General features: G+C 40.6%; 1 protein-coding gene across 1 annotated transcript; it reads right to left on the reverse strand.

Annotated features, from left to right (window-relative positions):
- Positions 1–15249: 15249 nt before the first annotated feature.
- UBE2E3 (ubiquitin conjugating enzyme E2 E3) lies at positions 15250–69550 on the reverse strand. Its single transcript, XM_054173946.1, has 6 exons — positions 69374–69550; positions 67993–68195; positions 65840–65890; positions 19322–19454; positions 17719–17866; positions 15250–16453 (listed from the first exon to the last, which is right to left on the reverse strand). The coding sequence occupies exons 2-6, from the start codon at positions 68184–68186 to the stop codon at positions 16356–16358; spliced, it is 624 nt and encodes a 207-aa protein (XP_054029921.1). The 5' UTR covers positions 68187–68195; positions 69374–69550; the 3' UTR covers positions 15250–16355.
- Between the last annotated feature and the right edge of the window lie 74629 nt (positions 69551–144179).

The following is a 144179-nucleotide window of genomic DNA, read 5'->3' on the forward strand; positions in this document are numbered from 1 at the left end:
AAAGGGCTATGCACCTTTATTTCTTGTGGAATCCAGTGGGAACAAGATACTTTGAGAACCACCATCAACAGCATAGCTAGAGATACTGAAAACTTGAATTTGAAGGGGATGTGACAGCGTTTTCTCTGCTTCAGAATCACATTTGTTCAGACATCCAAAAATAGCAAAGACGAGGGAGGAGATTGTGTTTTAATTTCAGAATTTGTCTTCACCAGTGCCCAGAATGCAGCTGTCCCAAGATTTTACTCATACATCAGGTCTGAACAAAAAATACACCTCTCCAAAAAACTGAAAGAGCTTATATTAAAAATAGGAGCTCCACCATGAAAAGAGTATCCAACCACAGCACAAAGTAGGTAAGAGACAGCTATTAACCCTGCATGCACTCCTTAGAGCCTTGTAGGCAGCCACATGTTGGTAAATGCTCAGCTGAACGCTGAGGGGTGCCTGTGAATCTCCCCAGGGTGCTTCATGCACAGGAAGAGATCAGAAGATGTCCCAGAGCTGTTTGCTGGGGCTGTGCTCTGCCCAGTAAGGAATCATCTCACTCCTAAGTGTAGTGTAAATTCAGCATTAATAGTACAATTGAAGGGCTTTTTTATTTTTTCTCTCTTTTTTTTTTTCCTTTTCTTTTTTCTTTCATTGCTATAGCAGGGTGTGAAAATCTCCAGTGCAGCTGAAGCAGGAGTGAAAGGAGGACCTTGTAAATAGGATTAAAGAAGCAGACAAATGCAAAATGTAAAGACAGGAAATCAGAACTTCAAACACAGAAAAAATGAAAATATCTAAAGCAGAACAGCTTGAGGGAAGTGATTCTAGTTTCACATTAGCACGGATGAGAACAAAACAATGGTGAGGGGAAACGCCCTAGAAGGTGACATTTGTATTTATAAAAACCAAAAACCAACAAACAAACCAAGGCAGGGCTATGGGAATTATAGGCCTAATTTTACACTGTTTGCAAGATCTGCAAAACCTTTTGCCTCTAACCATCCCTGTACTATGAGCTGATCTCTGTCTTATCATTCTGGAGAAAACTTCATTCTTCTTTCCACATTGAGGAAATACAGGTGTGATGTAATCAAAATTTTTGCAACACACAATGTCCATCAATATTAACTTTCAGGGAAATTATTGAAAATCCCCCCTGTATTTTTGGTCAAGTGTAGCTGCTTTGTTCTGGCTGCTTATTTGGATGCTGGTAGTGGTGCTCTGGAAGGCGTAACTCTTATTTCAGCAGAATGCCCAAATAAAGTCCTTTTGGTATTTCCAGCATGTGCAGGTTTTTCTGTTGCACAACATTCAAAATTTCAATTTCTTATTCTGTCTTGGGATGAAAGGAAATTCTGAAATGTTGAGCCTGTTATTCTACTCACTTTGGTGCAGCAGAAGCAGAGAGCAAATGAGACCTAAAATTCTTTCTGTTGGACATTATGTCTGGATAATTTCTTAACAGTAAGGTTCTGTGGCATGGTTGAAAACATTCTTTCACATCTGTTGATGTGTTAATCCAGCACGGGTTAAAGAAAACTGACAAGATATTTCAGCCATAGGGTTTATATTTATATATAACATTAATTTATGGTTAAGGCCAACAGCATATTTACATCTGGATCCTGTATGATAACAGTTGATACATTTAATATGGCATGTGGCACAAAACAGGATTAGATAAGGTTTTATACTTAGCCCTGCCTCTTTTGTGCAAAAAAAAAAAAATCATCACAATATTCTCACTGAATGTAATGCTGAATGTTGTTTTGAAATGCACTGTGCATCAGCAGCTTTTCCCAGAGGTTATGTCCTTGTGACTTGTGCTACTATGCAATGTGATGGCTCTGGGGTAAAAGACATGCTCAGGAGAATTTTCAGAGGTTTGGTTTCAAAAACCTAGGCCAACCAGACCATTATTCAAACTAGCTGGTGTGAATGGACCTAAAAACAAAACCAGGCTGGTGCAGGACCTCAGATCAACCATTTGGAGAGAACTAAGGAAAAGGAAAAAAAAAAAAAGTATGTTAATGTAAACTTTGGGAATGCCTTAAATTCTAGGCAAAAAAATCCTAGGCAAGGGCCCAAATGACACTGTATTATCTTATATTTCCTATCCATGTGACTTAGTCTTCAAGTCCTTGCAGAATCTGAAACTTCACCAACATCTTTTTGCTCAGACCTTAATAGTCCTATAGTTATGTGTGCTCCCATTCCCACTTTCTCAGCTCCCACAGCTTTATCCTTCCCAAACTGAACATGCAGGACCTGAGTGAATTTTCTGTGAAAAGCCTAACTAAATGATAGTAACACATGCAGAGGAAACCTCCTCCCTCATATCCTGGGTCTATGCATCTCTCTGTATGTTACTACAGAACATGGCAGTGTGTACTTAGTGGAGGTTGGAGTGCCTAGAACTGTGGTCCCCAGGCAAATAGGGAGGAAAAAAGTGAACATGTGAACCAAAGGTGTCCATATCATGTACTACTGATCTCTGTCCACTAGAACTTGCTACTCAATACCTAGAAGTGCTGATGGGAATTATCACTGAAAATGCTTTCCACCTACAAGTCAACAGGAGTGAGAAACCATGTCTGTACATGTACTGCAGGTACACATACAAATCTGCTTTTAAGTAAAAGAAACATGAATGAAGTCAAAATAGATGGGAGACAGTGCTGCTAGTCATTTTTTTAGTCTATAGGCATGACACAAGGTAATGTTTGGTGCAATTCAGAGCCTTAAAAAAAAGTAGCTGTGTTTTCATCTAGGTCCACTAAAGACTGGAAAAAAACAAAATGCATGTGATTTCCTCTGTCAGTGGTGAGCACTGCTGGCATCACTCTGTGCCTGAATAAGAGTAAACACTTGTGGTGGTGAGAGTACGGAAATAATGAAACATAAGAGGATTTGTATTTAGAGAGAAAAATAGCTTATTTGAGTATGTATCTTGAGTGCATTTATGAGTCACATAGTCTAAACGATGAGAGAGTTCAAGCACTACAGACAGATAATAAAGCTCTGGACTGCCTGGTCTGTCATGTGCTGCTCTATCATGAAAAGGAAGCAATCAGTAGAGAAGAAAATTGACCAGCCACTGACAGGAGATAATGGATTTATCTGTTAAAGGAGTGGTGATAATGTAGTATTTAATATGACATTCCTGATAACTAGTCAGGAAGAGCTACCTGTGCCAGGTTCCAAGGTTATTTGTAATTGAATGTAACCTGAATATCACTGGAATGCAATATAAAAGGGAAAGAAGTCTTCTGCAATTTATTGCAGAGCAGAGCACCTTCAAGTCCAAAGACAGTCTCCATTCCAAAATGCTTACAGGCCCCAGTTTAGGACTAATATAGATTTAAGCAAGTAGATAAACACTTTACAGGGAGAGGTCAGCTCATTTTGCTGCCACTAAGATGGACATACTTCTTCCCATCATCCCAGTCCCTGCATCTCTGTCACTGCTCATGCCTATGCAGACTTCCTCATGCCTGTGCATGAGCTCTCACACCTGTTTCACTCCAAACTGAGCTAACATAGCATAATGCAGCTGCACAAAACCATATTCCTTGTCTACAGGCTTAATGACCTGGGTTGGCCTGTAGTTCATTTCTCAGATGTTAGATGGATAGAAATGACAGCTTCTGGAACATACAGTCTTTAGTTCCCGATGCATGAGGCTGGCAGGGCATCTGACAGTTATTTAACCATGTGCTTCCTGATATGTTTTGAGTCATTGTTTTTGTGCTTTTTTTTTTTTTTCCCCATTAGTGTAGGGTCTGATTCCCCACACCTGTGTCAGTGCAGTATCTGTTGGTATCAGTACAACTGGTATAGGGTCTACAGTAAAACCAGGCTGATGGTATTTGAAACATTTGTGGAAGACATCTGGGCTATTCACTTTACATATGTGTAAAATCTCTTTTTCTCTTCTTGCCATGTTTTTTGTTTGTTTGTGGGTTTTTTTTGTCCCTCTAATTCCAGCAAAGAGGAAGTTCCTCCGAAAAATAAGAGCATGCATTTGTTAATGTTGAATGCATGTAGAAAAGATGTAGAGGGCAAGCAAATTGCCAGTAAGTGGCATGCCAATATTTAGGGAGGCAGACTAAACTGTGGTCTTGATAAATCATCATCAAAAAGAGCCTTATTTGGGGAGTGTAACTTGAGCAGAGCTCATCCTGATGTTGACAGAAGTGTTTCCCACATGAAGGATTTCAAATTTTATTAAAATTGTGACATTCAATTTTCCATCAAGAAACAAAGTATAAAATGAGTCTCCTGACACATTTTTGCCTATCATATACTGTAATAACTGTTTTCTTCAGATAAAAGCCTGACACTAGCGCTGCAAAGTACTCCTGCTTGGAATGATAGAGTGCAGCTCAGAAGTAAGAGATGATGAGGGGAAAATAAAGCTTGAGACAATTTGATGACAACCATGGGGAGAACATATGTGGGATGGAAAATTCAGAGACCACATATTCTTTTATAAACACAAGGTTGCTACATGGAAGGAAGGCGTTCCCAAGGAAAGAAAGAAGGAATTCATAAGGAAGGAATTTGTAAGGAAGGAATCTAGAAGGAAATTGAAGGAAGGAATTCAATAATTCAGGAAGGAAGGAGGGAAGGAGGGAAGAAAGGGAGAGAGAAAAGGGAGGGAGGGAACGAACCTGAGCCAAAGATAGCAGTAGACTACGGAGTGCAATGAGAACCTGTCCAGGGCAACAGTGACAGTGCCTCAACAGGACTTTTTCAGCCCCTCCTGCCTCTGAATGAGTCCACCTTGCCTCAGGGTGGGTGAGCTCCAGCCAGTCCTGAGACCAGGCACAGTGAGGTTGGGCTGTGTGCACCTTCTTGAGTAGAGAGGTGTAACATTGAAGTGGCATGTTGTTCTGCTATTTGCATTTCCCACAGGCCCATTGAAGCCATGATGCACTTTTGAGCTCTCAGTCTCTTGGGAGATCTTCTTCTCAGAATCAGAGCATGCTTGCTGCAACCACTGCTTCTGAGTCACTCTTTGTATCTTTTCTTCATTCCCAACTTCACATCTATCCAACACAGATTTGCAGAATTCCCAACAACATCTCTCAGTAAAGGAGTTTCCTAATATTCTCCCTCAGTGCTTAGAGGACTGTAGTCTTTAGTTTGTTTTGAATCTAGGTTGTTGCTTCATCCTGGCACTGGAAGAGACAGTGAGCAATTAGTCCCAGGCACCACTTTTGGATGGCAAGCACCAGCTTAGATCCCATCATGAACACAGACTCTTTTCCACCTGCTTATCATTTTATATTTAACAATGCTGAATTTCATTATCTATATTAAATCCTACTCACTGTAAGTTATTTTGATAGTTCACAATTCGCTTTCCTCTCAACTGCTTTGAATAACTAAATCAGCAGCAAACTTTGTCCCTGTAGTATTCAGCCCTTTATTTCTTGCTTGCTTTTAATAACTTCCTTTATCCTACAGCTAGCTTCTTCATTCATATTTTAACAATCTTTCCTGCTAAGAACTTTGCTCTCAGACCTAATATGCTTTCTCAACAGAAACAGCTTACTTTAAATATTTTCCAGTCTGCTTATAATGATTTTGCTCCTTTGAATGTACTCCCAGTGTTCTGTTCACAGGCTTCTACATTTTCATGTAGTTTTTATTTTCCCTTTCCAAATATGTCTGGGTTTCTAGAGCTTCAGTATGGATGTTGAACAGAAATATATTTTAAAAGGTAGCTCTGAAAAGGCAGCATTTTGTCTGCAACAAGTAGGGCTGCAGTGCTTCTCTATTTCATTTATGAGTACTTCTATAGCTGTTCAGTCTTGCGTTTCCAGTTTTCCCATCAATTATTATTTTATTAAATAAAACCAGCTTCATCTCCAATGCTAGTCCTTGTCTGGGCCTAAGGCTTAGCCTGGAGGTCCCAGCTACAGCTCAGAGGATAAACTCATCAGGGGACCACTCTTTGGGCAGCACAGCCTTTCTCTCAGTGGCCTCTAATCAGCAGTATTTCAGTCTCCTGCCAGGCTTGGTCTGTCTCCCAACTCGATCCCTAACCATAACGGGATAAAAGCAATGAAGGCTAAGTGGGATCACAACTATCTCAGAAGGTATCAGGCATGGCAGCCAGGATATAATCTGCACCTTTCCATCTACATCTTTTGTCTCACAGCTAAATTACCATCTCTCTCCCTAGGAGGAGGATGAGTAGAGTGGTCCATCTGTTCATTTGCCACCAGTAAGGCCTACCTCAAATACATCAGTTTTATTTTCCTCACTCCCACTGTCTTGCTCCCCTTGTTTACCAGAGAAGTTCTTTAGACCAGTCCAAGCTTTTGGGTTTAATTCAATCAGGCTTTATTTTGTCTCATTGCTTTGTGTTGTATTTTTGCAGCCGCAGTAGCAGGCTGAGCTGGCCCTCAGTTACTGGCTCTCCAAGGAGAAGAAACCCCATGCTGAGCATAGTTGGCTCCTTGCCACTTGCTCCTGTGATAGAGGATGGGTGTCAGAACAAAGCTGGCGGCATGAATTGGCATGATGAGGTGAGAAAGTAGGGTGCACGGTGCTCCAGCTGATGCTTGCCAATGTAATTGCCCTTCAGGCAATAATTCTTGCCAGTGCGATGGCCTCCAGGGACCTTCTGCAAGCCAGAGTCACTTCTGCTTCCCCATCATTCAGCTGCCATGAGTGTTAACCTTATATTAATTCAAGACTGAACTCCTAAATTCTTATTAGTCAGTTTTTCATAATAACAAATTGAGGGAAATTACCTCTTCTTTCAAAACCCTTACAGTGGAAGGAAAAGAAAGCAGCAGCAAGGTTTGGAAGGAAAGCCTGGGGAGAAAAATTTTTCTGTTGCTGCACAGTATAAACACCACAAAGAAGGTATACTCATCTGGTGCTTGCAGCCTGCTTGGTGCTGGCTTCAGTTGCTTGGTCAGTCTTAAATCAGCAAAAGCAGCTCCCAGAGCTGTCTTTCCAATGTGTCCTTAATAATGGCCAGGAATGGCTAATTCAGCTGTATGGCAGCAAAAGTAGGAAAGCAGGAACTACTGTAAACTTAAGGCAGAAAAATGAGGGCAAGACTTAAGTCAGCTCCCTTAGTTGTCTGCAATGAGAACAAAGGAAATCTTGAATTTTAGATTCCAAGAGACAGCCAGAGCCACACAGCAAAAGTCAGCTTTAGCAGGTCAGAGTAGGTAGCATTCATGGGGACTTGTAAACCTTCCCTTCTCCAGAACTTCATGTTTCCCAACTACTGGAGACACAGGGCACTGTGAAGATCTCATCCACTCCTTTCTTCTGAAGAGATGGGGGCTGAATACCAAGGACTATTTTGTTACTTCACTTTCAAATTTCTCTCAAGTAAGCTTTTCAGTTGATTCTTTTTCATAGATATTTTTTTTTACTGTGTGGAAAATGTTCCTCAGGTCTGGATGACTGATGTTATACAAATAAATTGAGTTGTTTTGTGAAATATACCACCACTCTTTGTAGTTCCCAAAGGCTAACTGAAATGAGTGGCAGCTTGAAGGTCCACCACTGTGAGTGAATGAGCAAGAATGTCCCTCATGAAGTAGCAATGACTTACAGGGGAGCATCGCTGTGATGGATGGAGCAGATGGGTGATGAAGTGCCTAGGGTGGGGTTTGTGCCACAGGAGCTCCCCATGATGCTGCTCTGTGCCAAACTCTCAACCTAAATCCTGGCCTGGCTGGAAAAAGCCTAGTCATGTTTAAACAGCTTTCCAAGCACCACTGCTGACTGTTTAAATTACTAAACTATTAAATGTTTAAAATGTCCATAGCCAGGAAGTATTGATTCCTCCCAATGCAGGCTGTGGGACTTGGCAACAGTTTTGTAGGATTTCCAGCACATTTGCAGACCTACATCATGTCCAAAGCATAAATCTCAGAAATTGACATGAACCATCCCCTTCACATTTTATGGCTCTGTAGATGTCTTTAATATAAACCCTACTACAGGAAGCATCTTAAGATGACTGCTATTTCATAGCTTCACTACAGGTTCCTAATGTAAGTTAATAAGGCAAACACAATACCTGATGTTTGCGATGATAATTGCACCAGCCTCACTCTGAATGACAGTGAAATCCAACTGTGCCTGACTTCCTTTACAGAGTGCTTGAATTACAGCCTAGGCTGAGGCCTGAAAAACCCATGGCTGCTTTAATCACTGAATTAAGGCCTTTGAAAATCATTAGCTATTTCACGCACTTAAAATATTTCTCTATATGTCATTCTCAAGCAGATAGTGCCAAACCAGTACAACTCCATTTGTTATTCCAAAATTGTTGTGGGTGGGGGCTAAAAAGAGCAGTGTTAGACCACTGTGGCTGAGTTGAGAAGTGTGTTGGATGAAAGGCTGAGAGAGTCACAAGTCATCGCTGTCAGCTTCAGATGATTTATAATGTTCAGCTGAGGTCATCCTCCTTCAAGTGGCAGAATACAAGTCAAGGGCCAGGAAAAGTCTTGCTGCTTTCAGAGCAGCAGCTTTGGAAAAACTCCTGAGACCTGAAGAACAGAACAGACCTTGCAAAACAGCAAAGGAAGCAGCCCTGTCAGACTCTTTGCTACTGAAAGAAACCCAGCTGTCTTTGAGGCCAGCTTTCAGAGCAGGACTTAGGAATTAATATGGCTTATAAGAAGAGCTAAAAGATCTTTCAGATGCCAGGAGCCTAATATTTAATCTAATAAAGAAAATAGAAACTGAACATGATACTTCAGTCCATCTGGACTAAATCAACCCATCTGCAAAGATTTAACTCTGAAAGATAGTTTAAAATCTCTCATCTTAACTTGCTTAGTTATTTTCTTTAGCTGTCCCTCGGTTGGAAGCAGTGGCATCTTAAGTGAAGCACCACTGTTCTAAATATATGGGGTCTCCCTCTGAGAGAAAAACAGAGACTCTCAGAGACAACAAAAGAAGCTGAGAGGCACCAAGTAGCACACCAAAGCTTCATGTCCCTCTTGGGCTGTTGAACTTATGTTAGTAATATTTGATTTTATGGAATTTAAGAGCGTTTAATGAACTTGTGAGAGACTGAGCTGGCAGCAGCTACGTCAGATAATCTGTTGCAGTTTCCTACTTTTAACAATTTGCGGGTAAAACTAGACTTGGAAGCGAGATGTCTGTCCTTAGAGTGCAACGCAGCGGCTGCTGTGAGGCACCACACGGCAGTAAGCCGTCCTGCCGCCACCCTCGAGCAAGCCACGGACCACAGCCTCCCGCCCCGCAGGATGACGGTGCGCTGCCTGCAGACCCAGGCGCTCAGCCGGGCAACGGGATGGTGCCGGCGCTGCTACAACCGCGCCCAGCTCCCGCACACGCTGCGCTGCCAAGCCTTATGACTCCGGATTGTCAGACGCCACCCGTCTCGAGAGGACACCCGGAGGTTTGTGCAGCTCTCCGTCCTCCAGCCGCAGAGCGCTGCCGCAGGGAACGAGCCCTCGACCCCCACGCGGGTCGCGGCAGTAGCCAGGCCGCGCCCGTACCCGTACCCGGTGCAGCAGCGACACCCAGCGGCGCGAAGCTTGCCCCGCAGAGCAGCGCCGCGGCTCAGGCTCGGCCCAGGCCCGGCCTCCCGGCACCTCCGCCGCCGACTGAAACTGACCGGTTTGGCTCCTTTGAAATATCCGCGTCGCACACCGGAAGCTTAGCAGAGGAACGCGCCGAGAAACACAACGGGTGGTGGGAGTCTGCTTTCATGCAATGTTCAGACGTTTAATGTTTTTAGATACGTGACAGTTTCTGTTCTCCTTCACCCTCACTCCCAACGTAACTCCACAGTACTTCATCTTTTTCATTTATTACTTCTGCTAGTTTATAAATCACATATTATTCAGTAGGCCAAAGAAAACGGCAGTAAAGTCCACGATTTACCCATATAATGTAGTGAACAAGTGAATATCCTGCTAACATCCTGCATAATCTTCCAGAGGAACCACTGTGTCATTTAATTCTTACTCTCTTCATTGAAGAACGATAATTCAGGTCATTTTACAGTAAAATGTCAAGTAAATCAGTGAATGAAGCTTAAACGATACCTTAATGTTTTTAATTCTTTATTAAATCCATATTCATGGGAAAAAAAGTCATCTGGAACCAGCAACACTCTGAAGTGAGTGGAATGAAAAATGCTGCTTGCATAAACTAACTACTCGTTCCAGCTATAAAAAGAGAGCACATTAGCTTTCCAGCTAACAGGGAAATGGGAGAAAACCATGGAGTGTACTAATACGTCCCTTCAGAAACTGACAAGTTTAAAATAATTTGTCACTCTGTTTCCACTGCCTATAAATTAGGAACTGGTAACCTCTTTATTTGGCATACGGTCAGGAGAGTCCCATCTCGGTTCAAATTTTCATGTACACAGTAATAGAATGCTGGCCTGCATAAACACAGACATAGACCTGTGCACTTGTAAGACGCTGCCTTCCTTGCTTCAGAAAATGCCATCATGCACACTGTACTTCAACAGCTTCATTCCACTCCCATTTATCGACCCCACTATTGCTGCCTGGCTCCATGCATGAATGCTAGACTGCACATTTCCAACCCAACTCTATTTTTCAGAGATACATCCAATTGCTATGTTCAGAGGAATGGTCTCCCACAGGATCTGCATTTCACCCCTCTCTACCTATATGATACCCCAGAAAACTAATCTCCAAGATGACAGCTCATTCAGCACTCTGGAAAATTTACCCACGCTGAGCTCCTCTTTAAATAATGACCTGACATTTGTTCTGTAGAGGGAGACAAAGCCCAGACTGATGAAAACAGTTGGCAGCTTCTTTCATTTGTGCCATTCAGAGGCCAGATGATAATTTGTCCTCAGGGACCCATCACTTCTTGGCAGACAGACCTGTTCAGTGCACTTTTCTATTACTTTTGCTGTTACCTCCCACCCCTAGTGAATGCAGCACGCACAGAGAGTCAATATTCCAGGCAGACTAAACTAAAACTGACTGCCAAGAGTCATAAAGGATTTCATGATGCCAAGAACTGGGAGATAACATCACAGATGAATTTGGTGATGATAAATACAAAGCAGTGGATATCAGAAAGACAAATTTGCTAGACCTACATAAAAGGTGAAATTAGCTATTGCTCAGAAAAGAGATTCCAGCATCCCTAAACACAGCTCAACAAAGACATTATCTAAGCAATAAGCAATGGTCCAAAAGGCAGAGTATCACAAATTACTAGGCAGCAGACCAAACCAGAAAATATTATTCCAGATGAATCGTGAGTTCACCTTCTGCATGCAGCACACAGCTCTCTAAATGAACTGAAGTAGAATTATAGACTGTTCGGACAAAGGTGACCAGGATAATCATAACATCTTCCATGTAGGGAGAGATGAAATAACTGAGGACTTTCCAGACTGAAAAGAGAGAATACTAGGGCCTGATAATAATGATGGGACATAAAATCATAAATGGGATCAAAGTACAGAACTAGGGGACATAAAATTAAATGTTAGCATAGCAGGTTACATGAAACAATCACTTAACAAATAAAGCACATTTCCACATGGTCTTTAATTAAACTGTAGCATTCACTGTTGTGGAGGGTAACAATTTAGGATGGTTCAAAAACGATATTTATCTTGGACAAAAAAGTTACAAAATGCTTCCTGGTATTTTGGAAACACCACATAAAGTGTTTCCCACACGTTCCCTGCAGAGGAGCAGTAGCAACAACAATGAAACACATACAACTATATGCATTAGTTATCCGTGCTTGTGGGCCCACCACATCTTCTATCCCTGAGTATGTGCTCAGACATAGCCACCATGAGCAGATGAGACATATTTTTTCATACTATGCCTCTTATTCTATCTGTTCTTGGCAGGTTTTATTTTTAAAGATCCCCCAAATTGTTGCTAGTATGTTGGATGCTTTCTGTTCTACCCAGTGAAAGAGGCAGTCATAACTGCACTTCAGACAGACATGCATGCACAGAGGTGTGGGAAGACAAGCTCAAGCAGGTTTCTTTCTTTAAGAATGAAAAAGCAAAAGCCCCTATTTCTCCAAATGTTCCAGCAATTATCTTCCAAGTTCATTACTGCTCTTCCACCTCAGCTACAGTTGAACATGTTGAATTATCATTGACACCAGCAAGGTCAGGCACCAGTCCTAGCAGCTGTGCTGCTGCCTCACTTCTCACTTTAAAACATCTGCTCTATTACACCATCTCTCCTGTTGTCTCAGGATCCTCCTCAGTCACTTTCAGCTGGGGTGGTTAGTGAGGGAAAGGGAGTAGTGGTTCAGTGTTGGATGTTACCACCATGCAATACAAATGCAAGTGGTGCAACTATGCAGAGGTTGAAGTGATACTGTTCCTGAAGCAGTGTCAAGTTCTCAAACACATCTGTTTCCCTTGCTACACCATGGGCTGTAGGAATACAGTGTTTTATGGCTGAATCAAATCTCATTTTAGTCATGCTGCTGTCACTGTTCTTTGAAGCTTTTAGTTCAGGATGCGTGCACAGGCCTTTATTCTTTCACATAAATATCCAGTGATGAGTTTTTTGGAATAAAATGCAGAAAAGATGAAATTTATTCCTCAGCCAGGAGTCAGAGGTCCTTCCTTTGCTGCCTGTACTCACACAGATGAAACCTCATGGGCAGAAGACTGCAGGATCAATGTAGAAGCTTCTGTAGTCTTCAACTTCCTCCCCTAAGCGCTGTGGTGACCTGGGCAGGGCCCCAAGGAAACCACGGCATCAGAGGCAAAGGGGCAACTGGTGATGCCCTGCAGCTCAGAGCTGCACCAATGGTGCAAAGCCCCTCAGCCAAATCCTTGCAGATCTCCCATTGCAGTGCAGGCAAGTGCTGCCAAGTCCACAAATCTGGTTCCCACACATGAAAGAAGAAAGAGAGAAGCTTGGTCTCGCCTTCTGCAATACTTACAACCACAAATAAGCTGGTGTCAAGCAAGAACAGTGTGCAGCAAAGCGTGGCAGAGTTTCCTCTTCCATGCCAGGAGCCAGGGAGCAGAGCACAGACCAGACCCAGTTCAGCTTCTGGTTTCCTTACAAAGCTGGACAAGCCTGGCCTGAGGCTCAGGCTACCCTGCAGTCTTGCTTTCCTAGCCCCATGTAACACCTTTCCCTTTCTGGCTATGGACTTCAAACGATGGCTAGTAAATATTGTTCAGTGAGTTTGTCTCCACATCACACACATTGCTAAGGTATCACAGAACATAAGGCAGGTCAACAAGAACACGTTAGCACAGTAATTACCAAGGCTAATATTATATATATTTGCCTTTCCATTTCTACTGCATTTATACTTAATACATTTATATTCACCTGTCCCTTCAAATTTGGTATGATGAAGTATTTGCTCTGAATGTAGCTACCATCTCAGCTGAAAAGTAGAGATGTGATGGTGTTTGCTCATTTGGTTTGCCCCCCTCTGGTCCTCACAGGGTCACAGCTCAAAGGCTGGGATGGTCAGTTCCCATGCAAATGCTCCTTGTGCCAGGAGATTATGGCATCCAGTTCAGGCACCTTCCCATCCAGATGCATGTGTTCCCCACTCAAATTCCAAAGACAACTGAACAAGAAAAGCCCATCCAAAATGGAGAGGAAGAGGGGGTGTGGGATACCTTTAGCTGGTGTTTTCACAAAAAGAAAAAAAATAATTTCTGTTCAGTTTTTCACAGAGGCCAGTGATTGGTGATAAGAAGATGAAGCTAGAAATTGTAACTGTAAAATAGGACCAGTGCAGTGCTTTGGTATTCATGCCAGCACAGCTGGGAAGGAAACAGTTTGAAAACATCAATTGCTGTTTGCAACTGGCATTTTGTATATATTTGCAGCAGGCACTTCTCCCCTTCCCATGAAAAGAGACACACATTCTCATTTAACAACTAATTGATTTATTTAACAATACAAATTTCTTTCTACTGCATGGTTTAGCAGAGAGAACTTGAGAAACAAAATTAGCCTCTTTTTTTTTTTTAAAGTTTAAATGTTTACACAAAAACAACCTTTACTTCAGTAAATATAAAATTTACACACAAAAAAACCCTACATTAAAAAAAGAACAGAATCATGACAAACCAACAACAACAAAAGAAAAGGAAAAAAAAAAAAGGATGGGAATTCAGTGTAAAGGATCCAATTGCAAGGAAGGCAAGATGGGGCAATACTAACAAGGCATCCCACTTGTACACCTAGGTATCTGAAGTTGTAGGTACAATACAAAACCAAATACATTAAAATTAGGATTAAAACCTGTAATTTTATACCATATTTTATGATATAAATATCTGTAAATTCTGTAGGCAACACAGTTAACGTGTGAAATACATAGTTTGCTCTTCACTGAGAAGTCACTGGAGTGGTGTACAAGCACTGTGTCACCCACGAGTGTGCTCATGGTCAGCAGCGAGTGGACCTTAGACATCCAGCCTGGATGCGATAGCCCCTTGTTTCTTTGCCAATCTGTGCTATTCCTCACATGTCCAATGACATAATGAGAAACTCTGGTCACCTTCAGCAGTGATTTCCAGCACTTCATCTCCTGGCATTAGTCTGTTACCTGACTTAGGCATATTCACCTGCCAGATCCCCTATTTCTCATTCCCTTTTGCACTTTATAACCTGAACTCTAAATCTATCTTGTAGCTACCAAAAGAGACTGGCTTCTGGGTTGAGATATTTGGGATACACAGTTCTTCAAGCCACCTTCAGGAATCTGTAGAAATATTTAAAGTAGGGAGGACAATTCGTGGTCAAAGGTCATGTGATACAAAAGACCAGGGACCTATATAGTGATGACTAACTTTAGATTTAAATTGGTAACATTTTTTTCTATTGCTTTAATATTTAAACTTCACATTCAGTTTTCATATATTAAATGAGCAGAGCATCGTTTGATGGAAGTGCTACATTATTTCCAAAACCACCAGGTAGTTAAGGGAAACTGTAAAGTTTAAAACTAAGTATAATTTTTAAAAAATCACTTTGAGGGATCAAGTCTTTTTTTTTTTTTTTTTTTTTTCAATATAATCAATATTGTGACTGGCAACCTATAAAAGCTTAAATTATAAAACTATTAGTGACTCTACTTTTTAAACTGTATGTACTATAAAGCTGTATATCTTTGTTACTTACAGATGTTACAAAATTTCCAAGCCAGAAAGCAAAAGGGGGGTAAAGGTAGTTTAAAGGTTTTACAGATTTCATTTTCATCAACAAAGGTTCATTTCCCCCACCCCCACCCCCCCACCCCAAGCTCTTTTCATGCCATAAAAATCTGATTAAATTTATTCTACTACTTTCTTTTCCGGACAGATGATACAGTGTTCAATCATGCTTTGGAAGACCATTTTCAATGGGTAACTGTAGTTCTCTAGATCAGCAAGTCCGACTTGCTTTACTTGGAAACAAAAGCACCAATCTAACTTGTCCCTCGTCCTGCAAAAGAAAATAATTGTAGCAAGACTTGGGCAGCCTGTTAGGAGAGCAGGACTGGCCCTGAAGCAACCAGCTACATCACATTAACTTCTGGAGCAAGCGTACGCAATGCTCTCATTCCAACTTGAGAAAGAGCCTAACAGCATTAAATTTAGGGAAATTATAGAAATGAAATCTGTTCTGTTCAAAATAAAACAGGGAAAACTTAAACAATCCACAGGTGTGCATTAAACATTTAACAGCAAGCCTTTGCTTATGTATATTAATTTAAAGATTATCCACAGGGATCTGTGATACATTGGCCCTGCCTTGTTACTATAATTAAATTTATTCAAATATTAATTTAAAATAGGAAAACAAAGAAACTACTCCTTGGGGAATATGTTTATTGTGTTTGAGATGATACACTGGGTGCTCTCTGAGCTACAAAGGGAAAAAGGAAATCCTTTCATTACAAACTGACAAAGGTAAAAGTTAAAACAGTTTTCACAACAGCATGTACCACATATTGGAAATAGATCTGGGTTTAATACAAATGACGTAATTCCTAGTAATCTACAGCTATCTTTAATAACTTCATACAGATAATGAATTAGGCTAAAATGCACTATAATATTTGGTTGACTTCAGGAACAGTATCCTTAGTACATCACAAAATACATTTTGATATCCCAAAGAAGCAAGACTTGCAAGTAGGCATTTTAAACATAACTAATCTACAGCTACAAATTTCTACTCTTGATAGCATTTACCTTTTTAGGGGGCAGTATCCCAGTCTTCAAAAGGATAAAAGCAGAGTAGAATCAGTATAACATATACACAGAAGTCCGTATTGTAAAGGCTATAAAGATTTGTTGCACACTGCAAAGTTGCCTTCTGCACCTTCACACTGCACAAGTAGTTTGTCATTTATGTTGCATATCTCTTGGTCCACTGTCTGGCTATCCTGTCATGTTCTGCTCTGTTGGTCAGGTACTGAGTGGCTATGCTTCCAACCAGAGGGTCAGCTGCAAAGGCAGGAGAGGATGCATTAGAAACCATTCCACAGTAATAAAAAAACCCCAAATAAACGTGCTTTAAAATAAAGAATATATTTGAAAAGAGAGTCTTTGTTAAGCCAGAAAATGCTGTGAGATACAGTGGGGCTCTTACCATACAAGACATTTCCGAGAGAAAGCACACAAGGCACAACGAACAGAAGAAGAAAACAGAAAAACCTGTTGTGGTTATCTGCACATGAATGATGCCAGATGCCCTGCTTTCACTCCTTTGGAAGGGCTGCTGGGTACAGGGGACATTCAGCAAGTGCACCCCTGTCACAGTGCTGGAGAACATTAAGGTATCAGGATGGCAGGACGCATACCTAGGGGATCCAGTTGCCTTCAAGTCATGAATTTTTTTTTTAATCAATGAGGCTTATCCGTTTCTCCCTGATCATTACCAGTCTTCAGTAAATGCACTACTGCTTAGTTCCTGCCTTGACCACAGGCAATTAGCATTCATTACCTAATAACACTGGTCACACAGATTGTTGCTGAGAAACTATTCTCAGTGGAGTTCCTTCTCGCCCCAAAAGAATTCCTTGAAAAAGGGAAAAATCTCTCTGAACATCACCCCCCTCACATGTGCAAGATTTAACGTTTCACTTGCTGTCTCAGGAAAAGATATTCCCTGTGGCCACGTCTGACCTGCAAGACTAATCTTCAAGAGAACTTTGTAGCTCTCCTGGATCGACCACTCACTTGGTGGAGCTCCTGCAATATAGACCTTCAATGACAGTAGTGTATTTCCTTCAGTATACCTCAGGAAAAACAAGGGCTTAATGCTATTTACTTTCTGTTGTGCCACAGGCATGAAAAGCATTACTCCACGTGGGATGGCATCCAAGCAGGAATCACAGTATCACAGTATCACAGTAACTAAGGTTGGAAGAGACCCCAAGGATCATCAAGTCCAACCTGTTCCAACAGACCTCACAACTAGATCATAGCACCAAGCGCCACGTCCAATCTCCCCTTGAACACCTCCAGGGACGGCGACTCCACCACCTCCCTGGGCAGCCCATTCCAATGACGAATGACTCGCTCAGTGAAGAACTTTTTCCTCACCTCGAGTCTAAACCTCCCCTGACACAACTTGAGACTGTCTCATCCCCAATTATAAAAAAAAATATTTTAGTTATTCTGCACACAATCAGAGATAAAAACAATATTCTATAGCAACTAAGTTAAACACCTAAGAGTGGACACTCATTAGCCTATCAGCTCCTTACCTGGGTTGCAGTCTGTCAGAAGAGAACAAATAGACAGCAGAACCTTTGAAATAGTCAAAGCAGGGCTCCAGTTGTCTTTCAGGATATCCAGACAGATGACTCCCTGACTGTTGATGTTGCAGTGATAAATTCTGGTACGGAAAGTAACCTAGAATCACAGCATAAGAGACAGAGAGTCATTCCATGCTTGTCTCTGAACAGCAGCAATGCCTGGGGCGCTCCCAGTTCTGCAGAGCTTCTGTGGAGGCAGCGCCTCCCTGCTCAGTTTCCAAACCACAATTGTTTAACAGAAGAGTGCCTATTTACTGTAGTCATGACTACCTTTAAGAAAGCTACCATGGAGATCTTTGGTGCTTAACTGCTTTAACACAAGCCCTCTGTCTGGTATCCATTAAAATTAGGACCTACTTTATAGTACTGTACGGCATTTAATGAACATATTACATGTCAAGAACAATCACAACTGTAACTTTATTGTGGTTTATGAAGGTGAAGAAGTAGACAAAATCAGTCCTTCCTTTCATTCAAAAGCCTAAATATAGATAATGAAATTTCACATTTAAAATTGGAGTATTGTATTACTCATATTCAAATTAGCAGTGAAATCTTTGCCTTGCCCTTCATTAGGCAGGACATAATACGCAGCCAAAACAATGCTATCACACTGTAACACTGTCCTGGCTTTTAAATTATTTCAGACTGATATCAGTAGAGCATGTAAGCATTAGTCTGCACAAATAACAAGTTAAAAATATTTAAATGCTTTAAATGCATAAATCATGGGAAGCTGAGGACAATTTTCCCCTTTATACTGATTCAGGGAAGAAAAATCCATCATGATTTCTGAAACTATTGAAAATCCAAAAATGATCATGCTCTTAAAAAACAAACAAAAAACACAACAAGATTTTAAGGAGAAATTTGTCTAAAACTCTGCATTGCCTCATTACAACAATCTTAAGTCAGAGAATATTAAATACTGTGAGTTTCAGAAAAGTGGGAAATAGAGAATATATTATTCTTGAGGATGTACTCCTGGGAATGAAAAAAAGGGTATCCGATTCATTTTAGCAATAGTATAGCCACGAGAGCCATAAGTGCAGAACGACTGTGTGGTAGACATGATTTCTGAGCAAGGCAATGAAATTTTAGTTTAAAATTAGTTTCATTTAATAGGAAAATATTTTGCTTAAAAATATTATCAAAAAAGACTACTGATCTCACAAGTAGCAAATAGACTGACATTTCACAGTAATGGAAATCATCACAGCAATTTGCACATTTTGAAGTTGTCTGCTTCATTCTAGCTTTGTATCTTATCTTTCTATCTTTATTTTATATATATATATATAAAAGTAGCTGGAATGAAGAGGAGGAAGTGCAAGAAGGTCTTGTGCTGTTTTCCACTATCTAAAATTTCTTAACTCTTGTTTAGAATTATCATCTCACTTCTCACTTGTCTGAAATTCAGTATTGACTGTGGTAATCGAGAAGTAAAGGGGAGACAGGATTTTTCTGAAACTGCAGGCCAAGATTTTGGACCTTGTTATTTTCAAGAGACCATAAACAAATATGATAAGCACAATAAAAACCTTACCCTTACCTTTGGTGGCTTGAATGGATAGTCAGATGAAAATGTGATATCCAAGAAAAAAACACCTCCTTCATATACAGAACCTGGGGGTCCAAGTATAGTTGATCTCCATTCATAAATGTTATCTCCTTTAGGGCCAGCACTGTGCAAAAAAAAAAGAGAAGAGAGAAATTTTAAGGATTTCTTCAACATTCATTTTGTTTGTTTGTTTTTTTTTAAATACAAGCCACTTGCCTGTCTTTAACATCTGCCTAATTTCCAACTGATTTCAGTGAGCTCAAGTGTTTTAAACAGGCATGAAAGCTGGGCACTCCACTGTCCCTTTGGAGATACAGCAACAAAACCAACTGACCATGAACTATTGAACTGTCATCATCAGAAACATAGTCCTAGATCCACTTTCTCGAGCATGTGGCTGCTCTGAGCTTCTACATCATGCCCTTCCAGTGACATCATATGCATACACAAAAGGTGTTGTAGAACTTGACTACATTCATCTTGTCCAGGCATTGAACAAATCATATCTTCAAAAAAATGTGACGTACATTGATACACATTTATTACCACTTGTTCCTCTGGCTGGAGTAAAATGTTACACCCTTGGGCAGGAACACTGGGGATGGCAGAGTCAAAATCAAGTAGCCTGGAACTAAGCTTCTTACAGCACTGTCAATCCAAATAACTGTTTCCTTCAAGCTGCGTTTGTGTTCTGCCTCCAGGCAACCCGCATTGAGACTACTAGCCAAAAATAGTTGATTTTAAGAAGTACAATACTGCACACATTTCTCACTAAGGGAAGAATTATCACATAATTAATTACTGAAGTAAAGCTTTGAAAGAAGGGACAATGAATAAGCATTTTCTTGTCTTCTGAGCTGTCATACTTGACGTTGTTATCACAGTGTAACCACCTAACCCTCTCACGCAAAATATCAAATCTTATTTCTGTAAGCAAGTCTTGGGGTAAAAACCAACCTAATCTTCCACAAAAGGTCCTGAATCTGAACTGCTGAGATCTGAACCAACGGCTACGGAAAATAACACTGTTGGGCTCATGCTGGCATAGTGAATTCATCACATTTATGTGGGCAAGTCAGTAGTGTGGAACTGTAAAAGATCCTTTCAACTCTCTCCACCTCAGCAGCCTCTCAGGTGCCATCTACATCTTGCAGACACATGGTGACGTGTCCTCATCCTTCCCCCTTCTGTGATTCCAAGGAGCAAGGACTGAGGACTATCACATGTGACTGCACATGAAGCAAGCAACAGGGCATGGCACCAAGCTGTATCCTGGGAGTTTGTGGTTTCTGGTGTTGCTTGACACTAGGAATCTCCCTACAAGGCCTCCAAGTGTTAAGGCTCTTCTTGCACCACATCACCTCGTGTATTTGTCATATACATGTCTGCAGTCTATACGTTGGACATTCATCCTCAATACATAACCAAACACGTGGAGACACTCGTCAAGAGACAAGAACTATGAGCAGTTTGCATCATGCATCTGCAACTCCTGCATGTACAATTTATCTATTTTTACATTAAGAACATATCTGAGAAACAACCAAAAGCTGGTTTTGAAAATTAATTCTCCTTCAATTCATAATTTCCCACTGTGTTTTTTTGTCTTGCAGATGTTTTGTGTACCAAATGTTTGAACTGTGTCAGTCCTTTCATTAACAGGAAAAATAATCATGGATTTTGGCTGACATCCTATTTAATGAAAAACAAAAAAATATTTGATGGACCTGTTGCTATTTTCCTGTAGCCAAAATCAAAGTAGAAAACAACAGCATGCTGGTCTCCAGAGTACAGTTAGGAAAGAAAAGCCGTCTCAAAATAAAGTTTGGGTCTAAAGACTATTTGCACTGCATGCACAAAAGTGGAAAAAAACCCCAGTAGATAAATTTTAGAGGGGAAAAATAGGGAAATCCAGTGGCAAGAAAGTCCATGTTTGATGATGTAATGGACCATTTGTACCCTTAGTCACTCCAAAAGATAATTCCATTCGTGCTCCCTAAAAAGCAATTAGTGTAAGAACTGAAAATATTGGGGCAATAATGACAATATTTAAAACCCACACACAGGCCACTGAAATGTTTTAATTAATTCTTGACATTCATCAAGCTTACAGCTAATTAGTATTGTGCTTGGAAACCAAATTTCTATAGAGCAATTCAATTTCAGCTTTAGATGTCCTAATGACCGTTTTACAGTTTAATGCAGAGGTTAGTGCTCTTGCCTCATGTGTCAGGTACCTTTCTTTCACACACCTCTAACAGCTGGATGCAATTCAATCAGATTAATGAAACAGATTAATTAAATTAGTGACATATTTCAGCCCAATGAATCCATCACAATTAAGTGCAGCACCAGTCCAGTGCCAAACTATCTGGTAATCACACACCAAGTCACAGCAAGGGCATCTATCGGCTACTAGCCAGAAGCTAAGTGCAATAACTGTCTGCCTGTTACTGTCTTCTATCCTCTTCTACCACTAGCAATACATAAAATGATTTGGCTATAATATGAGAAGGGGAATTCCCAGCCTTCCAAGAGGAAGAAAATTCTGTGTTTGAAACCCCTCCTACTGCTGAGAAAATACTGCTTCAATGTCAAAAGAAACACAAAGCTGCAACAATAACCACACTCAGATAAAGGAGAAAATTGTTAAACTGAACATTTTCATTACACCTGACTGAGGTTTGTGAGATTTCTAACAGCTGAAGTGGTGTCTCACTTCTAATGGCATAAAAGATACCCCTGCTTCATTAGCAAGCTGAAAATCTCCACAATTACTGCATTACTGGTGCAAGAAGACACAAGATAAAATAGCAGACATCATCACACTTGTTTTCTACCACCTGTTAATTTCCAGTGGGCATCACTGTCAGCCAGCCATACCCTGCTCTGCCTTTTGTATACATACCAAGGTAATCTCTTTTGGAAGTAAACACACGCTCTGAGGCTCAGCAACACATACCAGAGCTATTCACGGCAGTGTCAGCCTGTGCAATGATTTCCACAGGGCAGGACAGGACAGTGGAGTTACACCCACTGGGATGACTGCAGAGAAGAGCAGAAAGTGAAGTCCTGCCTCAAGCCACACCTGAGCTGTGGCCAGAGTCGTGAGCAAGGGCTGAAGCCCAGCTGGAGTCTCTGCCCTTGACTCTCCACCACTGCAGAGCATCGATTTAGTGCTGCAGAAAGGCACAATGAGGGAACAGCCACTCACTGGTGCAAATCTAACTTCTCTGTTACCAGAGGACAGCAAAAGACTCAGACTGAAAACCAAGAATAAGGAAGATTTGCTCTGTCCTAAATTTTCTATTTCATTGATATACCCAGAAGAAATATCCTCCTCCTTCTGCTGGGCACTAAAGAGGCCGGCACAGAAGGTGCTTCTAGAGGCTGTACTTGAGCTCTTTATTCCCAGTTCTCCTAGTATTTAAGAGACTCATTCACCTCTTACAAGCATAGGCTTCAAGCATTTCATCTTAAACCTTGAGAGCTGTGGCAAGTGACTGCCTAAGAATCTCTCACTGTGTCTGCCACACTCGATAGGATGCTCCAAGCAGAGCACTACAATGCACAATCTCCATGTCTCCATGGTTTTCTTCCTGTTCCTTTTTTATTTCCTTTTGAATGCTGAAAGACCCAAATCCTTCTGACTTCCCCCACAGAATCCAAATGGACAGAAAACCCTCTTCTATTCTGTCCTTTGAAACACAAAATCTTGATGGAGCAACAAATCTGATGGCAGCTTCAGTGTTTTAACTACACAGTGGAGGTGTTATGTTCATTACTACTAGTCTGCTGCCCTCCTAAGTTAGATTACAAAACATCACAAGTTCAGTAAAGGCACTGCCAGTATATTCTCAGTAAAAGAAGCAGTTGATTAATTTTTTAAAATACAGTCTAGAGACATCACAGACAATATAACAAAGCAAATTAATTTAAATGACAAAATATTATTTACAAAATTACAGAGTTTCTCCATCAGACATAAAAACTGGATTTTTTTTTTAATTAATTGGATAAATTGACAGAATAAAGTTAACTGGCTACATCTGCTTCCTAAGTAAGTATTCATTATGTCACTTCACTGAGGGATATATTCCTGATCCAGATGAGACAAAGGATTTATAACCGTGCTATCAAAACTAGTCAGCTGAACAGATTTAATTTACAAATGTGACTTCAGGTGGTGAATTTGAGAAGACACGAGGTTAAACTCTAGGGGCCCATGGGGTCACACCAGCTCTTTTCAACCTGCTGAACTCTGGCTCTCAGGTTTCACAAAAACAATGGACAGCTTTTCCAGCACAGTGTTACCAGTATTCACATGGAGGAAGCCACATCTACACCAGAAAGAAGTCTGTTAGCTCCTGACACAGTGGTTACAGAAATCAGAATTCAGCATTTGTTACAATTCACTAAATCAAAATGCATTAATGCTGCCCATATGGAACTAGCTGCAGGATGAGAAACTAGGACAAGAAATTTCCAATCTACATGATGCTAGTAGCATGCTGCTTTCTGCAGTTGCTAAATGTGCTTCTCCTGTCAACAGCCCTTCTCTGAAACATGGGGCTCTAAATTTGGTGACAGAATGCAACTTCATAGTACTCAGACTGTGATAATTAAGAAGAAAAAGAGTGAAAGAAAATGTAATTTAGCTAGATTTGATATTAACTCTGTTATGCTTTATTATGAGAAACAATTTGGGTCTGTAATAGGATCCAACTGAGGCCAAAAATAAAAAAAGAAATCACATTTTTTAGGAAGCTTCCAACAGTGAAGCCCGTCAGACTCTAAAACAGTTACAGAAATGTCTGGTACATAACACGCTCTCTCAGTGGTATAATTTTCAGTACCACAATAGTATAAGTGAAGACAGTGCTTTAAGAAAGGAGTAAGACATCATTTCTTAATTTTTCTTAATTCAACTGAAGGTACTAATGAAAGGAAGAATGAATGCCCTGAAGTATGTCCCACAAACTTGTGCTTGAAAAATCCACTTCATAAAGCTACATAGAGTTTTGCAAAATCCACAACACAGCTTCAGAAACTGAGTTTTACAAATCCTGCTGTAAGAAAGGCACTCAGCATGTTACCGGCACAAAAGACTTCGTTTTGGACAGCAATATCTCAGCTAAAGATGCTGGATGATGTTCTAGTTCAGTACCGCACCACTAGAGGTTGAAGGACTGTCACAGATCCTACCAGCACATGCAATTCAAGTAAATACTCAGATCCCATCTGCAGGGAGACTTCATGTCTCACCATCTAAGCTTGAGTCTGATGAATTCATCTCAAGTGAATGAGAAAGCTCTGGGCTCAGGTAACTTCAGGTTATTGTACTGGTGGGACTTGTATCTACCATGTAGAATACATGGTATGGAGGCTAATGTTTGCACCTCAGATTTCCCCAACATTCAAGGTTGTAGGAGAAGGGCTATACTACTAGAGAGAGAGATCAGTGGCCACCTGAAGCACAAGGGACATCTAAATGCTCCCTAATACCAAAGTGCATCTCTGTCTGGTGACACCTACTTTTTACTGACTGCATGGGGAGCTTGGCTCTTAACTCAAGCCTCACCTTCCATGCAGTGAGAAGGGGTTGTCTATCTCTGTATTCAGGCATTAGGGTTTTACCTAGGTACAGATACACACTGCTGTACTGCTAATAATTAAATATAATAAAGAATCTCAAAAGGAATCAAAGGATCTCCTCTAGTGCAAACTCTTTTAGAGTTAGTTTAGTTGTACCCTGCAAAACCTGGAGGGCACGAATTGCTTACCAGTAGCTGTATTTTAATGTTAAACATGGGAATGGAAAAAATGTTCAGATGATTTTCCTTCTATATTATGAAGAAAATGTATCCATGATTTATTATTTTTTTAATCCTCTTTTCCCATTTGTGGAGATGCTCTTGTATTTTGAGCTGCAGAGCACAAAAAAAGAAATGGACATTAATTAAAAGACATAAGTTTGTGGCTTTCAGCCTGTGACCTTTAAAAACTGTCAAGCATCAACAGAAATTTCCACTTTCTTTATTTTTCAATGCCTCATTTACAGGGCTTTCTGGAGAAGTTACTCTCAGAGTTTATATTATCAGCACCAGTGCCTGAGCACCCCACTTACAGAATCTGGGTAGGACATATGCTTTACACAGAAAGCATACTGGTTTCACTGGCAAAAGCCTCAGATACAGCCCTAATTTTCTGATTATGACATTTTTCTCGAGTTGGACACATGGGTTGTCTACAGCAATATATCAAATCCGTGCTGAAAATGCTTTTCCACGTTTTCCAAGGTTTCAGGTTATGTGCAACTTCTTACAACAAATAAGTATCAGTCTATTATGTTCTTTATATAGCTACAACTGTTCTTATTTTACCTGCCACTGAGCTATCTGCTACATCTGTTTGCTGAAAAAGGTTATTTACTGCTTCTAGCAGGTCCACAGAGGCTCTGTATAAGAGCTGTGTTCACTGTACAAACCTTTGCTTCTGTCACTTCCTTAAAGTCTATTATGCCCTTAAGACTGAAATCTAGAAATTGCTGCTTTAAAAAAGAAAAAAAAAAAAAAAAGAAAAAAAGCCTATTTTTAACTCGTGGATCCCCTGCTAATTCAGCTGGTTGTAAAGCCATGCAGGACTTGTGCCTGAGGCCATGGTTCAATGCAACAGTAAATCCACTGGAGAGCTCCTCCTACCAGATCAAAAGCAGTGTGGCTACTCAAAGCAAGTGCTGATCCAACATAAACTAACTTGGCCAAGCTGTACACTCTCCAAACCAGACAAAGGCTTAGCTTTGTAACATGAGGCTTTGTGCTTAGTCAGGTACCATTTGTCCTCCTACAGCTAGTGTACAGAGAACACAAACTTTAGATTGCATGGTCCAGCTCAGAAATGTGTTCATGTGGCTGTTCATGCCAAACTGTACCATTAGGGGAATCTGTAGACGTGCAGATCTGCCATTAATCACCCTAAAGAGAAAGATGCCAGATTGTAGTGTTTTAGATGATTAAAATCTCCAGTACTAAACTTGCCATTAGTAGAAAAATACACACTGTTTTTACCAAAGGAAGCTGAGTAACAAATCGTTTGATAATTCCAAAGCTGTAATACGTAGATAACCTAAGTAATGTATGTTGGAAAGCTGATAGTTTTTCCAGTGCCAAAAGCCCCATTAAATTAGTTCATTGGTCAACAGCTCAACTTTACTTTCATCTTTGTATTCCTGCTAGTTTGTAGGATCTTTGTTGCTACTGTTAGAAGTCTGCTCAGGTTCTTTCCACCTTCCAGAACAACAGTAGCCAATTACAGAGGCAGAATTTCTGCAATTTCTCTTTTGAAAAATAATTCCAGAACATAGTTCACTAAATTACAATAGAAATAATGAATTTAAACCAGGTAACAAAACATACCTGGTTCTTTCTGACTATGATCTTGACAGAGGAGTTGTTAATATATACTACCCATGCAGTACATAAAAAGTTTACCAAACATGAGTTGTTTTTGCAAACAGAGAAATCACAGGACTTGCAGGCATGAAGAAAGTTTGTAATGAATACTTGGTTTATTTTAAATATCTTGAAATCTGCATAGAAGTCTCTCTCACTTGCCTACACTCGGGAAATTATCCATATCCTCTTATCAGAACACAGAGCAGGACAGTCAGTATAAGGAAACATTTCATGCCATGTGTTCATAATAATAAAAAAAAGCCACAATTTAGCATAAAATAAGAGACTAGCTTCCTGTCACCAGTGCTGAAACACTAGTAGTACTAGTAGCAAAATGTGTGTTATTTTATTTCTGTTGGTATAAAGCTCAACTTGTACAAAGGCCACGTCAATTTGGCAAAGAAATTTGCCTACCAAGTATGCACTTCACATTTCCCTTCCGCTCAGAATTGCTGATGAATCTGCATTTAGCAAACATGGTCAGTTTTGCTTCTCTTCCATGAGAGAGGATTATTTTCCTCTCCTTAACACAAACAAAACTCTTCCATATGTTATAGCCTCCATACTGATGCTAGCAATCCACACTTAAAAGAAACACATGGTACCTAAGAGTTTGTTCAATGCAGCCTGAAGCATCTGCCCACAAATCACAAAACAGAGGTACTTGCTACCTGTGTCGAATGTCTAACCTGAAGCCATAAAAGTGTGGTGGAAACTGTAACTATAAAGGGCCGCATTTCTCAATAATTAAATGGGCCTTTTCCAGTTCATACACAAAGACCCTCCCCACCTCATACACAATAAGGATGACTTATCAAGTTTGGGTCCATTCCAAACTTGCTGGGGGTGCTGCATGTTCTTTGTCACTAGCTACTTCATGTCAATTCAAAGAAGTTAGCTGTTTTGAAGAGTGTGAGTCTCCTCAGACAAGAAAATAAGAATCCTGTTCAATGCAACAGTCCAATACCCAGAAGGCTTGCCTTCAGTCCTGTTCCCATACAGCGGGGTCTCAGGATCCTCTCTCTGTCTCTTCACCATTCCACTCTGTCCATTAAGTACATATAGTGACTCAGTATTATGAGCAATAACTGTCCTGTAGTGAGCACAAGGTGGGCTTGCTTCAGATGCTACCACAATATACACTTCATTAGCTGAATATGTGTTTTCATAGTTTCAAAACAAAAGAAGCTGAGGATAAAAATCTGTTTTCTATACTGCAGAACTGGAGACAGCTGAAGTGACACTTGGTGCAGAGTAGATTGAAACGTAACATGTGTATTAAAAGCCTTAAACCCCCCTGTGAATAGCAGCAATAGCTCCAAAAGCAGAATAATTCAAAGGACTGGAAAAAAGTATCATGCATACAAATACACAGAAATCAATCTCTGATATGATTTCATTTCACTCCACAAAAGCATACTACACTAAAGAAAAGAAAGTGAAAATAATAATCATTCCAGGGGAAAAAATGTCAATAGACATCTAAATGAAACAAGTCTCACTCAGTATAATCTGTTTACTGAAAAGCCAGCTCCAGCCCAACTCCTGCTCCCTCTAACAATGCTAACTTAATGAGTAACTCTTCCAAATGAATGCACTGCAAATGGTGCAGTGTTAGACTCAGGGAGCAGCCTTTTGTACCCCTCCTCTAAGACAGCTGCCATTGCTCAGGATGAGCTAAAAAAAAATTGGTGACCTGCACAGAGCTTTGTTGAGGAGCTTGAGCTAATGTTACCAGTGGCAGCAGCATCATTACATCTTTTTACACATCTGTTGGTTCAGAATTATGATTGAAAAAAACACGTAAGTTTGGCTCCCAGCTCAGATTGAAGAGTAAGAAAGTGGCACTTTATTGCCTGCACTAGGATACAGCATCTCATATCACAAGCCAAGGCCATGGACAGCACCCACCTCCTCCCGGGCATCAGATCAAGCTGCAGCACCAGTTGCACTGCATTCAGGGACTACACACCACTACAACACAGATACAGAATGCTGTCATCTCAAGAAGAAAAAGTTCAGACTGTATGGCTTTTACTTGCGACTATAAGCACGATTTATCAATGGAAAGAATATGCTTAATGACTACTGTTACAAATTTCACTGGGTTATATACAAATTAAGTATAATCTCTTCCAACATGTCCTAATATTATATGTTGATTCATAACTCTACCTCCTTCATATTCTCAGTTATAATTTAGTGAGCACCATTATCCACTCATTTGCAATCTAGGAAAAAAAATATATGTTCTGATAACTAATCTCAGTAAAGCTCAGTTTTGCCTAATTTTAAAGTACAGCTGCTAGAAAAATTAACTTAAGACAGGCTGCTTGTTCACTGTACTAAACAGGTTCAGAGTTGAAAAGATAAACATTTTTAGTAGTAGCTAGCCTGGTAGAATTGACTACTGAGGTTTAGATGATTAAATAAATATATATAGCATTTTGATCTTAACTGTTTTTATGACAGGTGTCTAAGACAAGACTTAATATTCTGTTTTGCAGACAGTAATAAATGTGACAGGACAATGACTTACTAAAATCTCTGTGGCCTGGTTCCGGGTCCCTTGCACCCAAGCGTGCTGCTGTATCTCCCCGGAGAAGGTTATTCACCAGGTATCCAGCAGTCCCAAGCACTGCCAGCACTTTGGGCCAGACCAAGGGGCATAAGTCCAGCCAGTTGCATTCTGGCACTCCCCAGCTGCCATGCAGTCCCCAAGGAGAACAGCAAACTCAGGCAAGGAAAGTCAACAACTATTTGACAGCTTGTTCCCTCTCTCCTGCTGCACCACAAAAATGCCAGCAGAGAAGATGATCCTCCAAAGGGAAAGATGTCAGACATTTTTTTGGTAGGAGGTAGTTTTCAAAAGAGGTACCCAGAGACTCTTCAATGGATCACTGATGTGAACACAAAGATTTAGCTTTTCAGGGTTATGCTTCATCTCCCTCCTGCTCCCCTTCCAGTGCAAGCAGCAGCAGCTTTCTCAGAGCGGGACTCCATGGGAGCTGGAAGCTAATTACCAGATGTCTTGTAAATCTTTCCAATCTGCACAACTTCATCCAGTTTGCAATGTTTAACATCAGCTCTTTTGGAACCTTTTCATCCTTACTTTTGTGTAACAAATTTTCAACAAGCCAGGAGTTCTTTGTTCTCTCCTAATAAAACAACCTAAAATGTTAACAGTTCAGCATGAAACTAATGAACTAAATGCACTTTTCTGAAGATCTGAGCAGAAATACAGTCATTTCCAGATTTATGTGAAAAGTTATTAATTCTGGGGAAAGTGCTCTGGGCTGTTTCTTTAAAATAACTTCAGAACTACAAAAAATGAACACAAACAAGGGTTGTAAATTATTTATGTGTTTTGACAAGCATATGGGCACTTGAATGCTGTGCTTATTGACAACTGAAAATACTTAGAGGGGGTGGAAAAGAGAAGTGCAGGAAGTTGCACATTTGCTTGAATACAATGCTCTGTCCACAGAATTTTAGTCCAGATAGCTGCTAGTGGTGATGAGAGACATTCTGCAGAACTCTGAACATTCAGGTCTAAAACTACATGAATGGAAATGACGTTGAATTGCCTCCCCTCCAGGGACATCGTGAAAAAGACGGAAAGCGAAGAGTTAGTTGGTTGACTATTCCTGCTCCTGCAGTACTGCTGACACAAGAGAATGTCAGTTTTCCCTAACCTATTTCAGTGGGATCCATGCCAAGAAACTGTATAGATTAGTATAAAAGCAGGAATCTAGAGCTCCATTCACATGAATTTGTCAGCTGGCAGAATTGGGAGGGATCTGAACCACCACAGAAGGTAGCAGGTGCAGCTGACTGCCAAGTCAATGCCTGACCATGCTCTGATTGTGCTACTTAAGGAAAGATGACTCTGAACTACCTAGGCAATCTGTCCTAGACCCAGGCTCAAGAGGGATAGGTGATACACAGCTTTTTCCTAGCTGGCAGCAATACCCCATTTAACATCAAAGTTGCTTTATTTAAATCTCTTTGGCCAAAAGAAACAAAGCCAGAACTTTCACCGCAGGTGAAATACCTAAGCTGCTTGATGCCACCTGCTCTGGAAAGACTGTCGTGACTACAAACTAGAAGCAATACCTTCACTTTTCTTTTGTAGAGATTCTACCCTGTGGATGCTGTTCTCGTGAAGTGGTGTAAATTGCTGCTGTAGCAGCTTTACAATTCTCAGCTAATTGCTCTAAAGAGTTTTTTAACTAATCTCCATATTGAAAGGCATGATGTAGCAGCATCAAACAAAGCTTCCCCTACAATATGGTGCAAAAATAAATAATATTTTTCAGCACTCATTTTAAAATTTGTTCAGATGAATGCATTTTGGGGGGTAATAAGCCTAAAGTATATGATAATTCTTGGTAGTATCTTTCCTTCCTCCAAAATACTAACTTAAGTACCTAAAATATTGCTCTCAGTAGATGATTTTCACAAAAGCATTCAGGAAATATCAAGTCTATAGGAACAGTGTCTACAGAAAGAGCAGCTATGTCCTGAACCAAATGACACTTTAATCGCAATCTTCATTTGGGCTGCTGTTGTAAGCAAATACAAGCGTTAACTACAACCCCCCTGCTGCTAAAAAGAAAAGTGGCAAACATAGGATTTGTGGCAACATTCACATGTGGACAACTACCTAGAAGGAATATGGTTAAGTGAAGATCCCATTTTGGCAGGTACAGAATGACATGATCCCCCCATGGCCCCCAAACAGCAAAACTCAGTAAGAGAGGACTAGACCTTTCTCCCATGTTGCATCCCTTGTGCCACTAGAAGAAAGGAACTCAGCAGCTGCCTCCACTTACAGAAGTGCAATTGCAATACCTGAAGGACAGTGCTGCTCCTAAACTACATGAGTATGCCATATGGGAGCCAAAAGTGTAATGCTGCTTTTACCAATCAGACTAAAGCAATAAACTGCTTAAAACACATTCTAGGAAGTCAAGTACTGCAAAATCTGGTACTATTCTCCTGCTGGGAGTTGATGCCAAAGCAATGACATCAGTAATTTCTATCTGACTTTTTCCATATGCTTTTCTTGCATTCAGTGGGAACAGTCACTTTTGTCAGCTCTACAGGGCCCACCCAAAGATTTTGTGTATTAAAGACAAAAAATAGGTTTACACTGTTTTCCTCTAAGGCACTTGGCTCCCCACGCTATCCTGAATGCCTTAAACAGTTATGAATGCTTCTTTTCTTTAAATGCTAACAAATTCCAGTCATCATTACAGCAATTCTATGATCATAGCTTTGTGAAAATATAAATCTCCTAACATGCTTTGAAAAGGTCAGTCTTCAACACTTCCATGCTCCTCTCAAACACTTCTGAGCATGTACCTCCCTTTAAAGATTTGCTCTAAAGAGACCTCCAGCAGCTGTCATGACCTCATTAACCACTGACTCATGGAAGAAGCAGCAGTCCACCTTTAATATGAGGCACTAAACCAATGAAGGTATAAAGACCTTCCATTAGCAATATGGAGCAGATGATGATATATTCTGGATGATGTTTCTTAGCCGCTTCTTTCCATTTTGAAGGCTTTCTATATACTCTGCAGACTGGTATTTCTGTACTTTGTGGATCAGCTAACTGGCTACACCAAGTCACTTAAACATTAACGGCCTACAGTCATCACTAACCCACTCAGCTCAGTTACACTGCAGATCTGCACCAGTGATGGGAAGAGCTTTGTGGAGCACAGGAATGGGCGAACTCAGGTACTGGAGAGTGGGTGTCATTGGGACTCCTCTTGGAAACCCATGCACTCTTCCCAGACTGTAGGTATAACACAGATAGAAGCCATCTGTCAAACACCTGGGCCTCGAAAATCTCTAATGCTCTGAAAGTCAAATTCCACCTTGAAAACATCTAAAAGCCTGGAAGGAATTTTGTTGGCACTCCCAGTGATGGGCTGCCTAAAAAACAGACATAGACTGGATTTTAGCTTCAGAACAGTCTGCAGGTAAAACTCCAAGTAGTGTACCATGCACACATGAAATATATGAAAGGCAGAGGAGGTATGGGTAAGGGCTGCAATCAGAACAGCATGGTACACTCAATATGCCAAGGACAAATAAACTAAACATAGCTGTCTGTCTGGCATTAGAAAACATACAACAGAAAAAGAAATCCCAACTTTCAAACACTGACTTCCCTTCACCTTTATCTACTTGCTGTTTGATTAATCTTCACAAGTTACATCCACGAAACTAATGCAGTGCTTCTGCAGATGGTACATTTCCAGTCTCCTCATAGTTCAAATTTTCAAGCTCTTCTACACCTTCCAACTCCATTTATAACCTTCTCAGCCTCCCTTTGGAACTGCAAGGAAAGTGTACATCTTCTGGTAAAATCTCAGCCAGCAGAGACTGACAGTGGTTTTCCCAGAATGTGCCTATATTTGGTCTACCTCTCTGGCTTCACCTGGCTCAGTCGAATGCCCTCCAACCAGTCCGAAGATCTTCTTGCTCTTCTCTTGAATATGCCCTCAGTGCTCCCTCAAACTGTTACTCTTCTTACAATGAAGACAATCTGTCTCATGAAGACAAAGTTCCTTTTCTCTGACAATCTAACAGACTCAAGGAAGAAATATTAATTATAAATGTCAGTTATCTGCTTTATATCTATTGAAAATATTCATCAGCGAGAGAGCAATACTTAAGTATCTTCCATCATTGCTGATTCCAACACAGACTAAATCACTCACCTTACACTCATATTCAAAGTGAAGAAGTTTCATAAACAAAACTTTTATTCTCAGCATGTCTGAGATAACCATGTAACAACAAGAAACTACTGAAAACTAGAGTACTATTTTCTGCCTGGATTTCTAGTCAAATGAATGTAGTGATCCTCTTTGTACATAGTAAAATACTTCTTAATTGGTTTATGCCTGTTGCATAGTAATATAGAAATAATCTATGGTGTTTTGACTATAACTGAGTCTAAAGAGGATGATGCGCCACCTCTAGCTATTAGCATGCTAATCTCAAACAACAATATCAATGCAAATCTGCTGTAGTTACCTGAAATACTTTGATCTGTTAACAGTGCTTCAATTTCTTCTACCAAATCTATTTTCCTTGAAAACTTTTATTTAAATAACAAAGAGCAGAAATAGAAAAGGAAAATTACAAGGAAATATTAGTGGAGATTGACTAAATGTTCACAAAATAGGAAATGTGAAATTTCAAGTTATACATGGTGACCTTAATTAGAAACTCTCCTACAAGTTCCTGAAGCTACCTTTCTACCTTAAATAAATTTCCACAACTTTAGAGACAGCACCTTTTAATAAGACAAATACTTTGTATCTATAACCTATAGAGCAAATTGTCCATATCCAGATTCTGCCGGTCAAAAATACTGAGAACACCTACGGCTTGCACGCTGAGTCAAGTTTGCCACTAACATATCCCCTGAAACAGCTGCTAAAGTGAATTACATGTTATGTTTTTATTAGTCTCGATAGGACAGAAAAACGTTTGGACTTTTTGGGTAGGTCTCCTTCCCTGGAGACTTTCAAAACCTACCTGGTATAGGTTTTGTGTAGGGTTGGTTTTGTGTAGGGTTGGTTTGTTTGTTTCTAGAAAAGATCAAACCAATGCCAACATTATAACATAAGGATGATGTAAACAGTCAAGAAAGAAACCATTGCAGGATGTATTAAGCATATATAAAAATGTAGGCAGAAATAGCACCATCAATTTGAGAAACAAATAATAATTTAAAGAGACTATACAGAACAGCTGTACATAGAATTTTAGAAATGCTGCAGGGAATTTGTTCAACATCAAAAATGTGTATGTATAAACATTGAGATTTGCAACTGTTTTTACACTTTGGCATATGCAAAGTTATCCAAGCAGCAGCACCAGCTGCATTCCTTCTGAGCTTAGCACTCTGAATCCCCAATTTTTGTAGGAAAGCTGAAAACCAGCAAGGAGTACAAAGAACTTCTGACTTCTTCACAGTAAATTCTCTGCCAAACACTGAAAGTTTGCTTGCTTTCTCCTGGTCCTCCGACTATTATGTTCCATATATTTGTAAAGCACAAGACTGTTTCCTTTACTCCTCCTTTCTTTCAGCTTTAAGACACTGCTGCTACTTTTCTGCAACTTGTTGCTAAATTAGAGCTTGTGACAATATGTGTCAATGCTTATATATCCACCAAAAAGAAACAGGATTCAATAATTTATTCTGCAGGTCCATAAGAGTGAGATATTACTTTCATGTGTATGGCGAGCACAAGCCCTACGAGGAGAGGCTGAGGGAGCTGGGATTGTTTAGCCTAGAGAAGAGGAGGCTCAGGGGAGACATTATTGCTGTCTACAACTACCTGAAGGGTGGTTGTAGCCAGAAGGGAATTGGTCTCTTCTCTCAAGCAACCAGCACCAGAACAAGAGGACACAGTCTCAAGCTGCGCCAGGGGAAGTTTAGGCTTGAGTTGAGGAGAAAGTTCTTCACTGAGAGAGTCGTTTGCCATTGGAATGGGCTGCCCAGGGAGGTGGTGGAGTCACCATTCCTGGAGGTGTTCAAGAGGGGATTGGACATGGCACTTGGTGCCATGGTTTAGTTATGAGGTCTGTGGTGACAGATTGGACTTGATGATCTTTGAGGTCTCTTCCAACCTTGGTGATTCTGTGAAATCATCTCATCTTCCCTCTATCTCAATAAATAATACTGTCTTTAATTATTATTATTAATTTGAAGATGTGGACAACAGAAACATGAGCTTTCTTTTGTTTTACTTTACTCAAACACTTTGTTTTTACTGTAGCTGAGGACCTAGATTCAAAATACTCCTGTATTATTGAATAAGACAAAAAAATAGTACCAGCAGTGGCATGTCTAACCCTAACCAGCTCTTCCTGATGGACAAAAACTTCTTAATCAGCCTGAGGCTGGATATCCCAGTCTCACAGCACAGAAACACCTACAGAAGACACATTGGCAAAAGCACACAAAAATCCAGTTGAAATTTACAAAAATATTCTCAGAACTTTCTTTACAGCTACTGAATCACAACTGAATCTTTCAAGAATGATCAGGCAGCAGCAGTCGAAACAAGGAACTAGTAGGAAACGAGCTGCAGAGAAATTCCACTGCTGTGTGCACATAAATCATACAGATGAGCATTAAAGTTATTTTTCCTAAACTCACCTCAGTGCTACCATGCTGCTCTGCTCTGGGAATATATGCCATGCCAGAAGCTGTGGAAAGCACAAGCTGACCTTGTCTGTGGTGATTCCATAAATGAAGTCTGGAAACAAGCCAGCATCAATCCATTTCCCTACCTGGTACAAGACAGGTAATGCTGACGAGAAGTTGAAACTATCTATACGGTGTTCATTGATTCATCAGCTGAACAGTGCCTGAGCTGTACCCTACCCAGTAGCTGAGAGAGTTTAAGGTGTTGTAACAGAAAAACTCCAACAACAAACCAAGACACAACCCCCAAGAACTAAACCTTCAAACACTATGTGGTTAGGTTTTTTTCAACCACACCATCCTCAGAAGCACAAAAATAAATTCTGCTGTGGTAGGGAGCAACTTGCTTATTTGATGAAGTAAATCAGACAATGTCAGCACACTCACTGTGGCCCAAAGAATTGTAACCAAATGAAGGTATTCACATAGGATTTTCAGGAAAGAAAAGTCTGGCTGGAAAGGTGCCAGTACTGTTTCTTCAGCGTTGGGGGTCTCCCCTACATGTCCTGCACCAAAAGAATGGACAAGGTGTCCTCTGCCAGATCTGTTACTGGTCTTAGATGGTTGAAGGAGTTGTAGATGTCTTTCTCTTGACAAAAGTACTGTGCACACAGCAACAAGCGATACCAAATCTGAAATTTGACTCACTGAAAGACAACATTCAACTTCTTTTCTGCATGCTGATGCGATACTGGCTTTTATAGCCTAATTACGATCATTGAAATCTCAATAAACTCACTCCACTGTTGAACAACAAACCAAAACATGTTATCAGGCAGGGATTTGTTCAGATCTGTCAAGGATACAGTTGGCATGTCCCACCCCTCTGTTCGTTTCAGTGGGGCTGCTCCAGAACAAACACACATTCAGAAAAATTTAAATAGTCTGGAGCAGCTGGATGCAATCTTGATTCTTATTCTGGAGAGCAGTGTTCAAAACTATGTCCAAAAATCAACCAAAAGCCTCAAGCTCAGGTCCAGGCTCCAAGGGAGAATTCACATGACTTGCTGAGAAGTTGTCCAAAGTGAGTTTGTGGGAACTGGTGGAGAGGAGTGGAGAGGAGACCACCACCTCTCTGGTGGTTATGGAAAGTCAGACAGTGGCTCAGTTCTATAGTCAGGGAAATGTTACAAATGTCAGCATTGAGGAGTTAGCTAAAGGGAGCCTTAAAATGACAACTGAGATCAGTGTAATGCACAGTATTATTACCTTCTGCTCCCAAAGACAGAGACTTTACTTTGCCTGGAATAATTTTAGAAACATCTCAGGCTGAATATATTACAGGAGGATTTTCTATTTTCCCCTTTCCTGAAGATTTACCAAAGACCTTGACTAGCTCTCTCTGGGAACCAGAAGGGATTCAACAGGAAGAACTGGTTTCTCACAATTAGCCACTGCCTTTGTCACTCTAGATGAGCTCTTGAGCTGTTAATGGTTTTTAGCTGCAGATCCAAGAAACATGCAAACAAGGCAATGGGGAGGCAATGAAGACCCAAAACTGAGGACATTTTTTCATTTAAATGCTTTCTAGATAGATGTACTCCCAAATTTAATGGAGGAGGTAGAAGAAAAGTCAGCACCTATGCAAAATATATACTACTAAGTATATTTACAGAACTGTGGAATCACAGAATGTTAGAGGTTGGAAGGGACCTCCAGAGATCATTGAGTCCAACCCCACTGCCAAAAGCAGGATCATCTATGGTAGTCTGCACAGGAATTCATCCAGGTAGGTTTTGAAAGTCTCCAGAGAAGACTCCACAACCTCTCTGGGCAGCCTGTTCCCATCACCCTCACTGTAAAGAAGTTTCTCTCATGCTGAGGTGGAACCTTCTACGTTCAAGTTTGTATCCATTGCTCCTTCTCTTATTACTGCACACCACTTGACACCCACCCCTGATAGACATTGATCAGATCCCCTCTCAGTCTTCTCAAGAATAAACAGCCCCACGTCTCTCAGTCTCTCTTCATAGGGGAGGTGCTCAAGTCCCCTAATCATCCTCATGGCTCTCCATTGGACTCTCTCCAGCAGATCCCTATCACTCAATTGGGGAGCCCCAAACTGGGCACAGTATTCCAGGTGTGATCTCACCAGGGCAGCATAGAGGGGGAGAAGAATCTCCCTAGATCTGCTGGCCACACTCTTCCTGATGCAGACTCCAGGATACCATTGACCCTCTTGGTCACAAGGGCACATTGCTGTCCCATGGAGAACTTGCTGTCCCCTAGGACTCCAAGGTCTTTCTCCATGGAGCTGCTCTCCAAGAGGGTAACCCCTAACCTGTACTAGTGCCTGCTGTTATGCTTCCTCAGATGCAGGACCCTGCACTTGTCCTCATTGAACTTCATGAGGTTTGCCTTCACCCAGATCTCCAGCCTGTCCAGATCCTGTTGGACAGCAGCACAGCCTAGCAAGGGGTGGGCATTAACTATGCAGAGCATTATTAGACTGGACAAGTATATGCAGTCCCTTTGACCAAACTGTGGTCTCAGTCTTGTCTGAGGCTTTACTGATGTCACTTGTGTTCATGGATTTGTTTTATACCAACACAAGACTATATTGTAGACACTAATAAATGCTAGTAAGAATTCATTTACTTCATTCAAAATTCATAAAAAGATAGCAATTTGTGCTTGTAGCTATAACTGTATAGTATAGGTTTAAAGAAGATTTTAATATATAGCTAATTAACACAAATAATTTATTTAGTAATTAACAATAATGGACATTAATAATATATGTAATGAATTAATGTAGCTAGTGAGTTAATAAACAGTGTAAAAAGCACTAAAACTGAAAATTACAGAGATCCCATGCTTTAGATAAAAAACTGATTTATAATTTCTTCAGATATAACTTTTTACAGAAAAATCTCCCTCAGAACTTCTAAAATCTCTCCAAACAAGATACAAAATCTCTCAGAGTAAGATACAATCTCTTAGCACAAGATATAAAATCTCTTCAGTTCAATTCACTGTTCTTTTCAACAAAGACAAAACCCACAAGCTTATTATTTGGGGTTTTTGGTACATAGATTTAGATCCACAAATGCAGCTACTATGTTACAAATGCATGTGACAACCACTAGCCTATTGCCCTAGCAGGGCCCAGGCATACATTTCTCTACCAGTTAAACAATAAACACATCTTCTCCATTATCACAAGCTATAAAGCAGTTCAAGAGCCCTGAAATGATCTTTTCATTAGTTTGAGATGCTTAAGCATCCCAGTACTGAAGCGTCCCATATAAGCCTTGTGAGATGGAAAGAGTATAAATCCTGCTTTCCCATTCCCTTAATGAGAATGCCTAATAAAAATGTAAACTAATTCTCTTGGCTGCCACTATCCTGTCTACTGAATGAAATCTTCCTTTTCACTCTCATATATCTATATAACTTTAAAGCTACAAGATCAGTATGGCTGTTTGAGATTACTTATCCAATGCTATAAGCTGCCATTAATTTCTTATCTTCCCTCATTTTTTCCCTTGTCTGAGACCAGACAGGATCATCCACCTTGTTAGCAAATCCTCTTCAATACTGTAGTAGCCTCACCAAAGTCCATCCTCTGTCAACAAAGCAATCACAAACCCCTTAGCTTGTAGCAGGCCCTTGTTGAAGATATACTTCAATAAATTTTAATTATCTACTTCATTATAAACATTTATTTGCTTTTAAACTCAAATACATATTAAATATGTTCAAACTGTGATTTCCTTTCTCTCTCTGTAAATGCCTCCTAATTGAAACACAGAGACAATGGTTCTCCTGCATTATTTGTCACTGTTAGTAGCTAGCTGGGTGGACACTTTGGTCTCCTGTTCTACTTACACAGAGGTCCTTGCTCAGCCCTTTCCCTGCATCTCTGGGGAAGTAAGAGTTTCAGGCTGGCAACAACTTGACTGCCTAGCAGCACAGAGAGTGGAGATTTCATCTCATTTTCATGCTTGACCTGGAAGCCTGCCAAGAATGTCAGCAGTACCTGTGGACAATTTGAAAAGCTATATAAGAAGAAATAATCCAGAAGCCTCCAGCTAAATGCCAGGAGTTTTAAAAGACCTCCTGGAATCCCTGGGATGATGCAGAAATCGAGCTGTCTGGAAAATGATTCAGGAAGTGAGCTGGCACACAGGCCATTCTCAAACACAGCCAGCAATTGCAGTAAACCACAGAGCAGAGCCATGCCACCCGCACCACCCGTTAAACACAGGATTGCAAGATGTATTTCAAAGCAAAGAGCTATCACAGTGGAAGCTGCCAGAAAGAACATGTAGAAGATGAGACTGTTGGAGAGGTGGACTGCCTTTCACTGTACAAAGCTGGAAGCATAAGCATGCTCATTTGATCCTGACTGGCTGTTGAAATAGCTATTAAGCCTACTGCTAAGGAAGCATTTCTCCAGGCTGACACCTGAAAGCACACAACTTCTTGAGGACCAAACAAGGAGAAGGCTGCAAATCTACTTTCACCTTCTGCAACAGACTGCTGCTCTCATACCATGGCTACCAGATGAAAAGAAGTGCTTGGGCCCCAGCTAGCCCCGGGGACAGAGCTGGACAAACTAGTCTTTTAGGTATGCTTCTCCACATGCTCACTGGGTGCCCTCCCTCCTACTGGCCAGTGTTTACCAAATCACAGGTTTGGAATGAACTGGCAGGCACCCAGTCTTGTTTCTTGCTCTCCCAGGTAAATGCTCACTGCCACAAAAATGTACTTTCCCTGGAAGCAGCAAACTTTCTCCTTGTCTCACATCCAACAGGGTGAGAGCATCTCCCTGACCAGAGAGCAGGCTTCCGGGCCAAGAAGATGCTCAGGAGAAAAGCATCTGTTAGGATCAAAAGAAAGCAGGAACAAACTTCATTACTCCTTTGCAGGAATCAGACCATTTAGGACAGGGCCTCCAGCTCATTTATTTATTATACAATGCTCAGTGCATAATTAGGCAGAGAGCCTTTCCCTTCAAAATTCCTCTTCTTTCAGCCTGCGCTCTAACCTTTTAATGAAAAACAGAAGAAAAGCACCATGTTTATTTAGTACATGCAATATAAGCAGGTCTAGTGGCATGGTGATACTTCCTAGTCTACAAGGAGAGGATAACAGCTGTCTTCCTGCTTCAGCCTCCTGCTCCTGAGCTGATTTCACACAGCGTCTGAGAAAAATAAAGCTACTTCACAGTGTCTCTGAGCTGGGAGACAGGCAGAGGAGATCGTCTTGTGCAAGCCTTATTATGCAGCCCTACACACTAAATGTCTGACACTAACCACTCTGTCCTCAGGCAAATCACGAGTGTTTCCCTCCAACAAGCTTCAGTTTAATCTGTTTCATTTGGGGTTTGTTTGGGGCTATTGTTTGGGGTTTTTTTCCTAATGCTTTGTTAAAAAAAAAAAAAAAAAAAGTAGGTTTTCTTTTTGCTTCAGTATTGCTGTCTTCCTGGAGCACTAGGAAATACTTTAGAATAGAATAGAATAGAATTAACCAGGTTGGAAAAGACCTTCGAGATCAAGTCCAACCTATCATCCAACACCATCTTACCAAGTAAACCATGGCACCAAGTGCCTCATCCAGTCTCCTCTTAAACACCTCCAGTGATGGTGACTCCACCACCTCCCTGGGCAGCCCATTCCAATGGGCAATCACTCTCTCAGTGAAGAATTTCTTCCTAACATCCAGCCTAAACCTCCCCTGGCACAGCCTGAGACTGTGTCCTCTTGTTCTGGTGCTGGTTGCCTGAGAAGGGACCAACCCCCACCTGGCTACAACCTCCCTTCAGGTAGTTGTAGACAGCAATAAGGTCTCCTCTGAGCCTTCTCTTCCCCAGGCTAAGCAACTCCAGCTCCCTCAGCCTCTTCTCACAGGGCTGTGCTCCAAACCTCTCCCCAGCTTTGTTGCCTTTCTCTGGACACCTTCCAGCAAGTCAACATCTTTCCTAAACTGAGGGGCCCAGAACTGGACACAGGACTCAAGGTGTGGCCTAACCAGTGCTGAGTACAGGGGCACAATGACTTCCTTGCTCCTGCTGGCCACACTATTTCTGATGCAGGCCAGGATACCATTGGCCTTCTTGGCCACCTGGGCACACTGCTGGCTCATGTTCAGCCTGCTATCAACCAGTACCCCCACATCCCTTTCTGCCTGGCTGCTCTCCAGCCACTCTGAGCCCAGCCTGTAGCACTGCATGGGGTTGTTGTGGCCAACGTGTAGAACCTGGCACTTAGATGCGTTAAATCCAATGTCACTGGACTCTGCCCATCTGTCCAGCCTGTCAAGGTCCCTCTGCAGAGCTCTCCTACCCTCTAACAGATCAACTCTTGCCCCCGGCTTGGTGACAGCTGCAAATTTACTGTTGATGGACTCAATATCCTCATCCAATACAAGGCAAGAGATTTTCCTACCAACCTCCCTGCACCAGGCTGCTCCTGTTGTTTTCTCCACACAACTGCAGGAGATGAAAGGGGTGTCTGTCACAGGCACCATCCATCTTATCTCAGCTGTCTTGGTTTCTGGAGTATTCACAGCTCCTCACAAGATCCAGTGACGTTTCTGTACTGAGCAGGCAGCCTTCAAGATGAAGTCAGGCCAGCTGGCTTTCCCCTGTGGTATCCACCCCTCCGTGAAGCTCTGCCTTTGGCAGTCTCTGCAGCATGTACTGTCAGGCCTGGCAGCTCACCTGTGCCTCACACTCCCCACCATCCTGCCAGCATCATGGGAAGAGGAGCTCACCACCACCCCAGCCCTGCTCTGTGTTTTCTAATGCTGGCAACCATACACCCCAGCTTGCATAGACAGCAGCTCCCAGAGGAGACAGCAAATCAAGACCGACCCTCTGGCAGCTGCCTGCAAGCCTGGTCTACAGTTCTTAAATATGCACACAGTTCTGTGTAAGAACTGGCTGATGCCACAGTACTCATCACAGCCTTGCCCATGTAATGGCTGAGGCCTTTCTGAACTCCCAGCTTCCAACACTTAATTTGACCTTACTCCATGAATACAGAACACACCCAATAAATGTCAACCAAACTTCTTTGCTCTGAAATAACAAAAGCGAGATGAAATCACCTGCAATCTCATGAAGGAGTGTTTCAGGTGGTGAGGGCAAGATGAAGTGTTTGGGGTTTTTAATTGCAACTGATTCAAAATCAAGAAATTCACATGCCTGGCACTGAGGTAAGACACCAGATCCTCCTTAGATAATCTCCTGCTATGCTGACATTACACTAGACAGCTCAGCTTGCACAGAGGAAGACAGCTTCTTGCAGCAATGGCAGCCACTGGTAACAGATCCTCAGACCTGCTTCTCACAACCACTAAAAATGGCATTTGCTTCACAGCTTCTTCCAAAAAGCTGTGACTTAAAATAAAGTTTCTTTTGAAAATGAGAACTTATTTCAGCAATCACAAAGCTGCTACAGGAATAGTGCTGCTCAGCACTCAGGCTTTCTCTCAGCCAGGGACAGGCAGACAAACACACAGAACACTGGCAGCTGGACAGCTACCTTCAGACACTGCCCATTCCTGCCTGGCACCTGAAAGGGACCCATCATCTGGAGTGAAGCACCCTGAGGTTCAACTCCTCCTGCCACCATGGATATGCAGGCATCACCTATCCCAAGTGGAGCTTTGAAGGAAGGGAGTGATTGAGGAAGACCTGCAGCAGGAGTTGCTAGGGGCACAAGCTGCCCATGAGACAGAAGGTAACAGCTCAGGAAGACACTGACTCCAGATCTCTCTCTCACTGACTCCACCACACACCCAGATTACAGTCCAAAGCCTTTGCAGGGTACTGCTCCCCCCTGTTTGGGTCATTGCCCATTTATGTGCACTGCTAACAAATTCAACAGCTGCAAATCAAGCAGAGGAAACAGGGGGTTAAGATCTATTAGTGCTTCATCTGGTTTACACCCATGTTGCTGACACAAGTGCTAAATGCCTCTAGATCACACTTCCTTCACCATAGACAGAGATCATGGGAATTGCTCGCATCATGTGGAAAATGCACTTAATTGACTTCTACTGAGGATCAAGATCCTCTGTAAGATACTCTGAAAGGGGCAAGTGCTATCTCCCTACACAGGGTAACAGTCTGTACTTTGTTTCCTAATTATGTCTGACCTAGAGAGCTATCTAGCCCTCTTTTCTGACCAAGCAGCATAGTGATTATCTTCAGAGCCAAAACTGTCCTAAGTGTGTCCCCTGACAAGCATCCCATGAGAAAAAAATAGGAGGTATTTGCAGTGTTGAGGAGGCCTGTACAAATAGACAGCACAAATGAACAAGGGCCCATGTTACCTTTCAACCCTCCTACTCTCTACATAGCTCTTAGGGTTGCCCACCCTTCTCCCACATGTGAGTGCAGAGACACTCCTGCCCTGAGCATTACACGCTTCAGCACTTACTGATGACAAAAGAAGGTGCAGTTTACACTTACTTTTACAGCTCCATTTAAAGGTGACCTGCAAATAAAAAAAAAAAATCAAGCACATTTAGTATTATGTGCTGAATGCCCCCAAATAAACAGGATTAGATGATCATGTAAAAATTAGGTGAAAAAACTGGCACTGCATGTGTACTTTGATTTTACACTTGTGAAACTGAGTCCTTCCTAACAACAATGTAGCGAGCAGCTCCTGACAACTACCGGCTTCCTACTTCCATCTCTCGCTGCTTGCAGACAGCATACTGTGATGGAGATGTGGCAGAAATATTATTCCTTTGAATGGCGTATTCCTGAAACTGCCACACTAAAGCTGTCAAAGGCAAGGAGACAGCAGACAGGTCTCAATTCCTTGCCTTCTCTCTACTCGCCCTGCTTGGGCACCAAAGGCTAGCCTTTCCGAATGCATGGACTGACACTGGGCTAAACCTCATGCAAAGTCACTGCTGCATCTGACATCTTTGATGATGAGGCTTTGAGATTGATTAAAAATATTAGCAGTGCATTGCACAGCCAGAGGTAGAGTTTTCTCCTGCAAAATACTGAATGCAGTTGGTATTTCCAGCTCACAATCCCTACACTGCTTCCCTCTCTTCCTTCTGCATGTGGCCCCACTTAATGGACTCCCCTCCATCAGAGCCAGCTCAAGAAAGTATTTCTGCACGTGCTAAACCCACTGATTTCAATGGCATATAAATACATGCTTCAGTACTTTACTGACTGGGGGATTAAATGGATGTAGACCTCTCCCCAGCAGTGTTCCTTCATACCAAATTTTGTACCTTTAATTATCAAACCCTGTATGAAATGATGACAAATTAGCCCATAGATTATTTGATTACTTCACAGCTACTCCCTTCTGCCTTAAAAACGTATGGACATGTGAAAGAAGATTAAGGGCTTCTCTGTCATGGTATTCTTACACCACTACCCTGGCACACAAGAAGAGGTTGTTAAGCATTGTGCTGCAGTTCCGAAACTATCTTGCTCATCCTCCAGTTCTTACTTGCTGTTTCTCTAAAGTGGGGTGTCACAAAAAATCCTGCATTACCCTACAGAAATACACTGCAATGCTGTTCAGAAAGTTACCTAGCACTGAGTCTCAAATCTTCTAAATAAAAAGTAGCATTGGTGAACTCCTGTCATAAAAAGACATTCTGGTACATGCTTACTCTTTCTTAGTGTCTTTAATTTGGCTCTTTCTTTTTTCTCATTCTCTTGCAAAATCTGATTCTGCTTTATAGGCGTCCAAGCTGTAATGCAGATCAGCAACATTATCCTACAACTAAAATTCTAAGCCTTTAAAAATACAATTGTTAGAGCAAACAGAAGTGTGCACACTCTAAATGTTAATGTCAGTCAGTTTGCCTGAAATGGTACAAGAATCATTATTTAAACTAACAAACCAGACAAGCGAGTTACATCAATTCCTGCCAATAACAGTTCTTTAGGAGACTGATAAAGACATCTGCAATGGCTTAAGAAATAATTTTAAAATAACTGTAATTTTAAGCAGGAGATCTTTTACATTAAAAGTGCTAGTGAACCAACACTAGGAGTAGGTTATGCCAAATTCATCCTTGCATTTTAGAAGGGGCAGATGATGGAGTTGAACTGAAAGCACTGGACAAAAGCTGCTTGGGATCATCATTTCTCCTTGCTATCCTTCCTGAATAAACCCACCTGTCTGAAGTTGTTCTGCTTTTGGCTAAATAGGCTGCTGTCATGAAAGGCAGGTTTCCTCTTGCCTTGCCTAGGAAAATGCATGCCAAAGAACAGCATACAGGCATTGTCATGCCCCACATGCAGGCGTGGTGCTGTCATGCCACTGCTGCAGCCAGGTGCATGACTGACCACTAACAAAACAGAGGAAACCAGCCGGGGGGGGCAGGGAAAGTATGGTGTGTAAACCACAAAATAAACAAATGGAATAAAAGCCACAAACAACACTTTCATTGATTTCACATTGCCTGAACTAATGGTGGATGTCATTCTTCAGAAAAATATACCATCCCAGGAGCTTTCTAAACAGTAATACTGGCATGGCTTTTTGTTGGTGTGTGTCTGATCTAGCATTCTCCAAGCACTCCTGCACTAGTATTTCAGCACACTATTCATATAAATTGTGTACAGGGAGAGCTATGCATGAAACAGAAGCATGGGCTCTGGCTAAGCTTCAATCCCTCAGCACGTGACTCCAAAAAGTTCTCAAGCAAGCCAGGGAAGACAGCAGAACCACAGTAAAAACTGGAGCAGACTGCTTATCCAACAGCTATATGTATATAGAAGTAACACTTAAATGGGACACCTTCTCTTGAACTATTAGAAGTATGATTGAAAAGGAAAAAGAACTCTAAGACATAGACACTGAAAACTTAGATATATTTAATTACTCTATTGATTTACATTAATTTCAGCTATTTTCAAACTAACACTCAACTGCTCAACTACCAGGCACCGCCATCTAGTGATGCCAGCTGAAAAAAATCCTTTATTAAAAAGGGTCACTTGGAAAATTCTTCTTAGTGGACCTACAATTTCAAGAGGGGCAAATATTCAGTATCTAGGAGCATTTTCAAAGCTATAGCATTAATTTAGCAAAAAGGTCTGAAGTATTTTACTTGCCTTGAAGTAATTTATAGAACTGACAACACGGAAAGCAAGTTGTGTTAATGACATCAGAGTTTAAACTGGCACACCACATAGTCTTGAAATGACACAGGGATACAGTGCAAAGCCCAATAAATTACCTTCTAGTTTGGGGAATCACTACAGACAGTATGTGTGTGATAAAATAATGTACCTAATTTTTGTAGATGTCTGTGGGTATATGTAAAATATTTGCTTTAAAGGGTTTACCCCAACCTTACAATCTCAAGGGAAAAGAAATCCTGTGCAGTTTTAAACTCTCTTCTTTAAGAGGTGGAACCATTCAGTCATCTGCTGGCGATAGCTGCTAGCTGTAATTAGCTTCTGGTGGAAATTGCCAGCAGACACAACTAGAAGTTTAAATCAATTGGCTCTGCTTCCTCCTTACAAGAAAACCAGCATTTCAGGGCTGCATTCCAGTGTGATGGATCTAAGAAACCAAAGCAAATTTGACAAGAAAGGGAAGTGTCCCTTTTCATGGCTGGGCTTTAACCCTGAGCACACTGCATGTTCTCAGAGAGGATGTCTCACTTTTTCCTTTTTCTGAACCCCCAAAGAAAGTAACTACAAATATACAATAAATACTCCACTGGAAAAAAAGCCAGTGTTCAGCCTCAATTATTTTCACTTCAGAACTGTACACAGTAAGCCTTACTGTCAAGCTACTTTTTAGCAACTACTTTACCTGTATAGTACAAAACTTAGTTGATGATGTCTTCAGACAGAAAGCAACGTGATTTAAGATATATAAGAAACTCACATGACATAATAATTACAGCAATACATGAAAGTTTAATGAAACAGGGAAGAATTTAGTCAAGCACATTGGTCACATTGTAAACCACTGGAATAATGTAGATCCTAGTACGACAAAGTGATGCAAGTGACTATTTTGATGCATTTCCTCAAAAGACAGTCAGTGACAGCACAGCAGAAATGCCACAATCATTCACACTCTGGCTGCCCCATATATGCACAACTCTCTTCTAAATATCTTTCAATACTCTGTAACCCTACTTTTAAAAGTTGGCTTCCTAAAAGGTGTGTGGAGAGGTTATTTACCAGAATATTTCTAGTAGGTTAACTGGAAATACAGATGTGCACACACTTGAGTATACTACTCACACACAGTTATTACACTTTTCAGAAAGCAGATTTAAGAGCACTCTAACAATTCAACTTCATTTAGAAAAAAAAAATAAATCTCATTTTAGTATTAAACCTCATCCAGCATGCTAGATGGCTTTAGCTAGATAAGATCTTTCCCCCTGCAATTAAAAAGGAAAAATTCTGTGGATCTAATCCTGCCTACAGGCAATCTTTTTCTTCACTTTTTAAAAAGTCAACACTTCTTATTTAATTATAAACTTGGTGTTTTGAACAAAAATGGGATCTTTCTTAAGCTCTCTTCTGTTCTGCATTCCTCTGACCTAATATCACAAAGCTGCTGCCCAAGACTTATATCATGTCTTTCTTGTTAAACAGTTATTCTTCTTATTAACAAGCAATTGAACAAATCCTGATTCCTTCTTTAAGCAGTGGAAAAGCAAAGTTTCTGCCAAAAAAAAAATCTCCATAGCCAGGAATGTTAGCTAATGTACATTCACTGCTTTCCAGGCTAAAGCACTTTGCACCTGATAGGAATCTCACCCAGGAGCTGAAACTCTCCAAGACATACGCTGTTCAGAGAGAGAGTGAGCAAGAGATTAATAGATGTACAAAGAGCTGCAGGGAAAACTGGATTCACACTTAGTCCAAGCTCTGGAGAATTTAGTCATCTAATATCCTGGTTTCACACCAGACAGTTCCTTTCCCCAGGTGGTGTGAGGCTGTAGGACACAAATGAGTTCAGTTCTGTCCGAGTAACACAAGTTTGAAATCTTTCGTGATGGAGAGCAGGCAGCTGCCAAGCCAAACGTGCTGAGTACAGCACCTGCATCATTTTCAGCCTCTTTAAGACACCATTCACTCAAAATCCAAAGTCATCTTCACCTGAAGCATTGGTTTGAGCAGAAATAGAGCCCATAGGCTTTGCTACTCCCATTGAGATCTCAGCTTGGTTTCTGCACACTTGCTCTTTTCTAAAGGGCAGAACAAGGGGAATGTTTGGCTTTAAAAATACCTTGGAAACTACAAATGAAAAATTACATTAAAAATGTATAACTTTAATTACATCACTCAAGGGGATGAGGCAGCATTTTTGTGTCCCCATCTCATCATCTCTCTGCCCTGGAAATTCATGAGATGATCAGAGGTACAAATGTTTGTACTTGATGGGGGGGGGGGAAATGACCTACATCACATCCTCAGCAGATCATGTAAATAACAGGACATAAAGTCTCACAGAATTAGTTTACGTTTGAAACATTTTCAAAATATTGTTTTAGCTGGGTATAATAGACCACCATAAGATGTGACACACAGCAAACACAGGGCTGCAATTAAACAGCTGGCAAACAGCCAGCAAGAGATAAAGGCTCAGGCTGTCACTTGCTAGACAATACATATAGCTATTTTGCAGCCAAACCCGAATGTGATAATTGAGCCATGACACATTAAAAAGGCACACAATTTCCAAGGAAAGAGTTCCTGAGCACTAAACAAGGAACATCTATAGTGTGCTTACAGCAAACCAAGATTTAGGAGTAATAATGAGATCGGACTGATTACAGCTCAGTGGTGCAAAGCCAACCTTGCTTGATACATTGCACCACTCTAGTTATATACAATCAGACACAAAAAAACCATTTGTGAAGCCCACAAAAGCTGACAGTACTAGAAGTAATGGAATCTGAGCAGTGTGTGGCACTTATTTATTTCCTGCATTTTTTTTTTACATTAATATGGATTCTATACAGCAGTATTCTTATCTCCAGAAATTACAGTGCACTCCAACACCAGGGAAAACACCAATCTACATAATTCACTTTTAAAACAAAAATACATAGTAATACAAGAACAATAAGTAACTTCAGAATCACACATTTGTTGTAAAGAAAAACGACTGCTTTAAGACATGAAGAACCTTAACAATGACAGCAATAGCTGTTTGGAAGACAAAGTCCAGAACCTTTTCCAGTGTTTCACTGCATGTTTTATTAAACAACCTAAGGACACAACAAATGAACAAATGTACCAAATGAAGACATGGTTTTAGTTAACACCTAACAGCTATGCAAAGCTTCTTGTAAATGCATTCCGTCAAATTAACATGCTGACATCAATTGCATTTCCTTCTTGAGTAAAGGACTTGAAAGCTTATATACATTGTTAATCCCCAGTCTACTCATTCACTAACCTCCCACAAAGTGTGGGTACTTCATGATCTAAAATTATCCTTATATAAGAGAATCTAAATTTAGGCTCTATAATAGGAAAATCCCTGTGAAGAGTTTACTTCCTAATCTTATTCTAAATTTAACCACGTTGAAGATATGCTCAAATAAAGAATCTGCATGTGTACCTTCCCTAACCAAAAGTTGCAGCCTATCAAGGGAGATTAAAAAAATTATGAGAATCTATTTGCAGGCCCATTAGCACCAGTGACATCAAGCTGACAGTTACACAGCTCTTTTTTACATCAGTACTGATGAATCAGAACTGCATTCAGTATTACCAGCAAAACTTTTGGAAATGATCCCCTGCACTTGAGCATCAAAGTGGAAGATGCAGAGACATTTAGAAGTCAATTTAACCTAGTATCTTATCTCAAATAAAAATACTAAGGTGATTTAAAACATGCAGATTTCCCCAAAACTGACTCCTTACCCACCTCAAACTCAAATGCCCAACACACACTTCCTATCTAACAGAGCAAACCAGCATTGCCATACTGGGCCAAAATGAAGAACCAGAATCAATACTTGACTATGTACTGTACTAAAACCAGCACGAAAAACAGTTTATGTAATAATTACATTAAGTACTTTCACAAAATTATCATTAATGGCTGTGATAGTAACTTCATTATGCATCAGCAAAGGAAATTAAAATGCTTAAAGGGGAGGTCAGAACATGCACTTTTGGCTGCTTCCTTAGGAGATGCATAAAATATTTCTGGCTAAGACACAGCAGACTCCTTAAGGTAACCCCAAAAAGAAAAAGGAATTCATGATACAAAGTTTTCTGACTCCTAAATAAAATGGAGACCATTGCAAGTATAAATTTTTTGGTGTTAATCTGGAAATGTCATACTATTGCATGTATAAACAACATATTACAATAGTGAAGTATATTAAAGAAGCATAGTCCTTGGGGTGGGCTTTTCTTTTTTTTTCTCTCCAACACTGCAGTAGACACAAGCAAATTATTCCATAGGCTCTGCCAAGTGATGCTTACCGGCAGCTGAAACAGGGCCAATTCACACTCCCTTCAGAAAAGCATTTACGCACACACACAAATTTTCCTGAAAAAGCTGAGAAAGGTACAATGTGATGGTTTTGACTCAGAGCAACAAACCAGAAAGGAAGTAATTAAAAACATAAAAACAAAAGAGGAATAAAGAGAAGTCCCAGTTAATTAACTGGCTCATACAGTTGCCCCTTACCCAAATATCCAGTCATGAAAAGAGGCCTCATAGAATTAAATGCCATCCATACAGTAAAATTTTCATACAAACTAAGAGAAAGTATGATGCAAACAAAAAACCCAAATGAACAAACCTAAGTACCTTTGCAGTTTGAGAATATCTGAGGACTATGAGTAAAATTATGCCAGGCAGTAAAGCAAAGACTAACACAGATGAAGAGGAATACTACAAGTCAGTAGTTTATTGACACCTACAAAGCAATCGGGGAGTGTTTCCTGCTATGATTATATTAACTCCACTCAACCTTTGGTCACTAGTAATCAGCTGCAATTGCAATAGAAACTCTGTCTGAAAATACAAAAAGTTATAGGTAAAAGGTTTTAATCTGTTGCGTAAAGTAGTAGCTATAAAAATGTGTGTCCCAGTATAATCCTTCCCACAAAGCAGAATACTCTGGAGTAGATAATAATACTCTCTGCAAAGTAAATCATCTCTTTATTTATACTCTGGCATGATTTCCTGATGTTTACATTTATTCAATAAGCCAAAAAATTACTCAGACTTATTTTTCCTTTGTATTTCACATTTAGAAGAACAGCAAAGCTCTGAGCACCTGGACTATAATTAATTCTATAATTCATCCAGCAGCACAAAGACTAATACACAAATAAATTAACTCCACCTGCCAGAAGAATTAATAACATTGGGAACAACTTACTGCAGATACCAAAAAAAGAACAGAAAGGTTTTATTGTCAAGCTTTTTTCTTTCAAACACCACTTAGGAAGATCTTTTTCCCAAGATTCCTATTCCACTGACAATCCAAATTCCAACAATAGAACTTTAGAGGCTAGAAGAAAACAAACAAACAAACAAAGCAACCAAAACCGAAAAAAACCCACACCAGACAAACTAGTAATTGACAGATCAAGAAGCACACTACCCATTAGCATAGTCATTTTGTGTTACACTACAAGCAGAGCTTGGCTACACCACTAACAGGCTGGGCCAGCACTGTTCCTCCCAGCACTGTTGCTGGGAGAAAGAGGTGTCCCCGGTTGGAGCTGTACTGCTGGGGTGCCCCAGAAACAGGTTCACTCCTAAGAGAGGTTTCAGCCTCTTGGGACCACATCCAGCTGGTGCAATTTCAAACAGCATACAAGATACTGCAGTATGTACTCACCCCTGGACTGAAGAGCACCAGGATATCTTTCTCTGTCCTGTTCTGCGTACAGACCGAATAAAAGCCACTGTCTGGCTTGCACCTAGCTAGAGACTATAGCTGTACACCCCAGCAGTGACAGGATGACTCATGGTGCTTCACACTCCACCAGATGACTTTGTACTGAACAGAAGTGTTGCATATGGAAAGCACAAGCAGTTGCAGCACAGCATCTCACAGAAGCTGCTCATCAAGCCCTCATTGTTAATGCAATCTACTAAAAAACCAACCAGAGCTGACTCCTCGGTTTTGTGATCAGTAACCGACTTCAGAAAAAGATTAACAAGATTACTTTTTGAAATAACATTCAGTGCACTTCATGGACTCACTGCACATTTAGTGTTGATTGGATTTTTTTCCCTTCAGGCTTCAAAACTCAATGGCTCTTTCAGAGTTAACAAATCTGGCATGCTTCTGGGCATAAACAGATTTGGACTATGACCTGGGGCAGTACGGTCTCTTGTAACTCCCTGTTCTTCACCTACTTGTGAGAAGAAGAAATCCAAAGTGATACTGGTGCAGTATTTTTCAAATTGCACTCTTGTCTTCCCGCCTCCTGAAACTAGCTGCTATCACATTGGTGGGTGCATGCCATCTTTACTGGAAAGCTGCCCAGCCTGGATGAAGGAACTGAGAGGGGATGTATCCATCTTATCTCAGGTGTAGGAAGAGGTAGGCTTACTGTCACTCCTGTCTCCTTACTACCATGTTTAAAAATAAAAAGAGACTGCAGGCACAGCTGAGTCTGACAATCCAGGCAAGAAATTTTGTTTACATTTACTCTTTAAGGGTCAGGATATGAATACATGAGTAAAGAAAAATTAAGCACAGCAAATTTGCATTTGTCAGAAAACAATGTAGAGAGTTGACCTCTCCTACAATCTTGCCTGAGTGACAAGTAGGCAGTAGACATTTATAGCATAAGTATCAAGCAGGGCCTGCTCCTCAACTAACACCACAAAGTCACACAGAGCAATTCAGAGTTGGTGTATCCAACAGGATGAGGAGTCACATTCAGTCACTGAATGGCACAATCCTGTACTTCAGCAGCCTGCAGAAGGTATAGGTACCCAGTAGAGGGGAATGACCTACCAGTGCACAGACACACCACCTTGCCTGAGACAGAGGTTATTTCATTCAGTACCAGGGAGCTCAACAATGTGATGTGCTCACAACCATACAAACTGAGCAGCCCAGAAATCCAGAAAGCTGTGTCCCAAGTTCAGAGATTTATTTTTCCTGAATGCACTTTCTGTCGAGGAGAACTGCACGGTGCTCGGCCTACAACAGTTGTTTTAGTATTGACTACTGCTACTGTTAGCTTACCTTCTAACTGGTAAGAAATTCTTTTGTTTATTCTATTCCTAAGTCAAAAGAATTGAAGGAGTAATGAAAACCAAAGACTTAAAGTAATGCTACTCTATGCTATTACCATGAAAAGTGATTAGCCAACCAAAACACTTGGAAGAAAAATGCTTTCACCCTGTTTGTTCTCAGAGAACCTAGGAAGTAATGGATTTCTCCACATACCTATTGAAGATTTAGTACTGTGTATTATCAAGCATATCACTGCTCTCTTACTATTTTTGGCATGTCATTTTTACTTTAGTAACTTTTAGTAGCTTTTAAAAAAAAAATTATCTAAATTACGGAGTGTTCAGTGTGGCATAAGTAAGTACACCAGCTGTAATTCTGCATTTCAGTTACTTTAAAAACAAAAACAACAGCAACAAAAAAAAGGAGGCAAACCAAACTCAAAAAATGAGGTAGGCAGGTTGCTGCTGCAACTCTTTGCACTACCCCAGCAATCCCAGCACTCTGTGAAGGAAGAGGAACGTGGAGATAGGCATTACGTGGATGTATAAGATTTGTAGGATATCACATGAAATATTTACTCCAGACAAGCAAACACTTTGCAGCCATAGACTGTGCTTCAAATAGTTTATCATGTAAAGATCACCCTCTCAGATTTGATTACTGTTTAATCATGCTTGTAGAATTCTAGGTTGTACAGTATTTCTACCCTTTGAATAAGAGGTTTGTTTAATCACTCATACTATGCTTAATATGCAGTAGGTTGTGCTGTGTAACTTAGACCACTTAAATTTGCTTCCATGGGAATATAGTGGTTGTTACAGTATCCATTACAAGTTGATTTCAGCCTCTTAAGACCTCTTTGATTTTGCTTTATAGGCTAGAAATTAAACCAAATCTCATTTTTTTTCCCCAAGATGAAGTCTAAAACTCTAAACACAAAAGTGGGTTTTGACATAATGGTTTTGGTTCACTGTGCCCATATTGGTGTCTGTAGAGGGAGGTGCCACTGCATCTGTAATGTCCCACTACAGCTTCTGACATGAGTATTAATGAAACAGATACAGATATGCCCTTGGTTTCTATGAACAAGTTATGACGAGCACTGATGTACAATGGTAACAGAGAACTCAGTACCATCTAACCATTCTTGCGCCACCTCACATGTCCCAGGGATCCTCCAGCCTAGATGAGGTCTCCGATGTTCAGATACCAGGGGGAAGGACAAAAGCCAGTTAAAGTATGAGCACATCCCTGGCAGTGCATGCCCAGTACACAAGTCCGTCCTTTGTTAGATAAGGTTCCTGTGAGGAATGTAGCTGTCCATTGTTTGCTACAATAGCTGTGGCTTCACAACAACAATCACCATCAGCTCAACATATCTCCTATTGCATAGCTACTAATCTACTGTAACATTTTTTTATTTTCCCCCCAAACTCACTCTGCTCAAAGCATTTACAAAGTAAACAACCAATGTTTCTCTTTGCTGTTTATTTTTCCATTTGTCTCATGGCATCTGACCTGCTCCTGCTGTACTGATTTATTCTATCTTCAGTATCTACGCAACTTACATGTCTAGGCTTCAGAGTGAAGTGAAAGCCTAGGGCCTCACTGCAGCTCAAGCTCAATGAACTGACCTGGCGAGATAGAGAACCCTTGGCTCTCTGCAGCACCCTGTACTGCTAATCCAGTCATGGGGTGGCTTGAGTGCTGGGCATAGCTATCTTTGCTCAAGCTATGCTAATCAAGCATCCACAAGTCAGGCTGGCTTCACAGGCTGAATTGCGTACCTTAATTTGCTTACTGATTTCCAGCCCTGCCACTGAAGCTACATTAAGGGTTTCTGGCAAGGGAGGAACCCACCTCAAAGACAATCTCATTGTGAATCCTCAAGGTTGGCCTTTAGCTTTGCTGTCTGCTCTCTGCCTTTGTTGGCTACTTTCCCAGTGCCTGCACCCTTCTGCACGCCTCAGAGAGGAACTACTGAAGTTTATAGCAGCATTAACTCATCAGCTGGAAACCTGCCAGGCTGCTTACATTTTCACTACAATCTTCCGAGTCCTGACTCCAGAGGGTGTTTAGAGATAGGATCCATAGTCAGAGGCAGTATGCTATACGGCTGATGTGCTTGGATCCATTTGGGGGGTTGTGCACAGATGCATTAGGGCCTGCATACCTACTGCAAACTGCCTCTATGAAGCAGGGAAAAAATGTCCCTTGCTTTTGTTTATCTCAGTGGAAGAGGTACTTATAGGCCCTGTTTAGCAAAAGCACAGAACATACGACGTATCACAAAATCAAGATCTACTGCACAGCTAGGGCTATTAGTTTCTCACAAAAGTGCTATGTTTCTGGAGAGCTGAGGATGTGCCTAGCTTATTTGTAGTTAGCAAAATGTGACAACTTTGTGCAAGGAAAGTTGGATTGGATTCAAAGTCAAAACAAAGCCAAAATGGAGAAGGAAAATAAATTAGCAGAAAAATCACTAAATTTTTGCTTCTTTTAATTGACAACAGGACAAACCCTATGTTTCCAGTGACTTTTTTAATAACTACTGCTAGTGCTGTTGCTTGTAATCAAAGAAACGGTATCTTTTCCAGGATGATTACACTACGAAACTCTGATACAGTCTTTAAATGCTGGGGAAAATCGCTTCTCGATGAGCTTTCCTTTAACATTGTCATGTTGGTCGAGTGTCACAGAAAGTGTGGTCAAACCAGTCCTCCAGAGGTCACTTAATCAATTTCCTGTTTAAAGACAGAATCAACTTTATCTAATCTGCTCCTGCCAGTCATTTGTCTAAACTTTTTTTTAAAAACTTCTGGTGACACAGATCCACCACCTCCTTATAGATAGGTACTATTAGGTGTTCAATATGGCAATTAAAATTGCTCTTCACAACCACCAGACTGGACTAACAACTACTGCCTTACTTCCTTTGCCCCAACTATCTTCTGCACACAAAGGTTATCCTTTCTCTCTTTCTTTCCAGATAGTCCATGTTACTTTGCAGTGTCGTGCTTAAAACTGGGTAAGATACTCTAGCTGGCCTTTAGTAGTGTTGAACCAAACTGGATGGCTTTACATACCATATTTCCAACAATTTATTTTAAATATATCCCCCTATTGTGACTGCTGTTCTATTTATTTCTGTTGCTGTATCTGCATATTGCTGATTCCTGGAAAGCACATGATCCTCAGTGTGGCGACACCTTTGCTGAAGAACTGCTCCTCATCCAGTCTTTTTTTTCCCCACCATGGATTTGTGCAGTTGATTATGCCTACTAAAGTGCTATGCCTTGCAGTTCTTATTATTAGATTACACGCTGTTTTTAAGGTCACTTCCTATATTTGCAAACGTCACTTTGCATTTTAATTCTGTCCTCCTTCCCTGCTGTTATTTGCAAATGCAATATGTATATGCTCTAGTCCAGTTTCCACCTCAATAATGAAAACATCAATTACTAATGACTGCAGGATGGTACTCTACAGACCCTCTTTACAAATTCTTCTCTCCTGAAAGTGACCTACTGCTAAGTAACTACAAGTGACTGTGGTGTTTCATCGAGGCAATCTTTTCTCTCCTTTGTTTGTCAAAGCAATGCATACAACAGTAGTTTCAATGCTGTCAGCTAAATCTCTTGAGTTCCTATGAGATCTGGCCAGATTGTTTTACAGTAAGTACTACAAAATGAAGAACTTTTTCACCCACAGTTCTCAATTAGATAAAAGTAAAGTGGAGTCTCTGCATAGGGAAAATTAATCCAAATTAATGCAAGCAGGTCAGGACTCGTTTATCACTAGCAGTTTCTGGCTCAAAGTAAAGCATCAATTTAAAGTTACAGCACAGTTCCTGACTAGCTTAATGGTATGCAACGCTCCTGTCCTAGATGGCAGCTCCTGCTTACTTAGCCTTGTACTCAGAAAACACACTCAAGGTACTTTTCGTAATGTCTGTATTACCTGTTTCAAATGTTCCACTTCTATGCAAATCCTAGTTACAACAGCTCCAGGAAATCTCCACACATCAGTTTTATATGAAGTAGTCAACTCATTTTAAATGAAGGGTTTAATGTAGTTTAGCTTATTCTCTTTTATTTGCACTTTGTTAATTTGAATGAAAATTAGGTGTCCCAAGTCTGTACGAGTAAAGATCAAATTAGGGTAACCGATACACACAGGCAAATCAGTTTGATGGGGAAGCATTCAGTGTGCTAGGACCTTGCCATTTGCACTGTTTATCACAAACTAGATATGACAGGATGATGGTGGTAAGCAATGCACAGTTTGAGTGTAAAAAGAAATAAATATATATATACATACATGGCATATTTTAATCAGTTTTATCACAGAGCCTGAAGGGCCTTTGTAGCACTACATAAAAGGATATCTGAAAAGCAGACTTGTCTTTAGGTCTGAGGACATGTTACTTTACTTCATGATTTCTTCCAAATTTTTGCATGTTAATGCTTGAAGAATTGTTTAAAAATATGGTCCAGCTTGGGCTCTGCTACTGTTTGCTGATAAAACTTTGACAAAATAAGGGTCAGTTTTCTAATACCAGTAGCTGAGTGAAAAGTGTTTGAACTATTTCTACAAGTCTGTAGTAGATACCCACCATTTATTTGGGTTTTTTATTTTTTTTTTTATTTTGACAGTAATGCTAATAAAAAATGATGAAAGATTTATATGACCGTTTGACAAACAGAGATATTTAAAAGCATATAACAGCTCTGTGGACACTGGTTATGCAAGTGACTACTCTGCAAATCTGTAGGCATGAAAACTTACTTTCAGGAGTTAGATATGTTGATTTGTGTTGCATAACCCTATCTCAATTATGCCACTGAGATTACTTGCATGAGAAATTCACTATGTAGGGGCTGGTAAAAAAAACCTTGGTTTATCGCTTGCAAGAGGTTGATAGTAGCATGAGAAAAAAACAGACAAACAAGCAAACCCAATAAAACCTGAGGCATTTTCAGTCAGTGGATCTCTCACCTAGTCTCAGCTGAAAAGAAAGTAATTTAAATATTCTCACAATTCAAACCATTCAGGAGTTACACAATCTTCCACTGTTGCATTTTTTTAAATAAAAGTATGTTAAATAACAGTGCACTCTAGCTCTGCTTAGCACTTAAATGTTTTACTGAAATACCTTTCTAAATTTATTTAATCCCTACTCCTTAAGCAGTTTCACTGACTACTGGGAAATAAGGTAAAAGCCACTCTGCACACAAAGATGGGACAATCAGGCTGTTATTACACATGTACAGAAATACAAAAATCACCAGATTTCTGATTGCTGTGCTAAATCATACCACTTCTTCCTACTCTGACCTAGCCTATATTCTTCTGGCAATAAAGAAAGAAGGGAAAAAAGAGTAAGAATAAAAAGCTTATTAAAAATAATTCCAGATAAATCAAGATACAGATAAACATATCTTTAAATCACTGCAAGCCAGTGATTTACGTTAAGCAACTGACAATGAAGGAATTACTGTAGAAGGAACCGCAGGACAATTTTCAGAGCTAGTCAATACTAAAGAGTAGTATTTCAATATTCGCTTGAGAGCTACTTCAAACGTGCTCTCACTGGAGCTGTGAACTCTCTTCATTGTATTTTTGTAACTGCAACTGCAAACTTCTGTAGAGGGAAGGAAGTGTTAGAAATAATTATGTGGGTTTCTGTTTTCAAATGCATTCTGAAAACTTCAGCTTTTTTGTAGCACGCATTCATTGCACTCGGTGGTGAGAAAGTGCTGGGCAGGGAGAGAGACAATGAAAATTATCATATAGCTACCAGAAGATACATTACCCACTAGAGTTTGGGTGCTGTTTTCTACATGTTGCTCATTCAGCTTCAGCACAGGCATTTTTGCACATATTCCTAATATACCATCTCTTACATACTTTTATCAGCTTCTTCTATAGCGAACTATTTGGAGTTCACAGCTGGGGTTTTCACTGCAGAGGTGAAAACAAGCAAAACTGAGTTGTTGCTTTTTTCCCCCCTCAGCAAGACCCAATATTTAGCAATATGAAGATGCCTGTCCAATAATTAAGTAACAGAATAAACACAATACCAAGGGACTGCCATTGATCTGAAAAGTCAACAGCTTGACTGGGGGGTTGGGGGGGAGAAGCACATGTGAAGACTTGGGCACACATTTATGCTACTGTATAGGAGCCTGATATTTGCATTCAGAATATTCTTCCTCCTACTGATTTCAAAAAAGCAACAGAACTAACGCCAGGCTTTAACAAAGGAGAGATGGAAACTTATTAGATTTGAGAGACAAAAGGATGGATTGACTTATTCATATCCTGGTGTGTCTGACAAATGGTTTGTGTGAACAATGTCTACTTCAAAGGGAGGGAAGAAAAATCCAGCAGTTAGTTTGAATCACCTATTTAAACCGTTTAAGTGAACTTGGATGATTTATTTCTTTTTTCTTTCTTTTTTGGGTTTTTTTTTTTTTAAACCCCCCTCCGTGGGGAGCACTGTGGAGTAATCAGATGAATCTGCTTCACTCACTGACTGGAGTAGTCACCTCCATGGCAGAACTGGAGCAAACCACAGCTGCAACATCTTCAACAGGCACAACTGTTTGCAGAGTAAACATTTGCCTATAACCTTACTGTAGATAGAGTATGTTAGCAAAAGAAAGGCTTCTACCAGCTTAGCTACAGCACCTTCGCTAATACAAGGCTGCGTTAGCTCAAATCCAGCACTACCTCTGCACGTGTAAGAGCCTGCACCACCAGCACAATTGTTCATTGCTTCCCATTGTTTCAGACAGCTCAATTGAAAGAGCTGAAATTGCTGGTCTGAAGAATACCTTCGCAATATTGTTTTAAATACATACTGCAATGCTATCCCACTGATGGGGTAATAACCACAGTGAGACAGTTACAAACATCTGGATTCATGGGTCCATAACTAAACCAGTAATAGCATTCGTCTGCCAGGGTTTTGCAGGCATTTTTCTTTGTGTCAGACTCCAGACCATGGGGTTGGGTTGGCAACACTACTGCACAGAATTAGCCCAAGATGCGGCTGTAATGAAAGGGACAAATCCAGTCCTTAGGAAGCATAAGAATCCTGTATTAAAACAAAACCCCTACATGTCTTGCTCCTATTATGCTCAGTATTATTGGAGTATTATTTCAATGTAAGTTATTTTTAAATCAGCTACTCAAATTATCAACCTACTTGGAAGCCTAGAAGGGGTTACAAACAGCAAAATCATCAGCGGCTACCTTTTGTAGTATTGCTTAAGAAATCACATCAGTATATATCAGCACACAAGGCATGAAAAAAAAATGAGTAATTAAGACAGTAATCTCTATTATGGAAAATCTTTTCAACAGATCTATCAGGGCAGGCACTCACTAGCTACAGACCGAGACAGAGCTGGGAGCCTTTGGGACAATTCTAGCAGCTTTTCCTTGGTAAGAATTTCCATTCCCCAGCAGCTACAAAGGAGAAGAGTTGTCTCTCTGACCAGTGCTCTAAGACACGTGGTTTTGCCTTTCCCCCCCCCTTCTCTAATTTAACAAAAAGAAGACACTAAAGCCAACTGACTATAAAATGCCTACATTCTTGCACTTGCTTGGGAAAGATGCACTATTCTTAACATCTTTTTAAACCACATGATAGGCTCTGAGTGGATACACTGAATTGCTGTTTGCTTTCATTTCCTACAAAGTTTATAACAAACAGAATTTGTTGTAAAATGGGTTGTAAACTATAAACTAAGCTGGCATGGCTGTTACTAAATTTACTTACTACTGGGGTGAAATTCAAAAAACTTTCCCAAGAAGATGAACAATGATTCATCTTGGAATAGAAATGAGGAGGAGTGAGATAAAACAAGAAGTACAGATTTTTGCTACTGTGGATCAGCAGACCAGCCAGGAACCACTAAAGGAAGCTGCTATAAATCACGGCACCCCTGGGAATGGCCTCACTTGCGCCAGCCCTAAAATCCAGGAAGTACAAAGAGTGTCAGGCTTGGCTGTGCCCTGCTCCACCTGAGCTGTGGCCTCCATGTTGGGCAGGTCAGAACAGTAGCCTCAGATATAACCTTAAATATAGAGTGCTGACCTCTGATCTAAACAGTTTTATGCCATGAACTGAAAATAGTTATCCAGACATGTCAAACCTATTTAAGAGCATCTCTGCAGCCCAGATTTACTATATGTTGCATGCGAGATCTCTGCTGCATTTTCCTGAGAATGCAGAACAGTGGCACACTTCCATACCTTGAAGTATGTATAAGCCATGGTTTGAAATTGAGCTGCCTAGGAGCAATAGGGCCAAGACCTTTTCAGCTTTGCTTTATGCTATTAAAAGCACAAAAGAAATTAAATACAGCACACTGAACCAAGTAGCAGAGCTTTGAGCTAAGCCAGAAAAAGCAAGAAAAGGCAGGATCAGATACCTGTGTCCTCAGTTTACCTATCTGTTCTGTGGTGCATGCTGGACAGTAACTGACTCATTTCAGGCTCTTTTGTTGGACAGGAGAAAACATGAGGAGAAAGCAGTTCTTAATTTCCTCTCAGCATCTGTAGTGGTTTAAGACCAAATCTAATTTTATTAATTTCAAAAGTCTATCTCTCTGAAAACACATTAATTCAGATTACTATTGTATGTTGAAGAAAAAAAAGCTATCAGCATGAAGATATCAAGTTTTATACTTGGGACCCCACAATGTAGTTCATCTTCACTGCTTGCAAACACAAAATTACAAATTTTTCCTAACAGTTCATTGTCTGATTAACGGAATCAGAAATCAGTCCCCACTGTAGAGACAAGCAAGTCAAAAACTGCTATTTAGACATTTTTACTGTGCCTGCCATTCTGCGGTCCTAGTGCCTAAAATAGAAGTTAACGTGCAGCCCAGACAGGCCTGCTCAGCACTCCCAGGAATGGGGCTCTCCTGGGCTCTGCATTTTTATGAAACAGATGTTATACCAATAGCTTGACTGTGGGAAATTTAACTGCTGGGAAACCTACACCCCTTTACATAGGAATCACAGTGCAAGCAATTGGTGTCATTTTAAAGTAGCTAAATCAGCCTCAGATGTCTCTGATGCAGCAATTCCACATACAGTTAACTGACAGGCGATAAGTGGCAGCAGCCATCAGTTTAACACCATACAGAAGAGTTAAGAATACTCTTTAGTATTGGTACAGTATCCTGTGAAAGTAACATTTAATGTTGTCTATGGCCCTCTATTCTGTTTTCAAAACTGCTGGGTTTTTTTATCGCTCGTGTAACTAAGTAACCAGAAAGACTATGGATGTCCAACAGCAGTGGCTGGCACTTGTATTCTTGCAAAGCTTGTAATGTGGATTGCAAATGATAACGTAAAGTCTAGAACTGGAGAAGAAACAACTTTGCGTGAAGAATTCTCTTTGGGAAAAGTTGTGACATGAAGTTTTTTTATTTTTAAAGCACATGCCCAAGTTACACAGGCATTTAAATGGGGGGTGAGGGGTGGTGCCTGTTTTGGGTTTTTTGGTCTGTTTTGTTTTAATTAATTATTTTCCCCTTACAAGAAACATAGGAAGTAGCATTCTGACACTTGTTGCATGATAGGCAATGAAGAGGTGTCATATGCCTGCTGTGCCAGTCTGTTGCCTGATCCCTGCTACTACACCCCAGAAGAAAGCATGTTACGAGCTTCAATTGCTCTGCACATACAACAGAGCTGCATTTACCTCCTGATAGTAGAGAGGCTCCTTCTAACAAGTCATTTCCAATGTAACAATAGTCCTTCGGGCACTGAAACGCTGCTCAAACCATGCATCCAAATTCTGTGACAAAAGCCAGAATCTCTTGCAAATATTTTTTGACTTTGCAAAAGGTAAAAATGCACTTGGCATACAGTTGCTATTGAGTAAAAGGGTTAAATTAATATTAAAAAAAAATACTCAGGGGAACAGAAATACTGACTTCCTCACTGGCAAAAAAAAAAAAAGAGAAAAAAGAAAAATTAATCTTTTCCCCTACACTCTGTAGGAGAGAAACTGGAATGATTTTAGACACAGTGGGGGGTGTTCATCATTCACAACAGCATTCCTGGGCATCTGGTAGTACCAGCTCTCAAGAGAAATTCTCTGCAATACTCTTGTGCAGAGTATGAGAGGAACAAGTTTTTCCAAAGAGCTAAACATCAGATGGTATGGGAGGGGTGGGGGGGTGGGGAGGGGAAGGCTTCTCTTTCTGAAAGCCAAGCTGTAACTTGCTGTACCCGACACTGCTACAATTACCTTATTGATAACTGTAGGGCAAAGTGTTGGATGTTCTATTTCATTTAGATACTTTCTCTCTTACAATGCCCCTTTGGAGGGTCCAAGTATGAAGTATGTGACCACCACAGAACTAGATCACAATAATTTATTAGAATTTATTTAAAACAGTTATTTACAAACCAAATCAAAACCAAACCACACATGTCCCCTCAGTAACAAACAAACCAACCAACCTACCTCATAACAACAACCAACCCACCTCATAACAACAACAAATTCAACACACATTTGTCTCTATTGTAGAGGGAGAGCCACTGATCCTGCATGCAAATACACCAGACTGCCATAGGCAATCTGCAGTACAGTCCTCAGGGTAAGAGACACCTTTACCACAAATTCAGTAAAACACAGCTCTGGTTAGTCCCTGCTCTCACCAACTAGTATGACAGGAGATCAACTCCCATTTTACTGAATTTGCAAGACCGGCACCAAACCTTTCCAGCTATTCAAAACGTCAAACAATTCCAACACAAAAATCGGAAAGCACTTTCAGCATTTTTGTGAACGTGTAAAAGGGTGGCTGTTACAGATGAGCTATTAATCTGAAGATACCTTGCAGTAGGAAATCTTACTGAGACGCATCAAATGAAAGCAACATTATTTAAATGTAACTTTACTGCAAATCTGAACACTGGATGATCACAGCTAATGAGAATTTTTATCCATCTTTCAAACAAAAATAAAACATGCAAAAGATGTGAGGAAATCAGCTAGCTGTGCTGCTACTTAACTTTCTTACAGATCAAGTGCTCCAGGAATCATCACTTTATCTAAGACTAAATCACTTAATCTTCCAGGCTTACTATTTAATTTTCTAAAACCTAACAGAAGTGTCTCCCAAGTTGGGAACATCCCTAAAAATATTCTCCATCAAAAGACTACAACTTTGACAACAGACATAAATTTAAAGGCAATACTTCAGTTTATCTAACTATTAAGCAGCATACGAAGAGAAAGCATATAAAAACCACATACAGTTCTTTACTTCAGAATGAGGTGATAACTCCATAAACCTGACATCCAAAAAGCCAGTTCAAGCAACATGCAGACGTTAAACTGAAAGCTTATTTTGAAGTTCATACAATTAATGTTTCATGAAGGCAGTGACCAGCTACAAACCCCAAACTGAATACACTTCACTATGTGCATCAATCACTAACGACCGCACTGCCAACACATCAACAAAATAGCAAACTTCAATATCAAACGTTTCTCTGTATTTGTTCAATCTGCTGTATGCAATTTCTGTCTAACAGTCACTGGTCGTAAACACCAAGTTTCCCATTTGTTAGCCTGAGCACATTAATCTCCTATCACTGTCCACAATTTAGGAAGCTGTTACATACCTGCAGTTAGGAGGAGGATCAAGGGTTATTTCAGCTAGCTCCTTCTGGATTCTGTTGGTGAAATGAGAACAGACACAAAGCATTTGAGATAGTCTATAGAATAAATCAGGGAATTACACTGCCCTCTACCACCATGCAGTTAAATGCAAGATTGGCTTTGCCTTCAGTAATGCTAACATGGCTGCTTCCTCTTTGTTCTCAGAGGCATAACCCAAATCCCACAGCTGAGAAACTTTGCAGCTTTTTTCCTGCTCCATGCTGTATGTAAACAGAACACTTACAACAGAGCTGGGTAGAAATTTCCCACAAGCATTCAGAAAAGTAACTCTTTTTCACATCCGAGCACTTTTTACCAGAGAGATTTTCTTTTCAAGCTAATATGCAAATGAGGCAAGGGGGGGAGGGGGCTGCAAAGGCAGATTTGACAATGACTTTAACCCAGCGCTACAGACCTGCGACTGAGGCTGAAGAAGTGAAACGTGCTGGCAGCAGGCACGCTCTTTTCATAATATTTTACCTAGTACTTTGCAGTGTGTTTAAAAAGTGGATTTGCAGATCTGCCAGGCTGTCTCTGTTGCTGGAATAATCTCTCTGGATCAACTTTGCTTCTCTCCACACCTTCTGCTGCCTTTCCTCCCCCCAGCCTTATACAGTATCTATATTTACATGATAAAAAGTGATAAAATAACTTGAAATAATCTATGCTTAACTTTGCTCTATTACAACCATTTCCAAGGTGGTAAGATACAGGAAAGAAATATCAAAATCTTTTTGTCAATTTAATAGTTTCTTTAGATATGTGAGAGAAATAATTTCAAGACACATGGCAAATTCCTCTTAAATACATCAAATAAGACTTCTCTTCAGAATAGGACCCATAGGAGCAAGACTCTGAATCTCAAGAGAATATCAAGCATTACAATATGAGCTAGTAGAAACTGCTTGCACACCCTTGCACTGGTACTAGTAAGTTCAGTCAGACTACTGAGCTGTTTTGAGATGTATGGAATTAGACTTGCAACAATTAAGTGAAATAAAGGCAAAAGGAGAAAACTCAAGTCTCAAAAGCCAGTATCTCAGGCTTTCTAAAGAGAAGCAATAACAAATTACAGAGCCTACACAGTAGTTTCAGAATTCTTCTTTAGCCAGCCGTGTTTCAAAGGGTTTCTTTAACAAACTCGAGTCATCAAAGCCACCCAGTCATACCCTGCAGCAATTTTAACACATTTCAGAAAGTATTTACTGAAGTCCAATACCAAATTACTAAAGTGTTCCTAAAAGTCAGAACTACAGTATTCTTGCTGAATAAGCAAAACTTGAAGCTATTATAGCTACTCTACAGCTTTTCTTGCTACAAGATATTAGTAAATGTTAAGAAAAGCAACTTCAGGGATAGGACTGGCAAGCTATGTTTCATCTCTGAAGACCACTGGAATCAAGTGATTTAAAGTTTGCTTATTTCACACAGCTGAACTCACAGAAAATGACCAGAATGCATGTCATGAGAGAGGGACTATTATATGCAAATAAAACCACAAGTTTCTGAAACAGGTTTCTGAACAAGGTTTCTGAAGTTTTTGATATTTAAAGGTAAAGGCTACCTGTAGAACCTCATGGTTTGAATCCGTGGATCCCAAGGAAGCTTCAATGAACTGCAGAACATGTAGAGCTGTCTCATAAACTGACATGAAAAGCTAGTCCTAAGGTCCACAGAAGCCACTGGTGTTCTGTGACTTCTTTAATTGAAGTGTTGCTTGTCATCAGTTTACAGATCTTAGTAAAATACACCAGGAAGCCTCCACCCTATACTAACTGGCATGGAAACCTAACTCTGAAAAAGAGAGCTAAAGCTGACACTCTCTCATGCATTTTTGTAAATATGAAATGCTGCCCCCCTCCCCAGGCCAGCCTTTAAGATACAGAGTTTCCAAGCAGCTCTTCAAAAGTCATATCAAAAGTCTGGATAATTACTACCCAACTAAGACTTGGATTAATGAAGATACTGCCCAGAAGGCTCCTGCACTACAAAGTTGGTACTTCACTCTTCTCCACATAGCTTTACAAGAAGCCCTCTGCCTTTGAAAATACAGGGCAAATACAGTGACTCAAAATACTGTGCAAGACACTACAGAACATTTTAATGTCCCCTTTACCTTTTAGCACTGGTAGACAGCTTAGCAGTAGTTTTGCTGGATAGTTTGGTGTTCTTCTTCTGCTGAGTGGCAGATGGTTTTCGTTCTTCTTGCTCTTCAGGTTCAGGTGCAGGTGGATCCCTCTGATCGGCATCTGAACTACCGCTGCTGGTACTTGGACTTTCATCATCTGACCTCTGCCTATCACTGGACATTGTGGGGCACTTTTTTGGGGGAAAGAGAAGAAAAGAGGCAGAGTTAATACAACAGGTAGGGCTCTCTTTCCATTCCCCAAGTTCCAGTAGGCACCTGAATCAGTGACAATTCTGTTTCATTAAGAAATTAACCAAAATATACTCCTTTGTCTCTTCCACAGGGACTGCAGTTTGACAGCTACAAAGCAAAAACTACCCTTCTGAAAATATAGATATTTTCAAATTTTAAACCCACTTACATTTTTTTCATACTTTAAACAATATGCCAATTGTCGACTTTGTTCTAAGGCATGAGACAGATTTAGCAGGGTACTTAGGCAATGCACATTAATAACTTATGACACATTGTAAATAACAGACCTCACTGAAAATGTTTTTTAAGAAGTCACTAATATCCTGTAAATATTTACACTGGAGCAGAGCATTTTATTGGGTCCAAACACCAGATTCCCCCCCCCACCCCCCTTTCTCCGAGAAAATATATTTGCCAGTAACACTTGGGTTGATTTCAGATGGAAATGTACACTTGCTCTGCGCATTTAAAGGGCTAGGCCGGCGGGGGGGACACGACGGGGACGAGGTGGGTTTTTGTTGTTGTTTTTTTAAAAGAGAAACCCCCCCAAGATGCATTTAAAGCAACTCGAGCAGCAGCAGCCCCGGTTATTTACATGGCCAGCAGCGAGAACTGCATTCGGCCACCACAGAGCTGCCGGAGGGGGAAGAAGCATAATTCAAACTACACCTTCTGCACAGCTCTCCCCGTCGCCGCTCCCCACGCAGCTCCACCAGGCAGACCGACATTTTTCCGTCGACCGGGGCTGGAGGGGGGGGAGTGGGGAGGGGGCTGCCCCGGCGGCTGGGGGGGCCGAGGAGGAGCCCGGCGGGGAGCTGCGGCAGGGCTGGAGGCGGCCGCCCGGCCGCGCTTTGTGGGGAGAGCCCGGCGCGGCGCGGTTCGGCGCGGCTGGGCTCGGCGGGCGGCGGCGGCTCGCCCGGCCCCGCACCGCACCGTGCGTGTGCACCAAGTGAGGCGTGAACTCGGGCCGGCTCTGCGCCCCCGGCCGCCGCCAGGCAGAGAGCGCCGAAAACAAGAACAAAGCTCCTCTACCAGCCCCCCCGCCTCCTCCCCGCCTCCCCCCACCGCGCTCGCCCAGCCGCCGCGGCAGCCGCCTCGCCCGCCTCTCCCTTACCTTCGCCGGCGTCCTGTCCCGCTGCTGGGTCGGAGGGGCGGGATGGCGGGGGGCCGGGCCGGGCCCGCGGCGCCCGAGAAGGGGACGGAGGCGGCCGGGGGGCTATACGGCGGCGGCGGCGGCTCTGTGGCCGGGCAGTGTGGAACATTGAGAGCCGGAGCAGGGGGAGACGGGGGGAGGCGCGGTACGGCCCCACGGCCGGCGGGTGGCGCTGGCGGGCCCCGCTCTGCGGCGCGGGCTCCCGCGGCGGGCCGGGGGGCCGGGGCGGGGGGCGACGGGCACGCGCCAACGGCGGCTGAGGAGGGGGCGCCGGCAGCCTTCGGCCTCCTGCCTCCACCCGCCGCAGCGGCTGCCGCGGCGCCGCTGGCGGAGCTCCTGGCGAGCCGGGGTTGGTGGGGGGAGGGGAGAGGGGGCGCTCGCTCCCGCCTGGCTGCTGCCGGAGCGCGCCTCACTCTGGGCCGGGGGGGCGCGCAGGCGCTCTCCCGCCGTGGCCGGGGGCGCGCGTGCTCCGGGCCGAGCAAGGACAAAGCGGCAGCGCGGTGGGGGCGGCCTTCGACGGCCGCTGGGCTCGGCCCGGCCCGCGGCCTCCTGACGCCACGGCCGCTGGCTGAGCCTGGGTCCTCTCAAGCTTCGGCCTCCGGCCAACCGACGCTTGCGAGGCACCGTCAGCAGATTAGCCAAGCTGGTACCCACCGACGGCTCGGCTACAGTCTGCTGGGGGCTAATGCGGCCTCCTCAAGCCGCCCCAGCGTTGTACCTTAAACTTCACCTCATACGTTACGCCCAGTGTCAGGGTAGGTACAAACACCAGCCGCCCACACTGGAATGGAACTGCTGGTGGTTATTCACCCCATCATTACATCCCTCATCTGTACCCCTGCCCAAAGTCAACACTCTTGCCACATCCTTACACATGGGAATTGGCATAATATCTCGGGGGGACCCCCAGGTACACAGTGGTAGCCGTGGCTGTCCTGCCCACCACGGTGCTGAGGAGATGCAATTACAGAATGTTGGGGGTTGGGAGGGACTTCAAAAGATTGTCTAGTCTAAACACTCTGCAAGAGCAGGATCACCTAGAATAGGTCACACAGAAACATATTCAGGCAGATTTTGAACGTATCCACGAAAGGAGAGTCCACAACCTCTGGACGCCCTGTTCCAGTGCTCTGTCACCTCACAGTGAAAGTTTTTCTTTATGTTTACATGGAACATCCTGTGCTCCAGCTTGTACTTACACTGATTGCCCCTTGTCCCTATCATTGGACATCAGTGAGAGGAGCCTGGCTCCACAACCTAGCTGGCACTGGACTACTACCTTGCAGCCTCACCACTCCCAATAGGAGTATTCAAGATTAAAAACAGAATTAGGAGATATTTGTGAGCAGCGGATGTGCCAAATCTGAATGTTTTACAAAAGAAAGGGGATAATCAATAGCAATCAAGGTAGATAACACTGGAAGAAGTACAGGGTAGAGATTTAGTTTGTTTTCCAACGCATCATGAATGTGCTGTTCTGGTATGTACTTGAACAGGTTTTTGTGCATACTGTGTGGTAAAAGCAGTCCACCAGTTGAAATAATGTAAATATTCCAAATTTAGAGCCTGATCATATGGGCAATAAAATCCACTTGTAAAAGATTTATTCTATCTGTGAAAAGTAGAGGAGGTTGTAGATATCAAGCTTCAGCAGAAAAAGAATTAACAGTTACTGTAAATATTTGTGCAATTTACATGAAATCTCAGGCTAATGTTGCTGTCCAGCAGGAGGATAGTTTCCTTGATGGCTTTTACCTCAAGGGCTTTCATTATCAACAGTCAAATGATTTAAAACTACTGCATTTTCTCAGCTTGTGCAGGATCAAGGGGTCACAGAACGTATGTTGTGCTCTAGAGGGAATAAACAATCAGTGTGTCAGGGAATACCCTTCTCTAGGTGGCTGAAGTTAGTTCAGTTGAAAAGTATGCTGAAGATTGGTGAGAGAGTTGAATGATGTGATGTGGAGGAGTAATGGAGGTTTGTTTGTTAAAGTAGGCTATAGAGAATTCCCAGATCACCACTACAGGCAATTTGCCCCTGAGGTATGCTGTAGAAAATTCCTAGCATAAACAGTATCCAGCATGATGAGCAATCTGGGCATAATTAGTGAAAGGAAGGCATGGCAATATCAAAAATCTATCAGTCAGCACTCACTGAGAGTCTCTCTCTTTCTTTCTCTTTCTTTTTCCTTCTTTCTTTCTTTCTTTCTTTCTTTATTTTCTTTCTTTCTTTCTTTTCTTTCTTTTCTTTCTTTCTTTCTTTCTTTCTTTTCTTTCTTTCTTTCTTTCTTTCTTTCTTTTCTTTCTTTTCTTTCTTTCTTTCTTTCTTTCTTTCTTTCTTTCTTTCTTTCTTTCTTTCTTTCTTCTTTCTTTCTTTCTTTCTTTCTTTCTTTCTTTCTTTCTTTCTTTCTTTCTTTCTTTCTTTCTTTCTTTCTTTCTTTCTTTCTTTCTTTCTTTCTTTCTTTCTTTCTTTCTTTCTTTCTTTCTTTCTTTCTTTCTTTCTTTCTTTCTTTCTTTCTTTCCCAGCCCTCCCCCCCCCTGCAATATATTGATGATGATCAAGATGAGGTTGCTAGAGCTTTGAAAGTCAGGATTGAGTATTTAAATTTTTATTTTATTTCAGGTGAAAACAGACATAGAAAGGACTAGAAGAGTGTGCACCTACAGAATGAAAGTAAGTAGATTGGTGAAGGGTTGCACACCATGACAGCTACTATATGTTGTATGTATTCTGAGGCTTTCAGAATACAAAGTGAAAAGAAAAAAATACCCCCATTTCACAGAGACTAATTGAAAAGCAAGCCTAGACTTTATTTTTTTTGCAACCTTCTGTGCCATATTAAATTAGATTTACTACAGCGATGTGTGGATATAACAGATGTTTATTTGAATGAATATTCCTTCATTTGGCATCAGGTCTCAAAGGATGGCACTTTCTTCTTGTGAGGTTATATTTTCCCTTTTTTGTTTGTTTGTTATGTTGTCAGCCACAGAAAAAGTACTGCAATGAGAGGTACAGTTTGAAGGAGCAAGAGAAATGCTGATTTTAATAGCCATCATTGCAAAGCTGCCTATCACAAGCTCTCTGTCTTTTCATATCCCTTGTCATTTGACATCAGAGTAATTTTAACTGATATACCTATCATAAATGCTTTTTCTCTGCCAGTTTATTGGGTACTTGAACTGTGAAAGTACAGCTGCTATTGTGAAGTGCAGAGCCTTCCCAAGGACCATTCAAACTTAGATCTGAATGGTCCTGGGCACTCAGGAATGGGTGAGGCCTGCATTTCTCCTCCCCATGCCCCTCCCAATCAGTTGCCTTTGTTGTTTGGTTGGGTTTCCTGTTTATTTTTACTTTTTAGGAAGGCCAACATCCAAAAGTGGTTAATGTTTGGTTTTTTTTCATAAGCCTGATGACTTTTTGAGTATCTCTCAGTCCCTGTTCTGTCAAAACACAGGTATGAAGTTATTGTGAGGATGTGGAGGTTTCACAGCTGCTTTGGGCTGCACAGACGTCTGAATATATTTTTCTAGGTTTAGGAATTCACAGTTCGGTTTCCTTCATCTGACTTGAAATTGTGTGATGGCAAACGAGTCAATGCTTGGTACCAGAACTAGGGTAAAAGGCATTTTCTGCTTCTCCCAAGAAAAGTATGAAGAACAGAAAAATGATTGCTTGATCTTGTCCCTACCATTTTAAGAATGTAGAAATGGTAAAATAAGGGCAGCATACATTTCTCATGATTAAGAGCAGATGACGTGAAAATACTACCTAATGTTTACAGTCATGTACTCCATCTTCTCTATCACAAAATCATTGTTTTCTGACAGTAAATATGCAATGTAGCATAGCAATGTATCTTTCTGCTCTATGTGTGTTCCTATACCAGGCTGTATTGTTAAAGCACCTGTTGGAGCTCTACTATATAATGCCACAAACTGCAGAACCAGGAAAGACGTAAAATATGGGTGTGGTGGGTTGGTTGGTTTGGTTGGTTTTTAAAGTATATGGCGTAAAATTCAGATTGTGTTTTATTAGTAATTAGTGTGGTAATACCAACTAGTGCTCCTCATAAGGTGGATCCTGTACAAATACCCAGTGTGTCTTTCCTCAAGATGATTAACAATTTTAACAGAGAAAGCTAGAAAAGTAGATCAGGCAAAAGCTTTGGGCCAGAATGACTTGTAGTGACTTACAGAAGCAAGTATAGGGAGCCTGCTGCAGTCAGTAATTGCAGCTCATCCTGTTGTGCCTTAAAATCACTACCATAAGTAGGAATATTTTTACATTGCAATGCTGTAGGTTCATTTGGCTTTTCAAGTGAAAAATGATCCCCGTGCCTGTGCATGTCAAATGACTATCAGTACATTAAAGAAATACATAAATTTTCTTGTTGTTGAAAGCAGCTTGTATTAGCCAGCTTTTTACCTAGATAATTTTCATCTTACTTGAAAAATTGTAAGAAAAGTGAGATAAACTGAATAGAGAAAATTCAGGTGGGATTGGTCTGTCTACTGGACAGCAGTCATTTGTACTTCATAAACATATTTCGCACAGAATCACAGAATGTTAGGGGTTGGAAGGGACCTCAAACAAGTATATGGTCCAAACTCCCTGCCAGAGCAGGAACAGATACAGGTGGGTTTTGAATGTCTTCGGGGAAGGAGACTCCACAACTTCTCTGGGCAGCCTTTTCCGGTGCTCTGAGACCTTCACAGTGAAAAGGTTTTTCCTTATGTTCTCATGGAACCTCCTATGCTCCAGCTTGCACCCATTGCCCCTTGACCTATTATTGGACACCACTGAGAGGAGCCTGGCTCCACCCTCCAAACACTCACCCTTCACATATTTATGAACATTAATGAGGTCACCCCTCATTCTCCTCTCCTCAAAGATAAAGAGTCTCATTTCCTCTATAAAACAGCATTATTTCAGTGAGTATTCATCTGCAAACAACCTTGAAATTTAATTGAATAAACATTATATATCTATGGATAGTTTCAGCTTGCTTTAACACAGACTTCAGTATGGTATCATGACATGTCCATTGAACAGAAGCAGCATAAGGAAACCTATATATGTCCTTTGGAATAACATCTAGGATGTGATGAATAGCATATAAGCAGACCAAGACATTGTTGGACTCCATGATCCTAAAGGTCTTTTCCAACCAAAATCATCCCATGATTCTATGAATGCTTGGCTAGAGTAGAATAAAATGTTCTTACTGGAAGAGTTTTGCCTGTAGCAGAGTGTGAGAATGACTGGTCTATAAGTAACTTCATAAAGTCTACAAAACAATTTTGTGGTATATATTTAACAGTATAGTGTGTAAATTACAGAATCATAGAATTGTTTTGGCTGGAAAAGACCTCTAAGATCATCGAGTCCAACTGTCAGCCTAACATTACCATGGCCATTAAACTATGTCCCCAAGTGCCATGTCCACATGTTTCTTGAATACTTCCAGGGACGGTGACTCTACCACCTCCCTGGGCAACCTGTTCCAATGCCTTACTACTCTTTCCATAAAGAATTTTTTTCCTAATGCCCAATCTAAACCTCCCTTGGCTGTTTCCTCTCACTCTATCACCTGATACTAGGGAGAAGAGACCAATCCCCACCTCACTATGTATGACCTCCTTTCAGACAACTGCAGAGAGCAATGAGGTCTCCCCTCAGCCTCCTCTTCCCTTGACTAAACAATCCATTTCCTTCAGCTGCTCCTTGTAAGACTTCACCAGCTTTGTTGCCCTTCTCTGGTCATGCTCCAGCAACTCAATGTCTTTCTTGTAGTGAGGGGCCCAAAACTGAACACAGCATATAAGGCATAGCCTCACCAGTGCTGAATACTGGGACACGATCACTTCCCCAAAAATCATAAATTAGGGAGAACTGGTCTCTACAGATACAAGCCTGTGTTATTAAAAACAAAACAAAACAAATCAAAACAAAGAAAAACCTGGAAAGCTCCTTACTGCTTCAGGCTGGCTAACCTATTTCCCTAGGGTTAGGTGAGCAAAAGGTTCCCTTCATCACCGTTAAGGCTGGTGACAGTTGGCAAGAACATCTTTGTGTGGCTTATCAGCAGTTTGACACATCGGTACCCAGCAGGTTCTTCAAATTCTGGCTTGTGATATCTCATTGAAGAAGAAGGAACTGATCAGCATTTAAAGAAAATTTTATGAATCCCAGAGAGCATTCACACCCTTTAGTGATGAGTCACAGTGTGTCACATTTGCCTGCCTGGAAAGCCTGTGACACATCACAAAGCACCTGAATTAGAGGTTAAAGCCCATACATATTTCCCATTATCAGGTCTGTTCTACAATAAAGAAGCAATACCCTTTTTAGCATATAAGGATCGGGATTACCGAAGACACCTGTGGTGTAGCTTTGTGGCATCGTGCCTTTTGACTGGGAGCATTGCTGTCTGCATTCATCCTCTCCCTTCGTGCTGTAGGATCCCTAACCTCCCACAAAAGGACAGGAAAGGCAGGTCAGGGCCTCATCATGACAAACCACTGCTGCTAATAACTGGACAGGGCCTATCTACTACAGCTTGGACTCCTGAGTTTGCTGGATGGAATCTGCAATAGGAATAGATGTTGCAACTTTCAGCAGCCCTGGTCACTGGAAGCTGTTCCCATAGCAGTTTCATCAGGAGCAAACCTGTGTGAGGACCAGATCTCCACAGTGGTGGGGACAGCTGAAAGGGGAAGACAATCGTGCCCAAAAGGCTTCCACCTATTTGCTCTGGTTCCTCCCATGCTGGAGCAGTCACATACAAGCAAGGAGCCTGGGTGGTGCTGTCTTAAATAACTGTAGCTAAAGCCATCTGAGACTGAAAGTCAGACCCTACAGATACAGTGGAAAAACTTGGTCAAAAATTGATTGAATCCTGCAGGTTAGGTGAAGGGTTTATGTTTGTCATTGAGCATCTTGAAAGGTTTCTCAGAATTATTTGAGTGGTCGAGTCCTGTAGACTTAGAAATGAGCACCTTATAGCGTGACAGTCGTTTTTACCAGCCCCATGTGTGATGTCAAGATATGACTTCAAGCAGCTCTTTTAGGATTGCTAGCCAGAAATCTTTGCATGGGAAAGAACTTATGATCAGCAGGTGTGAGACCAGTAATCTGATTGTAGTCTTGTTCCATAGTTCCAACAATAAACTCTTCTTTCAGCTTTTAATTCTTTTTGTAATGAGCATTTCCATTTTTTACTTCTGAGCAGCATCCTCTTTCCAAGTAAGAACTGAACCAGGCTCCCTCTGGAGTCCCTCATTACTGCTAGGCTGGCCGTGTAGCAGCTGATGAATGAGTGTCCTTCCTGGCCAGCCACATGTGCTGTCTTTACTGCAATCTCAACAGAGAATGAGAGATCAAGGATGTTCTCTATGCCCCTGCAGAGCACAGCTGCACTTCTGAGTGCAGTTATTTCTCAAGTTGGTTTTGTCTTAAATACCCATTGTGACATTTCTCTACCTTTATTCACATGTGTGTCAACAGACTGACTGTTGTGTGTTTTCCAGTACAGTAGTCCCAGCTGCTACTGGAGCCCTCCTTCACAATGCAATGTGGCACTGCAGTGCGTGCTTCTACTTACAATGTTTAATAAATATGTAAATTAACCTACTCTATCTTTTCAGGTAGGAGGGTTGTATGACTACACTTGTATATCACTGAATATGCTATTCATGAGGATGGCAGAGTGTGGAGGGGCAGGAGCTTGAGGCAAAAGTTTGAAATATAGTTAGCACAATGAAAGTGTCAGTTAAAGTCTAAGCTTAGAATGTTTTAGGGTTTCCAAGTGGAGTTAAGCTGAAATGATGCTCCCGTGTTCTGCACAACACTGGAGAGGAAGACCAGGAAATAGAAGCTCAATTCATGTCAGCTGTGCTTGGATGGGTCTAACTATAGCATTGCCTATTCATGCTTGAATTTCTAACAGTTATCTTTTACTATGTTCTCACTAATATTTAATGTGAATATTAACATCCTATGTTGTTAAGAGTGCTTTTCGGTTAAATAAAAATAGAGGAGACTGTACTATGCCAGAACAAATAAGAACATGGTGCTAACTTCAAACAGCAGAAAAGAATATGCCAATGAAGCTGCTTCCACTCATCTAACATCAAAAGATTACTTTACTTTGTACTGTATCCATGATCTTGAAAGCTATGAAAAGATCTCTCAGGAGTATTCTTATTCCTAAGTTACTGAACGTTGTTTTAATTAATTAGCTAAATGGAGATCATTATTCCTAAGGTCTGCTTATTTTTGTTCCTGGTTCAGCTATGTGTGAGAATGAACTTTTGGCCTTTATTGTGAGGTTGTTTGTGAATTTAAATAGTAATGTTCTTGCTAGTAGACTGTATTAATCCATAATCTGTAGATATCTGACATATTGGTGTGGTACTTTCCTGTCTCAGAACAAGGCTTTTGACAGTCTCCCATAACATCCTTTTGAGTAAGCTTGGGAGGTGTGGGATAGAAGAACAGATGGTGAGATGGATTAGGAACTGGTTGCACAATAGAGTGCAAAGAGTGGTGATCAGTGGTGTCAAGTTCCAGCTAGAGACCTGTAACTAGTGGAGTCCCCCAGGGATAAGTGTTGGGTCCGGTCCTGTTCAACATTATCAAAGACATCGATGATCGGAGGAGTGTCTGCTCAGCACGTTTGCTGACAGTACGAGACTTGGAGGCTTGGCTGATACACCTGAAGGCTGGTGTGGCCTTTCAGTGAGATTTGGACAAACTGGAGAGCTGGGCAAAGAGGAACCTAATGAAGTTCAACAAGGATAAGTGCAGAGTCCTGCACCTGGGAAGGAATAATAACCTGCACCAGTACAGGTTAGGAGGTGATCTGCTAGAGAGCAGCTCTGTGGAGAAGGACCTGGGAGTCCTGGTGGACAAGTAATTATCCATGGAACAGCAATGTACCCTTGTGGCCAAGAAGGTGTATTAAGAAGAGTGTGTCCAGCAGATTGAGGGAGGTCCTCCTCCCCCTCTACTCTGCCCTAGTGAGGCCCCACCTGGAATATTACATCCAATTCTGGACTCCCCAGTTCAAGAGGGACAGGGATCTACTTGAGAGAGTCAAATGGAAGGCTACAAGGATGTTAAGGGACTGGAGAACTTCCTTATGAGGAGAGGCTGAGAGACCTGGGGCTTTTTAGTCCGGAAAGGAGAAGAATGAGAGGGGGTCCAATAAATATATCTAAATATATGTGGGCTGGGTGTCAAGAAGGAAGGAACAGCCTCAGAACAAGAGGACACAGTCTCAAGCTGCACTAGGGGAGGTTTAGGTTGGATGTTAGGAAGAAGTTCTTCATAGAAAAAGTGATTGGCCATTGGAATGGGCTGCCCAGGGAGGTGATGGAGTCACCATCACTGGAGGTATCACAGTATCACAGTACAGTATCACAGTATTACTAAGGTTGGAAGAGACCCCAAGGATCATCAAGTCCAACCTGTCTCCACAGTCCTCACGACTAGACCATGGCACCAAGTGCCACGTCCAATCTCCCCTTGAACACCTCCAGGGACGGTGACTCCACCACCTCCCTGGGCAGCACATTCCAATGACGAACGACTCGCTCAGTGAAGAACTTTCTCCTCACCTCGAGTCTAAACCTCCCCTGGCACAGCTTGAGACTGTGTCCCCTGGTTCGGGTGCTGGTTGCCTGGGAGAAGAGACCAACCCCTTCCTGGCTACAACCACCTTTCAGGTAGTTGTAGAGGGCAATGAGGTCACCCCTGACCCTTCTCTTCTCTAGGCTAAACAATCCCAGCTCCCTCAGCCTCTCCTCATAGGGCTTGTGCTCAAGGCCTCTCCCCAGCCTTGTTGCCCTTCTCTGGACACGTTCAAGTGTCTCGATGTCCTTCTTAAACTGAGGGGCCCAGAACTGGACACAGTACTCAAGGTGTGGCCTAACCAATGCAGAGTACAGGGGCACAATGACCTCCCTGCTCCTGCTGGCCACACTATTCCTAATACAGGCCAGGATGCCATTGGCCCTCTTGGCCACCTGGGCACACTGCTGGCTCATGTTTAGGCAGCTGTCAATCAGCACCCCCAGGTCCCTCTCTGTTTGGGAGCTCTCCAGCCACTCTGACCCCAGCCTATAGCTCTGCATGGGGTTGCCGTGGCCAAAGTGCAGCACCCGGCACTTGGACTTGTTAAATGCCATGCCATTGGACTCTGCCCATCTGTCCAGCCGGTCGAGGTCCCTCTGCAGAGCCTTTCTACCCTCTAACTGACCAACATCTGCTCCTAACTTGGTGTCATCTGCAAACTTGCTGATGACTGACTCAACCCCCTCATCCAGATCATCAATGAAGATGCTAAAGAGGATGGGGCCCAGCACTGAGGCCTGGGGGATGCCACTGGTGACTGGCCGCCAGCTGGATGTGGCACCATTCACCACCACTCTCTGGGCTCAGCCCTCCAGCCAGTTCCTAACCCAGCACAGAGTGTTGCAGTCCAAGCCATGAGCTGACAGCTTAGCCAGCAGTTTACTGTGGGGGACGGTGTCAAAGGCCTTGCTGAAGTCCAGGTAGACCACATCCACAGGCCTCCCCACATCCACCAGACGGGTCACCTGATCATAGAAGGAGATCAGGTTGGAGAGGCAGGACCTGCCCTTCCTAAATCCATGTTGGCTGGACCCGAGCCCTTGGCCATCCTTCAGGTGTGCAGTTATTGCTGCCAGGATAATCTGCTCCATCACTTTCCCTGGCACTGAGGTCAGGCTGACTGGCCTGTAGTTTCCAGGTTCCCCCATCTGACCCTTCTTGTGGATGGGGACCACATTGGCCAGTTTCCAGTCATCTGGGACCTCTCCAGTGAGCCAGGACTGGAGGAAAATGATGGAGAGCGGCTTGGCCAGCTCATCTGCCAGCTCTCTCAGCACCCTAGGATGGATCCCATCCGGCCCCATGGACTTGTGAGTGTCCAAGTGGCTCAGCAGGTCCCAAACTGATTCCTCATGGATTTCCAGGGCATCACACTGCTCCCCGACCCCACTGCCCAGCTCAGGAGGCCACTCGTCCTGAACTCCTGCCTTGCTGTTAAACATTGAGGCAAAGAAGTTCAGGACCTCAGCCTTTTCATCGTCTCCAGTCACCATGTTCCCTTCCAGGTCCAGTAAGGAGTGCAGGTTCTTCTTGCCCTTCTTTTTAGTGTTGATATATTTGTAAAAATGCTTTTTATTGTCTTTGACAGAGGTGGCCAGTTTCAGTTCCAGCTGGGCCTTTGCCTCTCTAATTTTATTCCTACATAATCTCACCACTTCCTTGAACATACCTCGAGAAGCCTTCCCCTCCTTCCAAAGGTGATACAGCCTCTTTTTTCCCCTTAAATCCTCCAGGAGCTGCTTGCTCATCCAGGCCGGTCGCCTTCCCCGCCGGCTCATCTTTCGGCACATGGGGACCGCCAGTTCCTGTGCCTTCAAGAGCTCCTGTTTGAAGTAGGTCCAACCCTCCTGGACCCCTCGGTTCATGAGGGTTGGTACCCAGGGAACTTTACAAATAAGTTTCTTCAAGAGGCTGAAGTTTGCCCTCCAGAAGTCCAAGGTGAAGGTTCTGTTGGTGCTCCTCCCTATCTCCCTGCATATTGAAAACTTCACTATCTCGTGGTCACTGCACCCTAGGCAGCCTCCCATGATCACATCTCCCACCAGTCCTTCCCTATTGGAGAGCAGCAGGTCAAGCAGAGCCTGCCCCCTGGTAGGCTCACTTAACAGCTGCGTCAGGAAGCAGTCCTCCATTCGCTCCAGGAATCTTCTGGACTGCCTCCTCTCTGCTGAATTAAGTTCCCAGCAGATATCTGGCAGGTTGAAGTCACCGACAAGGACAAGATCTGATGATCTTGAGACAGCCTCCAGTTGTTTGTAGAGTAATTCATCAGCCTCCTCATCCTGGTTGGATGGTCTATAACAGACTCCAACCAGGATGTCAGATTTGTTAGGCTGCCCTCTGATTTTAACCCACAGGCTCTCAATTCCCTCATCTGCCCCTCAAGTTCTGCGGCAGAAAGTGACTCCCTAATATACAAAGCCACCCCTCCTCCTCTCCTCCCTCGCCTATCCCTCCTAAAGAGCCTGTAGCCCCCCAGTGTAGCACTCCAATCGTGCCTGTTGTCCCACCAAGTTTCTGAGATGGGCGACTATATCATAGTCGCCCTGGTGGACCAGGACCTCCAGCTCCTCTTGCTTATTGCCCAGGCTGCGTGCATTGGTGTACATGCACTGCAGCTGGGCCCCCAACCTCTCAATTGACCCTACCTTGTGCCCTACTCTTTCCTCTGCAGAGGGACTGATATCCTCACCCACCCCCTTCAGACCTAGTTTAAAGCCCTCCTAATGAGCCCTGCCAACTCTAGTGCTAGGACTCCCTTACCCCTTCTAGATAAATGGGTCCCCATCAGGACCCAGCAGGTCGGGTGCAGTAAAAGTTGTCCCATGATCGAAGAAGCCAAAGTTCCGCTGCTGGCACCATCCCCTGAGCCAACTGTTGATGGTATGGGTTCTCCCGTTCCTCTCAGTGTACTCCCTTGCCACTGAGGGAACTGAGCAGAACACCACTTGAGCTCCTGCCCCATCAATCAATTGTCCAAGGGCCCTGAACTCCTTCTTAATTGCCCTGGTGCCCTTCTTGTCAATCTCATCACTCCCAGCCTGTATTACCAGCAGAGGGTAATAGTCAGAGGGATGGATCAGCTTGGGGATTCCCCTTGCAATGTCCCTTACCCGCGCCCCGGGTAGGGAGCAGACCTCCCTGTGGGATGGGTCGGGATGACATATGGGTCCCTCAGTACCCCCCAGGAGAGAGTCCCCAACAACTATAACCCTTCTTCTTTTCTTTGTGGAGCTGGTCGTTACAGCTGGTGGGGACCACCTGGCCTTAGTCTCCCCTCTGGATGGCTGCTCCTCAGCCCTCTCATCCCCACCGCCCTCGGCCTGCAGGGCCTCAAACTTATTATACAAGGGCAGCGGAGGAGGAGGAGAGGGCTGTATCCATCCCTCTCCGTTTCCTGGGACCCTTCCCTCAGCAGGAGAGATCTGCAGAGCCTTCTCCCACAAATCTAACTCCCTTTCACTTTCCCTTATTGTCCTTAGCCTAGATACCTCCTCCTTCAGTTCAGCCACTTCGTCCTTCAGCTCTGCCACCAGGCTGAGGAGAAAGTTCATCTGGTCACACCTGACACAGGTGTCCTCTCGCTCTCCCTCTATTCCAACTGCCAGGCTGAAGCACTTTCTGCAGCTGGCAGCCTGGACTCCAGCATGCTGTCTGGGTAGATGCTGTTTTTCTACTCTTTGTCCGAGTAATGACCATGGTGCAATGTATGAGTGTGTTTAGGAAGAGACTGGATGGGACACTTGGTACCATGGTTTAGTTGATTAGATAGCGTTGGATGCTAGATTGGACTTGATGATCTCAAAGGTCTTTTCCAACCTGGATAATTCTATTCTAAACAAACAACCACCCACCCACCCAAAAACACTCTTCTCAGCTGTGCCCTGTGACAGGACAAGGGGCAGTGGATGTAAACTACAGCACAGGAAATTGCACCTCAACACAAGGAAAAATTTCTTTACTGTAAGGGTAACAGAGCACTGGAACAGGCTTCCCAGAGAAGTTGTGGAGTCTCCTTCTCTGGAGACTTTCAAGACCTGTCTGGATGTCCCCTGTACTAGATTATATGATCTTACTCTGGCAGAGCGTTTGGACACAAAGATCTCCAGAGGTCCCTTCCAACCCCTAACATCCTGTGATCAAACCAAAATGGCTCCATTAGTCATAAATTGGTTAAACCATATTCAAAGCAATTTACCATGTACATTTTAACTCTCCAGAGTACATTTTTCCTATTCAATTACCTTTCTCAAACTTAGCTTTGAAATAGTGTGGTGCTAATATAATTCTGGCTGAAACACTTGTTTGATACGTCTTTCCATGAAAAAATACACTTACATTAAAATTCTTTTTGTCAAATTAATAGCTATTAAACTTTGGTGACATGGGTGACTCAGAATGTATGAAATCCAGGGACAAACAAAAATCTATTAAATGATGGGTAATTTTTCATAGGTTTCTTGTAGTGAAGAAGCTGGAGACTTAGTCTTTACATCCTCAGAATTTGTGCTCAGTCTCAGGGATAACAGCTGTTAAGCTGTGATTATGCCCCCAAAAAATAAAGAGGAAATGAGTGGGAGAAAGCAGCTATCTGCTACTCTATAGTATTCAGTTCCATTAGCATTGTTGATGCAAAAACAACCTACAAGGGTGAATTAATGCACCACTCTCTTGAATAAGTATAGGTGAATCGATTATATCTGTTTGTTTTTATACTTTGCTGAATTTTTACCTCCAAGCTGATTTATTGCTCTACCCTGACCTTCATTACCAAATCCAGATCAGTTGGTGCCAGCTAGCCAAAGTCAGTCCACTGGGCTGTTCAAAATAGCAAGGAAATAAGGTATGCTATACTATTTAGCCACAAATGCTAAAATGGTAGGAGTGTCATGTGACTATATTTACCTTCAAGCCAGCTCTCAAATCTGGTTTGAAGAGAAAGAGGGTTCCCTGGATTGGTGCTTTTAGGTTTTACATGCTGGAGAAGCTCATTTGCTAAGACACTTCAATATTCAGACAGACTGTACTTGGGCATTCCCAAACTGTCTATCCAATCAGTCACACAGTTGTCATTCAGGTAACCACCATGGTGTATATTGCTTATGCGAAAAACTCAATTACAAACATAGATGTGGTCTGAACTGAATGGGTGTGCCCTCAAACTGAAAATCTTTCAGCTTGGGTACCTGAAAGCATCCACTAAAGAAAAATATTATTATTTATTTTTACTGAAAATGTGAGGCCTCAGGCAGGTAGAAAACACTTACAAAAATATTTATTCCATTTTTTCCTTCCATTTTCTTACCATTGTTGTCAGATATAATTGGAATAAAGCAAATCCAATTAGTGACATAGTTTGCAGGTCATGTAACTTGCAGACAAATTTGCCAGTAAACTCTGGCACTGAGGTTTTCAGTCTGAAATTTGGCTCTTTGTGGCCGTTTGACGCTGTGCCTTTAAGAAAGGGGCACACTGGCTAAATGTTTGTAAAATATTTTGGTTTTCTAAACGAATTTCATTGGTAGGATTGTGGGAGGAGAGATTGGACCCGGGGGAGCTGGGAACTTTCTCTCAGTCTTCCTTCCTTCGCTGTCCCTCTCGGCTGGATCTGCTTCTGGGATTCTGGCCAACTAAGATAAGATACTAACTCCCTGTGCAAGGCCTTTATTCTTTTCCTGCCCTGTTAACTGTCCTCGTCTCTTCTTCTACCTCTTTTGGGGGAGAAGGGAGGTAGGGGGTTGAAGGGGGCACAGGGGGAAGCCCCCTCTGTGGGGGGTCTGGTTTCTGGTTGAGTTCATTTGCTGTATATTCCTGTATATACTGTAAAAGACCTGTATTTGTTGTGTTACATCTAATCTGTTTCCTTGTAAAATATACTCTCATTTCTCCGACTGGGTTTAGCCGTGGTCTCTTTCTCAGTGGGGGAGGGAAAGCAGAGCCTTTCCTTTCAAACCACCACACCAGTAAACTCTGGCACTGAGGTTTTCAGTCTGAAATTTGGCTCTTTGTAGCATCTTGAGGCTGCAGATTAATTTCTTGCACTGTCCAAACACGGTGAACTATGGAAGGCCTGTACTATAAGACATGAACTTAACGGAACAGGTCAGACACCTTTGGTAGACAGTAATCGTGCAGCAGGCACAGAATTTAATATCTTGGAAAGACATTGGCAGGTTTCTGGGAAAAGGCACTCCCTAGAAACTTGCAATGTGCTTGCTTGTGATTTTGGATGATGCCTGGCACCTCTGCTGCAGGATGCTTCAGTGCCAGGCAAAGGAGCTGCGAGACAGTCAAGAGCATATCTGAAGAAGCAAAGGAATTTTGTTCAGTAGTGTGCTCAAGTCAGATCACTTTTCCTGACATTTCCACATACAACTGAATTTCAAACAATCAAATAAACAGTCTTTCCACCAAGCACTAGAGAGGAGATATTTCTATTCTGTCTTCAGGTATACTGTTCACTAATAGTTACCCTGCTGCCTGAAACCTAAGGGGTTTGCTTCCCACTGTAGGCTGACCCTCCACAAAATTTGGGTCAGTTTCAGAATATCATTATTTAAAAGATTTGTTTTCCAAGTCACTACCTGAGTAACTTGTTTTGAGACAATGTTCACTCCTGTCATCTACTTTATTTTAGGAACGTTTCTCCTAACCTCATGGGTAAGTCTCACAACAGTATAGAATGTAGAAGACTTTTGAACCCCTTACTGAAACAGCTAAGAATCATCACAACTTTCACAGCCTTCAGGGTAAAGTATAAAATGTTATTTTAGCCCTGATATCCCCACCATGTACACAGCTTCAAGCAGCAATGGAGAAAAGGAAAGCAGAAAAGGTCAGAATGAGGAGTGAGAAAATAAGTTAGATAAATCCTGTCTGGGGAGAGGAAAGAGCAAATTTAGACTTATGGCCTGTTGTAATATTGTTATTAATTCTTGAGAGAAGATCATATACTGTGGGAAAGGGCAGCAGAGATTGACAGATGAGATAGACAGCATTGCTACACTCTGACCCTAGCAGTCACCAAACTGTTCTGTGTCTGTTTCCTCTTCCGTAAAATGAGGATTATTCTTACTTACATTTCAGGGTCCTCAGAAGCATTAATCATTGCTTATTGTTAGGGCTTGTTGAGACCACCAATTGGAAACAGAGAAACATGTCTTCTGATCTCTCTATTCCACCTCTTTATATTCTAGCCAAATTAATTTTAAAACCCAAGTACTATCAGTTCAGAGTTTCTAGGAAAACAATCAACTTTAAAAGTGAGAGCAAGGAAGGGTTGTTGTAGAACATGTCTAATTTTCAAGCAGAGGAGTGCCGCTCATGCTCTCTCCTGCCTGCTGTTGTGTTTATAACCATGCTCTCCTTTCCCATCAAGCACATCCAAGCTTCAGACACTGCTCAGGCTCCTCATGGGACTGTTCTCAAGAAATAAAACTGACATTTTCTTTTGAAGGCAAATGATCATTTATTTAAAAGAGCTGAAAATAAGATGCCAACCTTGCCTCTTCCTTCCGTATAATGTACTTGCCACCAAGAAAAAGGACTTTTCAGCAGCTGCTGTCACAGGGGAAGTCAAACTCAGGCCTCTCTTCTTCTGGAGAAGGTACTTGTCTATACAAGTGAAGAGGTCTCATGTCTGTAGGGGTAAGTGATGTAAATAAAACTGTAGCCCTTTTCTGCTCCCTTGAAGTCTGCCTTTTCACAGTTGTGCAGGATGTGATTTGCACCAGTGTCATGATTCTGAAGAGCATTGTGTGCATGAGCATTTATGGAGGAGATTGCCTTTTCATCTTCAGCATCACCTATCATGGCACTCCTATTAGCAAGGAGAATATCAGAGATGATGATACAGTCTGCCCCTCGTTAAGCCAATGCCAGGAACGGATTAAAATCACCTAGTTACAGTTCTAGCTTTTAAATTAACATTAACCCCACAATAAATTGCTAAATAAAACCAGAGACCTTTTCATCTTTAGATAAGGTTAATGTTAATCTTTATAATTATTATGATTTTTATAACTTTTCCAAACCTGGTATAGTGTCAGTGGCTACATACAGTAATTCATTATTAGTTACTCATTAGCTGTCAACAGAGGTATGTAGCTTCTCTCACCATGACCTCTTTGCCAAGGCAGTCCTGGGACACGAACCTTCTTTTGCTGGAGTTTATCTTCAAGCCTCATTCAAATATCTGTGCTGAACAACTTCTCATTCTTGCAGTTGCAGTATTTGACATTTTGTTCTCACTGCTACATCTTGGAGATTATCAATAACATCCAGAGTTTCTGATCACTGCCATCTCTTATGCCAGCTGAAATACGTGGATTTGTTTTCCTATTGTAGGTTCCATTGCTTGCATCGTTCTTCAGTGCTCTCACAACCAATGTTCTTCATAGGAGATTTCTTCAAACTCCTTGGTACAGCCCCCAACAAGCTTCTAATAGATCAAAGGAGCTATGAATCTTCAGACTCTTGAAGGAGTAATGAACTACTTTGACTTCTTGGCAGTCTACATCTACAGCTGTTATATAAAGCTAGTTTTCACTTCCTTGCCTTGGAAGCACTGAGCAAATGCTGTTTCCTCAGAGAAGTGAAAGGACTGAGTGGATTACATTTCCTCTGAGATGCCCTTTCCCCTTCATAATCTGCATGAAGATGAATGAATTTGTGCTTGCAAATAATTTGAGACAATGTTGTCCAAAGGGACTAGTTGTCAATGTTTTCTCCCCAACCAGCCAGTTTTTACTCTCCATATTCTCATTCATTCTCCAGTTCTCCATTTCCCCCTCCCTCTTTCCTCTGATTTTCTGTGTCATCTTTCTCTCTCCCATTTGTTTGTTTTCATCCCTTTTGGCAGGTTCACCACCTATTTCACTGCCTCACTTGACCTTCCATTCTAGATCAGCTCTTCCCATGTAAATGCCTGTTTCCTCACCTCTCACCACAGTAAAGCTACCACTCCTTGTCAGTGCTTCCTTCATCTGGTTTTAGGACTGGCTTCCTGAAGACAAAGAATCTCCATGATTATACTGTATGAATGCTTATATTTACCCTTTAGTGTCAACAAAGTATTAAGCCTTTGGCAAAACTTGGAAGTGGAATTGAAGGATTAAAAGTTTCTTTTTATTGAGAAGATGGCCACACAGAAGAAAAGCTTTATTTCATTTTCCTCTGAAAAGGAAGAATGCACTTTGAACTTATTCTTACTAGACAGTAGAAAAGCTATGCAGAGAACTGCCAGATTCTCATTCTATTAGACATTAAATTATTAGAGCTTCAGTCTGCGTTTCTTTCCTCTGTGGACTCTCCAGATACAAACCCTGGCTTTTCTCACAGTTTCAGCCATCAAATTTTTTCTCCTGTGCATATTTTTTACTGCCCAATAACAAGTGAACTCACGGTGTACTGTTAATATTATTCAGTTATGAAGCCAATCAGTCACAATGTACAACTCCAGCCTTAGAAAATATGCCTCCAAGCTTCTCAGAAAATCCAATTGCTATCTTCCAATAGTTATCTATTATAACTTTGAGTTCTCGTATCAGTAGCTCCCAAACTATTTGTATGCCTGTTACTGAGGTTTTTAAGTATCTGCCAGGAGAGGTTTAGATTGGATATTAGGAAAAAAATTCTTTACAAAGAGTCACCATGCGTTGGAATAGGTTGCCCAGGGAGGTGGTAGAGTTATAATCCCTGGAGGTGTTCAAGAAACTTGTGGACATGGAACTTTGGGATGGGGTTTACTGGCTGTAGTGGTTTGAAAGGAAAGGCTCTGCTTTCCCTCCCCCACTGAGAAAGAGACCACGGCTAAACCCAGTCGGAGAAATGAGATTATATTTTACAAGGAAACAGATTATATGTAACACAACAAATACAGGTATTTTACAATATATACAGGAGTATACAGCAAATGAACTCAGCCAGAAACCAGACGCCCCACAGAGGGGGCTTCCCCCTGTGCCCCCTTCACCCCCCTACCTCCCTTCTCCCCCAAAGAGGTAGAAGAAAAGAGATGTGGATGGTTAATAGGGCAGGAAAAGAAGAAAGGCCTGGCATAGAGAGATTGTTAGTTCTTATCTCTTGGCAAGAAGCCCAGAAGCAGATCCAGCCGAAAGGGACAGCGAAGGAAGGAAGACTGAGAGAAAGTTCCCAGCTCCCCTGGGTCCAATCTCACCTCCCACCTCCTTGGCCAATGAAACTCGTTTCGACTACCAAACATTTAGCCAGTGTGCCCCTTCCTTAAAGGCACAGAGTCAAACGGTCACACTGGCCATGGTGTTGTTAGTTCAATGGTTGAACTTGATGACCTCAGAGGTCTTTTACAACAAAACCAATTCTGTGATTTGATGATAACTCTGATGTAAAACAAGACCTCATAGATCCTGACATTCACAGAACTCTTTTCTGGTATTTGTTTCTTAATCTGTCATCTTTGTATTATTTAGGTCATAAGTATTTGGAATAGAAATAATCTCCAGCTTTTTGACCATTATATTGTATTGCACTAGTAAGCAATGCATAGTTAGTAAAAAATATTGCCATAGTTTAAAAACATTTCTCTATGTTAAGTATGTTTTAGGAAGATTAAAGAAAACACATGCTTTCTGTTGCACTGCCTTTTGGCAATAGGAAGTTGAAGCTTCCTTAACACATGCTTGGAATATTTCAGTCTTAACTTGGTCCTATGGAATTCTTGCTGCAGACGTTTCTCAGAAATGCAGAACGTAAAAGTGTGAAACATCTTGTAAGAATTAATGAGCAAAGATAAATAATAGCATCCTGGTTGAAATCAAAGCAGAAAATAGCTAAATCATTTGAAAAGGTAGCTGTGCAGTGTATAATGATGAGAAGTGACTGTGTTCGATGGTAGAATGGACTCATCTTGCAGTGAGTGAGCCCAGGTCCTACAAAAATTGCAGAGAATCACTCCTGGCCAGAAATATCATGTCAGACAACATCAGAAAACACGTTTTTTAAGAAATAAAAATCTAGTTTGTAAATGTAACTTTATGCAATTATTCCTGGAGGAATCCTGATGCCCCTATGTAACTCACCCTACATTACATTGAATTACATAGAACTAATGAGTACAGAGTGATAATTTCACATACACATACATAAAAAGCAGAAACCAAGGATATGAAAAAAAATATGGAGATTTTATTTAAGTGGATCTGATGACAGTTAAAAATGAATCTGAGGAAAAATGGGAACATTTTTGCATCCTGTGTAGTCTGCTGTACATTCTGTGTCCTGTGTATAATTAATCATTTACACCTGTGTGGAATGTCACAATTCTTATTTGGTGACATTTTGCACTGGAATAAGTAATACAGTAGCTGCAGGGGTTTGGTAAATAAATGGTTTTCCTTATTTACTTATTATCTTTTCCCTCACCTGGAATATGTTAAACATGTTTCAAACCTGACTTGATTTCAAGTATGAATAGGTTTGCCACAGCAATATCATATATCTTACTTGAAGGTGTGGAGGAAAGGAAGAACCAAAAATATATTAACTTCCTTGCACTATTTTCATGTTTCAGCATGTGTTGTGTAAGTGAACATTAGTACTTTTGACAGCAAACATATTTCTATATAACTTTCTTCACAGTAAATGACTAGTTACTAAATTTAATTGTTAGCTACGCTCTGACTTTGCAAAACTTATTGAACACTATAGAATTTCACAGACAGTTTCACAGGGAAAAAAGCCTGACTAGATTCTAAGTGGGGAAAAACACAATGTATTTTGATTCAGTGTTAAATAAGTGGTTAATAGAGATGTGTACAAATATATCCAATTTGTTTATATACACTCACCACCTGGTCAGTAGATTGCTTTTCCTTCGAGGATTCTGTATCTATGGAAAGAACTGTGTGAAACTTTCAGTGTGGAAAATTAACCCACAGCACAATTCCGCAGTTTTATGGAGTTTCCAGTAGGCTACAGTGAGAGCTGGCTCCCTAGTGTGTTTCATTTTAGCCAGGAAACCGAAGTACTGATGATGCATTGTCTCATCATCAGTAAGTTTGTAGATGACACCAAGTTGGGAGCAGGTGTCAATCTGTAAGAGAGTAGGAGGGCTCTGCAGAGAGACCTTGACAGGCTGGATTGATGGGTGGAGTCCAACGATATGAGATTTAGCATGTCTAAGTACTGGGTTCTACACATTGGCCACAACAACCCCATGCAGTGCTACAGGCTGGGGTCAGAGTGGCTGGAGAGGGGCCAGGCAGAAAGGGACCTGGGGGTACTGGCTGACAGTAGGGTGAACATGAGCCAGCAGTGTGCCCAGGTGGCCAAGAAGGCCAATGGCATCCTGGCCTCTATCAGGAAGAGTGTGGCCAGCAGGAGCAAGGAAGTCATTCTGCCCCTGTGCTCAGCACTGGTTAGGCCACACCTTGAGTACTGTGTCTAGTTCTAGGCCTCTCAATTCAAGAAAGATGTTGAGTTGCTTGGATATGTCCAGAGAAGGGCAACAAAGCTGGTGAGGGGTCTGGAGCACAAGCCCTGTGAGGAGAGGCTGAGGGAGCTGGGGTTGCTTAGCCTGGAGAAGAGGAGGCTCAGGGGAGACCTTATTGCTCTCTACAAGTGCCTGAAAGGAGGTTATAGCCAGGTGGGGTTTGGTCTCTTCTCTCAGGCAACCAGCACCAGAACAAGAGGACACAGCCTCAAGCTGCACAGGGGGAAGTTTAGGCTTGATCTTAGAAAGAAATTCTTCACAGAAAGAGTGATTGGCCATTGGAATGGGCTGCCCAGGGAGGTGTTTAAGGAAAGACTGGATGCGGCACTTAGTGCCATGGTCTAGTTGATAAGATAGGGCTGGGTGATCGGTTGGACTTGATGATCTTGGAGGTCTTTTCCAACCTGGTTGATTCTGTGATTCTGTCATGCTGTCACCAATTCAGCACCTCCATGAGCAGCACAGAAGAACTGTTAAGAATCTCAAAGTGGCTGTTGCTACCTGTCATCTTGCCCTGCTGTTGACAGAATTTAGGCTCATTGTTATTGTTGGAAAAAATGAGAAGGCTCATCTGAAACAGGTATAAAACTCAAAACATTCAGTTCAGGCACAGTTTACATAGTCTGAATGGTGGATTTCCATGGAGTTGCAATTACATTGCAACAGGTCTGGCTCTGGATAGAAGTTCCTTGCCAGGAGCTGTTCTGTTGCTGTGGGTTTTGTTCGGCAGCTTGTGTCAGCTGTCTCTCCTGCTTTGTCAACTTTTGATGTCACTAAATTGCCAGATTGCCTTGATGCAGAAATGTAGCTCTGTTTCTGGGATGTTCCAGCTTCCTAATTTTTCTTAACTGTATTCACAGTGTTGCATGCCATTATCATCCCATTGGACTTCTGAGACAACGAATGAATTTAAACCTTCAACAACAGCAACTTCAATACCTTTATTAAAAATGAGATTGTGATGGCTATGTCCTGTATTCATCTACACTGATGTCTTTGATCACATCCTTTCTATCCCCACCAAACCTTCATTACTCTTTGAGGACTGATGTGCAAATTTAACTCACTGTCTCTGATGTAAAAACTTACTTTAGTCTGAATCCTCTTCTGTCCCCTAAATTGGAAATCTTTTCTGGGCCACAACTGAGCAGTGCTGGCTTGTATATTCTTCTCTACATTTCTCATCCATTGTTTGACATGTTTAATCATTTTCCAGAGGTATAAAATAGGGCAAGTAAGAGCTGTACAAAAAGCATTTTACCAATTAAATGTGGTCAAAACCAAACAAAAACCTCAGATATTTTGATAAACTTAGCACAGAAGAGTCTTTCACTTGGTGTTTTCTATATGTATCTTTTCTCAGATTATCCCATAAATAGCTGTGTGTAGGACCCTTTAACCTTAGGAAGTGTAAAATCTTTAATCTACCTAAAATGGGAAATTACAATTTTCTGCTGTGAAAGCAGTGTCTTTGGTGGGTGTGTATTGCAGGAATCAAGGAACTGGCGCCATGTGAACATAGGAAAGAGACAGTTGAAAATGTTATGGACTTTAATGTTTATTTGTATGTATCTGATACCTATAAGGGACTTTTCTGTAGCCTGTTCAGCACACATGGCAAAAAGATTTTAAATGCGAGAATGAAAACTTGCAGGTTTTCCTTCAAGATCTAGTTTATCCTATATGCAAACAGAAAACCTAATTAAAAAAAACAAAACATGAAAATAATTTCATGAAGGTGCATATTTGTTTTGCATTGTATACAGTAATGTATATGGTATCCTTTGTAAAACTGAAAAAAAAATAATATTACTAGTAGCAATTTAGATTTCTTTAAAATTTGGACTTTTTAATTTCCCCCAGATGAATGTGACGTTTTCAACTAAATGATCCTTGGTGAAAATGTAAATCACTTGTTCTGTAAGAATAGCACATTGAAGAGTGATGGTGTAGTTTCACAAGTCACCACATCATCATTCACACATCATCTCCTGTTGAACATAGTACATTATCTTCAAGAGATAAATTCAGTATAATTGCAGGAAGAGAGATTTATGTCAGACATCAAGAAAAACTTCCTAGTCCTAAGTGTGGAACAATAATAGGGCAGGTTGTTGTGTGAGATCGTGGAATCATTGAGGATTTCTGAGAGCGTGTTAGAGGAAAATATCCATCAGAAATAGTTTAATCCTATTTTAGAGTAGGTAAATATATTCCTGTGATTTCAGTCACAACTGTCTTATTGTGACCAGAGCAGCATGATTCGGCATTGACTGAGAAAATGAAAAAGGGAAACTTTTACCTTCTGTGAGAAACTTACATTTTTCTCTTTTAAACAGAAATGAAAATGTCAGCTGTGAGAATGTCCATTTTTTTCCCCACAGTCTTCAGGAGACACTTACAAAAAAGAAAAGTAATGAACTTCCTAGAGTACTCTTCCTTGCCCAGAGGGTTATTTCATGGTTGGAGGAATAGAAGAAATCCCCACACAGGTCTAGCTTCCTCCCACAGCAGTCTAGGTATTGAATGGCAGAGAGCCAAAGGTGACCTGCCTCATTTGGTGGCCAAGAAGAGCTACAGAGCTGGCCCTCCACATGGGTCTATAGGTGAAAACTCTTGTTACTTTTGAATGGAAACAACCCATTGAAGGGAAAACTTCCCAGTGACTGGTTTATGTTGGTGGGTTGGTTGGTTGTTGGGTTTTGTTTTGTTTTGTTTTCCTTCACAGAATCATAGAACCAAAGAATTATAGAATGCTAGGAGTTGGAAGAGACCTCTGGAGGTCATCTAGCTCAACCGTCCTGCTAACACAGGTATGCCTAAATGAGGTTGCACAGGAATGTGTCCAGAAGGGTTTTGAAATTCTCTAGAGAAGGAGACACCACAGCCTCTCTGGGCACCCTGTTCCAGTGCTCCACCAGCCCCTGTTACCTCATCTCTGTTGTATTTTTGCCAAAGAGTAAACATCTGATTCTGTGTTAAGGATTTAGTTTGATAATGTTTTGTACATGCAAGTGGGGAAATTGTTTCCCAAAATAACCTTAACTTCTGCTTACATAGTGCTTTGTACTGCTGCGTGTGCTGCTTACTTTTATTGTTTAATAGGTGTACTGCTTAATATGTTAATCTCTATGGGCAACATTACAGGTGTTGCAAATGTAATAATTCTTAATTTGTTGACTTAGTTTTGCATAATCTTACAGTCTTACTCATCATATCAACATCTTCTGCCTTTCATTTCCTTTTCATTGAATACTGCCTCATCTGAACATGCACCTTAATGCAAGAAGTATAATGTTTAAACAGGCTGATTCATCAAGCATGACATTTGCCCTCTAAAAAACTTTTCTAAAGTGTTTGCTATTAAGTTATTAATAGACTTGAAATATTTAAGGTGAACTGATAAGCACTTAAAGCATTTTTAAAAGAAGTTAGAAGCACCTGGGTAGAAAGGCTTACAAAATATCTCTCAACCATAACTCTAGGGTTGCTATAGCAATGTTATAATAGTGCCTTATTAATAGAAAAGTACCTAAATGTGCTTTAAAAGTCTGTGCAAATTTGTACAATATTTTTTTAATGTCGGTGCTGGTAACAAGCTTAAAAATCTGAAGACACTAGCCCCTATACTTTGGGCTTCTTTAAGCCAGAGTGGAGCATCCTAGTTTTAGCTAACCATTTTCTTTATCTAAGCTTTGTAGATAACAAAAAAGCCAGGTTCTATCTGCAGTTCCTTTTTACATGCACTGGCTTCATACTGACTTCAGTACTTCCTCATCTGTGCACAGTGTTCCCTAAATAGTTTTGTTGCTTTAAATGGTGCATGTCTTATGTCATCTCCCTGTTAGAATGTCACTTGCAAAATGGTCTTTTAGCTCTATACTTTGTGCTATCTTTTTCTTCTTTTGATTCTTATCCCTCCCAGTGTGATAGTGGCTATATAAACCCCTGGAATAGAATTGGACCAAATCACTGAACACAACAGTACTTCACTAACTCCAGCTGAAGTATCTGTTTGTTTGTTTGTGTAGCATTTACTATTCCTGTCACTGGATATAATAATGAACAACAGCAGGTAAGATGTCACACCGCATGAGAAGTTAATACATTTTTCATGCTCTTCACAAAAACCTTTTCAACGTCTACCATTGCTTTGAGGTCATGTCCTTTGCAAAGGAAAAAGGCCACTGTGGCCAGGAAAAGTTTATCCTAAGCCCTATGAAAGAGGTAACTTCGTCATCCACAAGGCTATTATTCAATGCAGCTGTTGCAGTCTTGATTTTTGCTGTTGTGGACCTTAGAATACAGCATTTTGTGAGCAAGGCTACTTTTCCCACTGTTTTATACTCAGTGTTTCACCCATATAAGAGTAAAGCTGAAAAGAAGAAAAATATGGCAACTACTGTTGATGTCGTCACTTACTGACTTAGACAAACTCATAAAGCTCTTTGATAAAGGGAAATACCTTTTTCTGTACTGAAAACAAGCAGTCAGAATATAGTGTTGTTGATAAGCTCTTTGGGTCTACTTGTCATTGAAGAAGTTAACAAGTACTGAATTAGATAAATTTATTTTATCTTGCAAGATTTCAGACATTAACCAGGAGATACTTAATTCTCTTCTGTAGGACACCTTCGCACAAATGTGCTTCTGACTGATTAGACTTTTAAAATATTGCCATTCTTTTAATTTCACAGTAAAAATCACTCCACTATTTTTCTCAATGTTTTTGTTTAACAATTTGTTGTTTAGCTTAAAATTTTTCCGCTTCTCTCCAGAACAATTTCACATGGTTTCTGAAGCTGATGGTCATGCACTGCCAAAATAGCAGTACTGGAATGTAGAATAATTGTTTCAGTTTTCATGGATTTCAAGTTAAGATTCCATATAATCATCAAGATTGATTGGTGATTAAGATCATTAAGGTGCTACAACTTTGTGACCAAGAACTGATGGAGGGAGGAAGGAAGGTTTTCTGTCTGGAAAATATTAAACTTCTTCTATGGTGATTTTTGACACTTACTCTTTAGATTTTTCTTAAACGCTTTCTCCAAATTAAGCATTCCTGGGTTATCAGTAGATTGTGGTTTGTATAAAGTTCCTCGTGCTCAGGAAGTTGCTTTTATGTTTTCTTAGATGATTGCTTCATTGTTTTTCTGCAACCTTTTTCTAATCTCTGTAGTAGGTTGGTCATTTTCATAAAAGATGATGGTTATGCCTTCATTTCTGTGAATTGTATCATTTAGGCTATGGATCTTAAATTATTTGTTTGCAGTGAAGTTAATTTTCTCTTGATTTGCCTTTCTCTTGATTTGTTCATCAGAGTTATATTCTGCTATCTTGTATTTTCAGTATCTTTTTTCCACAAAGCTCTTTTATTATGCTGTATCTAATACTTCATTTTATTTTTTTTTACGTCAAAAGGCTCATTACATTCAATGCTAGTTTTTCCTTGCTTTGGGGAAATTTCAATACTTTCACATTATTTTTCTTCTAAATTCTCACAATTAGAGTTCTTAATTATTGACTTAATCAATGAGCACTGTAGTGTATCACGGTATCACAGTATCACAATATCACCAAGGTTGGAAGAGACCTCAAAGGTCATCAAGTCCAACCTGTCACCACAGACCTCAAGACTAGACCATGGCACCAAGTGCCACATCCAATCACCTCTTGAACCCCTCCAGGGACGGTGACTCCACCACTTCCCTGGGCAGCCCATTCCAATGGCGAATGACTCTCTCAGTGAAGAACTTTCTCCTCACCTCGAGCCTAAACTTCCCCTGGCACAGCTTGAGACTCTTGTTCTGGTTCTAGTTGCCTGAGAGAAGAGACCAACTCCCTCCTGGCTGCAACCCCCCTTCAGATAGTTGTAGACAGCAATGAGGTCTCCCCTGAGCCTCCTCTTCTCCAGACTAAACAATCCCAGTTTCCTCAGCCTCTCCTCGTAGGGCTTGTGCTCATTCACTTTCATTATTTTTGGTCATCCTTCCTATTTGAAGAGTTTCCCAATATTTAACTAACGTTTCACAAATTTCAGAAGATACAAGTATTCATCCAGACATGCCTATTGAAAGCGTGTTTTTTTGCTATTCCATCTCTGTTTTGTTTGTACATTCTAATGCATCCTTCAAGGGGAAATTTTGGCTTTTGAGCCAAGTGATCAATTGCATGCTATGAGTAGTCAATGTGAGTGATTCGCAAACAATGCAAAAGATTGTGGCATGCTTACACAGAAGCAATTTGATGTATGCCTACAAATAAAGAAAATCTGTTCACAAATGATTCATGAACACTAAACATATACTAAACCTAATTTGCATTGTGTAATCTGACCTGATATACATGAAATCAAATTTTGGTTGTTGCTTAGCCTTTTTGTTAGATTTATCACTGCAGCTTCCTGTAATGACAGCAAAATGGATTTCATTTCAGAACTCAACTTTCATAAACTGTTTCCATTTTAACTGAATGACTGCCCTATCCAGCTGCATCCTACATGTTCTACAATCACAGCATGTGTAATTCCTATCCTTTAAAGTAGTTAACTAATTCACTGTTATTTCATAATCCTCTGCATTGTGATTTCCACTTATCACACATCTACATCCTCCAGCTCATTACATGCAAGGACCTAATGTGGCCAAAACTTTGTCTGGATCACAACAAGAGGAGTGGAATAGCGTAAAGCCTGTACAGGAGGGCCGTGTATCTGCTGCTGGTGTGACAGTTACAGTTGCTCTCCACTGCGGCGCAAGTGTGTTCTGATGGCACAAGGCCACCTGAACCCAGACAGATGTCTCTCAAGGGAGGATAACATTCTGCATCTGCTTCTTCCTCCCTATTAAAAGTTGATTATGTGGATAGCCTGGGACAATGTAAAGATATTTTTCCACCAGCCTGTAGGATCAAAGTTTGTGATTGCTTTCCCAGGTAACATTTGCTGAAGAAAAATGAAACAGGTAGCTGGCCACTTCCAAAAGTAAGTTCCCAGCTGTTCTGCATCTGTCTTTGGCCTATGAGTCTCTAAAAACTCATTCAAGGATCTTTCTGTAAATGAGGGACAAAACTGCAGGGAGTTATCTGGAGGAGAATGGAATTTTGTAAAAGCCAATAAAATGTTCATATGCTGTAAAATGACTGAATTTGTTATGCTACAAATTAATATGAAGTTATATATTTATTAGAGATACTGTATTCATGTAAATATTACCTTTTCAGTATCATAGAAGCTGTGATCTATCATATTAACATTTTTTTTGCATTAAAAATACCTACTGTTTGTCGCAGTTTTGCACAGATATACAAAAGGCTTTTGAAACAAAAAGTACTTGATATCTAGAAAACTGCTGATTAGAGTAGTATTTCTTTTGTGGAAGAATGTTACCACCATGACTGATATGCCAATAATAACATTTTCAGGACTTTTTGGGAATTACATTTTACAAAATATGCTTGCAATGGCATTTCTGATGTCAAGATCTTTAAATGCTGACAAACACAGACCTTCCAATTGTTTTGTGGTGCATATATAACCATGTACCCAGGCATGCTCTGTTTAATGTATATATGTTGATCAAACACTGTGTTTATTTCATGTTTGTTTAATGGAACAGTCAAACCTAGAAACCACATCCCCTCTGAAGAAAGCACTTCGCGCTTAAAGAGAAGAACATACTTGCTGTCTCTTACACTCACTTTTTGTGTGGGTGTCAGAAGGTGCAGAGGATGTAAGAGAAGGTGAAAAATAGCCCCTTAGGCAAACAAACAAACAAACAAACAAACAAAAACCATTATCTTGGAAATTCATTCAATAACACTTTCATAGGGCCTACTGCTCAGAAGGGGCATGGTGTGGCAATGAGAAATGAAAAGCTGTACACGTACTCCTCCTCTGTCCATCCCACTGAGCTGCTGAGTTTCTACTCCTCCTCTGTACCTCCCACTGAACATCCTTAAACAGAAGAACAAAAGTAGTTTGGTCAGCTTTTCTGCATCAGAAGGCTACTTGCTATGATGTACATGTGCATTACGCGTGTGCCGTAGAACAGCCATAGTGCATCATTGCCTAGCAGTAGAGCATGAGAAAAATGCAACCCTGATACAGAATTGTTATGCAGATGTAAAGTGTTTGCTTGAAACCATCGCCTGTGTTCACCGTGTTTCACTATAAGTTGGCAATACCCATATCAAAATCTAGAGGAAGATAACAAGTTAAAAGTAATCAATAGTAATTTATCATTTAATTTATTACTACTCTCTCAAATTCTAGAAGAGTGCTTGATATAATCAACTGAAGATATATCAGGATAATTTAATACATTAATAGTTAGACACTGAAATTGAAGTTCCAATTGCTTTTTGGCTTGATTATAGATCTGTAAAATATTTATTTCCAGCTGCATCAATTGGTAATTTGGCTGAAAAAATTACAGCAAATTAAACTCTAATAATGAGCTTTTACTAAATAAGTTTGTATCTTCTGGTATGAGTGTAGGAAGACAGCATATTTAAGTGCATTAACCCTAGCTCATAGAAGGTATTTCTGAAAACATGTGCCTGGGATTGCTGTGTGGATCCCAGCCCTGGGACCAAATGCTGTGTGCTGTGGTGCTGCCTCAGGCAACTTCTAAATTCCAACTAGACTTTTCCTGAATCTGTCCTTACACTTGTGTGCTTTATTCTGGACTCACAGAATCATATAATCGTTTCAGCTGGAAAAGACCTCTAAGATCACTGAGTCCAACCATAAACCCAACACCACCATGGCCATTAAACCATGTCCCCAGGTGCCATGTCCACATGTTTCTTGAACATCTCCAGGGACAGTGACTCCACTACCTCCCTGGGCAACCTGTTCCAATGCCTGACCATTCTTTCCATAAAGGAATTTTTCCTAATATCCAGTCTAAACTTCCCGTGGCATGCTTTTTTTGCCATTTCCTCTTGTCCTATCACCTGATACTAGGGCAAAGAAACTGCCCTCTACCTCACCACAACCTCTTTCAGGTAGTTGTAGAGCACAATGAGGTCTCAGCTCAGCCTCTATCTTCTCCAGACTAAAGAATCTCAATTCCCTCAGCTGCTCCTCATAAGACTTGTTTTCTAGACCCTTCACCAGCTTTGTTGCCCTTCTCAATGGACTCATCCCTACCCAGGTAGAAATATTTTCTGGTGAGTCAAATGATGAGGCCACAGAATGAAGCATACCTTTAGGACTAAGGCACTAACTGCAGGCATCTCTTGGTCAGCAGATAGGTCTGTGTTTGAGACTAGTTCTGTGGGTCCAAGCACTGGATTAATTTCTGCTGGGTACTTACATAGTAACACAGCTCCAACTAACCTGAAGAAAGTGGTTAGCAATCAAAAGTTAATTACTATTACCATTGCATGATAGGTGATCAGAGCAATGCTCAATTCACTATGGGATTTGAATGGGCTTTCAAAAAGAAGTTTAGGACTGTATTTCTCCATTTCAGATGTGACAACAAATGCTATTTTTTTCCCTCCCTACCCTTCATCTTTTAACAAACATACAAAAAACAAAGATGTGAAACAAGGCTAGGCTCCCTCCAATAGTTACACGTGATGAAGGAAAAATAGTGCAATCTTCACCTTTCAGTATCTGCTGGATGGCTGTTGGGTAAGTTAAAGTGGCAAAGTTGATGCTTTAAAGGTCACATTCTTCTTATTTCTCTGTATTTACATGTCTGAGGCAATGCAGCAGGTGGCAATTGAAACTGTAAGGCAGGTGTAAGAACTAGATCACAGGTAGACAGCAAATATTAGGAAATGCTATTTTTGTCAAGTTTAAAGAAACAGAACTAATTTCTAATTAACATATTTAAAAATATTTTGAGCATGTAGCTCTATGTGAATATTTACACTTCATTGGGACATTACTCTCTAAGTATCAGAAGTCTGAAGCAAGAATTCTATTTTTATCTTGGCAGATTATTATGTTTTCATTTTCCTACTCCCTGTGTAATCTAAGTTAATTCAGTGTGCAACACACAATTTGCTAGAGCTTTAAAGTATTTGCATGTCTTTTTATAATTGAACGTGGACTTTTTCATCTTCAGCAAATTCACTCGTTTCCTATTATGAATTCTTATAGTATCACATGTTATTTTCCCAGATCTGATGGTATTTACACTGGAGTTTGAAGTATCTAAAGATAGCATAACATTTAGAGTAAACATGAACAGATATGTAATGATGTGCAAACCTGATACAGGAGGTAACTAACACTTTGCAGAGTACAACATATAACTATTCAACAATCTCTGAACTGACCAAACCAGATCTTTGGCCTGTCCTTATCAGAGGTATCATACTGAATTTGAATGTACAATTTTACTGGACAACAATATTTGCTAGCTCTTTAACATGTCAGATTTTGTTAGTTGTCTTTAATATGTTTATGATTGGCCATAATTTTTTGATTTTCATTGAATTACGTAAATTGTGCCAGTACTCCAAATGAACTTCACCTGGATAGTTTGGATAAGGCCTGAACTGCCTTACATGATCACTTTCCCTGACTGAATAAGTATACTTCACAGAACAAACATTTTAGCGCAATGATACCCAACAACAACAACAAATCTGATTTTAAAATCTATTTGGTTTTAGATTATGAAAACTCTAACAACTCACTACTAGTATTTGGCAATATTCTCTGACTTTTGAAAGAGCATGCTAGTACTGCTGGTAAGACCATTAATCAGGCCCATGAGCAGTACGACTATTCACAGAAAAACATTTGCATTATTTATATTACGTCTAATAATGAAAACTTATGGCAGTGAAACCACTCCAATTCATACCCAAATGATTCACACTAAAAAAAATAAAAAAGTGGAAGAGATGAACAGAACAGGCAGAAAGAAATTTCTAACAGCTACAAAGGCTGTAACAAAAGCAGACATTGTGGCAGTAGAAAACAAATTGCCAGCTATTGTAAATGCTATTATTTTCTCAATGTGCCTAAATAGCATACTACCAAGACTCCCACTGACATTGCTAGTGTGGAAATAGAATATTATTGTGAACGCATTTTCAAAATATTATAGAAGCCAATAGGGTCCACACAACAGTCTATAGAATGTGCAATATAAGCTATCAAGCTCTCCCTCTCCTTTGGTGTCAGAAAGCATGTTTCTTGCACAGAGTGAGCCTGATTTTTGGTAAGGCCTCTGTTTTACCATAATAAATATAAATAAACACAACTAGTGCATTTGCAGGTTTAGAAGAAATTTTTACCTCCCAATTTCCATGTAACTAATGCAGTCTGCTACAGTTTTGACATATCACTTTCATCACAAGACTTTTTCCTAAATGAGGTATGTTGTGAGGAAATACAACTTGTCATGGCTGAACATCATATCTAACTCACCCACAAACTGTTAGAGATGATTCCACGTCACTTGTTTTGGGTACAAAAGAGGCAACACTGAGTGCTATAACGCTGCTGAGCAAAGTTTGTCCAAAAGAAGTGTGCAAGAAAAGCGTTTTGCCCTAACATCATGTGTCTATTAAAATTCATTCTTCCCTCCATGATAAATGATTGGTTTATACAATGCTTTCAAAAGAAACGAGAGAGGGTTTGGTTTTTTGCAGTTCTATTTCTCTTTCCTACACTGTTGCTACATTGTAAAAAGCTCAGTTGAGCTTCGTAAGACAGCTCAATTTGCTGATGATATGTTGAAGGAGATAGGTTCACACACACATTCTACATATCTATACTCTAGAAAAGTAAGCTTCATCATAATATTTTGAAAAGTTCCTATGTGATTTGCAAGCTTTAATGATCAAAACAGTTTGATGATTTAGATTCTAAAGCACTCAGGAAAATAACAATTTTTGCAATAAAAGATGAAGACTTAAACCACTGACAAATACACAGGAATTCTTGGGTTCACCAATACAATTGTAAGTTCAGTTTTTTCAACTCAGTTGTATTCATTGTCATATGACATTTAGAGGTTTTGTGTTCCCCTTGGGAGTTTCACATTGTGTTAACAGATACAATTAAAAATAGTTTGCTTCAGATATCTAACGTTTTTAAAAGTAAACCAAACAAACTGCTACTTAAAGTAAAATGTACATTATTGTTATTCCTGATTATTCATACACTCTTATACTAGTTTCTTACACAATCCTAGACATTTATATGTTCCATCTTTTTAGCTTTATTTACTCTATAAATTTGAGGGGGAAAGCAGCCTCTTAAAATTCATCAGTTTGAATACCTGGATATCTTCCTTGAGATAGATGACTTTTAACTCAATAGTTTTAGTAAGTCAGATTTCTCCATCATTTTCAGTGTAGAACCTTCACTGTCATTGTCAAATGATTTAAAGAAATAAGTTTTCTGTAGCAGTGGTCCATGTCTGTAAAGTCTTGTATATTCAATTCTTGCTTTTTGATTTTAACATGAGTAATTTGTTTAAAGTCTTCCATGAGGGTTTGCTGTAGGGAGCTGGGGCTGTATGAGAGTACAATGTACATTGTGAATGTTAAAGATTGACAGCATTGGTTTTGAGATTATAATTTTTATCATGCATGCACATAACTAATTTGTAGAATAAACTCAGTTTTTCTGTCTTTTGCTATGATTGGCAAGACTGTTAAAAGCTTCTCATAGAACTGCACCTAGAACCTTTTATATGAAACAACATTTCTATATAGAATTTCATACAGAATCATGCAAAGATTCCAGGAAAGTCTTGCTACTATTGTAGGTACTTAAAGTCTTGGTAAAATCTATAATGTCTTCAAGATCTCACTGTCTGTGTGAATGCCTTTGTCTACATGTAGTGTAATGAATCTGTGATCTTGCTACTATATTGTTTTCCTTTGCTTTGGTAAAATCTTATCTGTTTACAATGAAAATTTCCTAGAATACATATGTTGCAACTATCTTGATGGAGAGAGAACTATTGTCTTCAAGGTAAACTTGGCACACATTTCTCACTGTGTAGCTGAGTTCTCAGCATGCATATATAATTTGGACCATTTAATACAGTCTCTACTGGAAATATTCACATAAATAGCAGCAAACATGCAGTACCAACTTCACGATAGTCAGAGAACAGATTTTTCAACACGGGAAGTGTAATAGATTTTAACTTGTCTGATTAAAAACCCAATCATAAAGTAACACAAATTTAGTAGCTAAAGTTTCATATTGCAAAATTAATGGCAAACCACACATGGTTAAACTTTTACATCAGGTCTCACACTTCTTTGTTTAGCTGGAACATTATGAGTGAGGTTATGTACATTCCACATCACCTTACACGTTTTCATTGTATTGGATCTCAATGCAAGGAGTGTTAAGCCTCACGACACAAACTTCAGGAGATCAGTATGAATTTCATTGAGCAGGACAAGCTGCATATTGTAATATAGATTGGACATCCTACAGCTAAGTGAAACCTTAAGGGTATGGATGGATTCCAAATAAATTTCATGAGAGTATGTCATGCCACTGTTTCTAAGAACATTAAAAAAATACCAGCAATTTTCTTATATAGCAGCTTCAGCATCTAGTAGATGTTTTTATTCTTGCACATCCCATACCTGCATGTGCACGCACACACACACACATTTGTCCACCTGCCATTTTTTTTAAATGTCAAACAAAAAACCCAAAGCAAAAAAACCAAACCAAACCAAACCAAAACCAACCAAAACAAACAAAAACCCAGAGAAAGCCAAAGAAAATTCTCACAGAGTCATTGTTATAAATTTCCCCATACAGAGTCATTATTAAAAATGTAAACTGTTCACATGCCAAACAAGTAGTGCTAGGATTAGGAAGCAAGAAGCTGCTATGGTACACTTAAATGCAGTGGTTAGACAGTTAACATGTGAAGCAAATTCCAGCAGCTAGTGAAATGCTAGCAAAAACAATGCAAGTTCAACAACTGTGATGAATAATTCAAAGCACACCCTCAGTGCAAGCTTCCCTGCACAATTTTCCATCTTCACTCAAATTCAAATTTTATGGTGTTTGTACCACACAAGCTTCACAGTTAACAGAAAATTATCTCAAGAGGATTCCTTGGCAATGTGGCTTGAATGTGCAGGGCTTGCATGTGTAATAGCCCTAGCAGTGGGCTTTAAACTTTGGCTTTAGCTCTTTATTGATGTACTCTATGAAATTCATATGTCTCCATGATTCTATGATATAATCTAGTAAATAGCATGAAGAATTACCTGCATGGGATGGATGTCACCTGTTTGCTTCCAGTTATTTCACATGCATACTCTGAATTTATCTGTTCCTCCTGCAGCTTCTATTGTCTTGGTAGAAGACAGATTTTGAAGAGAGCATCATGAAACACGTGTTGTACAACATATTTGCAGTTTATGTTGAATAAATTTCTTCATGACTTGATGCCAATTTTCCACCAAACACACACAGTAAAGGATAGAAAAGAAAAGGAAAAAAAAGATAATTTTATGTGCTTATTACTGGTATATTCTTTAAGTTTGGAGGGACAAATCTGTTTTATGCATATGTAATTTGGCCACCTGACTAGCTAGCTATTGGTTCTATCTGAATCCTAGTAATTCTGAGGGAGCAATGAGACATACTAGAATGCATTTCCTCCTGTCATCCAGCCAGAGGATTAGAGATGGAGCTATTATTCGCTCCCCAACCTTAGCATCAAAACAAGTTGTTTTTTGTTTCTTGCCTTTTTTTTTTTTTTAAACTACAGTTTGAATTTGCTAATGACAAAGGGAACTCCCAGTGGGTGTGACAATCATGAGATAATCAGCTTTAGAGGATTAGAGGACCCCAGGGGTGTGATTAGCCCAGGTTGGCCAAGCCCTCTGTCATGAATTAATTCAGAAATGAATATTTGCATTCCAGCACTGCATCTTAGTGAAACCAATCTCCAGCCTAAGAAACATTTATTATTTCCCCCCCACACCCCCCTGCCTTTTTTTTTTTTAATGAAAAGCAATTCACATTGTACAAGACAATTGGCAGCTGTGGCTAATGAAATGTGAGATGATTAAGCAATAAGAATCTGAATTTTGTGCAATTCACTTCTGCCAATGAGCTCTCAACACAAAGAACATGTTCATTGTTATTTTTAGTCAGTCTTTTCCCTACACTTTCATTAAATACTTGATGGAATATTTTCAATTCATTTGATTCCATGGTTGACAATCAGATAACTTTTCCTTCCATAATTAGCAATTATCAACTGTACAAAAATACTGAATGCTGTTGGGTTTGCATAATAAACAAAAAGCAGAAGTGATGGTAGCAAGTTTGCTGAACTGAAAATATATCTTTTGTGCACTTGACAGCTATTTGGGGATTTGAAATGGTGTTACATACTTATGGATGCACTGGCCTATGTGTCTGACAGTTACATTCACTGCAAGCAGGCAAAATTGTCACTTGACACACATTTCACCAATGCAGTTGAAAAAAATAGGCCAGAGAAACATAATGTCAATGCAGCAGTAATTTAAATCAGTTTTATCAAATAAAGGAGAATAATTACATGCAATAAAAGATACAAATGTGTATGGATAACTTTTTGCTCTAAGAGAGCTCATTATATGTACAGAAGAAAACAGATGAATGGCAGCCATGTGGGCTGCTTAGTATGGCTTACATGTGCACTATCTCTCTTCTTTATATCCCTTTGCCTGCTGGTTCCACAATCTGTTCTTCAGTGTTGGCAATCTCTTGGATAAATTTTTTTGTAATCTACTTGTTCTGATCATGTGTCTTAATTTCCATGTCTATATAATGAAGAAGTTAGTGATGAACTCTCTCTAAACAGTGCCTTGAAATTTAGTTACAAAAAACATTGCATAGCATCGGTAAAGGCAATTAATTTTCTGTTTTCTTGCCTGAGCTTGCTTTTCTTTAAAGATGTTTTTTTCCTTCTCTTTGGGTAAAATTAAGAACAATTCAATTCCAGTACTGCCTATGACTCCATCAGAAATTATATTTTAACTGAACAAAGATATCCTATAGTTCTCACTTTTGACTTTCTCCTTTATCAATCCATTCTTCCATCATATCCACCAAATCTCATTTAATCTGTTCATAAAACATTTCCCATTGCTGATTTTGTTGGCTATTTTCTGTTACTTTCCCTGGAGAAATTTATTTTTTTTTTTCCAATTGTCTGTGTTGCCTGCCTAAGTACTTCAAAGCACTTTGCAGAACCTGAAGTTGTATTTCTTCACCAGTAGTAGCAATAGTCATAGCTGTAGCCCTGATGACAGAAAAGCAGTAAGATTCTGTAAAAGCCAATACTTAAGCCTCTTAGCCTGAGTATTAAATTGTCCTATGTTATGTGGCCTGGAGAAAGGAAAGGAATAGAGATTGGAGTTGATGGGCTTTTACAGGCTTTGTCGAATCATAACGTGTTAATCCAAAACCTGAAATTTAGCTTCTACATTATTCTTACTATTTGTTTCCTTAGAGCAATTCAGTACTTAATATCCTTTATTAACATTTTAAAAGGAAATTTTAAAGAAATGTCAATGGTTCTGTACCCCTGTTGAGATTCTTCTCCCTTAAATCCCTTTGCAACCCATTTTGCCCTCTTCCCTTCTTAATCTCTCCTTGAGTACACTCCCCTCCCAGTCACTGACAAATTCATCCACGGGTTGTGCAGTTAGAGGACTGAGACTTAAAAGCTGAAAGTTCATGCAAAGTGGTGTGTATCTTGTCATTATATACTGACACAAAGCGCTAAATACAAAGTGCAGGAGGCTTCTTGTGGTCACTGGAGTCCTTGACAGCCTGACTGAGAAAAATTTCAGATATAATTTCCATTTGATTTTAGTGGGTGCATAAGTGATTCTGCCCCTCAAAGACAGCTGAAGAAACAGCTTTTAATTGAGAATGGTCTTATGTTAAGAAATGGAAAGGAGTCAGCCGTGAAGGCAGCTTCACTGATAATGTTGCAGTTCATCCGTATTCAATACAGCATGCTGCCAACAAAACTGTGTTCCATATTCTGCCTAATAAATACTAGTAAGTCCACATCTATTGCATAGGGGCAGAACCTTCTGTGTTACCAGTCTTAGTGGGAGAGAGCAGAGGAATGAATTGGCTCCTTCCAATATGATTGCAGCAAAACAGTCACTGTTTGCAGTCATCCCACCCCCCACCCCATAGCTAGTCAATGAAACCTGCAACATTGCTGGCTGCTAGAGGACAAGCTACTGCTGGATGGAACCTAGCAAATAACTCAGCTCCTTCAGAGCAGCCCAGGACTGATCCTGCTCAGATCCAGGCAAAACCACTGATTTCATAAACAAGTCAGAGTTTCTGCAGAAACTGTGGAGTAAAAAAATGTTAAGTGGTTGCCCTGTTTTCTATATTGGCTATTTTTATACAGATGTATTATGTCAGAAACAAAGGAGCAGGGGGACTGCAACTTACAGATACAGGCAGATGTGTCCAGAATGACATTCAGAGCAAGAGAAATGTGGGTTGCATGTGTATACAGGGACATTTGAAATTCTACAAGGTGCCTTTCCGTATCTTCAGGTGCCACTGTGTCTCAAAAATGTGGCCTTTAATGTTTGTAATTCAGATGTTAAAGTACTTTTCAAGTTCCATTCTTTTACAATCCTAAAGCACCGATTTTTATTTTTTTCCCTGTTCAACTTTAATGATTCATACTATACCATTTTAGGATGATAAACAACTGTGGTACAATGTATCTTTCATATTTTCCTTAAAAGGGCAAAGATATCTTAAAAATGTTTTAAGCTGAGTTTTATCCAAATAAAAAAGCATTGGCTGCATCTAATCAAATAGCATGGATAATAGGTCACTGAACTGAACAGATTCTTCTCGGGCCCCTAATGCTATGATGAGCATGAATGTGAAATTCCTGCTGCACATGTTACAGATAATGGATTTTCAGCAGTCACTCAGTGAAATAGCATTTCAGGTGTTGTATTTTATTTACAACAACAAATGAGGTTTAATCTCTTACTAGAATACACATTATGGTGTTTTTGGATTACGTTTATTCAGTAAACAACTTCCTAAGATTAACAGAAAGGGTAGGTGGGTCATAGTAACACAACAAATATGATGAGGATGGATAACTGGGTGTTGTAAGGGTGTTTTAACCATATTGATGTTTGACAGCAAGGATTGCAGAAAGGGTCATATTCAGTACTCAATAAAAATATAAGAAATCCTCTGTACTGATTATAAAAGTATCTATTGTGGTATTTGTATACGGTGTTATAAGTTTCTGTCATGGAGAATTAGAGCCAGGGGGGCCTGCACCAGCTAGTTGCTTCAAGGTGTGGGGGTGTTGAAATAATGTTAGGGACCAGTGACTAAAAGACTGTGAGTCCTTGAAGTCCTCAGCCTGTGTTCACTGCACGAGTATGGTCCACATCCAGTTACTGTGGTCAGCCATCATTTCTGTACCGGTTCTGTGTCCACCCTGACCCACATAGTGGAACAATTTTACTCTTGGGAGTTTCATAGAGGAAGAAACTGCAGGGAAGGACTAGAAAGACAGGTATCCTTTACAACATTGTAAGATATGAATTTAAGTTTCTGGTCCCCTGCAGAATGATCCATGGTTCACAGTGTCTCAGGGAGTATTCACAGATGACCTGCAGCTAGCTCACAGGAGATGTATCTTAACTCTTCAGTACAATTTCTGTGTTAAGGAGTGAAATCCTCTTTGCTAAGGTTGGAGTTGACCAGGTTTGTGTCCCACAAAAGTTAACTGTCAATATAGGACCCCTTTGTACTGCTTATATTCTCATAAAGGGGTACAGAGTCACAAAGAATGTATCTTCACTTAGTGATAATACAAAAAAGCCCTAACTAATCTACACATTGTTTTGGTTGTCTGTATTTTCTGTATAAAATTGGTGGGAAGGTCTTCCAAAGGCTCTATTTTTAGCTGTAAAATATTGCTGACTTTGGATTTTGGGCAATATATTTGCTTTGTTGTTCTGTTCTTCCCTTAACATAAAATAGTGATTGGATAAGCATCACGGACACTGAACAGTCAATACAACATCTGAAAGAGCTCAAAAATGCAGATTAACTGTGCTTTGTTACATTTCTCCCTTCTGGTAAAGGAACAGCAAAAGTGTTTCACATTCCCAGGAGATTTTTCGTTACTAAAATTTCAGTACCAGATAGCTTGCTATTATATATGTGTAAACAATAAGATGTAATTAATAAGTTTTGAACATAAGATACAGGGTCAGTTTCCAGAAGGCTTCCAGACTGTATGAGTTTATGTCAGATTTGTACCATGAATGTTCCCACAACACAGTTCTCTAGAGAAAAATGTGTATTTGTTTTCATTCCTGTAAAGTCTGAGCATGTCCAAAGTGATGTTTAGCATGGAAACAACTCTGTAGTGTGCAGTGCTGCTGCTGTGTAATTATGAAGCATTTTAGAATGTAGTTGCAATAGCTATTTTCCAGATATAAATATCCAGTTCCTCTCACAGAAGCAAAAGTAATGATCCTTCTTTTAGGTAATAAGTGATTGCTATCTGGTATTTCCCCCCAATCCCCTAAAATAGAAGTTTTGGTTTAAGAGGAAAAAAAAATTACTTTACTTGGCATCTATTAAGTGATATTTTTTTTTTGCTAGAATAAGCTTTATAGCAAGTTTTGGTTTGGCTTTTATTTCCCAAAAGAGCATTAAAACGTCTGCTTTACTGATACATCAAAGCAATTTTCACGAGAGGCACACAGATAGGTGCACACATTTTGCAAAGTCTTACAAATAAATGTAAATCTCTTTGTTGTACAGTAATTTTAAAAGACCTCTTGTCTTTTTAAAAATAGAAGTCTTTGGAGCTGTGTAACCTGAGATACTGCTATCAGCCAACATCTGCTTCAGAAAAGCAAGCAGACCTGCCAACTGACAGCAAGATTAAAAATAAGATTTGATCAAAATTTTTCCTCAGAATTAATTAGCTGAGAGGTTTTTAAGGCTAGACTTTCTCAGATTGTTTGACATTTATTTTCTCTCTTTTAATTTTGTGATGACAGCTCTATGCCCGTCTGCTGGCAATGTCCAAATCCCTTTTGATTGCTTTTAGAAGGAGCAGAGTAGCTGCTTAGCTGCAAGGAAGTAGTGAAGGCACTGAACTTCTCTGTGTTGCCTTGTTTGCGTGTAGACGTGGTCAGCTACGGACCTCATAGCTGCATTTTGGATATTCCAGAGTGGAAAACTTCAGGAAATCTCTTCCAAGAAAGAAAAAGCGAAAGGGAAAAGAAGGGGGAAAGGGAAAGGGAAAGGGAAAGAAAAACTATTTTAATTATCTTCTTACTTGGCATTAAGTTTTCCACCAAATCAAACAGATTATTGATTATTTTCCCAATATCTATAAATAAAATGAAGGTATAGATGCAAAGTTTGTGGCCTAGGCCTATCTCTAATATGTGCCCACTGAAGGAAGAACCCTTTGCAAAGGCATTGGATACTTGGGGTTTAAAAGTTAAAGGTAAAACACAGAACATTTGGCCAGTTGATGGAAATATTTCTGAAAGGTAAAAAGGGGGAGATTTCTTGATAGAACTCAGAAGGTGAGGTGAGATAAATGATGCTAAGAATCTGCATTACAATTAAAATTTCCAATTACTGTATCTATATCCAAAACTATGTTTTTCAATGAAAGCATTGTTTAAACACAGATGGTTATCTTTTCAGGGTGTGAAATAGAAATTCTGTGGTGAGCTTCTTATTTTGAACTATGTCTCTATTAGTATTATGTGACATAATAAATTCACAACTTAATGATTATCTTGCTGATTTATAATGTTACCTTCAATTTAACCCGTGCTGTAAATTCTTTGAATGAAATTTAAGCCTATTAATACAAATGAATTACACAAAAGATAGTTTTATGTCTTGCAGATATTTGGAACTTGAAGTAAAAAAAAAATTAAAATCTTCAGAACAAAATCTCTATCACTCTATATCACACAAAATCCAGGGAACTGAGTGAAATATCTCCTGTCCTGTTGAGAGAATCTGGCCACAACTTTGCCCAGGTTTCTTTTGCATCAATTTATCGATCTTCTTCGTAGTGACAATCTTGCTATTAGAACGAAGCCTGACTTTATATGGTTAAGGTTTGTACTGGCTTTAATCTCATCACTTAAAAGAAGCAGTAACAGAAAAGTTCCTACTTAAAACACATAAACCAGTCATCTTAACAAGTGTACAAAACCCTCCAAAACATATGACTTTGAATGTCACTGTGTGATTTTAGAGGTCTAGTGTGTCAATTTACCAACATTTTTGTTTCTTTCTAATTTATTGCATATACAGCTTTCATTTTACATCATGAACTGCACTTTTCTGCTTTGTTCATGAGAAAAGAAAAAAAAAAGGACTTAAAGCTTCTATTTTGAACAGAACTGGGGACTCTGCTAGTACAAAACACTGGCAACAGGCAATAGGTAATATTGTGCATGGTGTGGTGTAATCAGAAGTTAGCTGCCAGGGCTAGCTGTTGGTTTTCTAGTAAACTGGACCAAGTGGAGCCATACATTGACACCTGTGTTCACTGGAGAGAGGGAAGAATGACATTGATTTCCAGCTGCTCAGATGGTGGGCCAAAAGCTTCCTGGGAAAGACCAAATATGAGTATGATCTTATAAGCCTGGAGGGGTTTACTGCTGCCATTGCCAAAGAAAGAGTGTAATGTTCAGTACCCTACCATCATCTAGACATCTTCACCAGCTATCCAGTTTGCCTAGTATTAGTATTTGAAATATGAGATCACCGTGGAAACTAGCTAGTGTGTATCGGTAATGTGTGGTTGCTACAACTCTGTGGTCCATGCTGTTATGTGTGAACAGGTTTCAGGGTTTGCACAATATTTGTTTCTCTCATTATGTTCACAGTTGTGTTTCATCAGCAAAGAATGTTATTGAAGATGACTTTTTTATCTGATACAGTGGTGTTCAGTGAAATGCTCACATGTTACATTGGATCTCAGATATGAAAGTGAGGTATTAATCAAACTTGGAGCATCTTCCAGTTAGATCCTAATCCTAATGTGCTGAAGCAGGGGCAAATGGTACAAACATAGACTCATAGAATCATTACAGTTGGAAAACATCTCAGAGATCATTGAGTGCAGTCAACATGAATGAATGTAGAACAGAAATGATGTTAAAAAGCTCCTAACTCTCATAGTGGTGAGAGTCTAGAAGAACTTTCCACTAATAAAAGGATTGTTTCAAATGCAGAACTCTGTTTCTGTAGGACATTTATTTACAATACTATTTCAGTTTTGGAAGGCTTGGCCTTGATTAACTAAGAGTTTGATTCCTGTGTTTCTAATGTTTAGCCTGGAGAAGAGGAGGCTCAGGGGAGACCTTACTGCTGTCTACAACTACCCGAAGGGTGGTTGTAGCCAGGAGGGGGTTGGTCTCTTCTCCCAGGCAACCAGCACCAGAACAAGAGGACACAGTCTCAAGCTGTGCCAGGGGAAGTTTAGGCTGGAGGTGAGGAGAAAGTTCTTCACTGAGCGAGTTGTTAGCCATTGGAGTGGGCTGCCCAGGGAGGAGGTGGAGTCACCATCCCTGGAGGTGTTCAAGAGGAGAGTAGACGTGGCACTTGGTGCCATGGTTTAGTCATGAGGTCTGTAGCGATGGGTTGGACTTGATGATCTTTGAGGTCTCTTCCAACCTTGGTGATTCTGTGATTCTGTGCGATTCTGTGATTATGTTAGCGTAATGTTCTAGTAGGAATTAGAGGATCTTTAAGGTTCCTTCCAGTTCAAGCCATTCCATGATTACATGCATGCTTTTTCACTCATCTGAGGTGCTGGAGTGGATACAGGGAAGGGCAACAAACCTGGTGAAGGGTCTGGAGAGCAGGTCTCATGAAGAGTGGCTAAGGGAACTGGTGTTGTTTAGTCTGGATAAAAGAAGCCTGAGGGGAGACCTCCTCAATCTGTACAATTACCTGAAAGGAGGTTGAAGTGAGGTGTGTGTTGGTCTCTCTAGTAAAGAAGTGATAGAGTGAGAGAAAATGGCCTCAAGTTGCACCAGGGGAGGTTTAGATTGAACATTAGAAGAAACTTCTTCACTGAACGTGTTCTCAAAGACTGGAATAGTCTCCACAGGAAAGTGGTCAAATCACCATCCCTGGAGCTGTTTAAGAAGTGCATAGAAGTGGTGCTAAGGGACATGGTTTAGCACCAGACCTGGTAGAGTTAGATAATGGTTGGACTTGATGATCTTAAAGGTCTTTTCCAACCAAGATAATTCTATCATGCTGTGATTCATCCCCTCAAAGAATGAAGGAATTTGTGATCTACAAAGTTGGATGCTCTTTGTTTTTTCTTGAATTAATTTCACTTGTCTATTTCCCATGTGACTAGTGGTATGAAGGGACAGACTGCATACATAGTTAAGTGTCCTCAGTCAAATTCCGATTTCAAAAAGATGATTTAAAAGTATGTCTCCTACTATAATCATGCATTACTTCCCATTAATGTAGGCTTTAAGACTTGAGTAGATTTTATAGTATTAAAAAATTACCTTCTTTACTTCCATACAAGTCAAGTGAATAATTCACCATGAATAATTTATAAGATGAATTGAGGTTCCTCTTTCATGTACCACCTACATGAAATAATTTCACTTATTTTACATATTTCTTTCTTAAAAAAAAACAAAACAACAAAACAAACCACAAAACCACAAACAAACAAAAACAAACCCCACGCTTCTTAAGTGATACGAACATCTGGAAGCTGAGTTTTGCTACCTATTGGGGCCTGCAAGATTCATGTTTCTGTATCTTGAATGGAGGATGAACAGAATATAAGTATGTTGTGGAAGTGAGTATTTTAATGACAGATTTTAAATCTACTTTTAACAAACACTGCTTGATATGAAACATGCTCTCAAAATGTATTACCAGGAGTAGTGTGAATAGGATAAAATTATTACATAAATGCAATGGAATAATCAGCATCATCTCTCAATTCATGTGCATGTATTTTTATGCTGAATCCTCTTTTGGAACAGATACACTGGAGGTATGCTGCCTATTTTAAAGGACCCAGAATACCCCTGAGGAATAGACCAGGCAGAGAGCATGCTTTCTGGCTCTGTGGTGCCTTTTAGGAAGGTCTACAGAGAGAGCAGCTTTATAGGATAGAGAAACTATGGCTGAGGCAACTGCATTATTCCCTTGGTACATCAAAGACTGTCTTACATATACAGGTTAGGGCAGTTTCAGTCCTTTTTAATTATATGCCAACAGCTAGACAATTTCAAGCTGTCCAAAAGAGAGGAAGTAGGAGCTGCCTCCCTCCTATGTCTGTGTGAAGCTCTGTACCATCTCAGAATCAGGCCTGTGATACCTACTGTATAGAGAGTTTCAGACTCTTAATCCTATTTAAATTTTAATGTGAAGACTTGGTATAGTTTCTGTGATTTGAGGCATTAAGAGCAGAAGAAGCATCTTTAATCATAAAAGCTTCATTGCTCTAATTTATAATACCTACATTCTAAGCCCTACCATAAAGTGGATTGTGTTTCGTAGACGATAGTTCACAGTAAGGAAATGTGATCTATCAGGAAACATGTTTACACTAAACCATTTTGACAGTAGCAGTAATTAAACCTGTTTCCCAGGTGCAGAGCAATAATTTAAATGCCCCTCTGGCTACAATACCATTCAGATTTGTCTGTCATTCTCCCTTCTCATCTACTGCAAAAGCAAGATAATGAGAAGAGGGCAAAATATAAGGAGGGTGGACTAGCAATTAATAATCTAAGTATATAATCAGCTTAAAATATCATTTTAACTGATTTGTGTATTAGTTTGTATGACACTGAAAAAAATATTTTGTGCATTTCCACAAACAGTAAATGGGAAAATGTGGCACCAGTGCTTGCTGCTATTACAAGTTATAGCCTAACATGATCATTTGAAATGTGAGCTGGCTTTAGAGCACAGATAGGCAAACATTTTTATGCAGACATCATGTGCTGTTTTTTCTGTGTTTTTTTTTCAACCCACCACAAGTAACAGTGCATTAAGACTGGCAAATCCTAAAAACCTGATGAACTCATGAAGGCATAATGTGGACAAGTGCATACTTGTGCCATGAAGACAAGGGTAAGATCTATTTGACTTACACACAGCATAGACAAATGCTGCTCTGTGTCATGCTGCTGAAATTCTTTTAGCACACCACACCCAAGATAATTTGCTTTCTATTAGCCTCCTCCTTGAAGCCCCAAACTGACAGGTGAATGGATACTTAACCATCCACTTACTGGCATTTTCAGTTGTATTTTTTTGGAAGAAAACAGGCGGTCCTGCTCTCATCTTCATCTACCAGAACAGCTGGCCGCAGTGCTACATTTCCAAACCATGCATCTTTAATCATTGAAGACCTTTGGAAACAAGGTCCCAGACATGAGTCTCCTCTTGCTACTATAGCCAACATATAATTTGGTTCTCCTGAAGACTTGGCCCTGGCATACCTGGCTGTTTAACTCTTTCTTGGATTTGAATGAATTGTCAAGATCACCATGTCAAAAGTGGACAGCTCAGTATGGGAAATTTCATGGTGTTGGAGGAATGTGGTGGCTTATGGCAGCGGGCTAAAGGCAGGAATAGCGATGAAGCCACAAGAAGTTTTGTGAGAGAGCAGAACATTCACAGGAGGATTGAAAAAGAAAGGTTTTAATGCAACACTATTTCACAGCCAAGTGTCTCTGCCTGCCCTTTCCAATGCAATATTTTCTACAGCAGATGAATGGAGAATTATCAACAATTGTAAATGCTTGAGAGCATTTATATTATGTGCTTAACTGAAGTATTTATCATTTAGGAACACCTTTAAAAATATCTAAAAGCTATAATTATCAAAATGCTAAATGTCATCATTATTGTTCCTACACAGCTTATATGCAAATACAGACTGTTCCTTGGAGCTTGAATTAACAGGAAATTAAATGGGACAGCTTTTCCCCCTCTTTCATCTATTTATTTCCATACTGTGAAATAAGGCATTGCACAAAACTGGTATTTCACTTGTGCAATCTATAGTCATTGCAATAAAATCTTAATTGCTGAATCAGAAACTCTGTGAACACCTTCATATTCAGTGGTAATTCCAGTTATTGCTATGGCTGCTCAAAAGCTCTGCACTGTGGTTGGGGAGCTATGTAGAAATGTTAGTAGTCAATGGCTGGTGTAAATGAGACCCACTCCAAAGTGGATTTTTGAGTGTTTATTACTTTTTGTAAACATACAAATACAGGCAAATCTATTTAACAAGCAAAAGCCATTGCTCACCACCCATTTCATTGATAATGGAAATGATCGGATTCAGCACAGTGGTAACAATCATGTTTTTATATGTGCCGAAGTACAGCATGCTAATTTCTCCCTGGGTTTCTAGGGTAAGAGGCTGCCTGCATCACCAGAGGACTGGCAAGGACTGTCTCCTAAGCAGCATAAGAAATATCTGTTAGGCATCATTGAAAAACCTGTACTATAGGAAAGATCATAGTTTGCAACAGTGACTTGTGTTTGTCTTACAAAACAGCAGTTTGGTGCTGTGCTGTGTGTTGGTGCTGTATCTGTTTAGTGTTTATATACCAACAGTCAAAGTACTTCTGCAACTGCAGGACTGAGTGATGCCCTGTCTTGTTCACTGAGGAATTAATTGTACTTGATTTAGAGTTAGCTGTTAAGGAGATTAGGAAGGTGAAGCATAGCAGGGCAGCTGTGGTTGCATGGCAACTGGAAAGAACAGTAACATCTGGTATTCTTAATTTTTTTAGAACCTATAGATCATTGTGGCATCATGTGAATATTATTATTTCAACCACCACACCTCATTTTTCCTATTTGTTACCCCATAAGTAATATTCTTGATGTTACCAGTTAACCCAAGGGCAAAATTACTTATAATGTGGATGCTGTGATGTTCAAGTCAGCTTCCTAATTCCCAAGCACAGCTAGCCCTAGAGGATACTCTCAAGAACTTACTTAGAGGAAAAAGTCTATCCTCTTATGAAAGAACAGCTCTGATGTTAGTCAGCCAGTGCTCTTAGCTACTTGAGTGTATGGTGTCTCTCCTGTCTTCTGAAACAATAGATCTTTTTGAAATTTTGTTTACTTTCCTCCCACAGGGCCATTTCTTTCCTGTTAGGAGGGCAGGAAGACCAGACCATCTGTCAAAAGAATGGCATATATAAGAAAAACTGCATTAACTGCTCTTTAACTCATCTTCCTTGAAAATTTCCCCACTTGTGGCTTTGACTGCTTCATGTTTTATTTCTGACAAACAAAAGAGCCTTATTAAAGCAGTGGTTTGCTTCATTCATTTTTTAAATAAAAATGCAATAAGCAATGGTGTGTCAAGTGTAGACCAGACTGGTTTTCTTCAGATGCCTTTAAGCATTTGACATCACTCATCCACCCCGTGGTTTTCTTCAGTAGTTATTTTAAAATAAAAAGGTACAGAGGGATTTCCACAAAGTTTCCCACCAGGGAGCAGCAGACGTCAGGCACAATCTGCAAGCACCACAGCCTCGGTTGGTACAAGGCCTTGGAAAGCCTCCTGACCCTAGAGACAAACTCTATTTAAGCTCTCCTTGCCCTGGTGTATGCATCCAAACTAGCCCATTTCTAGGGCAAAGCTGTTGATTTCATCAAGCCTGAACAGCAGGGTTGCTTTGGAGAAAAGCAACTGCAAAGTTGGGTGTGTGTGCTCCCCCTACTGCTCGGCATACCTGTCCTCTAGACCCACTGGACTGCCCACTGCCTGACTGAGGAATCCCCTTATGCCAAAGGCCCTTTTTCATCCTGAACACTTTGCTGAGAAGATCAAGCAGGGACCTGGAGTTTATGAACATTGACGAGGAATGATTTTCCTTGGTCAATGAACTTCAGCGAACCCTGTGTGTGCCTTTGCTCAGCTGGTACGATCCTCATTGTCTCCCAAGAAACTGATGAGAGCATTTTGAAACAGCTGACAATTGTGAAACACAGAAAATTAGTTCTTATATTTTTAAATATTGACTAGATTAGCAGATTGTGCAGTCTGCATAAACATTTTCTTTTGCATATACTGCCTTTAAGACTTTGTTTTATCAAATTGCCTTTATAAATCCTCTTTTGCTGCTTCTTATTCATCCTTTTGTTCAGATCTTTTTGAGAGTTAGCCCAGATTAGAATTGATCATCTCTAAGAATGAGATGCTAAAGGTATTCTTTCTTCAGTGTGCATCTCCAGCCTTTCTTGACAGGCTGTCAAGAAATATGTTTCTAAAAAGCCAGATTAGATCCTCAGAGACAACCGGCAATGCAGTTCCTAGTAATGTGCTAAAACCCAGTCAGAGTGCACCTTGTTGTTGCAGTGTGCAGTGGTGTGACATCTGAGTTATTTGTTTGCTCTACCATAAGATAGCATTAGTGGATGTAATGTGAACAGATCACTCATTTGTGGAAATATTTATGGTGCTGCTTTCGAGGGATCATTCAGTTTGAAAGCAGATGGCAAAGCATGGATATTCATGGACTACTTTAAAAGCTATCTTATGTAAAATGTTTTCATACAGAGCAGCTAAAGCATGTAACAATCTGATATTTTACAACACTTATTACTTAATGTTTACATATATTTACAATAAATCTTCATAAACGCTACTCAAGCAAGAATTCTCTAGTTCCAGTTTTTATTAGAGTATATCCCACAAGTTCTTCATCCCTGAGGCTCCTGACCCCACAAATACCTGCACATTAGTTAAACAGCACTCAGGTGTGAAGGCTTAGTGTGTTCAGGGAGACTGATTGTTTGCAGCACAGTAAACTGCAGGAATGTGTGGGACATGTTGAGCTTTTCAATTGTTTGGGGATTTGGGACCTCCAGCTTATGACAACTAAAAGAAGTCTAGCTTGAGAAGCGATGAGCTCATCTACTGAAAAACCACAGGATCCTTCTAAGCTGTTACACTGGGAATCCAGAAGACAACTCTGTTCTAAAGGTGATGTCCAAAGGCTTCAGTATTCTGCAAGTACAAATTCAGCTAAATGTGAGGTAGGCGTTTATATCATTTCATGTCCTTCTCTGTAATTCCCTGAAGCCCAGCTTTCCATGGTTCAGTGTTTAGAAAAAGTGGCAAGTAAAAGTCTATTACTCATTTTTTCATGGAACAGGTGATTTAACATGTATTCAGATGTCACAAACTTCCCAGTTTCTTGACTGCATTTGGTATCTCTCACCCAGCACTATGTGGGCTGCCCCTCATTCTGCCTTCTGCCCTTTGGGGAGTGCCCACACAACCATTTCATATGGTGGCTTTAAAGACCTGTGCACGTTCTGGCATCAATATCCCATGTGTCCTGTTATCCAAAGCTAGGTTTGGTAGAAGCCGGGGGGAACACCAGAATGAATTTTAAAACAATTCTTGTAGTAAAAATCATGACACAGGCTTTTGATGTGCCTGATTTAGCTAGTGTTCACTTGCAGTTCTCATGTTCTCAGCTATCTGATATTTAGAATGCAACCACATTACATTGATATGCTTCCGGGTTGGGTCACTTGCCTGCCTTTGCTGGGTCTTGGCCCTGGGATCTCAGCTGGAGCTGTTTTAGTTTTTATTGACTCAGCTGTTTGCAGTGAGTGCTGTGCTGGAGGCTGCTTGATTTGGTGGGAAGGTGGCTCAGGTTACTAGTTCTAATGGTAATAAAAATGATCATTGAGTATCCTGCTGCTTCGCCCTACCTTCCCCACTGCATTTTGAGTGTGGTTGTTTCATGTTTAAATAAACTATGCTGAATGTGTCCTTGGAAAGGGACAATCTTGCAGACCTTCTAGCATGTTTTATTTTCCATCTCAGCTTCGTTACAGCCTTGCAGTGCTATTCTCTTTACTTTTTCTAGTCCTACAGATCAGTATCTCACAGCAAACAGTAAATGCAGCTGATGGCATATCAAGAACAGACAATGTTCTGGGAAAAAATCTTGGTATGAGCAGTTCAAAGGCTGATGCAGGAGCATGTACTTATGTGCATATGTATTTAGTGTTTATGAAAATATACTTGAATAAGCATTAATAATGGATACAATGCTAATGTTTGCTATGGGTTTTCAAGCCACTGGGGAAAGTGGAGAAACAGTTTCCTCTTAAGAAATAGCTAGAGGACTGCAGCACACTCCCTTTCCAGGAAAGCAATTAGTTAAATCTGATTAATGACATAAACTGTCTGAAGGAGATAATACACATCTGAAAGACGCTTTTTAATAGGTAAACAATTGTGTCCAACCATATTAACAGCATAGCAAAGGACGAAGTTGTTGTTTCTGACTTAAATACAGCAGGGCTGTTCTCTCTACATGTAGAGAAAGACCTGGAATTTTCTCTATCCACTTTGACTTGCAGTGTTACCAATTTTTGTAGAAAACAAGTCAGAAACTTAAGAGTCATCTTTTCTGTAGCTGAAACCTAGTACTAGTGGTTAAGAGGGTGTGCAGAGTTTGTATCTTTATTTGGGTTGAATTGCTTAAGCCAGGTTTTCACCAAGTTAGTGTTGTTCATGTTCTGTGATGGTACATGGTATGAAAGCCTGAGGAGTATTTCAGCAGGATTCTTTCAGATTGCTCAGCTCGCCTGGTAAAAGGAATAAGGGGCAAAACCAAAACAAACAAATGAGACTCACCAAAACCTACTGACTCTTCACAACGTTCAGGCATGCAGTCTGTGGTTGACTTTAAATTAAACAAGAACACAGGGGACTATATTTAATTTAAACACCACTCATCCTAAAACAACTTAACCTGCAGAATGATTGCTGTGCAAACGCTGTAATAATATAACAGAGCTGTCACTTTAGTCAGTATTTAATAGTCTCTGGCCAATTTAATTATTAACACTTAAAGTACTTCATGAGAAGTGGTGAAAATACAGATATGTAACCCTTACTGAACTCTGAAATCCCACAGAACATGTTTGTAGCTATTGCCTGTCACTTCTCAAGGGGGACAGCAAATGGTTGTGAACTGGGCTGTTAGCAGCAGATTCCTAAGCTCTTCTGGTTTCAAAATTGCTGGCAAAGTAGATGAAATGGGCTCCTCAGCTTTTGTTTCCTTGTAGGCTGTGAGGAAGCCTGATACTTGAGGGTGTAATGTTTCCTCATCCCATCCCAAATAGCTGGGAATTATTTGTTGGTTTTTTTTTTTTCTTATGGGAAGACAGGCTAAAAGACAACCACAGTGTGGCTGCCTACCAAAAAAAATAGCCTATTTTTAATTAAAAGTATCTGTAGCCATGCTGTCAAACTTGCTTTTGTTAGTATGTATACCAAAAGCTTCTTACTGTAACACAGGTCCTGTTGATAGCAGAAAGAACAGACTAGGCAACATATTTACATTTCTCTGTGTGTGTAGACACTACAATTATGAAAGAGTACCACTGAATTCAGTTGAGGTTCTCTGGCTTTTTTAAAGGCTGTAGAAATCCATTTGCCTAATACCAGAGAGTGCTTGGGCTTCTGTGTTACCATCAGGCTTTGTCTGGTTCACATGGCTGTGGCTGGGTTGATGGTTATAGTTAGTAACATCTGTCATGGGGCTTAGCCAAGGGCTTCGTCACTTGTCTGAAGGAGCTAAAATGGACTCTCTAGAGAGCCTGGGCATTTCCTTGGTTTCTGGCATAAGCTCAAACAGCAAATCCACGTTGAATTACAGCAGCTGGGAGGTTTATATGACAGTGGATTATTTCTTTTAGTGACAGATAAATTATCCATAATTTGAATTTGGAGGGATAATTTTAGGTGCCACCTGTAGTGTCACCCACCCTAGAATAAGGATGAACATGGAGCTTCTGATCTCCCAGGCACGGGCAGTAGGTGGAATAAATAAGATCAATGAAGCAGGGATCCCCGTGGTTCAAACCATGCAGAAAACCCCTTTGGAAAAGCATTCATTTCTCTGCTTACTTTGACTTGTGTGAGTACCAGGGAAAGCCTTAAGGTCTTTGACTGGCATTTTGACATATTGAGTGGCCTAGACTAGAACTTTTGTTCTAGTCTGAAGCTTCTGTCTTGAAATACAGAAAGCTTTGACTGAAAGCGTAGGGAATTACTCATAAATTAACTTTAATTATTAATTCTCAGCTGAGGTATTTCCACCCAGCTGAGGGTGCATTGGTTGCTCTTTCCAGATAAGTGCATTTCACATGCAAAAAAAGCTGACAAGAATCATGGAAGAGTAGGGGTTAGAAGAGACTTCTGGAGATCAAGTCTAAAACACCCTGCCAAAGAAGGATCACCCAGGGCAGGTCACATGGAAATGCATCCTGATGGGTCTTTAAAGCCTCTAGAGAAGGAAACTCCACAGCCATTCTGGGTAGCCTGCTCCAGTGCTCCTGAACCCTCACAGTAAGGGGCTGAGCTTCCACTTCATGTTGAATTTCACCTCATGTTGAGGTGGAATTAGCTGTGTTCCAGTTTGCATCCATTGCCCCTTGTCTTATTACAGGACTCCATTGAAAATTTATTAGCACCTTCTTGACACCCACCCTTTAGACATTTGTGCACATTAAAATGATCTCCTCCTAGTCTTCTCTTTTCCAGACTAAACAACCCCAACTCTTATGGTGTCTTCATAGGAGAGGCCTTTCACCCCTCTGATCATTTTGGCGGCTTCCCATGGACCTATTCCAACAGGTCCCTGCCTTTCTTGTACTGAGGGCTCCAGAGCAGGATGCAGTACTCCAGCTGGGCTCTTGACAGTGCAGAGCAGAGGTGCAGAATTGCCTCCCTCAACTTGTGGGACATACTCTTGATGCAGCTCAGGATGCAATTAGCTTTCTGGACTGTAAGCATGTGTTTCTGCCTCATGTCCAGCTTTTCATCCACCAGTGCCCTCAGGTCTTTCTCTGTAGGGCTGCTCTCAATCCCTACATTTCTCTAGCTGTTATTGATACTGCAGGTTACCTTGACTTGGGTGCAGGACTGGCCCTGTTGAACTTCATGAGGTTTACATGGGCCCAATTCCTGAGCTTGTCTACATCCCTCTGAAATGACATCCTGTCCTTCAAATGTCTCGGTTGTACCACTCAGCATGGTGACATCTGCAAACTTGCTGAAGGTGCAGATGTTGATTCTACTGTGTCACTGATGAAGACATTAAAGAGTGTTGGTGCAAATATTGACCTCTGAGGGACAATGCTTGTCATAGATCTTGATCTGGATATTGAGAAGAGCTAGTTAACTCTGTGGTAAAATGAGCTAACCTGGTCTTAAAATTCTCCCTGTGCAATAGAACCTGGACTAGAATGTGCAGCCCCAGGCTAGGTTGACACTTTGGACAAACTTCTATATCTATGCGCTTTCCTGTGCCTGCACATGCCCTGCCTCCCTCCACTTGTGCTGCCTGGTTGGCTGTGTACATCTTCTGTCACTTAGTTCTTTATTTTTCTTCTCTGTATATGTGTGTACACCCTCTAAATGTACTGTAGGAATTAGTATGTTACAGTCTTGCAAGTTGGAACAGCGTTTAGATTTGTTCTAGAACAGAGGAAGAAGGGACTCAGTCACTAAAGATCATTATCTTTGGAAGACCCAACCATAAAAATTTGTTGCCTAATTAGCAGTTGAACAGTGAAAGTCCAACTTTTTTCCATGCCTGCTCACATACTTCTGCTTTCCTATGGTTCTGGGCTGCCTGGCTTCTGCCATAAACTAAAGCTTATGCAGGTTTACTTGCACTAATAAAGGGTAATGGATCAGCCCTTTAGTGCACTAACACAAAGGTATGTGTGGTGTGGCGCTTGTGGCAGTGCTGGCTTGGCTGATGTCTGCTCTGGTCTGTGCTGAGGGTGAAGCTGACAGTGGGCAAGAGGGCGATGGGAGGCCACTACTTAATCTCATGCAGCTCTTGGGGATGCATCAACTAAACTGGGCTTGTTCATTTAGTAAACTATTAAAGAAGCTGTCTCCAGGGTATTTATTTCAGGCAGTTCTAGTAAAGTAATCCCTTAATTCCTCAGAGTAAATGCTGATGAGGATTTACAGTAGATGGAGTGGAGGTCACTCTGTAAGTGCTTACAGAGTTTATTTGGGTGCAGTGCTGCTGCTGTTCCCTGGGCTGGGTGGTGGAAGCTGCGAGGTATCCACCCAGGTTGATCCACAGCAGGGCCGTCCTCTCTGTGAGTGCTGTTGACTGCAGATGGCTGCTGTTTTGGGGAATGCTTGTTTATAAGCCCAGAGGAAGAGAATGGCTCTGTTTCAACTTTGGATGAACCCAGTCTTCTCTAAATGTTCTGCTTCTCTGCCTTTCTCTTATGAATGCTGTTCTGCCTTCTCTCCTCATCCTTGAATCTTCCTTTTTCTGGGTCTTCCCAAACAATAAGAGAAGCCTCATCTGAAACTATGCCCTGTTGCATATACCTTCAATTCAGTACTGTTTCCTCTGTATGCATCATCTCGCCCACAAACATAATGATTTCTCACTGTTTAGACTGAATGAATGTTTTCTTCACTCTTCACACAGAATGTTCTGCTTCTTTGGAGGCCAAGAGACAGACTGTGCACTTCCACTTATTCAAAATGGATGCACAGAACTTCAAGTAACTAGGTTTACAAATTAGGAATTATTTATCCTCTTTAGGTACTGTGGGAGGAATTTAAAAGAAACCCAGGAGAAGCTGCAGCCCATGATGAGTGAAGGAACTAGGTCTTCAGTATTTTTTCAAACTCCTCTTCCTAAGGAAGCTGTTTTCCTGGGAACACTAGGGCAGAGCTGTTTAGGCTGGGTGTCAGTGAAACTCTATGACTAAATCTTATGCCAGTATCTCAGATGGTAAACTGAATGGTTACAGATTGGCATATGGTATTTAGAAGTATGAGCTGTATTATGAAAAGGAGATGTTAGCCTGCAGTTTGCTCTGGAAACTCCTTCGCTCATGGCAAAATTTTTAGTGGCCAGAGAATGACTTTGGTCTGACCAGGTGCTTGTGGTCTCTGCAGGGCACCATGGTGTTCTCTGATGCATTTCTGTGTGATGTCCCTGCTTGTGGTTGCAGCATTGTTATGCAAAAATCTGATATTAGAAGGTTGTTCTTGGACAACAATAAATCAAAACCTGAAATTGCTGTAAGAACAGAACGATACAGAAACCCCAGGCTTGTAGTAACTTCTCTGCTGTGGAGGGACAATCTGTGGCCAATTCCAGGTTATTAAATAAAAAAATAAAGTACCATTTTCTAATAAATTGGATCTTTCTGGTTTCTTCCACTTCACAGTATCTCAACTCAGACCTGGAGCTCCTTAGCATGGGATAGCTCATTATATTAAAAGTTCCATATCCAAATAAAACATTCTATTGTAATGCTTCCCAAAATTGTTTTAGAAGGCATTTGAACCTTCAGGTTGACTAGTAGATCACTGTAATTCCAAAATGTACTGTGCTTTACATGTAGCTATTATATACAGGTTTTGCATTATTTCTGGCTAGGTACTGAGTAGTATTAGTCCCTTTCAAGTCTCATAGTCAAAAGGGGCTATTTTAGTTATATGCTAGAAGCTCGAAGATATTTAAAGTTGCTGTTCTTCTGCTGAGAAATAGTTTAATACTTTGATCTGGAAAATAATGATGTGTCTTATTACAGGGGGGGAAAAAGCAAATATTTTGATCTAGAAATAAAGATGTTTCAAGCAGTACTAAGTAGCAGTCAACCCTTAGAGCTTTTAAAAACAGAATATTTCAGGTGTGCCTTAATCTGACATGTTGTTATGATTATAAAACCTTGTGATGTGACTTGATACAATGATATGTTATGTTCAATGTTTTCACTGACCTGTGTCATGAAATACCATGTGAATAATAAATATAAACCCAGGGTTTATTTAAAAGTATTTTTCATCATGAAATAGAACCTAGAAGCATCCTGCTTCTGGAAATTTTGAATGAACAATGCACAATCATGTAGTTTGACACAAGACTGAACATGTGCAGGTTCCTGCAACCCACACACACCAGTGTAGGTGCTGCGAATAAGTTTAGGCTATTTATGCTTCATAGCACCAGCAAAGGGTGAAACAGTCTTTTGAGGGGAAATGGCATGTGACAGTCATCTTATCTCCTTGCTGCTGGTTCAGGTTAGTACTTGGCAGTCTTCAAGAATTTGTGGCTTCTACAGTGCTCCTGTGTATATATCTTCATTTTTGCAGAGGAGAAATGGAGTCAGATAAAGTAGGTGATGTGCTCATAGTCTCACAGAAGAGTGAGGAAAAGTAAGAGCATTTGTGTTTTCCTCTGATGCCTTTGCCTATTGTGTTCTCTGCCTGGATTTAGGGAAAAAACTGAGCTCATCTTTTCTCATATCTACTGCTATGAGATAGGATCTAACTCTTGGGGAGCTAGAGAATGTCACTACATGTGAAGCTGTTTTGCCAGTGGCCTAAAGTGGTGCCTTTTATCCCAAGGCCTTTTGTAAGGTTTGTTGTGATGATTTTTCTCTACCATTGCTATCTGTTTGCCTAACAAGAGGAAAAAAATAACAAGTATCACTGTTAGGCAGAGAAACTTTTACAGGCTAGAAGTTATGATCTTTGCAGACTTAGGATGTTTATCTTTTAAGGTGAATAATATCACTAATATCAGTAAGTGGCACTACGGCTGGTGTTATGGCCACTTGTTTTGTGTGATAGATTCATCCTGGGTTTAATTTTTGTATACCTTGCTAGACTCTGCGCTCTGCTAGTGCCCAGATAAGTCCTGCTGAGAAATCAAAACAACTATAGCGCCAATATTGGTTATTTTCTCCAGAATCTTTGTTTTTCTCTGAATTATGTGTTTGCAGGGCCAGTGACTCTTACAAATAAAATTCTGGGAGGTGATTCTGCCTGTGGCCATATCTCCTATTCCAGTGTCTTTCTACACTTACTTTCCCGAGGGTCAGCCTTGTCCCCCTGTGATGGTCTAACTTGTTTGTACAGGACATGATAAAGGTCAAGTATAATAACCTGTTTTGGTGAACAAAGAGTTCATGCTGCTTTATGAGTGCTCAGCAGCCTTAACTTGTTGCATCTCCAGTACTTAGATGGTTACTATTTTCCACTGTATACGTTGTTCTACGTAATCACGTATAACTTGTATGATAAAAAGATTCTTTTTCTGCTGATTTGTTTATCCATACTCTAAATGGGCAAATTAGTATACTGTGAGTTTGTGGTGTATTTTTAAAATGCCATATTTGGGCCTTTTAATATTTTTCTTAATAAAATGCTGCATGTGTCTTGGATACCTTCATTAGCCATTTAATAGACTACAGGCATTTCACTCATTAGTCTGTTATCTGGCTGTTTATCTACCTAACTCCCAAGTTCTGAACACATTGTCCTCTTATAATAATTTGACTTTGTTCTTATCAGGTTTGTGTAGCATTGTGTTACAGTGGCTATTTTCTGAGTATAAATAACAGAGGGGCATGAATAACATTTTCCCATGTAACAAAGGAGTTGTGAGGATTGCTGTGCATGAAATGCATTTGTACTTTTAACTGACAAAGCTATAACAGGGCACCACATGGAGAAACTTAATGGGTTGCACCTGCTAAAAATAGTAGGGGAAAACAGAGACTCTCTGCGGAGATAAAAGAAGCTTAAAATGGGAAGGTGTTCAGTGTGGTTACACCCTGTCTTTATGTCAAACTATGGAATTTTCTGCCTCTCTGAGGAGATGTGTGGATAATCTGCTACTGTCTAACTATCAGGAGAAAAAGGGAATTGTAGATCAATTTGTGAGCCTGCAGTGAAGAGTGACACACTCAAGTGCAATGTAAAAGTAGCTATTGAAATAGGTCAGTACCATCAAAATTTGTCTGAGGACACAGAAGTGGAAAAGTCAGGCCAAATCAAAAGCAAAAGCTCTCTACTGGGTCTTCCAAACCTTAAATACATTTGAGTCTGAATTGGATTTTCAGTTCCAATCCCCACAGCAGTTTCTGGTGCTGTGTGGCAAAATGATAAATCTGTGGCCTGGCTCCCTTGTACATGGTATTGCAGAAAGATCAGAACAGAGGGAAGGAAGGGGGACAGTTGAGAATCTGTATTATTTACAAGGCTGCCTACTGGTGAAAGTGGAGAAGAGCCATGGAAACAAACTGGGGCACGAAAAGATGGTAGCTGAGAAGCTACATGTCCTACTTGTGGGAAGAAATAAGAGCTTCCCACCTGAAGCTTAAAAGGTGGTCATGGGGAGCTGCTATATAAAAAAATCTGATATGCTGAAAAATTGCCTAACTTTCTTCTTAAAAATGCTGTCAAAAGCAATGGCATATGACAATACACATTTGTATTGTCATATAAATACTCCAAAGCTTTTGCATAGCTTTAATGATTTCAGTAATTGGTCCATATTCATTTAGCCACTTGAGATCTGCTAAGTCCAAAATAAATGCCCAATCAATTGTATTGAAGATCTTATTGTAGTATGGTTGAATAAAGAGAATGTTTTTAACCCAGAATATCTGGCAAAAACTGTTTCAAACTCTGACTGGCATATGGGATTAGGAATAATGACCCTCCTTATTGATTCCTATGGGTACAGCAATGAAAGCATTTTTTTTGGTGGAAGGGAGGTGGTATATATTGATTCATTTGTTACAAGATTTAATATTTTTCATTAATTTTGATTTTTGAAAGACTAATCAGCTGCAAAATGTCTTCTGAATTACAGCTTGAAACATTCTCTTGTTTGGGGTCTGTGTCTTTGAGTAGAGATGTATTAAAGCTCTTGCTCTGAGGCAGGTACCACAGGTTTTCAGTCTGGCTTTATTCTGGATTACTGTAGCAGCTGGCAGGAGGCTTTCAGTTCATACACATATGTGAACTCTACATAATTTGTAGAGTGCATATTCTTCACCTTTTTAAAATAAAGTCATTGTATTATTCATTGTGAGTTGAGTTCAGCTCTCCAATACATTTTTGTAGGTTTTACAGATGGCTGTTTAGTTTCCAATCACTAGTGTCTGTTGGTGAATCATTTAAGTCTTTGCAACTCTTACAACTATGTATTTCCCAAATGAAGTAGCATGTCTGAGGTCTCTTTTGAAAAGGCAGAACACTATCACTTCCACTCTTACAGTACACAGATATTGTTTCTACACTATTCCATTTTGAAATGGAATGAGGCATGATGCTCTGAAGGAAGAATTGGTTGCAAGCAAGGATGGGGGTTCACAAAGGCCAAAAATACCACCAAGGCCAGCTTGTCCCAGGCCAGCCATAAAAACTGACCCTGAAAAGAAAAATTGAAGGATCATTGTTGTAGGTGACTCCCTGCTGAGGGGAGTGGAGGGCCTGATGTGCAGACCGGACCCCCTTCATAGAGAGGTCTAAACTAAAGCTCAGTTAGAATTAAATCTAGCCAGGGAGATCAAGGGAAACAGTAAAAATTTCTATAGGTATATTGATGAAGAAGACTAGGGAAGGTGTGGGTCCCCTCAGAAAGGAAACCGGTGAGCTGCTGGCAAGTGACATGGAGAAGGCTGAGGTTCTCAATGACTTCTTTACCTCAGTCTTCACTGGCAAGGGCTCCAGCCACACTCCCAGAATAATGGAAGATAATGGCAGGGACTGGAAGAAGGAATTGCCCATTGTGAGTAAAGATCAGCTTTGTGACCATCTGAAGAACCTGAAAGTGTTCAAGTCCATGGGACCTGATGATACCCAGAGGTGCTGAGGGAGCTGGCAGATGAGGTTGCTAAATTGCTCTTTGTTATATTCCAAAAGTCCTGGCAGTCTGGGGAGGTCCCCACTGATGGGGAAAGGGAAACATAACCCCCATTTTCAAAAAGGGAAAGAGGGATGACCCAGGGAACTATAGGCCAGTCAGTCTCACCTCTGTGCCCTGTAAGATCATGGAGCAGATCCTCCTGGAGGCACTGCTGAGGCAGAAAAATAACAAAGAGGTGATTGAGCACAATCAGCATGGCTTTACAAAGGGCAAATCCTGCCTGACAAAGCTGGTGGCCTTCTATGACAAGGTCACATTAATAGATAAAGGCCAAGAAACTGATGTCATTTACCTGGACCTGAGTAAAGCCTTCAACACTGTCCTGCACCACATCCTGGTCTCTAAGCTGGTGCAGAATGGGTTTGATGGATGGACCATTCAGTGGATAAAGAACTGGCCCAAAGGGTGGCTGTCAATGGGTCCATGTCCAAGTGGAGGACAGTGACAAGTGGAGTCCCTCAGGGATCAGCAGGTTTGCTGATGACACCAAGCTGTGTGGAGGGAAGGGAGGCCATCCAGAAGGACCTTGAAAGGCTGGAGAGGTGGGCCCATGACAACCTCATAAGGTTCAACAAGAACAAGTGCGAGGTCCTGCATCTGGGTCGGGGCAGTCCCACACATTGATGTAGGCTGGACAGCGACTGGCTTGAGAGCAGCCCTGAAGAAAAGGACTTGGGGGTGCTGGTTGGTGAGAAGTTCAACACAAGCCACCTGTGTGCACTTGCTGTCCTGGGCTGCATCAAGAGGTGCATAGCCAGCAGATCAAGGGAGATGGTTCTCCCCTTCTACTCCACTCTGGTGAGACCCCACCTGCAGTACTGGGTCCAATTCTGGAGCCCCTATTGCAGGAAGGATCTGGATGTGCTGGAGCATGTCCAGAGGAGGGCCACGAGGATGATTAGAGGGATGGAGCACCTCTCCTCTGAGGACAGACTGAGGGAATTGGGACTATTCAGTCTGGAGAAGAGAAGGCTCCGAGGAGAACTAATTGTGGCCTTCCAGTATCTTAAGGGGGCCTACAAGAAAGCTGGGGAGGGACTTTTTAGGGTGTCAGGTAGTGATAGGACTAGGGGGAATGGAAAAAAAACCCTAGAAATGGGTAGCATTCAGATTGGATATCAAAAAGAAGTTCTTCACCATGGGGGTGATGAGACACTGGAACAGGTTGCCCAGGAAGGTGGTGGAGGCCCCATCCCTAGAGGTTTTTAAGGCCAGGCTGGATGTACAGTGAGGTGTTCCTGCCCATGGCAGGAACTGGATGATCCTTGAGGTCCCTTCCAACCCTAACAATTCTATGATTCTACTCTATGATTATATGAAATGTGACGTCATTTATTTATTTATAGACCAACACTCTTCTCTCATCACATCTTCAGTGGAAACACGATCAGCTTCAAATAGGATTGGGAGTTATTGAGCAGCTCTGGGAACAACAAAAAAAACCTACCAACCAAACATGAAATGGACCTCTCCAGCATCTGAAATTACTAGAAAATAAGAAAGTTTTACCATCTACTTATGCCAGGTTTCTGGGGTTATGTCTCATTAGCTATGTGTGCAAAACATGACAGCTGTTTAAAGCAATATTTTGCTATATTATAGGTGCTTGCACAGTATACTTATCAAAACTCTTATAATGTTTCAAATTGTCTCAGTATACATTACTGCTGTTGATATTCTCGGAGGCTGTGTTCACCTTTGCACAAGCTTCACCAAGTGCGTATTTTATGCCTTCAGATTACATGAGCGAGATCAACTTTGTCTCTTCGTTTGCCTTACACCTTTTTCCTAAGTGTTACAGGTTACTTGGTTCTCCTAGGCAAGGAAAACCCTTTGCATGAGCAACAGACATTAGAAGTAGCAGAGCATGTAAAATTAGTTATTAAATACATTATCTTGATAATTTAGCTACTGTCTTGTATCATATTTCCTGGTAACTTGCTAAATTCCTTGGAGAAGTGCTTAGCCATGTTGAATTGTTACTAGCTGGAAGATTAAAATTGTGAAGTATGAAATGGAGTGAAGTATTTATGCTTTGCTTTCTAAGTACGTATTTCCACACCCCTGTTTCACATCTCCAGATTGAGAGGCTTTAATTACAGTTTGAAACCATTTCTTTACTAAAAAACACTAAAGTTAATCCTAAAGATGTTCTTGGAAATCCTGTCAAAACAGAAGAACATATGTTTGAATGGAGAAGAATGTAGATTATGCCAAGTCTGTGCTGGTATTGTGTCAGCTGCTCTTTGGCCAAATAGAGTCTGCCTAGTACTTCTTTGGAACAAAAAAATTGTGTTAACATCAACAGAAATGATCCAATGATACTTGTCTTAAAATTGTTGTGGGCTATTTGTACCACTTGCACTTTCATTTTCACTGGAAATGGGATGTTGACGTTTCTGTAAGGACTCATGTAGGAGGTGGATCACTTTGTGTGCTCATCCAGGAAATACAGGAGTCAAGCCAGTTCTAACTTGGTCTATACCCCCATCTGAAACCCATGGGCCAGTTTGGTTTTAAACAAGGACAGAATTTGGCCTGAGTTCCCTGTGCTTGGAAGCAGAGGAAACCAAGAAGTGATCTCATGAGATCTAAAACCTGTAAAGCACACTTAGGGTGTTCATTAATACCACTTTGAAAAAAAACATTTGACTTATTTGACTTAATCTTGGGACTTATCGGCAGGATATGTGCAATGTAATTGTTACCCACAAAAATAACATTTTTTTTTCCATAAAGTTTTTAAAAAACTTTCCTGAATTGAGAACAAAGGAGAAAAATAAGAGGGGAAACCAAAACCAAAGCAAACCAACCAAATAAAAATCAAACAAACACCCCACCCCTCACCCCCAAAACCACAACCAAAACCAAAACAGTCCCAAACCCAAAAGTTCTTTGGCTGCCCAAATGTGATGAGCATTCAGGGTTTTTTTGGTAGTGTGGTGGGGTTTTTATTGTTGTTGTTCCCCCCCCATACATAAGGGAGAACATTGCCAGGACCCTACTGTATGGCTGTTCCAGGACTGGTGATCATGCAGTCACTCTGGACTATTCTTAAACCAACTGCAAATAAATTTGCCAAGACATGACAAGCATGGTTTCAATAGTCCCACAACCCCAACCCAGGTTTCTTGTCTGCTGAGTGGAAGGTGGTTTCACATGGTAGGTCTGTAATTTTAACATACCTTTTAAAAAAGATAATAAAGCTTTCTGTACTCCACACCTGAAGATTGATGTAGTCTGTAGCTCAGGTTAGGAAAAGCACCACAAACAATAGCTTTCCTGAGTAAAGAAACAATTAGGTTTGATTGCTTCCACTGTTGCTTTTTTCTGACATCTGGAAACTGCCATCACACCCAAAACTGCAGGAGCAATTTAGAGAAATCTAAGCATTTTCCTAAAATGCCCCATCTTGCCCTTTCTAGCTTGTTCCTTGACTGCTGAGCAGCACAAGGAAAAAAATCCCTGATGGAATTGCTCTGGCCCTGGAGAAGTAAAGTATGAGGTGAACACCCAGAGCACACCTCTGGCTGTTTCAAGTTTGAGATTTCTTCCCAGAAAGTTTCCCCATCATTATAAAATTCAGTCCAGCATGCTAGTCCTGCCTTCGATTATAACTGATATACCTTGCCTGGACCACTTGAATTCTTAAGCTGATGTTTTATTTCTCAGGCTGCTTTCCAGACCTTGAGGTGTTTTTCCACTGACTTGTAGAGGATTAGGAGTTTTCTCTTTCTTGATATCAGCACTGATGTCTTAAAAACAAATCTGTGACTGTAAAGTGAAGATTAGGTGTGACTTCTGTTGCCTAGTATTTTAGTGCCCCAGTGGTACCAAGAAATACTTGCCGTTGTAATAATGACAATAAACTCTAAAGTGTCATAGAAGTATACACAACGCAGCACCTGGCAAGATCTGCCTAGCTCTAGCATGTCCAGGATATTAAGATGCAGACAGAGCCATAATTTCTGTGAAAGTAGAGTGTGTTGGGAAAGCCCAGTCATCTGCAGATATAAAAGCCTCCTTTCCCTCACTTTTTCTTTTTTTTCCCTGCCAAGCTGGCATTATGTATTTCTTTGAGTGAATCATGTCTCTGCCCCTGTTTGCCTGTGCTCATTTGAATGATGCATTGCACATATCCAGCTTGGAGAATATTGTTGCTTGTTATTACAGTGGAGTTCCTTTCCACAATTTTGTAAGTGCACTTCAGTAAGGGTTCTCCTAGTCAAATGAATGGGTATTAAATTACATTCTCTCCTCAGCTTTCCAAGGTTTCTCATCCTGGCAAGCAGCTGTCTATGCAGCCACTCCGGACTTGTAGCCTTCAGCCTCTCAGAACAGTGTTGAATGTAATCTGATTGCACAAGGCAGAGCAATCCAAGTGCCAAACATTATTGGTACAATTATCAAAAAGAGCAAAGAAACATTCCCAAGCAGCAAAGCAACATATTTTAAAGACAGGTAGTGGTTTCTCAAAAGTCTCCCAGAAGTGCTCTATAATGGAATGGGCCCTTGCAAAAGACATCAGTGCAACTGAATCTTATTGCCGGTTTTCATAAGCAAGCAAGGTGACAATACTATTGCTATCACCCTGTGTTACACCTGGGTCTTCAGGCCTGCTGGCAGCCTGTGACAGGGCAGTTCTGCATGCCAGCCCAGGGTAGTTTACATTGCAGGCAGTGTTTAATTTTTCTGATATGGAAATGCATCAGTAAGAAGTGGAGCAGGACAGCTGGCCTGCTGGCTGCAGGCAGCCAAGGAGGATCTCTGCTGATGGGACAGGAATTAGCTTGCGGCCTGCTGATGTAAAGCTGCTTTTCCGCAGCCAATCTGTATTTCATTACCAATCCTCTGTTTAGTACAGTCCCTGAGATGGAGACTAATGCTTGAGCAGTAAAAAGAAAGGATAAAAATGAGCACATTTTATATGAAGTAGTACAGAATTTGTGGTGTAATGATTCAGTTAGACTTTTCCCTCTTATGATTATTATCTTTGTATTAATTATAATCTGATTTTTAGCAGTTTAACAAGCCCGATGGCTGAAGTTTTAAGAGCAAATAAACCTGCTTAGAAAACATCAGATTAGTCTTTGTGATGCATACATCTCAACCCCATAGACAGGCACTAGTCTTAGATATCAGTAAACCTGTTTTAACATACATTTTTTGCTAATTTGGTTTTATCCTAAAAATAAGAATTATTTCCAGTAGTATGCCCTTGATTTGAACACTTCACAGTTAGGGCCCTGCTTCTTGCTCCCCATTATAACTTCCTTTGTAATATAAGCAAAAGTGCTATGCCATGCAAAAATCTACTTGCCTGACAGTGGTTTCTGTCGAGCTCTCTTTAAGCTATGCAATTGGAGATCAGTGTGTCACTAGCATGAGCTTATTCATGGCTTACTCAAGAGACTAAAGTACACTTACTCCAGCAGTTCACACTTCTGACTCTTTCACACATCCATTCACCCTTGTCTTTGCTACCTATTAATTGCCATGACATTGAAATCGATGGTTTCTTGTTCTTGTTTAATTAGTTCATGCCAGGCCAAAACAAGATTATTTTCTTTTCCTTCCAAAAAAAGAGAAAGGCCATGCTGTATGTAATGCTAAGAATGTACTTTCTATGCATTACTTGGATAGTGAAATCCATATGATTGAAACTACTTAGCTTTTTATTGGTTATTCAGATGCTTATTCTGTTTCACTGTATATGGAGGGTTCATACAGAGATCTGTATGGGATCAAATTACTTGTAAGGCTAATTTGCTGGCTTTTTTACATGGTTCAACTTATTAATGCAAAAAAGATTCAGAGGGAAGTGAACAGTAAAGAAAACTGCTGATTTTCAGTGCTTTTCCCCCTTTTCATTTCAGAACCCTTTGGACTTTACTTATGGCATCATTCCCAGAAATGATCATAAGATGTAGCAGCTCACTGAAACCCTGTTTTCTTATATTTGGACAAAATAGTTTTTCCTCAGGTTTTACACACTGAGGCATGTACATGTAATTTTCAGCCTTTGATTTTACTTGCTTTGGTATCAGACCTACCAAAAGAGATTTTTTGTGTTAATTTAGATGTATGGCTTTCTGCCCAGGGACTGTATTAATTCTACAGTGATTTACTGGAGCTAACTTTCTGGGATAGACTCTCCACACTATTCTAACCTGTCTTTTCAGGTAGTGAATACTCATGCAACCTTGGTTAAATATAACTGATCAAATGTTTAACTATGAATGCACAACATTCCAGGGGAGGGCAACTAAGCTGGTGGGGGATTTGGAGCACAAGCCCTCTGAGAAGAGGCTGAGGGAGCTGGGGTTGCTTAGCCTGGAGAAGAGGAGGCTCCGAGGAGACCTTATTTCTGTCTACAACTACCTTAAGGCAGGTTGCAGCCGGGGGGGGCTGGTCTCTTCCCCCAGGCAACCAGCACCAGAACAAGAGGACACAGTCTCAAGCTGCACCAGGGGACGTTTAGGCTGGATGTTAGGAAGAAATTCTTCATAGAAAGAGTGATTTGCTATTGGAATGTGCTGCCCGGGGAGGTGGTGGAATCACCATCACTGGAGGTGTTTAGGAAGAGACTGGATGGGGTGCTTAGTGCCATGGTTTAGTTGATTAGATAGTGTTGGATGATAGGTTGGACTCGATGATCTCAGAGGTCTCTTCCAACCTGGTTAATTCTATTCTATTCTATTCTATTCTATTCTATTCTATTCTATTCTATTCTATTCTATTCTATTCTATTCTATGCTATGCTATGCTATGCTATGCTATGCTATGCTATGCTATGCTATTCTATTCTATTCTATGCTATTCTATGCTATTCTATTCTCAAGGAAGGAAAGTTTTGCTCAGATACTTAAAGATAGAAAAGAGAAGAGAAACATTAGCCTAATTAAAGCAATGAATTTTTAAAAACAGCACACTCAAAGAAATAAGAACAGATAGTGACAGTACAATCTTCTTTCTTCCCTTGATTTGTGTGGCCCTGATACATTCTTGGCTATGAATCCTCATAGAAAAGGTACAGCAATAAGTATCTAAATATGAATGGACAATGTTAATCATGTACAAGTATTGTTTCCAAAACCTTCAAAGCTTGCCTAGATACTGTGTGTACATGTATCTCCTTCATGTTCTCAGAAGATTAAATGTGAATGTGTATAGTGGAGGTGTATATTGTTGTTGTCACTACATTTTCATTCTTAGCTGTGTAAGCATAGATGTTTTTTGGTATGCTAGAAAAGTTAGATACATTTAAGATGAGATCGCTTTATTATCGCTTCTTTGTCCTACCTTAATTTTCTACCTAAACATCTGACAAGGATATTCTTACCTAAAGCTTGCTTTCCTCTGCCTTTCAGAATAATGAAAAGCTCTTTTTGCCGTTTAAGCCAAAAGCTTGTTTCTTAGTCTATTTTCTTGTACAAACATTGCTTCCCTCTGAGGCCCTCAGCAGTCACTTAGCCTCTGTGTTACAATTCTTTCTGCAGCATAAAGTGAGGATAATAGCATCACTAATCGCACCTTCACAGCACTGTGGTAAGAATTAGCTGGTTACAGTTTGCAAGCTGCTTTTATGATAACATGCATTATTGGTTCTAGTCTATTTCTCATTGAAGTCAATGGCCAAATTTATGTAAATAGCATAATATTCTTCAGCACCCCCTCAAGGAAAACAAAATCTGTGAAGACACAAAGCTACCAAGGAAATAAAAAACAAACAAACAAGCAAACCCCCAACAAAACCAACATTCCCTAAATCATCATCAGGATTCTATGAGTTCTGGCTAATATTATGTTGCACGTGTGAAACTTGCTACATTATTTCCACTAACATTTAGTAAAAAGGTGGTTTGCTTATCTTCTGAGCTATATAATTCTACTGGGCAGTCTAAGACTCTAGAAAGCAATGAAGAGTGTGAATTTAAGTGGAAGAATCCTTACTGAACTCTTCCATGCAGCTTTCTGTAACTGTATAATTACTTGAAACATTTCCTTTGTCAAATAGAGGACATTAAGTATCAGCCTCGTGGCAAAGCAAACAGACATTGTATATATTCAGGTGATGTTTTTGATAATGAGTGATGTGTAATCCTTAATATCATCAGCAAATAACTGAAGTAGACTTGCTCACAATGCCAAAGATAATGAAAAAAGGAGACTGTCCCTTTCATATTCTTGAACCACATTTCAGTTGTCTACAAAACATAAAATTGACTTTCCTGTAGTCTTGTGCTGTGCTTTTGTAAACATTGCCTTGTGAAGATAAAGTTAGGTATTTCTTTTTGAATCTGAGCTAAAAGGAACCGAGTTTTTCTTGAAGCTGCAGTTACGGCTGTGGGAGCAGCAGCAGGGGTGCTTCTGGACACAGTGTTACACTTGGCCTCCACCCTGAGTCTGAGGAATTTGAGAGTTGGGAGCTCAGTTCACGCTGCCCGTTCAAGCACAGGATTGTGTACACAAATTGCCTGTGACAGGCCTTTTATGAATGGGACTCATGCCTTTTGATTGGTTCTGCTTCTTGTTACATTGCGAGACTGCTGGAACACAGCAGAGAAAATGCTCTGTATCACTGTGCCTCTTCTTACCAGCACAGAAACCGCATGTTCTCAATCATTGTTTACTGAGCAGGAAAGTAAACTTTATCCTGACCTCTGATGAAGGATGGTATTGAAGGACTCTGCAATGCAAAAGAATGTTTCCCATGCAGCCTAAAATAAAAATCAAGTATGTTAGTTACAGAAAGAGACATCAACTCATTAATGGAGGAAGTTCCCTAATCTGTATGTGATCCAGCATATGCATAAGACCATCTTAAATATTTGCAGCAGCTTTATCTGCCAAGATCTTATCTTGTGGTTATAACAGAAGCTTTAGTCAGTTTTCAGTATTTCCCTGATGCCACAAGATTATATTGTTTAGTTTGACAGGTTGTTGGTTTTGGTTTCATTTTTCTTAAATAAAATGAGAGCTGTGCTCACTTTTTCATCAAGTATCCTCTATGCTTCAGAATAAGAGCAGAAAATTACTGATCTTTGATACCTTCACAAAACAGAACTGTAACCATTGGGCTATTCCATGTACAATCTTTTTTTCAAGCAAATTAATAAAGTGCTTACTACACCTGAAAAAAAATAGAACTCTTTAAAGTGCTGTGGGTGGCTTCAGTCTGAATTTAACTTTGGGGAAACAAGCAGTCAGCCACTGAAATCTCTTTGGTACTGGTTCATGCCTCAGAGTCCAGCACTGCTTTTCTCTCTGCTTTAGAGACAATGAGTCTGGGACTGGACCCTGGCTGTTGTTACCTAGCAAAGATTTATTAAAGGAAAGTATGCTTATACTTGCAGAGGCACTAACCCTCAATAATTTTAGGTCTTAAAGAAGCCTATTGGCACAATTCTTAATGCATCAATAGCAGAAGACATACTTCTAGTTTAATAAAAAATTTAAACAGGAATATCAGCATCTTATATTTGCCAGATTCAAATGTTTACACATGCAAATGAGGTGTATTTGGAGAGTGAAACAAAAGGAAGGAAACAAATATAACAGTGGGGAGAAAATCTTAGAAATTAAAATATTTCCCTGGCTGATGGTGGAAGGGGAAGGAAGCACCACTGACGTCTTAGTAAACTGAATACTAATAGAGGTACAAATTTTATGCAGAGCTGAGATAAAAAAATTATTAGAATATTATTGCAAGGCAAACTGAACTGTTGTGAAGCATTCAACCTTTCTATTGCTTTAAGAACAGATTAATTTTCTCAATTAAAATGCCTCACTGGAGTTTAATATACTCTAAAATATACAAGGAGTATAGGTCAAAAATAGGGAATATGATGACTGAACTGCTTCATTAGAGATGACCTGCTGAAGCCTTCACAATTGGTCTAGTCTCATAAAGTGTTTTCTCTTTATGCATATATTCAGTGTACATTACTGCTTCCAGTTAATTCAGACTGCACTTCAGTAAGTGAATTGAGCTGTATTACCTGATCAATGTTGGATGTAAGATGAAGTTCAAAGTTGCAGTTGGTCTGATCTGTCTCTGGTACACCAACCACTTTTTATTCAGCCTCCTGAGCTCAATAGCCAATCTTCCTAAACATCATTTGTGCATGGAGAGAAACGGAAGGCTCTGAGATAATTCTTCTTGCTAATGTCACAGTGAAGTTAAGTGTACTTGGACTGATTTGCAGTATGTCAATTTGGGATACAAAAGTTTATGATCCTGTGCTGTTTAGGTGGAAGACAAATTTTGTTGTGAGCAGCCCTTGATTTTCCCTTCTGGAGATGTGCTCTTATTCTTTCAACACCTTGTGAGGATGAGGGGATTTCAGCTTGGGTCACAACTTGCAGAAGAACATTTTTGGAAAGAAACAGGTGAAATAACAGATGGAAAGCAGGTAGCTAATGCTGGGTGAAGAAAGAGTAGGGTGATTCTGATGCAGTAAAATTGTGGAGATCTTTAGTTGCTGACATGTCACCAGTGTTGGTATACTCAGTCTACACATTCATCATGTTCCTTCATCCTTGGCTTACAACCTTGCAGAAAACAAGTTGGGGTTTTTGTCAGTTGGCTTGAACAATAATAATAGACTCATTTTTCACAAATATAACAGGACAGGTAAATGCTGGAACTGTTTAATAAGAATTTGCAGGCAGGTGAAAACTGTTGCCACATTTTATAGAAGCAAAAGCTTGGTTCTTGTTAAGACTGGAAAAAATCCAGGGATGCTCTATTTGGCTGACCTCTAGGAGTTCCCAGAGTCTGTTGTTTCCTGGTGGCTATTTCAGGCTTGGGAGATCGAAAACTCTTCTGCTGATGAAGAGCCCAAGTCCCATCATCAGAAAGATGTTCACTCTTCACAAATTTGATCCTTGACATTTACGTTCTTTTTTTTTTTTTTTTTTTTTTTTTTTTTAAACCTGAGGAGTAGACTGCAGTAGAGTGCTCTGTATTCAAGTACACTTCAACTGTGCTCAGACTGGAGCCAGCACAGAAAGCAGCATTTTACTTAAACACCTTCTGAGCAAGCATGATTTTATCTACAATCCCCAGGCTATACTAGTAGCTTAGTGGTTACAAGATGATACTGTGCTCCTTCCACAAGTCCTAAATGACCTCCCTGATATATTCTGTGTGTTTTCTCATTTTGCTCTGCTGTCACTGTTCCCTAGAAAGAAGCTCATGAGATGTGTGAGAGCTGGTGAGCAGAAGTGTTATTGTCCTGGACTGTTCCTCCTCTATAGCCCTTCCATCTGTCTTGGAGATAGTCTGGCTAATAGGGGAAGTTTCATATCCAGTTGTGTGGATTATGCCTTTGTGAAGTTCTAATAGAATTTCTCATAGCTCAAATATGATAGCAAAATCCTTCTCTTTTGAAAAGAAGTTGTTGTTGCTGGTTTTGCTTGTGGCATTCTATGTAGAAGACAATAATTTCATTTTTGAAACCTATATTAGCACATTTCCCTCTATATTGATCATATTGTAAGGGTGGGCAGGGAAGCCCCTACTGTAATTTTACAAGGCTAGAGGCTGGAAAAACTACGTCTCAAACACTTGTTCTGTTATTAGGCTTTTTCTAAACAGAGGAAGAAAGATGGAGATGCAATAAATTTATCAATGATACGTTTATCTGGGGCTGATTTTTCCAAGGAGATCTACATTTTACACCTTTGTGTATGAGGCTATAAACGCCTGGTAAACATTTTTGCTAATTCTGATGTACAGTAAATAAGGCTGTGCACTCCTCAGGCCAGAAATTATACATTATGCTTCTTGATCAATGTTTTCTCTCTAGGGAGTTATGCTATTTAAATGAGACACTTGAAAGCTAGATGTAAGACAGTCTGTGGTCCATGAGGCAATTTCTGTATCACTGAAAAATATGGGTCTTCTAACTTAATATTCACTCTGTATTTGAGGAAGCAATGCAGTGAGAATAGGACTTCTGGGGTTTCTGCCATGCAGAACAAATCTCTTATGGAAAAAATCTCAACTAGCTTGAAGCAGTGCTGTTTTGATGAGCAGTATGTATTTGTTTTTTTGCTCTGAACCTAGTGTTATATCTGTATGCTTAACAGAGTGCTTCTGCTGCTATTACAATGCTTACTGCAAGCAATGTTGAATTTTATTTGGTTTTAAAGTCCATTCACAACAGTGTGTTTCTCAGCAGGGGAAGGCAGCACTTGCAGATGGGCAGGACCTTCTAAAATAGTAAGAGATAGGAAGGGATCCTTGAGCAAGACCCCCTGCTACTGAGCCTCTCCCTGCACTCCCTAACCCCAAGGGTATCCTGGCTACCCACCAGGTGGTATGTTTCGTGGTAGTTCCTGTGCTCTCTGAGCTGGAATGGAGGTGAGAAATAAAGCAGAAGTTGATGCCAAGCTCACAAAATAAAAGTGAGAGTGCAACGTCTGTGACAATATTTAGCTTTTTTTCATGTTGCTCTGGGCCATACAAGTGTTTGTGTAAACTAAAATAAAAAAATAAAGGAAAAAAAAAAAAGCTTTGTCTCTCACTAAAACTGCTTTTTGTTTGTTTCTCATCCTTTCAGCATTACTCTTACTGAAGTAGCTTTATATAGGATATTCTTGCCTCTGTTCCAAGGAAATATTGGCAGATTGTTCTAGTCTGAAAGTATGTAAACTATGTGGAATGAAAAATTACACATTTCAAATACCATGGCTGCTGTGAGTTCATCATTTCCAGACCTCCATTGCTGGAGATGTAGGGAAAGGGTAGATGAACCAGATTAACGTCATTGGTTTTCCATAAGACCTGGGGATTTACTTGATAGGTTTCTCTTTCCAGCAAGTTCCTTGTTCTACTTCTGTTATTTCTTAACTCCTAG

This window comes from Dryobates pubescens, chromosome 2, assembly GCF_014839835.1.
Source record: "Dryobates pubescens isolate bDryPub1 chromosome 2, bDryPub1.pri, whole genome shotgun sequence".
Taxonomy (NCBI): Eukaryota; Metazoa; Chordata; class Aves; order Piciformes; family Picidae; genus Dryobates; species Dryobates pubescens.

Excerpts from the sequence above, each read along its gene's own strand:
- UBE2E3 (XM_054173946.1), bottom strand. The coding sequence starts at position 68,186 with ATGTCCAGTGATAGGCAGAGGTCAGATGATGAAAGTCCAAGTACCAGC. Across the intron at positions 65,891-67,992 it reads CTGTCTACCAGTGCTAAAAG|AATCCAGAAGGAGCTAGCTG; the intron begins GTAAAGGGGACA and ends TTTCACCAACAG. Across the intron at positions 16,454-17,718 it reads TCTGACAGACTGCAACCCAG|CTGACCCTCTGGTTGGAAGC; the intron begins GTAAGGAGCTGA and ends CTGCCTTTGCAG.